This window comes from Schistocerca nitens, chromosome 8, assembly GCF_023898315.1.
Source record: "Schistocerca nitens isolate TAMUIC-IGC-003100 chromosome 8, iqSchNite1.1, whole genome shotgun sequence".
In the NCBI taxonomy this organism is placed as follows: Eukaryota; Metazoa; Arthropoda; class Insecta; order Orthoptera; family Acrididae; genus Schistocerca; species Schistocerca nitens.
In genome coordinates this window covers 529,139,562-529,283,740 of record NC_064621.1, presented here as the reverse complement: position 1 = coordinate 529,283,740, position 144,179 = coordinate 529,139,562, and the positions used below count along the sequence as shown (strand labels likewise).

Genomic DNA, 144,179 nt, shown 5'->3' with positions numbered 1-144,179 from the left:
CCATGTTAACGCCTCAAGTAACTTAATTTAACGTAGACTTGTTATACACATCCAGATAACTTCCCTGTGACACTCAAATTCGACCTAATGGAGATAATATATGTATGCACTGCAATGAAACTCCCCTTACGTGGCGTCTAATTCACCTTCTTATATTCCTTACAGGAATTTCTAAATATTTCAGAGCTTTCTACTTTGGGTTTCAGCCAGCCCTCGGTCCCGAACATCATTTGAGCTCGAGAAATGTCCTGGAGGACAATAATTCCAGGAACTTTGTTACGAATACTTCCTGGCAGTTTCTTGACTGCTTCACGACCTCTGTCGCCCTGTCGTTTTCTCTGTTTCTATCTGTCACTACTCAGCGCCTAGGTAAACAATCGCTAGTCTTAGCTCCTCTGTCGCACAATGCAGTTGTTCGCCAAAGCAACACGGCGCTAGCGAGAATTTATGTGAGCGCAGCGAAGTGCTGTCCTAATGACACGCACGGTAGACTCTCATTAAACAGGAGGACAGCGAGGCTGTGTGATCGGCGCCGACCGGAGGCTCAACACGCGGCGCAGGACTTTCCCGGAGGCTGTTGCGGCGACTGCGCCGTCGGTCGTACATCACCCCACGGACCGAACACCCGCCGAGTTGGACGAACGTACGCGCAACGCCGTAATCGAAAGGCTCTGTACCGCATTCCACCGCGGCACGGAGCGAAGCTAGAGCCGTGTGCCGCGCGGCGGCCAGCGTGTTTAATTTTAGCCGTTCTCCCCGTCCCTGAATGCGCCGTATTGCTGAGAGATTAATAGCTACCGCGGCGACGCTTTCACATCGACTCGTATTTATTCCCACAAATATCTCTGGGCTCTTTGACTGCACTGCACAAACGACGCTTGTATAAAGCCCAGTTTCGCTTCTGAAGAAACGTCAGGAAAAGTTTTTCGCTGCCAGAGCCTTCAAACGCAGATGATTACCGTGTTGCGCTCAAAAGTAGGCAAGGAGGAAGTCAAAATAATAAAACAAGGAAACAGTGAAAAGTAACTAACCCATCCACCGATCTCTTAGTATTGCATCGATTTCTACAAGCTAGTTGAAAAGCACAATACATGCAACGTGTCTACCAAAAGAGCCCTCCACATTGACGGCGGTTTTAGCTACAGGAGCCCTCAAAAACGCTTTGAAGCCAACCCCCCTGTTCGTTTCTGCAAGTCAGTACACATCAGCAATGGTACAGCTAGTAAAACTCAGCCGCGCGGGATTAGCCGAGCGGTCTATGGCGCTGCAGTCGTGGACCGTGCGGCTGGTCCTCCCTCGGGCATGGGTGTGTGTGTTTGTCCTTACGATAATTTTGATTAAGTAATGTGTAAGCTTAGGGACTGATGACCTTAGCAGTTAAGTCCCATAAGATTTCACACACACACAGTTTGCCGGCCGAAGTGGCCGTGCGGTTAAAGGCGCTGCAGTCTGGAACCGCAAGACCGCTACGGTCGCAGGCTCGAATCCTGCCTCGGGCATGGATGTTTGTGATGTCCTTAGGTTAGTTAGGTTTAACTAGTTCTAAGTTATAGGGGACTAATAACCTCAGCAGTTGAGTCCCATAGTGCTCAGAGCCATTTGAACCAGCCAACACACAGTTTACAGTAAAACTCACCTGCGATTCGTTCAGTGATCAGGCACTGACGTAACGCTCTTGCTGGTAGCACATGCGTACACTTTGTGTTGTGTCTAGGAAACCTGCATACCCGGCTCGCTAGACAAACAGTCACATAACTCGTATTAATTAGTTTTATTACAATAAGACAAAATACAATTACTTAACTTCTATAGATGTGTCGCAAGCTCTTCCCATCAAGCTGTGCTAATCAAAATATCGTCCACATAAAGTGTTAAATGTTTCAACAAATCTTCGCCTAAAACTTTATTCAGTGCCCTCAGCCGGTCGGTGTGGCTGACGGTTGTAGGCGCTACAGTCTGGAAACGCGCGACCGCTTCGGTCGCAGGTTCGAATCCTGCCTCGGGCATGGATGTGTGTGATGTCCTTACGTTAGTTAGGTTTAAGTAGTTCCAAGTTCTAGGGGACTGATGACCTCAGAAGTTAAGTCCCATAGTGCTCAGAACCATTTGAACCATTTTTTTTTCAGTGCTCTCATAAAAGCCGCTGCAGAAAAAAAGCATTTCTGAAATTGATAACTTCTCCCATTATAAAGAAATGTTGTATACTTTCTACTATTCTCTTCTAGAAGTAATTGCCAGTAACTACTAGTCAAATCAAGGCTACTTAGATATTTGACCACTTTGAATCTTTGTAACAAAAACTCCAGATTTTCTGGCTGATCACGCTGTGCTAAAATTATGTGAGTCATTCCACGGGCGTCAAGAACAATGCGAACTGTGCCATCCTTCTTTGCTACAGCATATATTGGGTTTGAATATTCTCTATCTGAGCGCTCAATTATTTGATTATTCAACATCCTCTGTATTTCCTTGTTAACAGCTTCCCTTTCGCGAATGGTATCGCGCATGACTGACTACGGAATGGTTCATGATCCTTTACTTTAATTCTGCAAACACATCTTTTAATTAAGCTCAGTATCTTTGAAAATATGTCGACGTAGAACCTCAGTACGTCCCTCTATTCTTCTCGTTCTGCTTCAGGCAAGTCCACTAACGCTCAAATCTTGGTTTCAATTAATTTAGAGTACCCTCCTCGTTCCCCTCTCGCAGCTTAGCGTGCTCCTCCGACTTGTTTAAAGTTACAATTTCACCTTCTCCTCTGTAACGCATCTTCCTTATCTTCACGTCCGCACGCCCTTATGATCATCCACAATAATTCCGTTAAATGCAACTCTTCTTTCTTCAATGTCTTTCCTCGTCCGCAGACGACTCTCCTCAAAATTAATACTGCATTTCATCTCTGACAACCAATTGTAACCTCCCCCTCACTTATCGACCTTAATGACAGTGAAAAATTAAACCGCGTGTACCTAATGGAAATTTGGGAAAAGCAATCGTCACCGAAGTTAATTTGTCGGTAAAGAGGGAGGAAAGGGTTACATCTAAATGAAAGGAAAAATGCAAATGAAACTGGTGGAAATTAATTTTGAAAAGGGGTAAAGTTAATAAAGAGTAAATGTGCGACCGTTACGTTAACAATTAACTAGCGGTAATTAGATATTTGAGATTTGGGGGAAATTACGGTCGCCAGTCCTAAGGACAATTACTATAGTAACTGAAAGAGAAAGGTTATTACACATATAATTAGCACTAGAAGCGTGGAAACTGAAGGTTGACACGTGTAGTGTGAAAACTGAAAGTTTGTCAGAAGTAATAAATTTCGCCACACTCTGACTTAATTTAGCAAAAGAATTAATAAAACCGGAAAATTGGAAGTAAATTTAGTGACTGACTGAAATTAATAGTGAGCTTTGTTTCTGAAGCACATCGAAATTCAGTAAAATACGGTTAGTCTTGGGCTACCTCAACAATCATTTCAAAAGCTACTTGAATCTACGCAATTTAGAAATAAGAGATTTAACTTTGAACTTGAAATAACTGATTATGAACAATTAACAATAGTAAAATTTTGTACATACCAAGCTGAGCTGTAGTCACAGGTAAGCTAAAATATGGTAGCAAAACTCGCACTCATAATTTGTGCTTGTGTAATCTAAATATTGTAGCCAGCTATGAATACCTTAACTGAACTTTGAAATTAAAGCAGTTGAATGGAAAGATAGTACTTTAATGCTGGCGTCTGAATTTCAACGACACTCGGGTTCATTTCGGAAAAGGAAGGGACCCTGCTTGGTAATGCAATTGGGACAATGAGCAACAAAGGTTCATGCAAAGTTGCTGTAATTTTGTGATGCAACAATTTTAAAAGCTGAGGTCTGCCATACAGTTCTAAAACCCTACGTGCTTCCAGTCTTCCTTGTTGGTTAATTGAAGGTTTGAAGCCGTCGATCGAGGAGGTGGCGACAGTCACTCATTGTCGGCCGTCGCTGTTGCAGAAGCTGGATGTTGGCACGCCTCCTTCTCGACACGGTCACCAGGCGAAACGGGCTCTTGATGAACCAATGCTTCCCGTCCGCGACACCGTGTCAGAAACTATCATAGCAAGTCGAGCGCAATTACATGCTGCCAAACACCGAAAGCGCGGCAACTCGCGGGAGCGTCACACAACACACCTGCTCCACTGCACCACCCCAGCCAGACTCTGTCTGCCCGCGATCCACGCGGCTGCGTTAACACTCCCAAAGATCCTAAACACTATAGTTCTCCATACGACCTATCGATGTATTCGTTCGATAGCATAGTTTTCCCTAGGCAAGACCCAGCGTAAAATACAAATAATACTTACAAAGCAAACCAATTATACATCGGCATAAATGCGTAAATACGAGGGCGGTTCAGAAAGTAACCTCCGATTGGTCACAGTGCGGGTTGTGGGGGGAGTAGCGACGCCATCTGTGCGTTCACGCACTCAACAGGTCAGTCGGCATCAAGCCGTGGTCGAGTGAACGTCGTACCTGCGCTAGTTTAGTTTTTGTGGCAGTTTGAAATGTGCGCTGCAATAGAAAACCCCGCCAAATGTGAAGTGCGTGCTGTCATAAGGTTTTTTACAGCCAAAGGATATTCTGCAGCAGCTATTCATCGTGAGCTTTGTGCCGTGTACGGACCAAGAGTTATGAGTGAAGGAGTTGTCCGTGAATGGGTACGTTTATTTAAAAGTGGACGAGAAAACGTTCATGATGAAGAGAGGAGTGGTAGACCATCATTGGTGACTGACGAACTCGTTCAGACAGTTGATGCAAAAGTTCGTGAAAATCGACGTTTCTCAATGTCGGAGTTGTCTACTGGTTTTCCACAGATTTCTAAGACTCTCTTGTACGAGATAGTGACAGCAAGATTGGGTTACCGTAAGTTCTGTGCACGATGGGTGCCCAAAATTCTTACCGACCACCACAAAACTCAAAGAATGGCCTCTGCATTAGACTTTCTGTCACGTTATGAGGACGAAGGAGAACCATTGTTAAACAGAATCGTGACCGGTGACGAAACCTGGATTAAGTACGTGAACCCTGAGACAAAAGAACAATCAAAGATGTGGGCACATTCAAATTCGCCTACCAAACCAAGAAAAGCCTCGCAAGATTTTTCTGCCAGAAAACTGATGGCAACGGTGTTTTGGAATGCCAAAGGGGTGTTGTTGGTTGAATTCATGGAACGTGGTACGACCATTAATCAAGACGTGTACTGTGAAACAATAAAAAAGTTACGACGGGCTATACAGAACAAACGCCGTGGTATGCTGACTTCCGGTATCGTTTTTTTGCACGATAACGCCCGTCCTCACTCTGCTCGCAGAACAACGGCCCTTCTTGAGTCCTTCAAGTGGGACGTTATCAACCATCCACCTTACAGCCCAGACCTGGCGCCAAGTGATTATCACCTCTTCATGCATTTGAAGAAATGGCTCGGGTCACAGCGGTTTGATGACGACGAAAAGCTCAAAGATGCGGTCACAGGCTGGCTCCAGGCACAAGCGGGTGATTTTTATGCAGAAGGAATTTAAAAGCTCGTGAAGAGATACGATAAGTGCCTCAATCGCTATGGAGACTATGTAGAAAAATAGTGCAAAGATGTAGTTGTAAGATGTATATATTAAAATATTTTTATTTAACTTGGTGTATTTTTTTAAATCAACCGGAGGTTACTTTCTGAACGGCCCTCGTATATATGTATACAAATAGTAAAACAATTACAATATACAAAGACACAGAAATGTTATATCTTCAGGTAACAAAATAAGGAAAAAAATTATAGTACAATAGATGGAAATAGGAGGACATGCATTTCCGGCGTTACACAATCAACACCGAGAAGTAGTCCAACATTGAGAGAACCAACCATTGACACAGTCTCCCCTTGAATACGAAATCTTAGTAAAGCTTGTTCTTTAATTGGTTTGCTTCGGTTTCCAACTGTACTCACAATACGCACGCCCTTAACCGAAAATGTGGGAATGGGTACAAGATCGTTTGATTGCGAAATAGATTTTCAGAAATAGCACTTGCCTCGCTAGCTGAATCAATTAATGCATCCATAACAATACCACAGACTTCTACAAATAGCAACATAATTTCTTTATTAGTTTCTTCATCTTCTCGGCACAAATCCTGTTGGACGTCATTTACATGTTCACACTTTATGATATTTATCATAATATCGGAGCCTTGCCCCTCTGACAGAGGTTCGGAGCGGGTCGTCTCCGAAACTTTGCTTAGTTTAACTGTTCAGAATCTCGCTGATTGTGATCGCGGCTTCTTGCACGTTCTGGTGATCGATACTCTCCTCTGTCTCTGTCATTGTGTGGCCGGTTCGGCGGATGATTTGACCTGAATCCGTCTTGTACATTGTATCTGTTTCTTCTGTGTGTATCATCGTCTCGGCGATCCAATACTTTCGGTCGTCCCCCCCCCCTCCGACCCCCCCCCCCCCCCCCCACGGAACGTCTCACACCAGACGAGTGCAACCCCTATGTTTGCGTGGTAGAGTAATGGTAGTGTACGCGTACGTGGAGAAATTGTTTGCGCAGCAATCGCCGACATAGTGCAGCTGAGGCTGAATAAGGGGAACCAGCCCGCATTCGCCAAGGCAGATGGAAAACCGCCTAAAAACCATCCACAGACTGGCCGGCGCTCGGACCTCGACACAAGTCCGCTGGGCGGATTCGTGCCGGGGACCAGACGCTTCTTCCCACTCCGGAAAGCCGTGCGTTAGACCGCTTGGCTAACCGGATGGGCTTCGGTCGTCCTTAACTTGAAATTTCTTGCCGCGATGGGCTGTTAAGACTATTCGGGTAATTATTATAACTGTTTCGCTCACGTTGCTCCCGTTCGGCACTGAGCATTTCCATTCGGTCAATTGGCAAACACACGTGTTCCATTGTTAACTGTGGTGTGAGTGCTAACTTCTCACGCACCAAAAATGGTAGTTTCAGGATTAATATAAGCATCAGTTCTTCTTTATTCAGATCGATCAAGTACGCGTTGTCGTTCCAGTACATTTGCATAAATTCACGCATTGTACCGTGATGTCTTGCATAATTCGGCGGTGTGACAATTTTTTACTTTACATTGCTTTGTTGTTCATTCGACCAAAATTTGTTCAAAAATACTGCTTAAAATTCTTCATACTTGGTTTAATTGTCGGATACACTTATATTTCAAATATGTGCCTCACCCTTCGGTGGCTGACGCAAGTATCTATTTTAGCACGTTTCGTATAATGCCTCGGAAATGTTTGAATTGTTTAACGATCGCAACTGCGTGGATGCCTTGTTTCGGATCACAGTCATGAAATTTTCGACCGCTCAGTCCACTGTCAATAATTACTTGTGTGAAACCAAGAATATTTCTATCTGGTTCTCGTAATACTGCATTAACTTCATCACGCAAAATTTCTTTACTAATTCCTTTTGACAGTATGTCGTTGTTTGTTACCTTTCGCCGTACCTCATCTATCTCATCACTTAGTTCATCACACCGCGTTTTTAGGCTGTTAACCATCTTAATTATCGACTCTGTGTTGGCTTTAGAAGACGATGTTGACGATTTCGTCATTTTGAGCCTTAAATTTGTCATTAACTTTGCTAACAGTATCTTCCGTTTGCCTACACCGTCAATTAACTTGTATTTTAAGATCTGTAATTTCGCTGCCAATGGCCTCATGTTTGTCTTGACATTCTTTCGGAGCTCATCATGCTTTTGTTCAAACGAGTCGGTGAGTTCCGTTCGCAAATTATTAATCGCATTAGTTAGTATCTGATAATCATTTTTGATTTCCTAGTGGAACTTTTTTGTTTCCTCCTAAAATTTTGTTGTTTTCTCACAGGCCTTTTTATTTTCATCATGAAAAGCTCTTGTCTCCACACGAGCCTTTCTATTTTCCTCATGAACATTTTTGATTGCTTCTAAAAGTTGAGACATCCAGTCCTTACTGACAATAGCAGTTTCTGTTTGCTGGACATACACCGGTGTTGAACTTGTTTTAGGTCAATCAAAACTAACAATACCACTGTCCTCTGTCCAATTAACTGTAGTACTTTCCATCACATTAATTTCTTCTCCATCAACCACATTATTAAATTTTCCTCCCTCGTCTTTAGTAACATTACCGTTTTGTTCTGAATTAGCCATATTAACACTGTTCACAACAATCACTGTTCGTTACAACTTACGCCTGCTCTTTATTGAAAAGTTCGCTCCCAACTTAGAAGTCAGTAACACTATTGATTGTTCCTATTCCTGTTCATTCCTAAACAACGTTGAATTCAATTAATTTCGAAGCGCTGCTGTGCTGAGATGCTGCGGACGCACCTTTTACTGCGTTCTCTTCTCCTTCTCCGTAGTCTCCGAAGATTGCTGTGGAATCGAAGTCCGACCCACGCGTCGCCATATACTGTATAACCTCCCCCCCAGTTTCGCACCGAACTTTCTTATTCGCATACGCTGAAGATGAAGTTATATTTAACTAATTTAGCATAATCAGTAATAACTCCTTTTCATCAAACGCATTGTCGTGCCCTTCTGTTATTGTGAAATCTAAGGAAAACCACTAAATGATAACATGTCCTTTCCCAAATACTAGATTTTATTAATTAAAACACCCTTTTGTAAACCGGCCGTTATGGCCGAGCGGTTCTAGGCGCGTCAGTCTGGAACCGCGCGATCGCGATGGTCGCAGATTCGAATCCTGCCTCGGGCATGGATGTGTGTGATGTCCTTAGGTTAGTTAGGTTTAAGTAGTTCTAAGTTCTAGGGGACTGACGACCTCAGACGTTAAGTTCCATAGCGCTCAGAGCCATTTTGAACTGTTTTGTAAACGAACATTTATAAACACTCAACAGAAATCAAATACTGTGTGCCATTACACTTATATTCTGCCACTAATCTCCGGCCTCGCTACCGAGAAACCGTCTCTAGCCTCTCGCACACTGGACTTCCACCCACGGACTCTTAACACTACTCCTGTTCACCCACTCCTACACTGTTGACTGCACGGCAGTCTTTGGTTTAGTTTATGATAGGTGCATAGAACGTACAATCGATGCTATGTAAGGGTACAGCTACGTAAGGGTACTGTACCCTTACAGTCTCCACATCGGACACCTGTGGGAGGTAATCCAACATTCGAGCACTACACTCGCACACTGAACGATGCCCACTCAAACGCGACCATACGGCCATCCGCGACTATCTGCCACAATAGTGAGATAGTACACAGTTAAGACAGTGTGCATAGCCCTACTGACCAGAGCAATTGAGAAACGTGATTTTGTGTCGTCGTTCATTGCAGAGTCTCGTACCAGGGGAAACAAGGGAGAGGATATTGTTTGGTGGCCATATCCTCTTCTACAACATAACTGCACACATTTGTTAACAGGGTTCTTTATTTACCAGAACTTTATTTACCAGAACAGGAAGCTACTTATCTTTAAGCAAGTTTTTGCGGTACAACCTCTTCCGTAATAGTCCACGTTAGCCTCACTGCTGGTAGAATACAAGTCTCGCTATATACTCGCGTCTGGTCGCAATGTATTGACAGACACCAACTAGAATAGTGACTGAGCTGAGACTGCGACTGACTGTAACTGTCTGGTGACTGAGCCCTCCAGTCGGTGGCGGCGATCTAAACACTTGTGGTTTAGAGGGCGTTGGAGGCGCGTTGCTTGCGAGCTGGTCTTTGACTTTTCTCCTGATAGGCGCGCTTCATCCACCGCCTATTATCAATCTTCTTGTAACCTCTTTGCTGACCGTGTGCTGGCGACAGCTTACGCCAGCACACATGACGCAGTTCACGGACATAAGTTTTGTTCTTCTCATCCAAGAATGTCTAAGTTTGAAGTTGCTGTTACCATTCAAAATAAAACTTTCCTGCATCAATCAAAGTCACTTTTTATGCGACTAAAGGTGGTTTTATTTCTCAGCATCAGAAGAACTACCAAAAAAGCTTATTGCGCTTCTGAAGTTGCGCAACCGCCACCTACATGGTTTGAGCTCCCATCACAGTCTGCACAGAATAAGGGACGCCACTCCTAGATTTATCGTTCTCCTCCAAAACGCGTTTTTTACTGACAGACTACTTCTTTTCTCTGACTGTCTCTCACATCAAACTGCGTCTTACTTTTTCGTTTCGCCGGAGGTCTTCCTACGCAAACCTTTTAGAACATTCGAGAGACCTCTGCCCACTTCTAGCTGCCTCGCCTCATCCACTGCTATTCCTCATACGTTATTTTCTGTAACAATGGCCAAAAATGGCTGCATCACACATCGCTGAATCTTACTGGTCTGCTCAATTTAAAACCACGTCACATTCAAACCAAACGTTGGAATTAGATGTAGATTTCACGAATAAATTGTAAAATACCAGCCCCATATTTTACAACCTGTTACAGAATAAATTATACTTTCCCATTCCTTAAGGGATTATACAATATAATAACGCGGTATGTTCAGAAATGAGCTACTTACGCCTGAGTTTGCTTAAGGACAAATTATTTTGAAGGTAAAAGAAGAGGGGAGGGAGCCTAAGGGATCAATGTTCATTGACGACTTTTTAGAGACGATGCACAAGCTGGCTTTGGTGGAAAAGGATGGGATGATCAGCCAGCCATTTCACATACATGTTCTGCCGTCGACATTTCAGATGACGATAGCAGCAGTATTCCGTTGTTCTTCGAAGAAGTCTTGCTTATGCCCCGCCACATGAAGCTGGCATTTGTCTTGCCAATATAAAATGTGGAGTTACGTGAAGAAGGGGCAGTACTTCGCACTCTAATACTTCCCTCGTCAATATGCTGATGATCAGATCGTCTTCAGATCATACCCAGTAGCACCACACGCTATCACATTTGCCGTTGATCGGCTTTTGAGAGTCTCAAACTGCAAACTACAGTAGCTTGAAATTATATTAGAACAAATAAGCCCTCGGTCACAAATATTAAGTTAAAATTAACCAGGTTTCGACGCTACTATGAGCGTCGTCTTCAGAATTAAACTAACTGCTCTAAAACATAATAGGTATATAAGACATTAATAAACTAAAGTGTGTACTGACTGGAAAGAGATGCAGTACTTACAAGTTCATTCTGAGAAACAATCTAAGCCGGAAAGGCGACGTCATGAAAAATTGTAAATAAGATAAGATGGAGAGCCGCTAAGGGCTGCTCGTACCTGAGTGAACACGGGTTGCAACAAAACTGAGGTGCCCACGTTAGAAAGTGTGGGCAAGTAAACATGGTGTTGCTACGAGTGCCATCTAGTAGCCGCAGAAACAACTAGGCTACTGTACATTCAAAATTAGACACATGAAATTGTAATGAAGCTGATTCAGGCGTAACGTAAGCACTAGTAATAATAAGTTGAAGTTACATATTTATCTGCTTTAAACAGAGATACATTTTATAACGTGAAAAAAGTCAGTTATGACATACAAGAAAACAGCAAAGACGTAACAGGAAAATAACATTTCGGCAAACTGCACGAGGAAATCTGAATCAAAGATCAAGCAACGGCTTTATACAGTCGAAAAAGTTTTTATTTCGCAGCTGCAGCTGTTCGTTGAGAATGAGGCCATCATGACGAGATAGATGTTTGAAAATCTCCAATTCCTCTAAAACATCTAACCCACGGCCCTTTTTTTCGGTATGCAGAATATTGCTATCGCCAATGGCCTTAGGCACGTGTCCAGTAATTAAGATATGATCGGCAAAGGATGAATTTAGGGGACTGGTGCCGTTTTTTCTCAAAAGATGTTCTTTATATCTGATGGTGAAAGCACGTCCAGTTTGCCCTATATAATAGGAGGAGCAGGTATCACAGATGATCTTATAAACGCCAGAACTTTCTGTAGGGGAGTGAATGGATTTCAAATTATGAATTAAGTTTCTCTTCAGATTGTTATTAGTAGAGAAGGCAACATGCGCTGAATCTGATAGGAAATGGGTCCTACGAAAGGAATAGAAAAACTTTTTTTTTTGTTAACTTCAGCGCGTAACGTGTTGAGCGTGGTAGTTCCTGTAGTTTTCTTTTTGAGGATATCGTCCACTATGTTACGCGTATATTCATTATTGACTGCTATGATTTTAAGTAAATTAATCTCCTCATTAAATTTTTCTGTCGAAAGTGGTATAGAGGTGGCTCGGTGGACGTCAGAGTGAAAAAAGGCCATTTTTTGAGACTGTGGATGAAAAGAGGAAGCAGGCACGATTTGGTCAGTATATGTTTCTTTTCTAAAAATATTGAAAGTGATGTTATTGTCTTCTATTGTAAGCGTCAAGCCGAAATAATGTAATTGGCGGTTTTAGTTTTCGAGTTCAATAGTGAAAGAAATTTTTTCATGGAGGTCGTTAAAAAGTTTAAGTATATGATAAATGCTATCGGTGGGTCCATTATAGATGACTAGAATATCTTCAACGTATCTTGTGTAAGAAAGGATACCTAGTGAAGCGGCTGAGAAACGGTTAAACAGTTTTTTTCCAAGGATTGATAAAGATTTCGGCAAGGATGCCGGCTAAGAGATTGCCCATAGCGAGCCCATCAGATTGCTGATACAGTTGTACGTTGAATTAAAAAAATCGCTAATCTGTTCATCTGATAGATCTTTTTTTTAAATTGACGTAAATTTTCTTCCACGATGATGAGCGTCTCATGTACCGGGACATTGGTATAAAGATTTTTAATATCTAAGGAAAAGAGCTTGGTGTCTGAACTGCATATTAAATTTTTAATATTTTGGACCAAAACGTAGCTGTTGGGAACGGAATAATTATTTTCGAAAATGAAGGATTTTTTTCGAAGTTTCGTGTAGAAATCGGGCCAAAACGTGATATGCGCTATTCATGCTATTGGAAATTGGACGTATTAGATGATTAGGTTTATGAATTTTGAACTGGGACCGAAGTTTAGGGGGCTGAGGGTTCATATTAATGAGTAGTTTCTTTTGGAAAGGTTTTATAAAATAACTAAGAAGCATACCATTTGTACTTAAATATCACAAACACTTATGGTGTTAACTATAGTTTTAATATTGACGACATGTGGACGCAAATTTACGAACATCTAGAGATTTGTAAAATAGGTATAATGCAGAAACACGAGATGAAGCTAAGCAATCTTTTTTGTCGTATGGACATGTGTGCTAGCACTACTTAGCAGCCTTACGAATGTATATAACAGCAAATAACAACGACGTATAAATGTGTCACTTTGTATAAAGTAGACATGGCTTAAAGCCAAAACATCTGCACTTGATAAGCCTAAGGCCGAAATTGCAACAGTTAAAATAAAAAGTTTAACAGTCACTGGCGTAAACATGATGTCTTTCAATAAAAATTACTAGTTTCTATCGCAATGTTCGCCGTATCGGTAACATAGCCTCACTGTACATGACACCCACTCAGCTCATATACTTTGAACTTCTGATTATTCACCTGTTTTTGTTTTAGAGGGCTGGTTCCATCTTACGGACTACCCTGTACATAGGTGCCACGAAAAGAAATATCAGCATCCATTTAGTCGAAAACAGGGGGATCTGTCGTTTTCGACAAACTCATAAGTCGTCCTTAATGAAACATGCCTTTTCCTGTGTGGACAACATGAAGCATAATTTCATAAGTAGAATTATCTTGTGCCCTTGGCAACAGAGGTAATAGAAATTTGTAAATACCATAATTATTTTGACATAAAGGCAGAGAGAATTAAACTAAAATACGTGAGGCGACCCTGCATAAAGAGAGGAATTCTAACGAACGATTTGCGGTGATGTGAAGAGGCGTCTCGCAGTCAGGGGTGAAGTGAACAGTTTCTTGCATGTATACAACCCTCGCCCCCACAGTAACAGCTGAAGTATCTTCCGGTAACATACTTAACTGTTGTTGTCTTGCGTGTACTATTATGTTCATAATTATCGCTGTAGATCTCTCTAAATACAATTATTTTACAAATATTTTGATCGTCAGCGAGAAATTTCGTACATACTTTTGCTGTTTTAGAGCCCTTTCTCTCTACTGGCATTCGAAATTCCATTTCCACAGCAACAGTAGACGAACACCTATTTTTATCTATTTTTGTTTTTGTCAAGGCGAAACGCGTATGGCAGTAAAACCTCATTTTATTGAGTTGTAATCTGAACTACCTAAAATAATAATTATTGACATAATATTTCCCGGCAATTTATATTCAGCTTACGCAAGCGCTCAGTATATCTGAGTGCAGTATTTGATCGCTTCTCTCTAACTCCTGGAGGAAGAGGGAGGGATGGCGAGAACGTGTTGGTACGGGGGCGGGGGCTATGGTTGGAGGACAGTTACTAATAGCAGTGTAGTGTACGTGTTCGAAAAAAATCGCGAGCGGATGAAATAACTTGTTTTTACCAGAGATTTAGTAAGCTGGCCTGTGCAGTACTGAGTGAAATATATATCACTAATGGGGGCGCTGAAAGCTCCTATCAGAGAATCACGTAGCGTAACTCTAATACTGTCATAAATTGTAATCAGCTTCTTCAGTCTTACCGAAGTTTAAATTGTGGCCATGACTCAAAGAAAGGAGGCGGACGTGGGGCAAGATAGCGAAGTGTGAGCCCCACACGAAGGGGCATATATCACGCAATGAACGGCCAACAGCGTGCGCTTAATCCACCATGAGTTTCAAAAAGAATACCATGGGTTTCATAATTAGTTAACATTTATTAACACTGGTAAATAACACCTACATTAAAAGTCAACTGGAGCAGTTGGCTTTAACAAGTGTTAAGAGTTAGTGCCATATGTCAAACGAAACACATCCAGCCTACAGTCGTGTTTTTCCTGAAGTATGTCAGCACGCACGGAATGATTAACGCAACAGCTGTCTCAGTCCTGTTTCTCAAGTGGAATGTGTCTGCAGCTATTGGAGTTACGTGGAAACTCCAAAGAAGGAAATCGTACAATGGATGCCTTGGTAAACAGGCTATGACATTGATCCATCCAGCTGTCATGGAGAAACTCGTTTATTTATTTCATTTAGTTTCATTTTACTCATTCGCACAGTTATTTTCAGATGCTTTCTTTCATTTAATCGGGCGTTCTTAGAGATAACAGTTAACATTTCAATACGTATGTAGTTATATACAGGGTGATTCACGAAGATATTCAAATATATTAATATGTTATTCTACAAGTAGAACTAAAGAAAAACGTACATATAAACATAGGTTCTCAAATGTTTAGTTACGGAGTTACGGCTAATAAAAGATTTTGCCTGAAATTTAGCAACTTCGCTAATATGAAGACATAGCAAAACTGTATGACGTTAAAATAAAACACGATTTTCATTTATTTTGTTGTTATTGGTCTGGTGAATCTAATAAAACATGTCCCAAACGTGTATCTGTAGTAGTTTTCCAGAACATCCAGAAAAACAACAGACGAAGTTAAGTACAAACCTGTGAAACTGAAACGAGCAACAGAATCTGTTCATAGAAATGCGGCTAAAGGCATTGAACTAGGTGGAGACATTTTTGAACATTTATTGTGAATGTATTGTTCGTGCAGATGGTTGTCTTGCAAACGTCCCCATCTGTTGACTCAGGGTTCGAGACGTCGCTGTACGATCCGTTACAGCAATACGGATAAGATGCCTGTCATCTCGACTGCTTGTGATACGAGGCCATTGGGATCCAGCACGGCGTTCCGTATTACCCTCCTGAACCCATCGATTCCATACTCTGCTAACAGTCTTTGGATTTCGACCAACGCGAGCAGCAATGTCGCGATACGATAAACCGCAATCGCGATAGGCTACAGTCCGACCTTTATCAAAGTCGTGATGGTACGCATTTGTCCTCCTTACACGAGGCATCACAACAACGTTTCACCAGGCAACGCCGGTCATACCTAACATTTTGCGTTTAGTATCATTGTTTTCGGCCGAGAAAAAAGATGTGGTGCATTACTTTCTGGGCAACAAAAATGGTTCAAATGGCTCTGAGCACTACGGAACTTAACTTCTGAGGTCATCAGCCCCTAGAACTTAGAACTACTTAAACCTAACTAACCTAAGGACATCACACACATCCATGCCCGAGGCAGGATTCGAACTTGCGACCGTAGTGGTCGCTCGGTTCCAGACTGTAGCGCTTAGAACCGCTCGGCCACCCCGGCCATTCTCTGGGCAACACATACACACACAGCATTCTGATTTATCGCTCACTAAACGAAAAAAAAAGTGAATCACTCAGAAGACGGAGACGGTCGAATTTCAGTGTAACTTCGCACACGAACACACCATCAAAGGTAATGCAAATGATTAGATCAGCAGTCCTATGTGACAGATAAAACGTCCATCAGATTGTATTAGCGTTGTTCGCATTTAGTGCTCTTACCCGGTCTAGTGGAGTATATAAGGTGTGCAAACAGCGTCATATGAAAAGCGTGCACTGTGAAGATGCCATGGCCGCGCGGGATTAGCCGAGCGGCCTGGGGCGCTGCAGTCATGGACTGTGCGGCTGGTCCCGGCGGAGGTTCGAGTCCTCCCTCGGGCATGGGTATGTGTTTGTTAATTTAGGTTAAGTATTGTGTAAGCTTAGGGACTGATGACCTTGGCAGTTAAGTCCCATAGGATTTCACACACATTTGAACATATTTTTGAAGATGCCATGTACTCTGGTCAGACAGCTTTACCAGCCTCTGATAGCTTAAAAGGGGCCTCATTTTGGGTCTACACTTGGCCGATTGGTCAATTCGTGCAACGTCCAGATTTGTGGAGCATTCGGATGCGACTGTGGCACTATGTTGGATTCTATGACAATGTGATGGCATGCATACTCGTACTCAAGTTTCCGGTCGACCGCGTTTGACCGCCGCAAGACTGGACCGCCATATTTGGCACCAAGTGCATCGTAACCGCTTCACATTTAGGCCTGTCGGTCGAGAACAAGTAATAGACTCCGAGTAACATTCCGTGTCATCCTGCGCCATTGGTCAGTGACAAGCAGCTTCCTGACTGGGGAATTACCGTCCCACGAGCAGACTCCCTATGGCACCAAAACACAAACGGCGTTTGGAGCTGTGACGTGACCGGGAAGCATGAACAGCTGATGAAAGATGTGTCATTTTGTTCAGCGATGAATCGCGACTCTGCACTACCCCGAACGACGATCGTTGGGTGCAATGGCAGCAACTTGGGGACTCCCAGTCCATATGCTAACTGATGTTAAAGGCCCATATCGCAAAACAAACACCGAAGTAAAGGTAACTATTTAAAAAGGAAGAAGAAAACTGTAAACCATATTATCAGACAAGGGTCTCGCTAAAACCCAATTATCACTCAAAGGTGTCGCTTATTGTCTGCTTATTTAACTCTTACATAGATGAAATGCATAACTGAGATATGATAAAGAGCTAAGGCATGCGAAGATATTCTTTACAGATGAACAAAAAATTGTAGCAGCATCAGCAAATATTCACGATAGTGAGTCCATCAACTGTTCTTCAAGAGATATAATTTTGAAATGTCTGTTATTAAAACTAATATCCAAGCATTTATTGTGAAATAGCCCGCTACGGTCGCAGGTTCGAATCTTGCCTTGGGCATGGATGTGTGTGATGTCCTTAGGTTAGTTAGGTTTAAGTAGTTCTAAGTTCTAGGGGACTGATGACCTCAGATGTTAAGTTCCATAGTTCTCAGAGCCATTTGAACCATTTTTTTTAAATAGCCACAAGGGCAAAATTCTCAGTAGGAGACAAACCTATGACACAGTTTCATGTTTTTAAATACCTTAGTTGTGTTTTAAGTTTAGAGAGTTCCATTGACTCTAAAAGTAAATAATTTTCTAGTTAATGCGCCACAGTTTAGTCATAGACAGAAATTTGCAGAACATTATTCGTAAGGAGTATACTGGTGTAAAATGAAGCATCACATGTTAAATAGATAAATTACCTTGAAAGAATGGCCAGTAATAGATATCCTAATATAATGTACAATTACAAAGCCAAAAAGAACATAAATACGAACCCTCGAGAAAGACGTATAAAACTATCATGAGAACTTTGAAAACATAAAGCTCTTCGCAAGAGGAAGCCTTGATGTTGATTATGACGTACCTACAAATGTTAGGAAGACGTAGTGGCTTCTGTTTATTCCAAGTTCTTGTTGCTTCCATTAGTTCCTTTTGTAATTTTTTTCTTAAAGAAACTGGCAATGTGCTTTATTGTAATGGAATATGAACAAATCGATATAATGAGGTATGTGTGCTCTTGACATCGTCTTCTTTAACTTTCTGAGAAACACTGTAATGGTTACACAAGGAGGAAATGTAGCACAAGAAAATTTGTTTGTAATCGAAACCCATGTCATTAGCAGTCTTACTGTAAGTCGCACTTTCAGGAACGTAGGAGGAAACGGTTGAACGGTAGTTGTACAGAAGCACTCTCTGTCACACAATGGGGAATGTTGATGTAAATGAGGATGTGAAATAAAAATTATGTACTGCAATTAAAAAATTTTGTCTCTCTCCTTCTCTTCGCGACAAATATCCAGTACTTATATCTACAGGCTTTAATTTTCTCTCTAGTTTCTATATATAAGATAATATTCGTCGAAGTATACTTTGCAAACAGCTCCAAGTAATATGTTATGACTGATTCGACTGCCCCTCTCATCAACATAAGTCAAATGTCTGAGTTTAAACAATAAACGACTGACGTAATCCAAGAGGAAATAGGCGCTAAAAAACTATGTGTGATATTCAACTTTACCGCTACATGTTCATGGGACGCCTTCGATTATTCACTGAGTGTTGTAATGAAACTTAAGCATCTAGTAGGCCGGTGCTGAGCAATTCATTGTGTTTGTTTGCCCAAATATTCGAGAAATTGTTGTGGTAAAGTTTATGAATTAATGACAGTACTTAAAACTGCTATTTTAGAACTAAGAAACTGAATTCTTCAAAGACACTCACGGTCTATGTGTTGATATAATGGACTGATATTCCTCCACTAAATACTTATACTTGCTGCATTGTTAAACAAGAAATGCTTCTCTACATTTAAGAATGAACATCCCACACAAGAGATAGTACTTTCCACCGGAGTATACTCCACGATTGACAAAAAAAGTCTGAAACTGAACTAAAAGTGTGTTGTAGGTCTGGCATTCATGGCTATCGCAAATTAACTGAGCTGCTGAAATTTATCTTGAGAAAAAAAAAATAAATAAATAAAACGAAACAATGTTCTACTCTCGACGGTTTGAATAACTACAACAGGGAAAGAACTCTGTTTTTCACAAGTGAACACATCAAATTTTCTAAAAAGCGCTCTGAATTCGAAAAGCCTAAATGTGCTTGCAGTGCTTTCAATGGAGAAAAATTTCGTCACATGTTATCCAACGATCAAGGAGAAAATCATTGATATTTTTCCACTAATTGAAACAAAGAGAATGTAATTCCTTTTTAAGTTAATAGTTCAAGCTTGAACTGTAACAGTTTAGGCTGAAGTAAGTAAATTTTATTTTACTTTGTTCTTTTAGTATTTTATAAAGTTTCAGCATAAATCTTTTTATATGTGTTTCATTCCTTTTATACAAGCTTAAAACAAAAGCTAAAACATTCCTTGAGCAGTACCCAGGCTGATTTTAGCTACGAGCAGCCGCTGGTGTCAAGTATCATATGCATACTTATGATAGGGAATATTTAGAAGTGTTGATAGCTGTGTTGAAAGAACTGACATAATTTTAGCACTGAAAACAGATTAACGGTAAACAAGGGAAAGACGAAGGCGATAAAAAGTAGTAGAAAGCAGAATAACGCCTTGTTTATCGTCGAAACTGGACACGGCAAGCAAGTGAAAAAAGCGAGAGAGCGAGATGAAACACGATATCCAAAAAAGGTAGATAGCAAAATAAGTTTGTCGCAGACGAAGACAGCTTTCTTCGGTAAAAAATTTCTGCTGATAACAGACGTTGATTTGGAAATTAGGAAGTAGTTTCTGAAATTTTATGTCTCGAACACACTGTTGCGTGGAAGTGAATCGTGAGCCATTGGAAAACCTGAGAACTGAGAATAAGAACTGGAAACTTTTGAAATGTGGTTCTGTCAATGGATGTTGAAAACTAATTGAACAGATTGTGAGAAATGAATACACACTAAAAAGCGTGGTTGAGATGGGCTCTAAGTAGAAGAAGGGATGAAGGAGTAGTAAATCTGTTACGGCATCTAGAGATAGTCTAGAGATTGTTACTGAAGAAGCAGCAGAAAAGGATAAGAACCAGAAAAACATTAGAATGTGCATAACTATTTTGTAAAGGTCGTTGGGTGTAATTGTTACGTAGACATGAAAAGATTAGTGGGAGCGGGCGTTGACTGCAGGGAAAACTACGAATTTGTAAATTAAACTTTTCGGGACTGGGTGAGCGTTTGAAAAAAAGTAACCATACTCTAGGTGGGATACGAGCTAGCATTTAATCACGCCGCAGATAAAGGCCCTTCGCTTCACGTCTTAGAAGAATTTGACATTTTCGTAGAAAAGAAGAAATATCAGAAAAATTTATTAGTAACAAATGGCAGTAGTTTGCCATATTTCGATTTAGTGTAGTAATGGAAACACAATGGTTTTTCGTGAGTCTCGCTCAAGATTAGTACTACAGTATCTTTGCTTTTACATTGCCATAGAGACTGCAAACCCTGTTTCACTGCCATGATCTCTGACGCCGACAATATAACAGCCAATGACTGTAGTTTAAACATAAATGGAAGATGTTCTTGGATGACATTGTAAGATTCTATATTATCACACTTCGTTGTATTCTTCACTGTATAAATTCCAGAGTGTCTGCCGGTGTTCTCGTTAAATTAAAGAGAGAAACCGGTCAATAAAACATATGGAGTGCTACTTGTGGCTCTCCTGAAAAACTTATTACCATCATGTGCATGCCTCGGACTCTTGATGTCATTCGAGCACCACACCGGTTTACAGTGTGCAGTGTCTGCTGCTACCGGGACCCCGCATGTTCTTCACGGAGACTAAATTGTCCTTTAAACCAGGAAACCAATTTTGACAGCCCATCTACTACGTGGGATGAATGTTCACTCCGCACACACACGAATACCATCACTTTCTGGCAATTGCCGTCCTTAGGTCCGGTTTCCTTCGTCTTGTTTATAACTATGAGGCATTTCGCTTCACATGACCTTCATTTTAGGAACATAACTACAATTTCTGACGATATACAGTTATTGTCAGAATGGAAGAGGTGGACACTGATTTACTCTCTGACGGCCGGTCGGTGTGGCCGAGCGGTCCTAGGCGCTTCAGTCTGGAACTGAACGACCGCTACGGTCGCAGGTTCGAATCCTGCCTTGGGCATGGATTTGTGTCATGTCGTTAGGTTAGTTAGGTTTAAGTACTTCTATGTTCTAGGGGACTGATTACCTCAGATGTTAAGTCCCATAGTACTGAGAGCCATTTGAACCATTGTCCGACGCCACCTCAGTATCCAGTTGTTCAACAGTCTAAACGGCTTCACTTCATCACATGTGCGTTCGAAATTATTGTTTTAAATATTCTTTCACTTGGGTGTACTTACAACCCCTGTTGGACCATCCGCACCACCATTTTTGTAGCACTTTTATTTTAGGGTCGTCTGGCGCTCTCCGAACGTAAATTACCGGTGACGACTGCCTTTATGAAGTCTGGCTTCAGCTGTTGGTTGCGTCAGTAATGCTCTTCGTTTCACGTTCGAACAACGCATTAAGGCATTAGACCCACTTACTAATTATATATATATATATATATATATATATATATATATATATATATATATATATATATATATATTACGCGGAAATACACCCAAGGGTATACCGGCTTGTTACGAAACAGGTTGTTCAGTCTCTGTGCGACTACATTAAACGACCTAACGCGTCAATTTGGACCCTCAATCAATTTTACCAGCTTTTCAACAACTCAGTACATTTTAATTTCGGAATGAAAATTTCGCTCTACAGTGGAGTGTGCGCAGATATGAAACTTCCCAGCAGGTTAAAACTGTGCCGGACCGAGGCTCGAATTTGGGAAATTTGCCTTTCGTGGACAAGTGCTCTACCGTCTTAGCTACCCAACCACGACTCACGATCTGTCCTCACAGCTTTAATTCCGCCAGTACCTCGTCTCCCACCTTTCAAACTACACAGAAGCTCTCCTGCAGATCTTGCAGAACTAGTACTCCTGGGAGAAAGGATAATGCGGAGACATGGCAATGGGATGTTTCCAGAATGAAATTTTCACTCTGCAGTGGAGTGTGCGCCTATATGAAACTTCCTGGAAGATTAAAACTATGTGTAGGACCGAGACTCGAACTCGGGACCTTAACCTTTCGCAGTTTCCTTTCTTTCAGGAGTGCTAGTTCTACAAGGTCTTCAGGAGAGTTCCGTAAAGTTTGGAAGTAGGAGACGAGTGACTGGCGGGATTAAATCTGTGAGGAGGGGTCGTGAGTCGTGTTTGGGTAGATCAGACGGCAGAGTACTTGCGCGAGAAAGGCAAAGGTTCCGAGTTCGAGTCGCTGTCCGGCACACACCTTTAATCTGCCAGTAAGTTTCATATTTTAATTGGTTTGAGTGTTCCTTCCAGTATGTGCTGTCACCATCAAACCAGCTGAGAGACTGAAGACTTTTAAAAAACGAATCAAAATCTCTAATCAACAGAAATGATATTTGGGTATAAATAATTTCGACCCGTTGTTACTGATGTGAACGTTATTAATGCTGACTGGAAGGACAGAAAGTGAGCTGCTGGGCCGTCGCTCCAGGCCAGGGAGCCATGCGCTGGAGTCGGCGCAACACCTGCGGGGCGGTGTAGGCGTGACGCGCGCTGGACGCATTTTTCACGGCAGACCTCTGGCCTCCAGGACGCGGCCCTGGAGTGGGCGTGTAGGCGGCTGCGCTCCAGGAATGCGGCCGTCACCTCAGCTCTGCTCATCTCGGGCCGGACCTGGACCTGCGGCTGGACTTCTCGTCTCCTCTGTTGTCCGCCGCCCCACAAAAGCCGTGACGTGACGCCGCGCCGGCCCGGCACCACACGGAGGCTGCTGGAACAGTGCTGCCACCTGACCGCCCTGCTAGGCGTCTGTGTGAGACCCGGCTCACAGTGGAAGCACGCACCCAACGGGTCACCACAGTTGTAGTACATAAATGCTTACCCTGACAATGTAACTCCCTATTGGGTTCAATACGAGGGTCGTTCAATCAACATGTCTTATCCATGTCCTATTTTTCTACGTAGTCTCCATAATGCTCTATGGCCGTACACCAACGTTGTCGAAGAGCATGTATTCCTTTTTGGTAAAATCTCTAGTCCTGTAGGCGTAGCCATGTTTTCACTGCATGACTGACACTTTCGTCATCTTTAATGTGTATTCCCCATAGAGAATCTTCAAGCGGCGCTAACAGATGGAAGCCCGAGGGTGCCAGGTCTGGACAGTAGGGTGGATGAGACAATGATGTCTACCCAGTTTGGTGATGTGTTCCCGGGTTTTCAGACGTGTGTGGGCGAGCATTATCGTGTTGGAGCAAGATTTATATTGCATTCTTGTCCGATCGAATAAGTCGGAAACGGTTCTTGAGTTTGTTCAGTCTTCACTTATGCCTCTGAATTGGTGGTTGACCCTCTAGGCGTCACATCCACGAGAATGACACCATCACAATTCCAGAAGACTGTCATGATCACTTTTCCGGCAGATGGGGTTGGGTTGGGTTGTTTTGGGGAAGGAGACCAGACAGCGAGGTCATCGGTCTCGTCGGTTTAGGGAAGGAAGTCGGCCGCGCCCTTTGAAAGGAATCATCCCGTCATTTGCCTGGAGCCATTTAGGGAAATCACGGAAAACCTAAATCAGGATGGCCGAACGCGGGATTGAGCCATCGTCCTCCCGAATGCGAGTCCAGTGTAGATGGAGTTGTCTTGAATTTTCTTTAGTGGTGAATGAGGATGATGCCACTCCATGCACTGCCTTTTTGTTTCCAGCGCAAAGTGGTGCACCCAGCTTTCGGCCCCCCCCCCCCCCCTCCCCCCAACGATCCGTGGCAGAAAGGCCTCTCCGTCGGTCTCAAAACGCTCCAACAATTCAGATGAAATAGCCTTTCTTTACGGAATGGACAGTGTCTTGAAAGGAGGATATAAGATGAACATCAACAAAAGCAAAACGAGAATAATGGAATGTAGTCAAATTAAATCGGGTGATGCTGAGGGAATTAGATTAGGAAATGAGACACTTAAAGTAGTAAAGGAGTTTTGCTATTTGGGGAGTAAAATAACTGATGATGGTCGAAGTAGAGAAGATATAAAATGTAGACTGGCAATGGCAAGGAAATCGTTTCTGAAGAAGAGAAATTTGTTAACATCGAGTATAGGTTTAAGTGTCAGGAAGTCGTTTCTGAAAGTATTTGTATGGAGTGTAGCCATGTATGGAAGTGAAACATGGACGATAACTAGTTTGGACAAGAAGAGAATAGAAGCTTTCGAAATGTGGTGCTACAGACGAATGCTGAAGATAAGGTGGGTAGACCACGTAACTAATGAGGAGGTATTGAATAGGATTGGGGAGAAGAGAAGTTTGTGGCACAACTTGACTAGAAGAAGGGATCGGTTGGTAGGACATGTTTTGAGGCATCAAGGGATCACAAATTTAGCGTTGGAGGGCAGCGTGGAGGGTAAAAATCGTAGAGGGAGAGCAAGAGATGAATACACTAAGCAGATTCAGAAGGATGTAGGTTGCAGTAGGTACTGGGAGATGAAGAAGCTTGCACAGGATAGAGTAGCATGGAGAGCTGCATCAAACCAGTCTCAGGACTGAAGACCACAACAACAACAGCCTTTCTTTGAACCTTGTGGTCCTCTGTGAGCATTCGTGGAACCCATCGTGAGCACCTCTTTGATGCGCCGGTCGGCACGATTAATGGCATCCGCACGATTCAGCATGTCTGGAGCAGAGGCTGTGACAGGACATCGCGAGCGTGGCTGGTCAGAGAGCTCTGTTTCTGCATTTCCTGAGACTGTAACCTTCTTTACCCATCGCCCAACTCTACTCCTATCAACTGCAGCATCGCACACAAACGTTTGTGGCTGTTCACACCACGGTTTTTTTCTCTGCATACAAGAATTCAATAACAGCACGATGTTTTTAACGCGAATCGTATGTAGACGCCATTTTGACGCTGTACAAGGGTTCTGCCATCTGCCAGAACGGATCGGAACTTCACCGGCGTACAGGAACAAACATCAAATTTGAAGCACCATCAAGGACGTTTGTCTATGTTTAATAATGGCTTTTTTTTTTAAGTGTGGGGCATTACTTATTGAACGACCTTCGTAAATGTCTCTCCTCATTAAGTTTTGAACCTCACAGAAACATTTAATAGAGGTAATACATTTCAACATTTAAATCTCTTCAGTAAGTGCACCCCTGGTAATAAGCAAAATATCAAGCTGGTTTTTGGTCACTTGCCACACATTCTGCAGCACGTCTGAGGTGACTGTGCTCATTGCATCTCTGACGCATTGTTGCAATGTCACAATATAAGGAACTACACGGTGTCCTTCACACAGCCCCAAACAAAAGAAATCTACGAGGGTAATGTCAGGTGATCTCGGGGACCATGGAACTGAGACGTCTCTGCCAGTCCACCTGTTGGGAAAGCTATCATTAATAAAATTGCTGACTACTACAGCCCAGTAAGGGGGAACGCAATCTTGCTGAAAGATGACAGTGCCTTCCATATCCTGTATCTGGGGAACGGCATAATTCACCAACATATCTAAGTAAACGTGTCCACTGACATTGCTTTCAAGGAAGAAAATGGGCCAGTCACTGAATCACGCATTAACCCACACAGCACATTAACCTTTGGACTGTCCCGAATGTGTTCTCGTACGACATGAAGATTTTTTGATTCTCAGTTCCAGACATTATGGCGGTAAACTAAGCCGCAGACTTGAAATGTAGCCTCTTCGGAAAAAACACACGCGCTTCAAGACATCACTGTCCTCATCCAAACCGTTCAGCATGTCTATTGCTAATTGTTCACGTTTTGGGCGATCATCTGGTTGTAATGCCTGAATAATTTGGACCTTGTACGCATACAATTCAAGACATTTGCGAACCACTTTATGTACTGTATTCTTTGGCACTTGAACTCTCGCGAAGCTAGTCTATTCGATTTCTGTGGTGACCTCGTGAATACTGTTTGTACTGTCTGCACAGTCTCCTCCACCGGCCGCGGTGGCCGAGCGGTTCTAGGCGCTTCAATCCGGAACCACGCGGCTGCTACGGTCGCTGGTTCGAATGCTGCCGCGGGCATGGATGTGTGTGATGTCCTTAGGTTAGTTATGTTTAAGTAGTTCTAAGTCTAGGGGACTGATGACCTCAGATGTTAAGTCCCGTAGTGCTTAGAGCCATTTGAACCATTGGAACAGTATCCGCGAAACAGATGGTCTGCCGCTGCTTGTTCGTTTCTGAATCAACCATGTCGCTAAAAAAGTTTTCATTCATGGTCTGATTAACTTGACATCAGGTTCTTACTTTCCATAATTGGACACAAACTTTCGCTCCACAGTGATCGGTGATCGGTGATTTGGTTTCTGCTGGTCACGTAACACGTTGGTTCAAATGGCTCTGAGCACTATGGGACTTAACTGCTGTGGTCATCAGTTCCCTAGAACTTAGAACTACTTAAACCTAACTAACCTAAGGTCATCACACACATCCATGCCCGAGGCAGGATGCTAACCTGCGACCGTAGCCGTCACGCGGGTCCAGACTGCAGCGCCTAGAACCGCACGGCCACTCCCGCCGGCCGTAACACGTTGAGTTCTCCTCTGGGGGGGGGGGGGGGAGCAGTTTTTCCGACAGAGCGTACAAAGCGTTTCTTGTGGACAAAGTGTTGGATGAGACACAGCTGTACAGAAACTTCATGGGTCCCCTAGCAGACCTGCAACAAAAAACAAGCGTTACCATCATAAATATAACTAATATTTAATCTCGAAATCAGAGTAAATATTTAAGGCAACACGTACATACGTACATCTAACAAATACTGTAATAGGATATGTTTCGCGGAACCAAGATTCAAAGTTTTACGAGTCTGTTGAGTACCGTAGGTGAGCGCCAGCCACCGAGCAGCACATTAGAACGTCCGGTTAAGGCGGCAGAGTGCTCAAGGGCACTGACGTACAGGGAGTTAATTAATTTTCTTTATAGAGCCCTGATGATACCTTCAGCTCTATTTAATAGGTCTTATTTCGTCTGCAATCGATTTAGTTGTTATACAGGGTGTCCCATGAGGAATGGCCAACATTCAGGGACCAGGGGACCTGTGCGAAACTTGCGCGCTTTTATAGTTTTAAATAATGACTGCATTTGGAATACATGTAATCGTTGGTATAAGGGTAATTGTGGAAATGAAGAGAACTCGTCTTTAAAAATGAACCGAACGACCTCGAATTTATGATACATCCTTGTATACACAAGGTGGGCGAGAAGTCCCCGTATCCCCCTAGTATCGAGTGCTAATCCATTTTCTTTGCAGTAGCACAAATACTTTACGTTTTTAGTATCAAACACACTGAAGCACTAAAGAAACTGGAATAGGCACGCGTATTGAAATACAGAGATATGTAAACAGCCAGAATACAGCGCTGCGTTCGGCAACGCCTACATAAGACAAGTGTTTGGCAGAGTTGTTAGATCGGCTACTGCTGCTACAATGACAGATTATCAAGATTTCAGTGAGTTTGAGCATGGCGTTATAGTCAGGGCACAAGCGATGGCTCACAGCATCTCGGAGGTAGCGATGATGTGGGGATGTTCCCGTAAGACCATTTCACGAGTGTACCGCGAATATCAGGAATCCGGTAAAACATCAAATCTCCGACGTCGCTGCGGCCGGAAAAAGATACTGCAAGAACGGACCCAACGACGACTGAAGAGAATCGTTGAACGTGACAGAAGTGCAACACTTCCGCAAATTGCTGCAGATTTCAATGCTAGGTGACCAACAAGCGTCAGTGTGCGAGACATTCAACAAAACATCATTGATAGGTGCTTTCGGAGTCGAAGGCCCACTCGTATACTCTTGACGACTGCATAACAGAAAGGGTTACGCCTCGCCTGGGCCCGTCAACATCAACATTGGACTGTTGACGACTGGAAACAAGTTGCTTGCTCGGACGAGTCTCGTTTCAAATTGTAACGAGCGGATGGACGTGTACGGATATGGAGACAACCTCACGGTTCCATGGACCCTGCATGTCAGCAATGGGCTGCTCAAGCTGATGGAGGCTCTGTAATGGTGTGGGGCGTGTGCAGTTGGACTGATATGGGACTCCTGATACGTCTAGATACCACTCTGATAGGTGAAACGTACATAAGCATTCTGTCTGATCACCTGCATCCATTCATGTCCACTGTGCATCCCGACGGACTTGGGCTATTCCAGCAGGCAATGCGACATCCCACACGTCCAGAATTGCAACAAAGTGGCTCCAGGAGCACTCATCTGAGTTTAAAGACTTCCGCTGGCCACCAAACTGGGATGCCTTATAACGTGCAGTTCAGAAGAGATCTCCTCCCCCTCGAACTCCTACGGATTTTTGGACAGCCCTGCAAGATTCATGGTGTCAGTTCCCTCTAGCACTATTTCTGACATTAATCGAGTCCATGCCACGTCGTGTTGTGGCACTTCTGCGTGCTCGCGGGGGCCCTAAACGATATTAGGCAGGTGTACCAGTTTCTTTGGGTCTTCATTGTACATCGCTGTCTTCCGCATCATGCTGTAAACACTTTTCCATACCTCCATGTTCCTCTTGACATACTTTTGAGCATTTCCGATGTTATAGTGTAAAATGCGTCGTCAACGATAATGCGCAGTTCTTCAAAAATGGTTCAAATGGCTCTGAGCACTATGGGAGTCAACTGCTGTGGTTATCAGTCCCCTAGAACTTAGAACTACTTAAACCTAACTAACCTAAGGACATCACACACACCCATGCCCGAGGCAGGATTCGAACCTGCGACCGTAGCAGCAGCGCGGCTCCTGACTGGAGCGCCTAGAACCGCACGACCACCGCGGCCGGCCGCAGTTCTTCGTTTACTCCATAATGACGTGCACCTTAATGACTCCCCGTAACCAGTTGTCAGGTGTGGTGAGGTCAGGACTTGTTGGTGGCCATTTCAAGGGAGCTGGTGTTGCCGGTGATCCCCGACCTATCAGCCATCCCGGAAAGTGTTCATTTAGGAGCTCGCACACTGCAAGAGTGCAGTGAGGAGGCGCACCTTTTTGCTGCAACCATGAGAGCTCTGCGAAGCCCATTTCCTCAAGCTGAGGTATTAACGATGTTTGTAACATGTATAAAAATCTTACGCCATTTACAGTCCCTTCAAAAAAGTACGGTCCAAGCAGATGTGATGTCATCGCTGCCCGTATCATTACGTGAGGCAGGTTCCTTTCTAAATAGACTGTGTAATGAGGATTCTCTTTGGGCCAAACGACAATATTTCTAGCACGTGAGCTACGATAAATGGCACAGTCATCTGAAAACATAACTTTGGCACGGTTCCCTGCATTTGAAAACTGCGTTAACATAGCACGGCATGCATAAACGCGCTCATTCTGGTCTGTATCCGATAGCTCGTTTACGAACGTTGGTCGAAAAGTTCTGACCTTAACGTCTTTTTTTCATGTGATCTCGCGTTGCTGTCTTAGTATACAGAATGCTGAAGCACGTTTATGTGTCGGCTTCATAGCAGGTCGTTCAATCGGAGCGGAGATTCTGGCCCATGTTGCTTCTCATGTCTTCTTCCTTTCGCCGCGCGGGATCAGCCGAGCGGTCTCAGGCGCTGCAGTCATGGACTGTGCGGCTGGTTCCGGCGGAGATTCGAGTCCTCCCTCGGGAATGGGTGTGTGTATTTGTCCTTAGGATAATTTAGGTTACGTACTGTGTAAGCTTAGGGACTGATGACCTTAGCAGTTAAGTCCCATGGGATTTCACACACATTTGAACATTTTTTTCTTCTTCCTTTCACTCCGCGGCCTGTCTGTAAAACTACAAAAAGCAAAAGTACGTCTTTCCCAATCCAGAAGTGCTGCCTCTCGTGGTGCAGCCTTATTAAAGCTTTCCTGAAATGCTCCCATAATCTGTCGCAATGTTCGCCTTGTGTGTTGTCGTTCATGCACTAATACATTTGTCACTAAGCGCTCCCCATTAGCGAGACTATGACCGCTCACATCTGCAATGGCTACAAATTAACACTCGACTGCGAAAACATGTAAACACGAATTCCAACTGATAAGAAGTAACATAGCGACCAACCTGCATAATAACAGTTGATACTGAATAGGGGTTACATGACATAATTTTGAACATAACAGGACATAATTTTGAACATAACAGGACATAATTTGAACAAAATTCTTTATAGAGCATTATAATACCTCGGTGTAAACGATATTTGAAGTGAGAAAATAATCTTTATGTACGTTTTGTGTCTTTGTTTTCAGTAAGGATTAAAAGACGGGAATTGGTAAATACAATCGGATCCTTGTAGCGTTTATACCTGCGACTTGTTTATAGGGATCAGAAATGCAATTTTTATAGGCAACTGTCTTCTTGTAAACTGAAAAGGCATTCAGGGATCAGACGGTGTTCAGTTGATCCGTGACGTTAAAACATCTTTTCCCTCGGGTTCAATCAGCTGAGCATTAATTGTAAACAGGAGAACCGTGCGAAACTGTCGCCCTTTTGTAGTTGTAAACGATGACTGTATTTGGAATAAGTGTTGTAGTTGGGATAAGAGTAGCTGGCAACAATGACAAATATGTTTGTCGTTTCAAAAAGTATATTCTTTTAGAAAAGTCAACTTGTACGACGAGCAGAGATAATGAACTACCGTAATAGTCACAGGAGTAGTTTAAATCAAAAAATGTAATTTGTAATAAGATAATACGACGAAGGAGTCTCTTATTCGTGATAAATAAACGGACTTTGTAAAACATAGACATTTGGCTGGGCATCCATGATGCCCTTTTGCCTATAATAATGAAAAGTCTCTTTTATGTCAAAATTTTCCAAGATAGTAAGTTTTAGCGCAAACTCTGTGCGCAGTGTCAGAAACGTTTTACAAAGCCTTTGTAACGATACCTCATTCATTCTCACACGGTTAGTATGTGTAGAGAAAACGATATGTTGACTTGAGGAATAATATCTATTGTAAGACAGAAACTATCACTTGAAGCACGGAAACTGCATATAGACATACGCCCTATTCGAATGTTTCCGAGACAGAACACATTTAATGTATATTGTTATTTATTTTTTGTATTATTCAATTTCCTGTACTACAGTCGGTAAACAGCATAAAACGCATTTTCCCAAATATCAATCGGAAAATATGTATTTTTAGCATATTCACGTCCAAGCGTTACCGTACACGTCACATTGCAGCTGTTGTACAGTCCACAATAAATGTTCGAATATCCCACACTCGTTTTGATTGCATTTCTTCACTCTTTGGAGAACATGCTGTGTCACTGCTCTGAGACCTTCTGTGCGTTCCATAACGAGGGCAGAGGCGTCCATAACACGACCAAGCAGCTCACCTCTCGTATCCACTTGCCTGCGGTAGGAATTCACGATAAATTAAGCCCTTGCTGTTTTAATCTTCGATTTTGTTAACCGACTTTTTTTGGGAGGCGGGGAAGACGATGAACACTATACTATTGACTGTTTCTTTGTCGCCGGCCGCGGTGGTCGTGCGGTTCTAGGCGCTCCAGTCCGGAGCCGCGCTGCTGCTATGGTCGCAGGTTCGAATCCTGCCTCGGGCATGGATGTTTGTGATGTCCTTAGGTTAGTTAGGTTTAAGTAGTTCTAAGTTCTAGCGGACTGATGACCACAGCAGTTGAGTCCCATAGTGCTCAGAGCCATTTGAACCATTTTTTTGTTTCTTTGTCTCCTGATCGTATTGAGAGCACCAGGTCTCATTTCCTGTAATGATGCAGACGTCCAACAAACCATGACCATGCTGCTTCAAGTCAACTTCGCAAGAAGCGTTTACTGGTGGTTTCCAGCAGCTTTACAACCGATGTCTGTAATGTGTTGTGGCTAATCGTGATAACGCTGGAGGCCAATAAAGGAATTCCGTTCGTAACTCTTGATTCATTTTATTCTGCGATCATTCACCAAACTCCTCAGACGCGCCATGTATAGTAAAGAATCGTGAAGAACTGATCAATTATTTATCGATCCAATCGTGCACGTATCGCAGTGAAGTCATAATGGGCTGTACATGCTTTATATGATTAACAGTGTATTTGCGATACGCCCATGACTAACCCATTAATAAATTTTCATTTCGTCACGATTCCTTATAATACCTCGGTTGTATCTCACGACGAATACACCACAGTGATTACCATTACTATTAATTATTGTTATTATTATTATTACTGTTTTCAGAAGAAATTCGATTCGTTGCTGTGATACTCGTGTTTCGTGGAAGATCAAAAAACAAAAGGATAATATGACTCGAAAGCAGTATTGGCAGACTCCTACTCTGCAGCGTTAGCCGGTTGCACTAAAGCCGATGATCTCCTTTAGCGTCAACAGGCTCGTAGAATGTCTCAGCTCATTTTCCAGTAAACGTGAACCGTACAAGAGCAGCTTTTGTTGTATGCGATTCCTATAACAAACATAAAATTGTAAAAATTTTGAAAAATTTCTACAAATTCTTTAAAATTTTCTGTCTATTGTCTCAATCGCATTTAACATTAAAATTTCTTACAAAGTGATGACCAATTTCGGTAACTTAACTAGTATCTTCAGGTCTGACAACAGACAAACCAAAAGAAGTTAATGTACCACACATAGTGTCGTAAGTGCAATCAGCAGTGAAAAACACCGTTGCATCGCCAAGAGCATTCTTATTTTCAAATCTTTAGGTAAAATGCGTTGCGTGCACCTTAAAACGATCGTAAGGGCAATTATATTACTTTCCGACAAACAAAAGAGAATAAGAAATTTCGTTACAGTCAGCAACTGCATACAGAGATTCGTCCACGAAGAAGAATAAGCCAGTAACAAATGTTTGCTTTTAGTTAGCAGACCCTAAAGGTAATATGACTATTAAAAATAGTAAAATATTCGTAGTGAAACATACCATTTAAGCTGTACTTGAGGTCAAAAGTAACTTTTGGATTGTCTGTTCTCAAATCTGAAGATAGTAGTGAAGCTACTGAAACTGGTTATCATTTTTAAAAAGGGAAAAAAATGTTAAATGCGATTGAGGCGATATATAAAAAGCTTTTATAATTTTGTGTTAGGTTATTTTCTTCCTACAGATTTATTTTCTCTGACAATGTCAGAAATATTCGTACACTACAACAGTGCGAAAGATTAGAAAAACTCGGCGATCCGTCGGATATAAACCATACATATCTCATGTATTCCTCAATTTCTTTGATGTTGTCGTGGTCTTCAGTCCAAAGATAGGTTTTAATGCAGTTTTCCACACTAGTTAATCCTGTACAATATTCTTCATTTCTGAATAATTACCGCAACCCACATCCATTCAAACATGCTTATTATATTCATACCTCGGTCTCCCTCTACAATTTTTCCTCCACGCCTGCTTTTATTATGAAACTGACAGTTCCTTGATGACTCAGGTTGTCTCCTGTCAACCAGTCCCTTCTTTTAGTCAAATTCTTCCACCAACTTCTTTTTTTTTTTCACCAATTTTATTCAGGTTCTCTATATTATCCCTTCCTTTCTGTGGTTATTTATTATTATTATTAAGTGAAACACAAGAAATGGATAATATAAGATATATATATATATATATATATATATATATATATATATATATATATATATACTGATTTGTAGGTGGCCAAAGGTAAGTATTAAATTATGTTTCAGATGAGCGCCAGGCTCCCTACAAATTATTTCAAATGTTTTCAGCGAAATGTAATTCAGACTAAGTTCACTGACCTAGAAAAATCCTATCATTAAAAGTATGCATTTTTTTGACGAAATAAAATTAGTGAAGCTTTGCACTTTAGTTAATTGAATAACTTGAAATGATTCTTTCTGCTCCGGCTGTGGTGATATGTTAAACAAAAAAATAAATTTAAATACGAGGCGTAATGGCGGGCAATTGTTGCCAGTCAAAGATCACCGCTGCTCACTATGCAGAGACTGAAAAATGCTAAATAACTTCTTGCAGTTATTAATTCAGGAAGAATTGTTTGTATGAGGCCTTTAAGTAACACTATGCACTCACTTTTTGTAAAAATATTTTCATTAAGCACAGAATACACACTTGAATTATTCGCTACGTACGAGAACAAATAGAACAAAAGCTACCGCTTTACAATAGCAAGCGTACCTTACATATAGCAGAAGAAATGATGTCTCGAAGTGATTTTAAATATTTTTTTCTCTTGCATATAATGACAAATATAATAATGTTAGTTTCGAGAACGTCATGCATTACGATCTCATCTAATTTAAATAATGTCTTTTTATTACATTGCAATCGATATCGTCTTTCTTTGAAGCTAATTTAATACATTTTCATAATTAATTTGTCGCTTATGTCCATATTGTATTATTCAGAGTCCTTTTATAATATACTTCAAATATATCGGCTTGAATATTTAAAAAAGGGCACTATACCTCAGGGTTGTAGCCTATCCCCGATGTTATTCAGTCTGTATATTGAGCAAGGAAACAAAAGAAAAATTTGGAGTAGCAATTAAAATCCATGGAGAAGAAATAAAAACTTTGAAGTTCGCCAATGACATTGTAATTCTGTCAGAGACAGCAAAGGACCTGGAAGAGCAGTTGAACGGAATGGACAGTGTCTTGAAAGGAGGATATAAGATGAACATCAACAAAAGCAAAACGAGGATAATGGAATGTAGTCGAATTAAGTCGGGTGATGCTGAGGGAATTAAATTAGGAAATTAGACACTTAAAGTAGTAAATGAGTTTTGCTATTTGGAGAGAAAAATAACTAATGATGATCGAAGTAGAGAGAATATAAAATGTAGACTGGCAATGGCAAGGAAAGTGTTTCTGAAGAAGCGAAACTTGTTAACATCGAGTATAGATTTAAGTGTCAGAAAGTCTTTTCTGGGAGTATTTGCATGGAGTGTAGCCATGTATGGAAGTGAAACATGGACGATAAATAGTTTGGACAAGAAGAGAATAGAAGCTTTCGAAATGTGGTGCTATAGAAGAATGCTAAAGATTAGATGGGTAGATCACATAACTAATGAGGAGGTATTGAATAGAATTGGGGAGAAGAGAAATTTGTGGCACAACTTGACTACAAGAAGGCATCGGTTGGTATCTCATGTTCTCAGGCATCAAGGGATCACCAATTTAGTATTGGAGGGCAGAGTGGAGGGTAAAAATCGTAGAGGGAGACGAAGAGATGAATACACTAAGCAGATTCAGAAGGATGTAGGTTGCAGTAGGTACAGGGAGATGAAGAAGCTTGCGCAGGACAGAGTAGCATGGATAACTGCATCAAACCAGTCTCTGGACTGAAGACCACAACAACAACAACCTCCTCTATAGTTATCTGATCTACCTATCTAATCTTCAGTCTTGCCATGTGCTTCGCTACATTACCTACTATGTACTGCATGTACTGCGGCATTATAGTAATAATAATGTCGTGTGACGAGGGCCTCCCTTCAGGTAGACCGTTCGCCGGGTGCAAGTCTTTCGATTTGACGCCACTTCGGCGGCTTGCGCGTCGATGGGGATGAAATGATGATGATTAGGACAACACCCAGTCCCTGAGCGGAGAATCGAACCCGGGCCCCAAGGATTGACAGTCTGTCGCGCTGACCACTCAGCTACTGGGGGCGGACGGCATTATAGTTAGATTTAACATGGTGGTTTACGCCATGATGCTTATTAGTAGTCATTATTTGTCGTATATCTGATTAATTGAGGTCACATTGTAAGTACACAATAAGTAATGAATGGTGATTCGTATATTGTGTTTTTTTTTGTAATTGTTCACTCAGCCAATTTTTTTGTTTTTATGTGTTATGTAGATACCCCAGGATGGTCCGTTTATGACTGAGTCTGGTTGTTTAATAATGTGACAGTACAGCTGTGTGCGACTGCAGTTTTCTAGCAAATGTGAAATGTATATTTTATACTACTGTTTTTGACTATACTGTGCAGCGTAAGAGTTTGGGACAACTATTGGAGGTTACGTGTAGAAGTTCCCATGAGTTACCAATCACAACTACAACAGAAGCATCTGTCTGCAGTGTCAGCGTCTTACAGTAAACATAACAACCTTCACAATATCAACCAGCAGGAGTCATCTCCCCTCCCCCCCCCCCCCCCCCCGCCCGAAACCAAAACATCTTTCTTTTCAGTATTCATTTATTTATTTTTTGATCATTTTTATTTCAAGACCGTCCCTCGTACTATTCTTGCTCTGGGAAGCACAAGAACAGCCTAACTCGAAACCAGCTGTCTCGAAACACTGACACTCACGTAAGGAATTCGTAACTACAAGTTGTGGCCAGGTGACGCTTGTGGATAGCGCGAGGCCGGAGTTCCCCTGGATCGCAGCAATGAGTAATTATGAGGTAGTAAAGTGATGCCACCTAACTCGACCCGTCGAAGCCGTAACGAGGCGCAACGCCCACAACGGTATGTAAGTCACCCCGTCAGAGTTTCCATCTGAAACCTCTCCTCGCAATGTCTGATCCTTGTCTTATATACCTCCATAGCCACTGCCGGACTAGGAAACTTCCACATTTGTCTCCAGTCGTACTACAGCAAATGTTACCTATCATTTTCATTCAATACGTAGCTTGAATCTACACTATCTCTTCAATCACTTCGAGAACCTGGTTCCATTCCTACACCAAGGAGGTAGCTGATAACTGATGGATACAACTAAGGCTGCAGTAAACGATAAAACATTTTTTCAAACTTCAGCAGTTTGCCAAAGTGTTTGTCTGTTTGCAGTTTTGTTTGACTTTTTTTCAAACACAGACTTTGTTTGAGAGAAATTTTCGTTGATGGCCAATTCGACAAGACCTCGGACATTGGTTTTGGCGATGTTTCGTGTGCATGTTTAATCAGAAAGAATTTTCTCATTGTATCGTGAGTTTCCCTAATTCTGAAAACTGCGATAAAAACATAAGATCACTGGTAGTTACCAAAATGGTGGAGCGATTTCGTGTTTCCCGGCCATATACTACGCAGAAAGATGTTTAAAAAAATCAGTATTATACCTATAACATACAAACGGGAGTGCAACAAAATAACAGAAATCGAACCTCTACGGTTGACTTACATGTTCCCATGTTGTCGTACTTTAATGAACTTTCATTAGATTTTTAAGGGTGTATATCCATCTCTAAATTTCATCAAGTTTCTGGACCAACCTTTTATTTCTTTCTCTTCTTTATACGCAATGCTAAATGCAATGGAATAAATGCTTTTTCTGCATTGACAGCCATTTTCACTGACTTCAAACTACTTGGCTACAGCATGACATCTACTTCAAAATGAGGTTAAATTTGATAATATTTGTTGGAACGTCTGCTAGTTAGTTTGACAAACCAATGGGTAGAAAACATCGATCTTGACAAACAAGTTTGATCGGTGACAGAGGCATTTACCTGATTGCCATCGGCAGTAACGCTGCAACTACGAAAACGCACCAAGCTCAGTTAACAGCAAGTCTTGTATTATGGACTGCGCTTTGCCTTCTGAAAGCACCCCGAGATATTAAAAGGTATTTAACATCCATTTTCATCCCTGACTTAAGGTAATATTGTATGCTCCTTCACGGACGGTAGGAGATGACTGCTGAGATTCCCTGCCATGTGCCACTAGTCACCAAATGTGTGAGGCACGTACAAATTTAGCTTCCCCTCGTTAAGCCTACTGGTACTCACTCAGCGTCTATAAAAACACTGTCTACAATATGTAACACTGTCCAACGGTGCAACGACCCTGCGTCATAGTAGGCCGCAGAGCACATTGGTGCGTGGCAGTCTGGATACGCTGACCTGTCAGCGCTACTTACTTGAGGATCTGTCGCACGTCACGCACCTGTTAAACTTACCTGGCCAACCTCTCGCAGAGTTCTCGGAATGCTACGCTCCAACACGTGAACTGAGCTGTTACCTATTCACACACAACCCCGCTTAGAAAGAGGTGCACCACTACCAAATAAAAAGGCCCCTTATTCTGATAGAAGTGAGTTATGTTATGGAGGCCCAGTGTTCGTGAAATCAGTGATTGTACAGTCTTCCTTACAATAACATACGCTTCAAGATGGCGCATATCACAATTCAGGGATCAGACTCCGACGAGAGAGTGGCGCCGGCCAGAGTGGCCGAGCGGTTCTGGGCGCTACAGTCTGGAACCGCGCGACCGCTACGGTCGCAGGTTCGAATCCTGCCTCGGGCATGGATTTCTGTGATGTCCTTAGGTTAGTTAGGTTTAAGTAGTTCTAAGTTCTAGGGGACTGATGACCTCAAAAGTTAAGTCCCATAGTGCTCAGAGCCATTTGAACCATTTTTTGAGAGAGTGGCGCTCCCAACAGAACAGTGCCTTGCCCGACCCTTCATTCACGTAAGAAATTAAACACCACAACAGGGCTAATCTATATTGGGAAACTTCTTCAACACTCTCTGCTTTGTAGTGGCCTGCCTTGCATTGCCATGCGCGGGGATAATTTGGACGGCCGAAAGCAACAGCTAATTATTCGCCAAACGGATGCCACTACGGGAAACGACGAATCGCGAACGTACGGTCCTCAGCGACGTTCTCAACACAACTCTTGAGTAATGCACATCTTCCAAGCATACCGCAAAGCGCCTACCTTGCATCCTCAGACGTGGTATAACGTAAAAAAACATCCGCTTGGCTTTTTGTCTGTTTGCGTCTAACCTCTTCAGTTTGTCACCATCAAAACACGCTTATTGCACATGTTCAAAGTCACTTCCTATGCGAATGTAACTCACACTACATTACTCACACGGGATGAGCTTTAACGAAGCTAATTTGGTTTTTTTGACAAAGAGCCGCTTTCACGCGTCTGTATGAATTGAGTGATCTAGCGCATCTCTCCTAATAATGGCCGCGCGTCCCTCTCCGATGTCTGCGCTCTTAGAGAGGCGTCAGATACCGTCATTTACTGGATTTCAAATGTGCTTGCAGCCCTGACCGTCTCTGTTATGAAGGTACATAGAGCAGAACATGAAACCGAATATTATTAAAGGTGGCCAGCCTCCCGCAATTCGCCACAGCAAACCTTTTAAGGCACGATAAGATATTGCAATTCCTGTGTTATTCTGAAGCACGATGCAAATTTCCTTTGGACATTAATGCATGTATAAAGGAACTTTGCTTCGTAGTTCAGAATAACACAGGCAGTGCGGTATCGTATTTATCCGCCGACATCAGACAAGCGACTTTCAGGTAAAACGTCTCATCTGTACAGGAATACACATAATGGATGTACGAGCACAGGTCGTAGACGCATGGTTGACGACATATGGAAGTTTGGCTGTGGCCGTGAGTCGTGCGCGGATATCCAAATGGTAAGGCGACCTAACGCGCCAAGTGGAAAATGCGGGTTCGAGTCCCGGTTCGGCACAAATTTTCATTGTCGTCACTCCATTCTGCACCTGATGGTTGTCCGTATTACAATTGAAAATACATTTAACGTAACATTTTAATGGGCTACTTTTTCCCCCGAAATGCGACATCTCGTGGACTCCTTCCACCGGCCACCAGTCGCGCCTGATACCGTCGCCCCAATTTTGGTATGTCCACAGGATTAAACTGAAAATTCCTTTTTTACCCATACTCCAATCCACAAGTTCTGAGCCGGTGGGTTTCTGACGCCAGGCGATATCAATTCTTACTTCCATCTTTGATCGTTGTCCCTGTGTCTTGTTCTCTTTGCGTCTTTGAGGCAGGCTATTTATGGTGGCGCGCGTGCGCAAGTCGAGCAGAGTGGGTCCGCGCACGAGCCTAGGCAGTCTGTGCGTGACGTGCTTTGGATGTTGTCGTTGTGGGGAGTTGGCGACACCATGTCACGTGTCACGGCCGTATGCCGTGAGGACCAATTGAGCTGGAGCAACGAAGAAGCATGGGCCGCTGCCGGAAAGTATTTAAGTTGTATTGACAGGGCTGGTCAGTGGCGACCAGGATTTGTTAATACCTCGAGAGGTATGTGGATGGATGGCGTGTGAATGTCACATGAAAAAGAAAAAAATTAATCTCCAAGCTTTCGTGGTGTGTTCGTCCTTCTATATATAGTGAATATTAGTGTGTACTTAAGGAATGTTGACTGCTGCAGTTGCTCGTGCTAGTGGCTAGCAAAACATTCACTGCAGTGCTGGCGAGGCGCGTTATGTTCTGGAACGGCCATGAAATTATTTTACTAGAGTGGCTAGAAATAGCGCCTCGCATTTGTATGTTTGGATTTGCTGCTTAGTGGCACACTGAAGGTAGCTGGTTCACTAGAACGTCATTTCTTAATTTATAGATTTAGAATTTTCTGGTTTTACGAATTAGTGGTAGTTGTTGTTTCTTAATAATTTCTTCTGTGTATGGAAGGCAAGTGACCATGATAAATATAGATCACATTGTGTTTTATGGTCGGATTGAGGCCGTGTGTATTTTGGTCTGTGGCCATAGGGGCCGTGCTTAATGTGGGGGACTGATGACCTTAGCTGTTTAGTCCCCCTTAAACATCCCAACAATCACCACCACCGTGCTTAATGCTTTAGCGACCTATTGAAGTGAATTTACATTTCTATTGCAATTTCAAATACCTATCTGAAGGTTGTTTGTCACGTTAGGTACTGCACGTTCGACTTACGTGGTGTCAGCCATTCAGCAAAGACAGATTATCTTGTAAGGTGGACCTTAAGTCATTGGATTGGGTGTGGACTGACATATCTTTTCACGTAGTATCTAGACTTTTTTTTATCAAAGGAAACTAAGCTCCTTAATTCTGTTCATTGGTTAACTTGTAATATGTTAATATTAATGTATTGCTTTTCTACGTATCTGTTTGTGTAGCTTGTATGTACTACAGTGTGTCTGCCGCTCATGTTTTCCTGTTTTCAGAAACGTGTATAGTAGACGATGCGAGGAAACCTCGCCCCGCGAGCCTGCAGTGTGACGGAAATCCAGGATATGAACTCAGTACCGTCCGGACCCCGTTAACGCGCGATTTCTCTATTCCATTCAACGAAAGGTTTGTTTTAGGCAGAAGATTTCCTACTGCCCAAAGTTGAGTATAAGTTCATCCCTTGGATCTTGTGTTTGTGAAATCGTATTAGATTAACGTTTGCTCGCGTCCATCACATGTTCATCAAATTCACGTTTTGCCTTAAGCTTGCATAAAGTCTACAATCTTCCGGACGTTGAGTGTAGTAGAATGCTAAGTGTAAACAGAACAATTAGTAGTACCCTTCAGGTCAGATAGCATCAAATTAATTTTACCTTTTCAGTAAGTGTAAAACTGAGTGAGAAAGGCGATAGCCGGCATTGTAAACATTTGGTTATGTATTTCATCTATTATTTTGGTTGTTGTTACCTGCACGTTAAGGGGGCCGTTGTCACAAGTGTGACGGTTCATATTGTAAATACTAATTGTGGATAGGGCCTTGATGTGCAAATTTTGTTAATTGATTATTACTGCTGATGATTTCATGTGTATGTGTAATCAATAAACAAGTGTTGCAGCTGCAAACTGGTTGTGTTACAGGTATCAAGGTTAGAGTGTGCATCCGCCACACCAAACTCTTTTCACCATTTGACTTCTTATAATTTACTACTTTCCTGACATGGGTTTTTAACTAGTTAACGTTCATTGTTAGATACATAAAATCTTATGTTTCTTTTCTCGAGACTTTGTAAGAACGCAGTGCTATAACAATACACTGTAACATCTCAAACAGACAAGAAAGTTAATTGCTCTACACCCCAAACAAACCTCCTCTGCCTCCTCCACCTCCCCTCCAACTCTCTGTTGGCTTATGAAAAGTTACCGTAAAATCTGAATTGTTACCTCAAACAATAAAGTTACATAATTAGCTATTTGTTCGCTTATAGGTACATATCTTTATTCCCGGTACGCACTGAAATCCTCGGGCCCTAACGCTAGCAGAACCAAAAAATAATTCACTTAGTCCACTGATAAAGCGAAGTATCGAGCAATAATTCGTTTTCTGCGTTGGAAGGGGGACAACGCTCGCAACAGTCCTTGCTGCCTTGGCGAAAGTATTCGGCCCCAATGCAGCTTTTTATGCCCTCTCCAGGATAGCTGGCTAAGACGCTTCCAGTTTGGTCAAACAAGTCTGAGTGACGAACAAAGCGGCAGACCATCTCTCTCTGAAGAACCCGGAACCGCAAGCGAGGTTGAGGTCCTTGTGCTTAAAGACCGGGGTATCGCAATCTAGACGACGGTGAAAGAAAAAAAATCAGTAATTGATCTGTTTTCACCATCATGAATCACATTTTGAACGTGACAAAGATCGCAACCTGCTGGGTTTCACTATTGCTTACATCCCTTCAAAAAGCCTACCGAATTGACATATATGTTTCAACTGTCTCTTGTCGATCCAGATGGATTCTCTAGCGCCCTTATCACCACAGGTGAGTAATGGGCATGTCACTATGACACCGAGACAAAAAGAGCAGTGGAAACGTGTAGACTGACCGCCCCTGTAAAGAGTGTAGGCCCAGCTAACATCGAATTAGGTGGTGGTGGGAGTGTCTTCGTACTGCCATGATACGGTGCTAACAGATTATGCTCGTAAGGGGAATTCGTCACTGGAGCGTAGTAACAAAATTTTTATGGGGAGCTGTCAAGAACAAGAGCCGAAGGATATTGTCCAGTGGGGTGTGCCCCTGCTCGCTCTGCACAGGAGAGTTAACAAGCTGTTTCTCTGGGCTATCCAGTTTTGCCTGAGCTTCCCACACTCACCCCCGCCCCCGTTCCCAATCCCCACCTCTCACCCCTCCGCTGTCGTGACATCCAATGACTTCTCCCACTTTGTTCGGATGAAGATACCTTTGCGTTACAGGCATTCCCAGAATGACAACGAAGAGATTTTCTAGGTACAACGCTTTCCGAACAGCCAAAATGTAGGCTTCTACATCAGCCATGTATGGAAGTGAAACATGGACAATAAATAGTTTGGACAAGTAGAGAATAGAACCTTTCGAAATGTGGTGGTACAGAAGAATGTTGAAGATTAGGTGGGTAGATCACGTAACTAATGAGGAGGTATTGAATAGGATTGGGGAGAAGAGAAGTTTGTGGCCCAACTTGACTAGAAGAAGGTATCGGTTGGTAGGACATGTTCTGAGGCATCAAGGGATCACAAATTTAGCATTGGAGGGCAGCGTGAAGGGTAAAAATTGTAGAGGGAGACCAAGAGATGAATACACTAAGCAGATTCAGAAGGATGTAGGTTGCAGTAGGTACTGGGAGATGAAGGAGCTTGCACATGATAGATTAGCATGGAGAGCTGCATCAAACCAGTCTCAGGACTGAAGACCACAACAACAACAACAACATCAGTGACTCCGCCAAGACATCCATCGTTGAGGAAAATGTGTCGCATTGCAGGTTGAGGAGTATCAGGTGATGATTACAAATTTACGACAACCCCTCGTATTATGAAGTCTAAGCGTTGGAAACAACTACAGCTGACTGTTGGGGACTGCGGGTAGATTTTCCCATTAGGCGCCAACCAAAACAACAATAGTAGCATTGTCTGCAGTTGCAGGTTCTATTAGTAATCGTTAGAACATTTTCTGTGTGAAACATCAGGAGCCACTACCGACACGAAAAATTATTGCTGTAGACCCCATGAAACTTTTTATTATATTTCAGAATAGGTCACACAAATGATATCACTGCCTGTTTCGACTTACTATCAACACATCATCAGATGATCTTTATTTCTGCACCTCGACTTTAGCTTTCATCTCTCACCTTCTGAAGGAGCACCTGTGCTGGTTGAAGAATCAGTTGAGGTTTTTTTTTTTTTTTCGAGATGATGAGACGGCATGATGATGACAATGACGGCACAATAAATTTCAGAGATGAAGGTGGTCTGTGCAAAATTACTAGTAACAATTTGTTCTTGAACATGCCCCATGAGGCACTTTATAGAAGGAAGGTTGCAACTTGTGGAGACTAACGAAGTCAAGGATGAAGTACAGAGGGTCGGCGACTTGCATTTGCCCCTGAACGCAAATACTGTGCAGTCTAGGTGAATAGATCCACTACTGTTCGATTATGCTATTGATGAAGCTGTACCGTTAACAGTAAATATAGCAGAATACTTAGCAGCAACCGCTAGAGCGACCTACTGTGGAACAACAGCATACAACAAATAGTACGGAAAGCCAATTCTAGTTTGGGGTTCATTGGTAGAAGTGGAACAAACAACACTGTTCGACAGGTTCTTGAGGATTATTCAACAGTCTTGGATCCTTTCGCAGCTAGATTAACAGGAGCTAGAGAAGAACGACCGAAGTACGCCACGTTTTGTTACGGGCTTGCCTAGTCGGCGCGAGAACGTTACAGACATGCTCAACAAACAGTAGTGGCAGGCAGTACAAGAGAGGCGTTCCGTATCACGGAGACCCAGTTGGAATTCCGAGAGCGTGTGTTCGAAGAAGAGTGGTGCGAAATATTACTTCTTCGCTTAATGACCACGACAAAGAAAATCTGAGAAATCAGAGCTCATACGGAAGTTTAGAGATAGTCGTTCTTCCCACGCAATTCTTAGATAAGGAGAAAGCGTTAGCGGTACTAGAGGTACCCCCCGCCACACACACTGCAGTGGCTTGCGGAATGTAGATGTAGATCTGATGGTAACTTGTTAATAACTTGAAAGCGGTAATGACATCATTTGAGTCATCTGAAGCTGCAACATAGACTGCCGGAAAAAAATGTGCAATGTTATCAAAGACTGTGTTCAGTGATAGCATGAGCCCCCTCTCTTATTTCTATCTTACTCTGAGTAATTCGATTTTCCTCTCTAATTGCATGCGGTGAAAAGTTGATATTCCTTCACACGCCGACTTCCCACGCAGCGTCTCTCGTCACCTGGGTGGTCCGGTGACAGGCAGGTGCTGCTGATCTTGAAAGGGTTAAGCCGACGGGTGTGAGGGAGTCGAGTGGATGCTTTCCAGATGCCGACATTGTCATAAGAGCGGCAGCGACACGCCCATAGGGGCCTGACAGAGTGGCTGGGCTAGATTTCGTTACTTCGCAGAAACTTAGTGAAAACACTTTCTGGCGGGCTACCAGCGAGGCGTGGGAATGACTTGTGTTCGCAGGCACTCTTGGTGGGCAAATTCTGGCGTTTTCTGCAAAATCATAACTGTGATTGGCTTGCTCAGGGGATAGCTTCGTGATGTAGCAAAATCGGCGCAGAAATTGGCGCCAAGTATCTCCATTGGTGGAATAGTAGTGCATCGGCAATGGAGTGGAATTTTCCGCCGGTTTTCGAGTTGCTGATTGGAACGTTTAACCACGGCCACTGTCGTGGGGGCGGGAATGTTCTGTGTTCGGCGAGTACAGGTTCTCTTGAGAGAGTGGGCTCTCCCCTTTCGGTCGGAGTAGGTTACAAGACTGAGCTCTCGCTGCTCTGGACAGCCTGCCTTCCTTCGGCTGTCTAATACACTTTCATTTAATTGTAACTGTTTGACGAAGTTGCTGAAGTTTCGACTTCAACTTAACTTTCCAAGTACAGTTGGCAATTGAGCGTTCTGCGTACAAGCGACCTATGTTGTCCGTCTTGAGCAGTTTTGGCTAAAGTTGACTGTATCGGAGTTACTGTGTGACATCGCTTGTTAAAATCACTGTACCATCAGTGATTGTGTGGTGAGCCTTCTTCGTCTCCCTCAGAGGCACATTGTATTGATAGGAAGTCTTTAGTCTGGAACAACGAGACCAGGATAATTTGCTTCGGGCTATATTCGCGACATTATCATCACCACGACGGGACGTCGAAGCAACCAGCCATCGCTTCAAATGGTTCAAATGGCTCTGAGCACTATGGGACTTAACATCTAGGTCATCAGTCCCCTAGAACTACTTACACTTAACTAACCTAAGGACATCACAGACATCCATGCCCAAGGCAGGACTCGAACCTGCGACCGTAGCGGTCGCACGGTTCCAGACTGAAGCGCCTAGAACCGCTTGGCCACTCTGGCGGGCGTCATCGCTTCCAGTACGCTAGATCGTGTCCTTGCAGTTAGAAGACAGCTTGGTAATGTATGTCCGCAGCACCGGCAGATTAGGGAATTTTGCTCTGCGATAATGAGAGCTCAACAGAGCGCGCCTGTTCCCGGTTTTTTCTTACGTGGTTCTGTCTTGGGTGTTCATTGTCTGAGTTCTCACTACTGTAACAGCAATTAATGTTGGGTTGGCTGGGTGTTTCTCTTAAGATTTGAGCTGCAAGGAATTGGCTCCACATACCACTTGGTCATAAACGTCACAAGCTAGTTTACGGACAACTTCACCTTCACAGCATTTATTTGAGTATCCAATTTGATGTATTGTAAATGTTTCATATGTTGTGGTTATTTGAGTTTAGTCATAATAAATCAAATTGTTATCTTGGACAGAACTTTCATTCTGTAGATCGGTAGAGCAATCCTTTCATTTCTCACCACGTTAATGAAACTTACTTATCAAATTAATTTCTATCAAATTAAATTATTGCAGGTGCCAAACACTTTTCTACTCCACTTGCATGATCGATTGGAGTCAGTTCGCGTTTCTTCTTAATCCATGTGCAACAGCAAAAGTCGGAGTTAGAAAAGGGGGGGGGGGGGGCGTAGAGCATATGAAGATACTAGAAGAATTTAGTGTTAAATACACTGCTAGCCCCGGCACCTCGCAACAAGAGTATAATATGTGCATACTGAGGGACTGTAGTGTTATTGATTCATTTGTCAGGGTCATCAGCGGTAAGATGGCACTCAGAAGGCCTGTCTGTCCCCCATCTTTTTTGACTCTGCTGGTAGTCATTGTGCAGGGTTTAGAGCTGAACAGTGTTTACAGCATTCATTCTAGGGTCCAAGCACGCCCACCGACGAGTACGTACTCCCACATGAACAGCTTCAGCCATTTGAACAGGCTCGCACTGTGGGCTTGCGGAAAACTGGGTGGACGTGTCGATGTACTGCTGCACGTATTGGGCACAATGCATCGGTGGTTTGAAGCTGATTTCAACAGTGGTACGTGGAACATTTCCACACCTGTAGAGCAGATTCTGAATGTCAATGTAGCACAGACGCACTTCAAGATCGGTGTAATGTGCGTGCAACGGTGGTCAACAATACATCATCCAGAGACAAAATCCTGGCACCTGTTGCACTTTCTGTGTCGTCGGGGACCATTGGAAACAGTACGGTTCCAGCAGGATTAACATCACGTGTGCCTATGGCCAGGCTCCCACTGAAACCACAAACGACCGAGCGCATTTACTTTGGAGTCCTGAAAGAGTCGACCAGAGAGTGAACGAGTGCTCTGTTGTTTTCAGTGATGGTTATAAGTTCTCACTGTATGCGAGTGATGGAAGTGCACTTATGTGGCGCAGACGTGATGAGCTGCGTATTCCAGAGTGCATTCGCCCACGACACACGGGTCCCATACTGGGTTTCTTGGTGTGGGTGGTGGGGTGGGGCGGGGATCAGTTACATATCGCAGTTACACTTGCTGTTTATGATGAGTAAAGTAACCAGTACCTTCGACAGGAAGGTGATGTACTTTTTCAGCAGGATATCGCACGACCCAAAATCCTCTCGTGGTATAGAACAACTACCCTGGCCATTAAGATCACCAGGCATCTTGCCAACTGAACACATATGGGACATGATGAAGTGGGAACTTACTCCATACTCACGGCATGTTAGAACCATTTCAGAACTGAAACAAAAGGTGCAAGATGCTAGGAACATTCCATAATAGGATGCCTTACGGCAACTTTACGATCGTCTGCATGCGAGAACACTCGCCTCTCTTGACGCCAGAGGCACTGTTAATGCACGCTTCACTGTGAGACGTGTGTCTCATTTAGTCTGAATTTATTATCATACAGGGTGTCCCATTTATCTTGACCACCCTCAATAATTGTTTGTCCAGATGCAAATTACAAAATGTTTCAAGAAAATGTTCTTTAGCCGTCAGGAGGACATCAGTCTACGTGATTGCCTTCATTTCCTCTCCTAAAGACCTATTCAAAAATGTATCACAGAGTACCATTCACTGAAACCCAATGTTATTAATTACATAAGACAACATTGACGTTGTCGCTTCCAGCGCTGAGTGGAGGTACTCGGGGTAATGGAACACATTCACGTACTGACGTTGACAGAGGACAAATGTAAACATAAGTACAATTCACACCCGTCATTCCGTCAACCATCGTCAGTAGAAGAGTTGTGTGAGTAGAATGTACACCAACGAAGAGAAGATAGAAATGCTACTCATCTATGGAGAATGTAAGTTAGCAGAACAGTAATTGCAATACTGTTTTCTTATGCACGGGTACATTTAGTTCAGTAGTTTAGTCCTTTTGAGTACTATTGTGTAGAGCAGGCATACAGTAAAGGCTGTCCTTCCTACAAAGTGCATCGACATAACGTTTCTTTTCTTGTTGTTGTTGTTGACGGTAGGCGAAATGCTACGCAGGCAGCGGAACTGTACAGAGAGCGATATCCTGACAAGAACCCACCTGACGACGGATGTTTTCTCGTCTTGTTGCGACGCTTCAGGAAACGGGAAGTTTCAACCCACGTCAACGCAATCGTCGTAGCACTTGCACAGACGAAGCTGCCGAAGTTACTGTTCTCGATTCCGTTGCTATGAATCCATATGTGAGCACAAGACAGCTTGAACACGAGATTGGCATTCCTAAAACCACTGTACATCGTATTCTTACCCGTCACCGGTTCCATCCTTACCATGTACACCTACATCAAGAATTGCATGGGAATAATTCTCAGAATCGTATACAGTTCTGTCAGCGAGCACAGCAGCAAATCCTCGCCAATCCGAACTACTTCTCCAATGTTCTATTTACTGATGAACGGTCCTTCTCAAACAAAGGACAGGTAAATACAAGCAACATGCATTATTGGTCCAGCGACAGCCCACGATGGCTTAGACAGGTGGAACATCAGCGTCAATGGTGAGTTAACGACTGGTGTGGGATGCTTGGTACTACAATTACTGGCCCTTATTTCATCAATTGTAGTCTAAACGGCACAGCGTATGCCAACTTCCTCAGACGAATTCTTCCTTCGCTTCTGGTTGAAGTGCCGCTATGAACCAGAATGCTTATGTGATATCAACACGCTGGATGTCCAGCACATAATGCCTTGCGTGCTCGTCGTGTTCTGAACCGAAGGTATCCTGCCAGATGGACTGGTCGAGGAGGAACGGTTACTTGGCCTGCTAGGTCTCCTGATTTAAATCCTCTGGACTTTTTTCTTTGGGGATGCATTAAAGACGTTATCTATCACGATATTCCAACAACTCCAGAGAACATGCAGGAACGTATCGTGCTTGCTTGTAATTCTCTTCGGGAGGCAACACTTGAAGCAGTAAATAATTCTTTCATTCAGCGTGTGCGCCAGTGTATTGCTGACCAGGGTCACCACTTAAGCACCTTTGAATGTACTACTCCTGGGCAATGGCACAGGAAAGTCAGTCAATTTGGCGTTATGTTTTTACTTGGTTTTCATTTGTTTTCTTACAACTCCAGCAAGTAGACGAGTTTGAGATCCTGGGCTAAATGTTTGTGTTGTGTTATGTAATTAATAACGTTGTGTTTCAGTGAATGGTACACTGTGATACATTTTTCCATAGGTCTTTAGGAGAGGAAATGAATTACCGAATAAAAAATACGGGGTACCATTTAAAAAAGTCGTACTGCTGTTCATATCTTTGTAAAAAACAAAGCTACAACGAAGGCAATCATGCAGATTGATGTCCTCCTGACGGCTAAAGAACATTTTCTTGAAACATTTTGTAATTTGCATCTGGACAAACAATTATTGAGGGTGGTCAAGATAAATGGGACACCCTGTATACTCTACAACGATGAATCGCCTGTCACCTCAGACAGGTGCTTCTCCATGAGGTTTGCATTTTTTCTGCAGTATATAGCAAAATATTTTTTTCCCAAAGCAATCACATTGTATTTCTCTGAAGCAGTACGCACAGTCTGTGTGAATTAATCAGAAGCGCTGCATAGTTAATTAGAGAAGACACGCTGGAGTTCCGGCCTTTATGGCGTCACACTGAAGTGTACCTCGCGTGCTGGCTGCAGCGCGTGGCGAGCCACCGGTGAGCCCGCGACGTCTGCTGTGTGCCAGCAACTCGAGGCCGCCTGGGAGCGGCGCCGGCTGCCGCCGCTGTTTGCCCAGGGGGCGCGCCGCCGCCTCGCGCCTTCCACGTCCTGCAGCCGCCGCCGCTCCTCCGCCTCCGCAGAGCACGCCCGGCGCCAGACAGGCGCCACGCCACGCCCCCGCCAGCCAGGGGGCGGCAGCTGCTCTGCACCACGGTCGCGACCTCCGCGGGACGCTCGTGTGTGGGCCGAGGGCAACGCGGGGCAGTGGCGTGTGTGCTGCAGAAGAAGCGAGCTCCCAGCACGTGCTTGTCGAGAGGGCCGTTTTATATTTCCACTTGCAAAAACTATCAGAGCCAAGCGTGGGGAAAAGGTGAGTGGTATTGGGGTAAGGTTCCTCCCCTGCCCCCCCCCCCCCCCCGCCCCTCCAAAAATAGCGTTTATACAAATTCCAGTCATATTAATGCAATGGTAGATTCGATGTCAACGTGCAATAACCACTCACAGATGGCAGGTGGTAGCGCTAGCAGTGGAGGCTCTGAGCACTATGGGACTTAACATCCATGGTCATCAGTCCCCTAGAACTTAGAACTACTTAAACCTAACTAACCTAAGGACAGCACACCACACCCAGTCATCACGAGGCAGAGAAAATCCCTGATCCCTCCGGGAATCGAACCCGGGAACAGCAGTGGAGGGTACACTGGGTGAAGAAATATTCGCCCACTCTGACTCCGCAGCGCGATTCCTCATATACTGGCAATACAAAGACGTCTCCCACAATTTTTCGTCCTGTGCATACTTCGGGCAGCAAATGGACGTTGAAGATTGGCAATCTGGCAACACTGCAATCACGTGCATGGTAACTACCTCTGTCCAGAGATGTAGCAGCGCTGTGCAATTGGTGCGGTGGCTAACGTTTTGGTTTAGCATGCAGGAGGTCGAGGGTTCGAGTCTGGATAGTCTTATTTGTTTCTGCTAAAAGTAGTCTGCGTGGTACGCTATCTGGCATCTTAATCGTCACAGATATTACAGTCGATCTAATACAAAACATTTGCAGTTACATACTACTAAAACAGAAATAGAAGTTCAATCGCTTTTATTGGTGAGTTTTTAAAGGAGCACAAAATTGTTAAGACTTTCGTGGCCACTTGTTGACAAACTGCCTATTGGCTTCTGTCTCGGGTTCTTCGGCCGACGTTCATCTAATGATTTTTCTGACGTTTCGCCAGCGCGAGTGGCTGGCATTGTCAAAGCTTCACCCTCCATTGCCGGTGGTGAACTGGAGGCGAGCTCGCGGCCGCAGACTATATGTACCTGGCGCGCCAACGTCCATGCATGTCTCACCACAAGCTATTTCACGTGGAATGGCGATTTCTACGAACAGCTGGAAGGCGTCGCCATGGGTAGTCCTCTCAGTCCAGTGGTGGCCAACTTCTTCATGGAACAATTCGAAGCACAGGCACTGGACTCGGCGACTTGGAAACCTAAGGTGTGGTACAGGTACGTCGATGATACTTTCGTGGTGTGGAGCCATGGTGAAGAACAGCTCGGTGAATTCCTGAGACACTTGAACAGCCTCCATGCCAACATAACATTTACCATGGAGGTAGAAAAGGACAGGAAACTGCCATTTCTAGATGTGCTGGTCACAAGGGACGGCGAAAACCTGGGACACAGCGTGTATCGAAAACCGACACACACGGACCGATACCTCCACAAACTGTCAAACCACCACCCGAGCCAGAAAAGAGGCATGATTAGTACGCTCGTAACGAGAGCAGGACGAATATGTGAGCCTCAACACCTCAAACGAGAAATGCAACACCTGGAAACTGTTCTGAGGAGCAATGGGTACTCCACAAATTACATTAGAAGTGTAACAGAGCCAAACACTCGGCGAAGTAAGGAACCAGAAAAAGAAATGTCGGGTACGGCCTTTCTGCCATACATTCCCAGAGTGACGGACAGAATCGGCCGTATATTGCGCAAACACGGCGTAAAGACGATTTTCAAACCGACAAGGAAGATCAAAGAGTGTCTTAGATCGGCGAAGGAGAAAAGAGACCCACTTGCAATGTCGGGAATATACCGTATACCTTGCACATGCGGAAAAGTTTATGTCGGAATGACTGGACGATCCATTAACACCAGGATCAAAGAGCATAAGCGACATTGCAGGTTGGGGCAGGTGGAGAAATCGGCCGTGGCAGAACACGCACTGAATGAGACCGACCACGTAATAAAATTCGCCGACACGGAAGTTCTGGCTGTAGAGAAGCACTATCACACGCGCTTGTTCAGAGAAGCTGTAGAAATCCAAAAACACGCGAACAGTTTCAACAAGAAAGAGGAAAGCCTTAAGGTAAACGGATCCTGGCTTCCCGTACTGCAGCGAACGACCGTCGCAGGTAGCAAGAGGAGAACCGCACCGGGAATGACCGCGGAGAAGCCCTCGGACGTTGGCGCGCCAGGTACATATAGTCTGCGGCCGCGAGTTCGCCTCCAGTTCACCACCGGCAATGGAGGGTGAAGCTTTTTAAAGGAGCCTTTTGCACGTGGTGGACGCGAGTTGTTTCGCGCCACTGCATCTACTAGACTCCAAACCCGTTTTCTGTGCAACCTACCCCAATTGTCCAGTCGAAATAATTTGCAAAGCACGTTGCCACCCCTGCTGGTGATGTAAGGCCCTAACGAAATGTAATGGACCTGAACGTGACAAGAATAGAAGTTGGTATTAATCGATGACACCACCGGGGGGAGGGTGCACACAAAACAGGTTTGGAACCTAGTAGATGCACTTGTGCGAAATAATTCGCATCCACGACGTGCTAAGCATTTGATATAATCCATTATGGAGTCGAGGTAGCAGTTGTCGTTATACTGGTTATCACTGTTAGCATTCAACCGCGATTCTTATACATATTTTAACAACGCGTTTCAAGAGACAATGCTCTCATCATCAGGTTGTAAAATCTATGTCATGAAATAGATTTTACAACCTGATGATGATACCATTGTCTCTTGAAACGCGTAGTTAAAATATGTATAAGAATCGCGGTTGAATGCTAACAGTGATAACCAGTGCTAAGCATTTCTTTAAAACCTGACCAAAAAAAATTGTATTTCCATTTCTGTGTTCCTAGTACGTAACTGCAAATATTTTGGTAATCGCTTCATAACGATTAAGACGCCAGATACCGTACCATGCAGACTATTTTTAGCAAATAAAAAGAAATAAGCCTCGACCTAGACTCTAACCCCCAACCTCTTGCAAGCTAACCCAACAGGCTGTCCACTGCACCAACTGTATCATCTCGCAGCTGTCCGCACTGCAAAAAGGTGATTATTCGGACTTTTGACAAGTCGTCACATGAATGCGTGTATTTTACGTACACTGCCTGATACACTACTGGCCATTAAAATTGCTACACTATGAAGAGGACGTACTACAGACGCGAAATTTAACCAACAGGAAGAAGATGCTGTGATATGCAAATGATTCGCTTTTCAGAGCATTCACACAAGGTTGCCGCCGATGGCGACACCTACAACGTGCTGACATGAGGAAAGTTTCCAACCGATATCTCATACACAAACAGCAGTTGACCGGCGTTGCCTGGTGAAACGTTGTTTTGAAGTCTTTAACATATTATTGTTTAATTGTTGTTTTGAAGCCTCGCAGAACGAGGAGAAATGCGTACCATCACGTTTCCGACTTTGATAAAGGTCTTATTCTAGCCTATCGCGACTGCGGTTTATCGTATCGCGACATTGCTGCTCGCGTTGGTCGAGATCCAATGACTGTTAGCAAAATATGGAATCGGTGGTTTCAGGAGGGTAATACGGAACGCCGTGCTGGATCCCAATGGCCTCGTATCACTAGCAGTCGAGATGACAGGCATCTTATCCGTATTGCTGTAACGGATCGTGCAGCCACGTCTCGAACCCTGAGTCAACAGATGGGGACGTTTGCAAGACAACAACCATCTGCACGAACAGTTCGACGACGTTTGCAGCAGCATGGACTATCAGCTCGGAGACCATGGCTGCGGTTACCCTTGACGCTGCATCACAGACAGGAGCGCGTGCGATGGTGTACTCAACGACGAACCTGGGTGCACGAATGGCAAAATGTCATTTTTTCGGATGAATCCGGTTATATTTACAGCATCATGACGTTCGCATCCGTGTTTGACGACGTCGTGGTGAACGCACATCGGAAGCGTGTATTCGTCATAGCCATACTGACGTATCACCCGGCGTGATGGTATGAGGTGCCATTGGTTACACGTCTCGGTCACCTCTTGTTCGCATAGACGTCACTTTGAACAGTGGACGTTACATTTCAGATGTGTTACGACCCGTGGCGCTACCCTTCATTCGATCCCTGCGAAACCCTACATTTCAGTAGGACAATGCACGACCGCATGTTGTAGGTCCTGTAGGGCATTTCTTGATACAGAAAATGTTCGACTGCTGCCCTGGCCAGCACATTCTCCAGATCTCTCACCAATTGAAAACGTCTGGTCAATGGTGGTCGAGCAACTGACTCGTCACAATACGCGAGTCACTACTCTAGATGAACTGTGGTATCGTGCTGAAGCTACATGGCCAGCTGTACCTGTACACGCCATCCAAGCTCTGTTTGACTCAATTCCCAGGCGTATCAAGGCCGTTATTACGGCCAGAGGTGGTTGTTCTGGGTACTGATTTCTATGGATCTATGCACCCAAATTGCGTGAAAATGTAATCACATGTCAGTTCTAGTATAATATATTTGTCCAATGAATACCCGTTTATCATCTGCATTTGTTCTTGGTGTAGCAATTTTAATGGCCAGTAGTGTAAAAAAAACTAAAGCGCATAGAAGGAGATAGGGAAACGAAACGTAACTTTGTGGGTTTGTGAGCACATGTGATTTTATTTCAGCGATTATGAAAATCGAGTCAAATTTACAAAGAGCTTGGCATTATGAACCCATTTATCGGCAAGATATAGGACTTCGAGTGGCCTTTTTCATGCACTGATTCGGTTGGGGACGGTGTCACAAGCCGTCGTATCCTCTCCTGTGACAATCTATTGTGACTGGTCTTTGGTATCCTGCATGCTGGCACTACGACGAATTTGACGTCCGAGTTGGTCCCACACATTTCCTAGCGGGACAGGTCTGGCAATCTTGCTCGTGGACCAGGGGAGTACCTTAAAACCATACAGACATGTGCGATGCATCGACAAGCATTATCTTTTTGGAAAAAGGCACCACATTTCTGTCACATGAGAGGTAGCACATGAAGATGCAGAATATTTATGGCGTACTGTTATGCCGTCAGATTACCCTCAGTCACTACTAGCTTTGGGCTGAAGTCATACCGGATGGCTCACCACGCCATGAAACAGTACAAACACCATTGTGTCTCTCCAAAACGTTAAGAGAATGAGGTCTCTCCTCAGGTGTTCCCCATATTCGCCAAGGATGCTCGTCTGGGGAAGCGCAGAAATATGAGTAATCCTTAGCAGGAGGAGAGGCCACTCATCAGCAGCACACACTTGCCGGGCACGGCACCGCTCCAAACACAGTCGTTTGTTTTGTGCTGTTAACGGCATCCTGCACATCGGAACGTAATTCTCTATTCCTCCTGATTCTAGACTCCTAAAAATGGTGACGGTTGTCACAGAATGTTGCACGGAGCCCATTGCTTCTTGTCAGATGTCAGTGACGGATGTGAAGGGGTTACGATATGCCCCGTGCACAGAACGGCTTTTCTCCCTTGTCAGTACAAGGTGAACCTTGAAGACGAGTATACGTGTCATCAAGTTCCCACGAAATCCAAAATTGGACCAATGTCACGTCTGAACACTCCACAAATCTGGATACCCTACGATTCGACCAGCCGGCCTGGTAACAACACTAAGCGCGAACAACACTAATTCACTGTACTGGCCAATGGTGTGTAGCTACACTGACATCCGACCATGACTTCTAGGTGCTTCACTTTCTTTGATGGGCGGTGTACATCAATTTCCAAATTTCTCAGTTAACTTGTGGAAAATAATGTAGTATAAAAACTTGTTGTTGAGGTGTGCATTCCGAAAACTGTTGTCACGCAGCGTTCCACACTACTCTATCCTGTGAAGATAAACGAGCCCTCTGCTGCACTCTGGCGTGGCTTAGGACCGGAGCACGTGGCTGCCCACATTTGGCTGTCTTGACAACCGCCGAAAGCATCAAACTCTTCCCCTACCGCACAATGGATAACGCAACTGTACTTAACTAAGGGTCAACTCTAGACAACCAGACAGATATAGATACCAATGAGCACATTTCCAAGAAGGTTCACATATTTTATCAAGTAAAATCACTGAAACGACTGGCAAAGCCGATGCAGTTATAGACAGTCAACGGCTAAGGGATCAACAGACGTCGGTTACTCAATAAGGAAAATACACTACACTAGGAATGAAACAATGGGGATATGGATACTGTACATCAGAAATTGAGAGCGATCGAGAGAGATTGTATCCTGTTGGTGTACACAACAGAAAGTTACCTTAACGGCGGCATTGAGGCATTGGTGGTCTGTATGCGGTAGTAGTCGCCATTATAATTTCGATGAATCAGTTGTGACTTCCGAGCAACGAGACTGTAAGCCGGATCACTCGACAAAACTGGCAGCTTCCCCATAATTTCTGAGGCCTTTGTGCACTCAGATAGTCAGTCTGTTGCACCATGGTTCATAAGCTGTAGATCCGCATGGCCTGGAGGATGACCATGCTAACACCAAACAACACGTTTTACCTGTGGAAGGTCATCCACTGATCTGAGAACAAGTTCTAACTTTGGTAACTATTTAAAACCTCGTCTCGCAAACACAGTATTAAACTGTCCAGACAGGGGTTGTTAATACAGTCAACCTGACTGATTTTAGTTTCACAGACCCGTTATGTTGCCGTCGCAACTGACGCCTTCTCATTGCTTCGTTGCTGATATATCTATGCGCCAGCCACTGTTCAAGTCACCACACTGAAAAACGCCATCTTGCACAGAATTACTAACTTCTTAATGAAAAGAAATAACGATCCACAAAACTAACGGAAAAAAGGCTCTATAACTCGTTTCATCACTTTTTATATCTCTTATTGGCCTTGAGATCACAGATAAAACTGGTAATAGAAATAAAACACATAAACAAATTCAAGTTTCTATGATGATGTTTGGTTTGTGGGTCACTCAACTGCGCGGTTATCAGTGCTCGTACAAAGTCTAAGTTTTTACACGGTCTATTTTATTTTTTCAATCCAATCTAGTCATTCTCACAAATGATGAGGACAACACAAACATCCAGTCCCCGGGGCTGAGAAGATCCCCAACCCGGCCGGGAATCGAACCTGGGACCCCATGATCCAGAGGCAGCAACGCTAGCCCCTAGACCACGAGCTGCGGACAAGTTTCTATGATGTTCTTGACACAAAGGCTTGCTATGTTTTAATTATACATTTATTAATAAATTTTATCACACACAGAAAGTGTAAAATCAGAAAGGCTCTTCATCTCTGTGAAAATATTTCAACCTGATTAGTGTATTCATAGCTTGGTCTCCCTCTAAAATCTACAATTTTTACCACCCCCATCCTCCCCCCACTCTCCTGCTGCCTCACCCACCCACCCACCCACTCTCACACACACAAACACACACACATTTTCTTCCTTGATAATAACCAATTAATCTCATCTTTTATACGAACTTCGGCATAAATTTGTTTTCTCCTCTGTTAGATTGAGTGACTCTTCATTAATTATCCAATCTACCCATGCAATCTGCAGCATTCTTCTGTACCAGCACATTGTTCTCTTCTTGTATGAACCGCTTATGGTCCACATTTCATTTCTGTCAGAGATTAAACTCCAGACAAATAGCTTCAGAATACCCTTAGCAACACTTAATTTTGTATTCAATATCTACAAATTTCTCTTTTATAGGAACACTCTTTATCCTAGCGTCATTTTATATCCATTCCACTTCGGCCATCATCAGTTATTTTGCTGCCCAATAGCAATGCTCCTCAACTATTTCTGGTGTCTCATTTCCCAACATAGTTTCCTCAGCATCTACTGATTTAGTTCGACTACTTTCCATTACTACTGTTTAGTTTTTGTACTGTGTCAACTGGCACATCGGCCAGAGGCCAACATCAACACCACAGCTGGACAGCGAGACGAATGGGCATCACCAGCAGCAGTAAAGTATTTGAGACCAGGCTGTGCCTGTCCTTGCCAGCACTGTGTTACTCACAGGACTTAGTACCACAGTACCGTCAACCTGCCATCTGCACCTGCTGCCGCCAACATTGAGCTCACTCCCCCCCCCCCCCCCCCCGCCGCAACTCCAGTCCTGGGGCTTAGTACCACAGCGCCCATCTGATTCCTGCCAGAGAGCAGCAGTTCGAAACCCCCTCACAGCGAGCGGTCTTCGTACCGCCACAGTGCATCTGAGGGACCATTCCAAGCTACATCGGCGATGCAGAAGTAGCACGCTAATGACGTCACGACTGTGTCTTACAGAGGCTTCCGGCCGCCCACACAGGCTTGCCATCAGAAATACAGGAAATCTACACAGCACCCTCTCCCAGGGGCAGAAGCCGCCATCCAGGCCTGGCCAAGGGCAACGGAGTGAGGCGTGTTTTGCATCGCCGATCCACGACGAATCATGTACCGGGATTGAATATAGACATATTTATTGCTAGCAGTGTTTCCACTGAGCCGGCCGGCCCATCACCATCACCACTCACCCATCCAAGTGCTACTGCACTCTTCAATACCATCACCAAACAACTAAGACACCAGCTATCCACAACGCTACCAAACTACTCACCCTCATGTTTGAATAACTTCTTATGCAGCAATGTACGTAACAACATATTCGCATAAAAACAGTAATGAACAAAATCTCATTTCAATAATAGTTAACCACTGGCTCAATATCATAAAATCAGTAACACAATAAACTCTTAAAATTATGACAGTAATCAATTTCTTCCTATTCATAGCAAGAAAATACCAATTATTGTTTAATACATTTAATCACGCTCACAGAGTGTAGTAAAAAAATTACGTTTACTCTGTCTCAAAGCATCACAAGGCCACCAGGACACCACCATTGCCTGCTAAAGCACTCAGCTACTGCTCCTTACTTATGCAAAAACCGTTCCGTCGCCTTTACTGGGATTGCTGAGCGTCCGACCGGAAAAGACATCAGCAGCTCCATCTGGTAGTTGTCCACAAAACAGCCCCGACCGTGCTAACTATTGTCTCATCCGGCAACCGTTTTGCAAACACCAACTTTATGAGTCTCTCGCTCTTGGATCCTCTCGCCTCTCGCTCCTTCGTATCACTCCAGTAGCTGCCTAACCTCCAACAACTTCAAGCCGAGCCCAAATCGGCCCCACAGAACGTGCTGCAAGCTCGTTCGTTGTTCCACCACGACGACAAGACTGGCCTCAGAAGATGTTACCAGGTCCAGTCGCTCTGGCTGACTGACTGTTCCCGTCCATGCCTGTCCCCAGCTAGCCCACGACGGCGTTCGTGTCCATCACGTATGTACAATGAGCAGGCGCTGGCTCAGGACCTTTCAGTTTCTGGGTTTGTGGCTTTTCCGCCATTTCACGTGCATCGAACGTGTTGTTGCACATGTGTGGTTTCTTTTACGCAAGTCTCGAGAATTTTTTAAATTGTATTTCAATGCCCCCATACGGGGCGGGCTGGTAGCAGCATAGGCGCCGCTCTTCAGCCGAGAGACAGACAGTAAGAACAGATATGGAGACATTTAAAAAACAGAAAGGAAGAAATACTGCGAAACAGACGTATAAAAGGGGTAACATAATGGAACACAACGTAAAAAAAGGGGGTGACCGTAAAATGGTGATAAAAAACTAAAAACTGTACACAAAAAACTACACACTGTGACGATTAAAAGAAACACAAGGCGAAGTATGGCCAGAGCACAAAAGTAGCAATGGGCGGCGTAGCACATAACAATCACTAACAGTAACACTATATACAAGTGCAGCACACAATTAAAATCACAGCTCTCGACTTCACGGGAAAACAGCACCAAACAACACTGACATAGCACACCTATGACGATCAACAAACTGAGAGGATCTGCCAGGGGGATGGAGACGAGGGAGAATGGTAGAAAGGGGGGAGAGGGGGGAGACGGGCGGGAAGAGCGCAAAAGGGGGCTGGGGAGGGAAGTACATGGAAGGGAAACAGTCGAGGAGGGGGTACAGAGACAGGGGGGGGGGGAGAAAGGACGAAAATCTGCTATGGGAGAAGGAGGGGAGAGGAAAAAAGGGGGGCCCCTAGGGTGGGGGGTGGGGGGAAACAAGGCCAGGCTACAGTTGGTAGGAAGGGCAGATGTCACGGCGAAGTTGAACACCTGGGAAGGGGAGTCTCGAGAATCACTGAATTATGATTTTATAATATTGCATCTACTCTATCATTGTTGAGATCAAACTTTGTTGTACATTCAACTGGTTGTATTTACAATCTGACAAAGGAGTATTACATTTACCTCAGTAAGAGGGTGTTTTGAGCATGTATTACCAGCATATGCTAAGTGCTTAGCCAAATAAATATCCACCTTTCATTTCCTACTAATGCCTCTGGTAACCCAAAGATAATACGGCTCTCACAGTGGTGCCACCTTGTTACGATGTTTTCCACTGTTTTGAGAAATTTTAACGTCAGTTGATGCACGAATGACATAAATGTAGGTCACAGCAATCAGCAATATATTCGCTGTTAAATACTCCATACTGTGTATTACTGGTTATTCACTATGCAGAATGTCAGCCACATAATGTATCTTCGCTATGTACTCATACTCTAATATATCAACTGGTCTAAAAGAACAGAAATATGTTTTTTCGTCGATGACACGGTACGTAGACAGTTAATATATATTGCAGCATGCAACTTGTGTTTTCAAATACGTAATGACTTCTTGTTATGTCCTGCACTGCAAGAGCTGTACCTTTTATTAATTTTCAGTTCAACAGGCACTTGAGAACACCTATAAAGCCGAAATCATGATTGTGTAAAATAAATCAGTAGTAATTTGTAGTCAAATGACGGAAATTTCTTTTAAAAAAACCATGATTATAGTTCGTTGTTAGCATCCTCTTTGATGCAAGGCAAAATGTATCTTCAAATTAAGTACCAAGAAGTTATTTGCACGTGTTCACTGTTTATATTACCGCTGTATAAGAGCACAAAACACATGTGGCTCAGTTTTTGACTGTATTGGTGTACTCATAGGTTAAGAAACACTTGGTGACCACTGTGGTTTCATTTCTGCACCACAAATCGGCTATCAGAGACTTTCTAAGCCAACACACACATATTTAGATCTCCCAATCAAATTCCAGTATTTTATTGGCCATTAAAAGGAAACAGTCAATCAGTATGCACACTCCAGAGCTGGCTGTCCCTTTCTCTGTACCCCACTTGGCAGTCAAACACGACTTTAGTTCAATCCTTGCATTTACTTGCAAGGCAAAATAGACCCTCAAATTAAGTCTCACAATTTTTCCATGTCTCACTTATAACAGCCAAGACAGATTACAAAAGAAAAGACTTGCAGTCAACAGTGAAAGACTTTGCAGCAAGTGGGGTGGGGGGGGGGGTGCAAAGATCGAGCTTCAGTCGTGTTTAGGCGCCATCCGGCCTACAGATAACAAGATGGTCGCTCTAGGGGATACTTGCTGATTGGCTGTTATTAGGCTGTGATTTCGAGAGAAAAATTTACACGTGTGTGTGTGTGTGTGTGTGTGTGTGTGTGTGTGTGTGTACCAACTCCCCTACCATGCCTCTTGCCACGCATTCAACCTGCCCCAGCAAAAAGGCAGTTGGAACGTGTGATATCACAAATACACAGAAGAAGTCGCTGAGGTATACTACTGGTATGTCAAATATAGGAATTCCTCTTTCGAGGAGAGTAGATTTTGTGAAGCAGAATTTTGAAGTAGCAGCGTTCCTCGATGTGTGTTAGTGAGTGGTTTGTGTAGGTGAAGTGTGGAGATGATTTGAAATAGGGTGTTGATGCGTTTGAAAACGGAATATAGTTAATTCCAGTAGTAGGTGGTTTCTGTATTTAGTTCGAATGTTGAGTGGGTCGCTGTTGGAGGATGTGTGGCCATTCGAAAAGGAGTTTTTGAAGGTGATGGTTTAGGATTTCATTATGTATTCAGCAGTAGGAGGTGGATGGATAGAATTATTCTACATATACCTACACACTCCGCAAGCTACCATATGGCACACTGTGGAAGGTACTTTTTAGGTACTTTTTACCACTATTAGTGATTCCCTCTCCTGTGCCACTCAGAAATGGAATGAGGGAAAACTGATTGTCTATTTTCCTCCATATGAGCCCCAATTTCTCTTATCTGAGCTAGGCAGGTTTGGGTTGTGGTTTTTGTATACGATATTGGAATCGGATTTTGTGTTGAGGCATTTAGGAGATTTCTTTGTGAAAGTAGGATGAAGGAGACAACGGCCTTGCCGCAGTGGTAACACCGGTTCCCGTCAGATCACCGAAGTTAAGCGCTGTCGTGCTGGGCTAGCACTTGGATGGGTGACCATCCGATTTGCCGAGCGCTGTTGGCAAGTGGGGTGCACTCAGCCCTTGTGAGGCAAACTGAGGAGCTACTTGATTGAGAAGTAGCGGCTGCGGTCTCAGAAACTGACATACGGCTGGGAGAGCGGTGTGCTGACCACATGCCCCTCCATATCCGCATCCATTGACGCCTGTGGGCTGAGGATGACACGGCGTCCAGTCGGCACCTTTGGTCCTTCATGGCCTGAAATTTAGTTTAGTTTTTTAGGATGAAGGAGTTGTAAGTAGGCTGTTTATGTTTTCTTATTGGTAACTCCACGTAACGCTCTGTATGAAAATCACTGGCTGTGTTGTGTGCAGTCTGTGGCTAGTTTGCATTGTTGTCTGCCATTGTAGTGTTGGGCAGCTGGATGTGAACAGCGCGTAGCGTTGCGCAGTTGGAGGTGAGCCGCCAGCAGTGGTGGATGTGGGGAGAGAGATGGCGGAGTTTTGAAATTTGTAAGACAGGATGTCATGACCTACTATGTATATTATGAGTTTTCAACACTATTGAGGTAAATACATTGTTTGTTCTCTATTAAAATCTTTCATTTGCTAACTACGCCTGTCAGTAGTTAGTGCCTTCCGTAGTTTGAATCTTTTATTTAGCTGGCAGTAGTGGCGCTCGCTGTATTGCAGTAGTTCGAGTAACGAAGATTTTTGTGAGGTAAGTGATTTGTGAAAGGTATAGGTTAATGTTAGTCAGGGCCATTCTTTTCTAGGGATTATTGAGAGTCAGATTGCGTTGCGCTAAAAATATTGTCAGTTTAAGCACAGTCATGTATAATTGTTCAAAAAGGGGACGTTTCAGAGTGATTGGAGGAATGAGAGATGGTGGGATATGGCTTGGCAGAGGTTACCTGTGGGAGGTTCCGGTCCTTCAAGAGAGACTAAACTGGTATTGCAGCTTGTTGTCTAGTGGATTATAATGAGGCTAACAATCATGTGACTTTTTTCAGTGGGATGTTATCCTTACTGTAATGGTTCGGGAAGTGGCTACTGATACTACAAAGGAAATAATAATACAATATTGTATAGAATAGCCTTGATGGAATAAAAACACACTGTAATTCATAACTGGTGTCCAGTTATGTGTATCATTTTTGTTGAGTCTTGTACCATAGGGATCAAGAGAAAGGACATTGTTTGGTGGCCAGTATCCTCTTTCTACAACACAACTCTACACATGTATTAACACGGTCCATTATTACATGAACAGGAAGCTATTTGTGGTACAGGCTCTTCTAACAATAGTCCACGTTAACCTCACCGCTGGTAAAGTACAAGTAACCTCACCGCTGGTCAAGTACAATTCGCGTTATAAACACTACTCTCGTCGCAATCTACTGACAGAAGCCAACTTGGAATGCGAGCTACTGCCTGAGAGACTGCGCTAGTGACTGAGACTGAGGTAGTGACTGAAACTGAGACTAAGACTTGTAACACCTCCGATTTATGTATCCCGCTCGATCGGGATCTGATAGCAGCCCAAATAATAATTAATTAATGTGACCGTGTACCTAATGGGGCTGGCAATCGGATTTGACTGCTACGGAGTTGTGACATTCCATTTTTGTCCTTCTCAAATGCTGTAATAATGAAATGTCTGGTGACAAGAAGAACGCCAACACAGCTTCATTAATCAAGAACCTATATTCGTCTCTAAAACACAAGAAAAAGGAGACAGCCACTGCCTTCGTCATACATATTTAATGACGGCTAATCTCAGCACAGGCTTCCTCGCTATTCATTATCGACACACGCAAATTCAATCACTGTAATCCAACACTGCAATCCAACACTGCAATCCAAATGATGCCGGCGCGGTAGACGCGAAACCAAAAATATTGGCATGGAAATATCACTGATCACTCTCGTAATTGTATTTCTTCACTGGGAACTCTTCAACTCACACTCGCTCTCGCAACCCGACACTATCGATTGTTTGCCCTATCGACCTGTGCCGAGTGCAAACTTATAGTAAGGGCCTACGGACCCCTTACATCCCCACCCTCGAAAACTTCTTTGGAGCCACAGGCGTAAAAGAATCGGCAAGGGAATTAAACATTGCTACATTTGAACAAAACACACAGTGTAAATAATTAATGAATTTACAATTCACCAAATAATCCCTCGACTCCGGTAGTGGGCTGCCTCCACAATAATTTCTACAAAAAGTTATTATATCTCATAAACATGGCATTGTCCAAATTACAATTTTTTATATCAAACAGCAATAGTCCTCTATAGTCCAATATTGAATGAAACACACAACATACAATCAAAAATTATTACTTGAACACATGACATGTGAATTATTATACTACAAATTAGTTGTTACAGGTTTTATACCCATTCTCAGGTAATCGTCGATATGAAATATGCAATTTTAATTATAATACATCAGAAAACACAATGTAAATAAACATTTTCCTTTTTCAAATGTCCGTTTAACAACTAAATGTCCTAAATATATCTTAGTAGGTTTATTCGGGTCCTTGTAGCTCTCACTCTTGACCGGACCTCACCTGGAGTGTCATTCAGTTTTCCGGTCCCTCCACCTCTTCCTCTATATAATCAGACGAATGATTAAAATGATTCCTTGGGTCATTACTTCCCTCTCGGTTTTGATCATTAGCTTGATTGTGTTCTTGTGATCGAACAGATTCCAACTGCTCCAGTATCTCCATCAAGGCCTCCCTACCTTTAATTAGGCTCCCAGATACAGTTTCTTGCATTTTCCAGCTCATTCTTCTTTTTATCGCAGATATCATTACGTCATCACTCAGGGGTTGTTCCAAGGTCTCGTTCAATTCCCACAAATGTTCGGCAAACTCTTTCGACGTTCCTCTCCATGTATTAAGTGACTTGCGGTGTAGTAGGTCCTCAAGTGCTGCACACTGATGACTTTTGGACCAGTATTTCTTCAAGAATTCTCCTTCAAACTGATCAGAACTAGTAGTCCCTTCCTTCTTCTTGACTCCCCAAGTGAAGGCCTCACCTTCCATTGCAACCCTCTGATTATCCTCTTCTCGTTGCATGACTATAGCATTTCTCAGATTGACAGCCAATTGGTTTGGCCTATCTCCTATCCCCTTAACCGCATCGTTGCATTGTTTCTGCACCTGCGTCACCTCGGCGATTCCATGATCGCAATTTGTTTCCACTTCGGTGATTCTTTCTCCCAATTCGGCTTTAGTTTCTTCAATATCGTCTTCTATCTTTTTTGTTAGCTTCCCTTCTATCTTCTCCATGTCTCACTGGACTTGGTCTATATTCTCCTGTAGCTTACTCTCTCTCTCATCGATGTTCACCTTCAGTCGTTCTGGTAACTCCTGCATTTCCTTCTTCAGATTACATTCCATCTTCGTGTACGATGTTTTGATCTCTTGTTCACTTTTCTCTAACGATTCTCTAGTTTTTTGGAAATCTTCCTTTAATGATTCTCTGAATTCTCGTAAATCTTCCTGTATTGATTTGTGGAATATTCCTCTCCTTTCTTGAAAATATTTCTTTAATGATTCTCCAGTTTTTTGGAAATCTTCCTTTAATGCCTTGGTCTCCTTTAGCAACTCTGCTAACATCGACCGTATATCTGCATCTTCTGAAACTGGCTTATTTCTCGTCGTTTGTCCCGGTGTCTCGGGATAACTAGTTGAATGTGCTAATGGGCTATTTAATGACACTCCATAATCACTGATTCCCGAATCCTCTCTGTCTTCCTGTCCTATCCCTTTCCTTTCAACTACTGCCTCACAAACCTGCTTAACTTCAGTAGACATGTTTGGTTTATTTTTAATGCACAGGCAAACAATATAAAATAACCTCTAGCAACCCAAACCACTCCTAATTATCATGAAACTAATCAAACAGTAACTGCAGTATCTTCAGTTAATCCCAAAATTGATACAATACATATGAATACCGAACATAACAACTCTCAAAACCTAATAACTTCAAATATCAATTCTCACATACACAGCTTATGTAAAATGTTCTAAATAAGATAAATCACACCACTCATAAAATCTATAAATGTAAAATCCCCAAAAACAATAAGCATATCTGTATAATCACCATTTAGACTGCGCAGTATGCATAAATAAGTATGCTATATTTCAGAGTATGTTTCGCAAACTTTTCGGAAATTACTGTAATTGGGCACTTTTCCTAATGTGAAATTCCGTTTACAATTGTTTATTTACCGCGAAGACTGCACACTACAATTTAATGTTATGCCCACCAGTCGTCTTCACTCACCAACTGACGTTACCACGAGTCGCGATGTTTTGACGTTTGAAGTGGGCGTGGCGCTGTACTGCTGCCGGAGCCGCGTGAAGTCGCGCTGAAGATCTGTGGCGAGTCGTCGTAGTTCTCCGTCGGCCGCTCCGTGGCGCTGTAGGCGGGCGTAGTTTGTAGTTCGGCCGCTAGATGCCGGGTCGGCGCTCGGTGTTTCGAAGTCGTGCTGCTCGCTGTGAAGGACGTCGTAGTTCTCAGCCGGCCGCTCCGTGGCGCTGCAGGCGGGTGTAGTTTGTAGTTCGGCCGCTAGATGCCGGGTCGGTGCTCAGTGTAGTGTGTCTGTGCTTGAACTACTCCTTGCACAGGTAGTTGGGATGATGTGTGAAATCACCTCGCAGATCGAAGCTCTTTGACGCAACTGCTACACGGGTCTGCGTGACGTCACTCAACAATTGCGTCGCCACAGAAATGTCGTCTGCATAACAGTTTATGGGTCCACATGAAGCTGTCCGATTTTCACTATTCAAAAAGCAATTTCAGTCAAAATACTACCACTAAACACTTCTTAAAGGCTTTCGTGACGAATTCTTGGTTCGTTTTGCTATAGTAATGTTCACACGTGTCTTTCTTTAGTGTCCACTTTTCACAGTTTTTCGGGCGGATTTACGCATTTGCACATTATAACACAGTTTATTGACACTATTATTCTTATCTAATATGGCAAGGAAACAGTTTAGCCACAATCGTAAGATGCTATTGCTTCGTATTGTTCAAAATGCACTGTTTCTTGTCGCGATTTCAAAGTTTATGCTCTGTCTCGATCCAAAATTGAAAAGTATTTTCTCGCGTTAAGCAAGATAACATTACCTATTGTCCTTTACTATTCGTCCGAAAATTGCACTAGTCCTTTGACGGTAAGCCAAGGGTGTAACACCTCCGATTTATGTATCCCGCTCGATCGGGATCTGATAGCAGCCCAAATAATAATTAATTAATGTGACCGTGTACCTAATGGAGCTGGCAATCGGATTTGACTGCTACGGAGTTGTTACATTCCATCTTTGTCCTTCTCAAATGCTGTAATAATGAAATGTCTGGTGACAAGAAGAACGCCAACACAGCTTCATTAATCAAGAACCTATATTCGTCTCTAAAACACAAGAAAAAGGAGACAGCCACTGCCTTCGTCATACATATTTAATAACGGCTAATCTCAGCACAAGCTTCCTCGCTATTCATTATCGTCACACGCAAATTCAATCACTGTAATCCAACACTGCAATCCAACACTGCAATCCAAATGATGCCGGCGCGGTAGACGCGAAACCAAAAATATTGGCATGGAAATATCACTGATCACTCTCGTAATTGTACTTCTTCACTTTCCCGTATTATTCTAACACAAAGGGGTTAAACCGCGGCGATGGCCACTCCCTTTGTCGGTAAGCGTTGCCTTACATCAACAGGCCTCCACACGGCACGGCCCGCAACCTGGGAACTCTTCAACTCACACTCGCTCTCGCAACCCGACACTATCGATTGTTTGCCCTATCGACCTGTGCCGAGTGCAAACTTATAGTAAGGGCCTACGGACCCCCTCTCGTCAGCGGCGGCAATCTAAATACTAACGGTCGAGAGGGCGTTGGCACCGTGTTGCTTGCGAGTCTGTCTTTGGCCTCTATCCTCATAGGCATGCTTGATCCAGCACCTACTATCGATCAAAAAAATGGTTCAAATGGCTCTGAGCACTATGGGACTTAACATCTGTGGTCATCAGTCCCCTAGAACTTAGAACTACTTAAATCTAACTAACCTAAGGACTTCTCACACATCCATGCCCGAGGCAGGATTCGAATCTGCGACCGTAGCGGTCACGCGGTTCCAGACTGAAGCACCTAGAACTGCACAGCCACACCGGCTGGCTACTATCGATCTTCTTGCTACATCTTTGCCAACCAATGTGCTGGCGACAGCCCACACCAGCGCAATCTTCGAACCATACTCTGTAATTACGAGTTTAACATAACAGAGACAGACATGCCATGCAATTAACATTACGTTAAACATAAATTTTATGATACTACACCCAGTGATGGCGGGTGGAGACGCTGGCATGAAGTAGAAAATGTGGATACCACCCACTTGTGTCGACAGCTATGTGGTGGTGTCTTGGAGTTAAATATCACAAGTCCCACTCCTTGTCTGTTTAGAAAAGTTTTTTTGCATTAACTCCACAGCATTCTGCACGAGTTGTTGGAGTGGCTGTATCGCTGGTGAGACTGGATATTGATTTCAAGGAGTTTTCTGCAGTGCACGGCACTGCATGCAATATTGGCGGTTGGTGTTGAAAAACGACAATCAAACAACGCAAATATGAAGATCATATGAATCCGAATAGAAAGCAGTATGACAGCAGCGCAGCATCTTTGATAGCTATCGATAAGGTGTCCACGTCGCTAGGTAACCAGCGGCATCTTGCAGCCCATCATTGACATCCACAAAGTCCTGCAGGTGGCAGTCTACTAAGATAACACCACTATCTGTTCAATTAGACTTTTAATGCAATATTATGTAAAATTTTAACTGCGTAACATACAGATTGTTACTATTCTATACAGGCTGGATCTTGTGAACTCCGCAGCCATCCATGATAGTTGTTGAATAAGGAAACCAGCCACAAATACTTTTTAGATATTTTATTTCCGTGCCATAACCAGTTTCGAGCTACCATGACCATCTTCATATGGCTAATATTTTTAGTTACACATATGTTTTGACCAACAGCGTGTCGTCTCTTCGCACAATAATTTCCGGTCGATGGCGATTTGTTTGGTTGCGCTCCATGTGCTTTTCCAGATCGATGTACATGTTGTTGAATTCCACACAGCACACAAGTTGTAAATAAATTACTGTGCCACACTTCATATTATGAATATTAGCCACCTGAAGATGGACGCGGTAGCCCGAAATCATTTATGATAGCAAACTAAAACATTTAAAATGCATTTGTGGCTAATTGCATCATTTGCTAAACATAAATTGTTGCTCTGATGTAAGTTACAGTAGTACCCAGCATAGTATTAAGGTTTATATTCATGTTGTATGACATGTGTCGCGTATGTTGTATTCCACTGGCTAAAGACGTACGGCACAGGCAAGGGGCAGGGCGGTGCTTCCACTATTTAAGTCCATGACGCCGCCACACAGTGGTCGCCACCAGTGGGTGGTATCCACGATTATTGCTCCATGGCGTCGTCTACACATGACACCACAGGGTATCACATCGTATAATTTATGTTTAATACGAGGGCGGTTCAGAAAGTAACCTCCGATTGGTCACAGTGCGGGTTGTGGGGGGAGTAGCGACGCCATCTGTGCGTTCACGCACTCAACAGGTCAGTCGGCATCAAGCCGTGGTCGAGTGAACGTCGTACCTGCGCTAGTTTAGTTTTTGTGGCAGTTTGAAATGTGTGCTGCAATAGAAAACCCCGCCAAATGTGAAGTGCGTGCTGTCATAAGGTTTTTTACAGCCAAAGGATATTCTGCAGCAGCTATTCATCGTGAGCTTTGTGCCGTGTACGGACCAAGAGTTATGAGTGAAGGAGTTGTCCGTGAATGGGTACGTTTATTTAAAAGTGGACGAGAAAACGTTGCACGATAACGCCCGTCCTCACTCTGCTCACAGAACAACGACCCTTCTTGAGTCCTTCAAGTGGGACGTTATCAACCATCCACCTTACAGCCCAGACCTGGCGCCAAGTGATTATCACCTCTTCATGCATTTGAAGAAATGGCTCGGGTCACAGCGGTTTGATGACGACAAAGAGCTCAAAGATGCGGTCACAGGCTGGCTCCAGGCACAAGCGAGTGATTTTTATGCAGAAGGAATTTCAAAGCTTGTGAAGAGATACGATAAGTGCCTCAATCGCTATGGAGACTATGTAGAAAAATAGTGCAAAGATGTAGTTGTAAGATGTATATATTAAAATATTTTTATTTAAGTTGGTGTATTTTTTTAAATCAACTGGAGGTTACTTTCTGAACGGCCCTCGTATAATGTTAATTACATTGCATGTGTCCCTCTATTCCGTTATACTCTTAATTAGAAAGTACAGTCCGAAGATAATGCACGTCGCGTCGAAACAGATCACCACTGTGTTTTAAGCTATCAGAACTGTTCTGTGTATTATTTCGTTTCCAGTTCAATGCAGTCGCTGCTATCCCAACGTGTTTCCAAAGACTCCAGACGAAACAGTCTGCGTGGATACGGATGGGAAGGATAAGGAAAGGAGGTGGCAGTAGATGGGGAAGCGACTGTTGTAAGTGAAGGACAGATAAATGAAGTAAGTGTAGCAGGCAATCAAATGGTGCGAAAGGGAGAATGGCTGTAGGGTGGCGGATGAGAGGAAGTGCTCCATGTAGTTGCAATTGTAGCACAATATGAGGAGGAGCAAAAGACACTGGTGATGGGAATTTTCGTATGGGTGTGTGGCAATAAGGTACAATATGTGTCAGAAGAGGAAGACCAGCGGCGAAACATTTCCACTGAGGCGCCAATAATGGTGAAACACACCATTGGAGGAGCAGGCAATGACAGCAGCGATGTCCAGAAAGCTTGAAATAGTGTGGCGACACGAGCACCAAACGGAGGTGACAGCAACGACACAGGGGTTGCCATGATACACGGTAGAGAGGGCGTTGTAGTGGTGACTGCGATCACAATGGACGAGAACGGCGGCGACAGGAATACAACAACAAAAAACAAGGAGAGAAGCGAGATAACGCGATGACGCCTTCTTAATTTTCAACAGAGATTGTAGGCAGTCTTGCCTAACTATTTCGCTGGTGTGAGTTCCCAACATACCATCAGTATAACGAGGAACAACAGAAAATGGGAAGAGGGAGGACTAAGTAGGCGTGGGAAGCAGAGGAGGAAGAGAAGAAGGAAAAGGATTGGAGGGCATTAAAATAGGAATGAGGGATACGCGTGTAAGGAAATCATGCGTAGATTCGAACTGGACTTTATTGTGAAACACAGGATATTGTAGTGCCTGTGTTATTCCCAACATTACATCGTAATTCGGACCAACACAGGCACTGCAATACCATATTTATCCTGGGCAACCGACTTTCAAATAAAATGTCTCTCCTGCATACAAATATACATAGTGGATGTACGAGTACAGGTTGTAGACACATTGGTGACGAAATGTGGATGTTTTGGTGGGGTTGTGAGTCATGCTCAGGTAGCCAAATGGTACGGCGACCGCTCGCGATAAGCGATAAATCCTGGTTCAAATCCCTGTTCGGCACAAATTTTCATTCTTGACATTCCATTATACACCTGATAACTGTCCCTGTTCCCAACAGGGAAAACATTTAATGTATCTCATAACAGGTTTACTCGCCACAGTGCTTGTTCCTATGGATATGGGGCATGCATGTACGAATAAACATTACATCGTAATTTGGAATAAACCCAGGTACAGTAAAATGTCTCCCCTATATGGGAATACAGATAGTGGATGTACAAGCACATGGTGTAGACATGTTGTTGATGACATATGAAAGTTTGGGTGTAACCATGACTCGTTCTCAGATAGCCAAATGGTAAGGCGACCACTCACATTAAGGGGGAATCCGGGTTCGAGTCCTGGTGCGACACAAATTTTCCTTATCGTCATTCCATTATACAGCTCATGGTTGTCCATATTCGCAACTGCGAATACATGCAATGAACTGAGAAACAGATCGACCTCTCCATGGCACACATACGCTTCTGCCTTACTTTCGGCTACTATAGCCCGCGTCACGTAGGACTGCTCTTCCGCACTTGGAGGCGGAGCGATGGTGAAGTGTGGAGGGCAAACAAAAGTCCATGTTGCCGAACTTTGTTGCTGTGGACAACAATCAGGTCAGGGTCATTTGCCTTTGGTTCATCGTATTGTACATTCAAATGTATGAGAGGAATAATACAATTTGCCGGCCGGTGTGGCTGAGCGATTCTAGGCGCTTCAGTCCGGAACCGCGCGACCGCTACGGTCGCAGGTTCGAATCCTGCCTCGGGCATGGATGTGTGCGATGTCCTTAGGTTAGTTAGATTTAAGTAGTTCTAAGTTCTAGGGGACTGATGTCCTCAGATGTTAAGTCCCATACTGCTCAGAGCCATTTGAACCAATAATACATTTTGAAACTGATTTCGATCAGTCGTCAGCATGAGAGAAAGTTTACTTCATATCTTGACGTTGCGTCCACTGCTCCGCAGTAGTTGTCTGTGTTACGTCGGAAGGCGAGAATAATTGACGAAGCTTTGTGAAGAAGTCAAGAACAATTTTTCTCTACACGACGATTGTCTAACGATAAAATCGTCGAAAAAGGTTGCAACAATTTCCGTGTACTGTGATTTGGACTATCAGTAAAAATGTAATACACAGCAAAATTAACCCAACTCAAACCTAAATCATTACATTTGCTTCTCAACTGTTTTTAATGCACAATTTAGAAAAATGTATAATGCGTGTTCGTGGGTGTGTTTAACTGTAATGCAATGTAAATCACTGTGGCCGGCCGGAGTGGCCGTGCGGTTCTAGACGCTACAGTCTGGAACCGAGCGACCGCTACGATCGCAGGTTCGAATCCTGCCTCGGGCATGGATGTGTGTGATGTCCTTAGGTTAGTTAGGTTTAATTAGTTCTAAGTTCTAGGCGACTGATGACCGCAGAAGTGCTCAGAGCCATTAAGTCACTGTGTGTAAAAGAGAATGACTGGTAGCAAAAACTGGTGAAAAAAACAATCGTAAAAATTATCAGTATGTTATCATATTTTTCGGTGTCAAGCAGAATTATCCCAGAACTTTTGCGATGGGAACTTTAAAGCTGCCAGTACTATCATTGATTTTCCAGCAGATATTCATGGAATGATTCAGATTCACCTTGGTTTCATCAATGTAATACATTGTTGAACTATCTTCTTCTCTTGCATCGCCCATCTTTATAAGGGATGTGGTTCGTGTTGCACTTATGTCACTTCTTTGAATTAAAAATTATCTTCTTAACATTTTTTAAACCAATGTCTCTTAAAATTATATCCCTAAGTATTTAGTCGAATTTGCAGCCTTTGTATTTGTGTGTTTCATCCTGTAAGCGAAATTTAACGCATTCCTTTCAGTACTCATGTGAATTTCTTCGCGTCTTTCATTATTTACAGCCAATTGCCACTTTTCGCATTAAACAGATATCTTGGCTAAATCGTTTTGCAATTTGTTTTGCTCATAAGTACACGGTAAATCACAGCATCCAGCTGCTCACATCGCCTCCTAAATCGTTTTGTATATCAGGAACAGCAGAGGGTCTATACCACTTCCTTCGGGAACGCCAGATATCACTTCTGTTTTACTCGATGATTTTCCGTCAGTTAATACATACTGTAATCTTTCTGATAGGAAATCACGACACAAGTCGCCCAACTGAGAAGATACTCCATAGGCACGCGATTTGATTAGAAGTCGCTTGTGAACTTCACGGTTATTGTCATCACCTGACACATTTACTTGGAAATCTCAGTAACACGTTTACAGATAAACATACACAGCTGTACTGCAACAAGAAAATAACATAGACATCTGAATGAATGATTCGGTAGCTCTGTGAATGAAACCGCATTGTGGCCATGTACGGCAACAGTGTAGAGAGATTCTCGCAGTTTAGTTTGTAGCTCGAGGCTAGCCACGAGAATGAATCTTATTGGCTGCTACAAGTTAATGGAGGTGCATGCGCAGAACCGCTGAAAATTGGGCCGCCTTCCTACATGAAGTGAAGTATAGATGGAGCCACACTCGTTATGCCGAGCGAGCCAACGCAGCGAAAGTGTAACGACCGTACTTCGCGTTTGACATGATCGGGAATGAAACAATGAAACAGGAACGGAGTTTTGCAAGCAATGAGACTGCAGTGACGAGGATTTAACAAAGTTGAGAAGTGTCTGAAGGGGAAGGGAAGTATCTGAAGGGCGGAAGGGTGAAAAATTTGGAGTTTGCCCTGGGCGCCACTCGTCTTGGTGCTCCCAATGGCCGCACTGTATGCTAATACAAGAAAACCGGCGTATGCCTACAGCATTTCATTGTCATGTAGCTCCAGTGTAAATACTAATTTGTGATTTAATTTGTCCAGTGGTAAGAAAAGGAGTAATACGAAAAAATAAAATTAACAAACTTCAATTACCACCTAATTAACAGCAATGCTTGTTCTGGTTAACTGTGTACTTCGCTTTCGCGTTTACGACAGTCTCGGTATTGACCAGAACCTCGCTCTATTCTCTTGGTAGTTTGCAGCGCTTGTATCGTGTAATTATGACGCAAATAGCGTTCCCCATCTGGCGTCAGCGTCAGTAAAACACGAGTCGTAACTTCGGTGCTGCTCCATTACTTTTTTGCGTTACGTGTAATAAACTTGTTTATCTACCCAACGAATAATTAACAAAAGGTTATTAAGAGAAACCATATTGGTTGACTTCAACTACGGGTACAATGTGTAATTATTTTTTATGCGCACATTGGTTAACATCCCTTGTCACGCTCCAATACGTTTACTTTCAAAGTGTTACAAGTACCAAACAGGGGCATGGCAGTATTATCATTATCGTCTGCACATCTGTGGTTCAGACCTATATTTTATTGTTATTGAAAATGAATGTACCGCGGTATTTCTCCGCGAGTTTTATTTCTCGTGACTGGAGTGAGACACTGATATTAGTGTCCACATTTGACAGAATATCAGATCCGTTTTAGTGGTCGCTCAAGGTGCAAATGTAACAAGGTATTTCAACGCAGATTTTTTTCCCCCTCCGGTGCATCAAGGAAGCATTCAAAGTATTTCTTTCCGTACTATCTGTCGTAACACATTTCATCTCAGCTGAAAATAACGGCTTTACTTTTGCATACATTCAGAAGAGAAGAAAAGAACATAATGAACAGAACCCAAGAGTTTGAGATGTGGTGCTACAAAAAGATGATGAAAAAGAAGTGGATTGATAACATGGTAAAAGGGCAGATTTTCCTCAGAACCGCTGGGTAAATGCGTTTGTCGAAAACAGTAAATACAGGAAGATGTAGAATGATGGGACATGTGCTATCGAGAGCAGAAGAGGGCAAACATTTTAGAGGAAGGAAGGGACTAGAATATACACCACAAACAATCGAGGACGCTGGTTCTAGAAGCTACTCTGAATCTGAAATGAAGACGTCGGAAATAAACTTGCCCTAGGTCGTTCGTCATTTGGCACTGTTTGACAGATAAAGCGCACTCTGTGGGAATAGGTCAGTTACACTTGTTAGCTTTTCCGTACCTATATTATTAAGCATCTAACTCCGGCCGTAGTCTATAGTGGCTTCCAGGGGGAAAAAACGTTTCGTTTTCAATATTTCATATAATTATTGACCAAATTTAAAAATTTAAAATGTTGTCGCAGTCTACTCATTAAGAGGTATGATCTCATATTAAAGAAGAAAAATATTACAGTTAAAAACTAGGCAGCATTGCTCACTGCGCGTAAATTACCTAGACTATATTCGTGTATTATTTGAGAATGGGAACACTTACCAACTTGCGACAACCTCTACACATAATTTGGAAACTTTACGAAAATTCTCTACTAGTTACTCTGTTGGCAACACATTTTGCAGACTATATCTACACACATCACTGAATGCATCGACAAAATTATATCATTCTATGACGTATAGTTCAGGAGGTATGACGTCATAAGCACTGAGATTCACGAAAAACTAATTTTTGCCTAAAACGTAACGCACATTACACACACTATACTCAGGAAGTGTTTGATAATGAAAGCTTTTATCAACTTCTAACCAAGTGTAAACATAACTGAAAACTTCTGTAAAGTTCTTGTCGCTTACGCCATTAACATCAAATATTTAACACATTAATTCGTCTGTAAACTAATCAGACGTTTGAAACTGTTTTGTACATGGAAGTTAAGTTCTTTAAACAATATGTGGTGGGAGGTTTACTGGTTTTTATCTGAACTGGAAATATTGCATCGGTTTAAAAATGTCAAAATCGGAAACTAGAAGTACTGTACCCTATGAAAACTACGATTTCGAACACTTGGTGAATTATAGCAGAATTTTTTTGGAAATGAAAAATTTATACTTTTTTTAATGAAAACTTTTCCTCTCGTGATACATACTCCATCGCGATAACAACCAAGTGTATATAGGTATAAAAGTTGTCATTTTATAAATTGAAATGTTTGGATAAATATTGCACATACGCCAAACTCAAATGGGATTAGAAATTTTCGAAACTGGAACCATAGACATTAGGGACTTGAGGCAACTAGAACGAGGTTAGAATCTAATTGAACTTTCTCAATTTTATAAGACAGAAGGAGCAATATGTTTTACTTGCTAAAAAATTCCTAAAGCCGAGAACGCATAAATAATTCTTTATTTAGAACAACCAGTTTCGACAGACTCTGCTATCATCGTCAAGTCTTAAAAACTTTTTGTTATGAAACTTGTTAATTTTAAACCCTAAAGATAACAGCAAAGTCTGTCGAAACCGGTTGTTTTGAATAAAGAAGTATTTATGCAATCTTGGCTTTACAAAGTTTTCAGCTAGTAATGAATCGACTCCAGGTAGTCCGACTGCCCTTTAATTAAGGATCATGACTGTCAGTCCTTCATACCTCCGAAAGTGGCTCCCTACTGAATATTATAAAAGAAATACAAATTTTTATATATAGAACGAAACACACATCATTTTGAACGAAGATACGGACCTAAAAAGCAAAAACAAAAATAGAAAATTTCAACAATATTCTAGAAAACCTTTAGTCACTAAGCACATTAATTTGTTTCAATGGTTTTGACAACACAGATAAAACAAATTAGAAACAAAATGATATAATCTATGGTATCTTTGTGCTAAAAAAAACAGCATATACCAGACATATGGCAAACATTTTGCAAAACGTATTTTGTCTTCTGTAATACAGAAGCCGTTATGGAGCGCATGTCGCTGTACATTAAAAAATAAAAAGTAGTCTCTATTGGACAGCTTACGTAATTATACAGCGCAAGAAAAACATGCAGCACCCTCAGGCGCAAGGTAATTTTACTGACAATTTCACTGCCCCCTCTGGCAGCAACGTAGGCACGTATCCTCGCATCCAAACGATAGTAATGGTGCCGAATGAGATCCAGCGATAGATTGCACCAAGCATCTTGCACCTTCTGTTGCAACCCAGCAATGGTTCTTGCAGGCCCTGGAGAAACGAGTATGTTTCCGCTTCATCATTTCTCATATGTGTTCAGCTGGCGAGTGATGTGATGATTTGCTGGCCAGGGAAGTTGTTGTGCACAACGAAGAGTAGGTTTCGTCGCAGCAGCCGTATGTGGACATTGACAGCACCTTCCTGTCGAAGAAATGGCAGCAGCAGAGGGATAACAGCATGTTCAGTGTAGCAGGCATTAGTTACTTTACCCTTCAAAAATACCGCAAGTTGTACCCGATGGCCGGCCGGTGTGGCCGAGCGGTTCTAGGCGCTACGGTGTGGAACCGTGCGGCCGCTAAGGTCGCAGGTTCGAATCCTGCCTCGGGCATGGATGTGTGTGATGTCCTTAGGTTGGTTAGGTTTAAGTAGTTCTAACTTCTAGGGGACTGATGACCTCAGGTGTTAAGTCCCATAGTGCTCAGAGCCATTTGAACCCATTTTGAACCAAGATATTGCTCCCCCACACGCAGAACGTTTCTTTGTCTCGTATCCACTGAACTGGACAGAGCTGTACCCGATGGCCCCCCACACCATGAAGTCTGGGGTGGGCCCTGAGTGTTGTGGACGAATGCACTCAGCAGGTCTACACCGTACATGTGTACGTCTATGACTTGCATATAAACAGGACCTACACTCGTAACCAAACACAATAGAGTGGCATTCCACTCTTGCACGGCACTAGTGTAACGGTGCTTGGCATTACCGTGGCGCATTGGTGTCACTGCAAGCAGACGGTTCCCAGTCATCGTGATGACACAGAAAGTACAACATGTGCCCGGATTTCATCCTTGGATGATGGATGGTAGGCCACCGCTGCCTACATAATGCGTCGATCTTGGCCTGCGTCTGTACTATGCAGCCGTCCAGAACCTGGTTTACTTGTGTGGGAACTTTCCTCAGACCACTACTGAAAACAGTGACTCGCCTCCGATACATTGTGCCCAATACGTATAGCAATCCGTCGATGTGTACAATCAGCTTGTAACCTCCCTCTCACTAATCGGCCTATCCTGCCTGCGATATAAAATATGACCGTGGATTGCGTGTATGCCTAATGGATTTTCTAATTGGATAAGGCTATGCCAGCCGGAGTGGCCGAGCGGTTCTAGGCGCTACAGTCTGGAACCGCACGACCGCTACGGTCGCAGGTTCGAATCCTGCGTCGGGCGTGGATCTGTGTGATGATGTCCTTAGTTAGGTTTAAGTAGTTCTAAGTTCTAGGGGCTGATGACCTCCGAAGTTAAGTCCCATAGTACTCAGAGCCATTTGATAAGGCTATCTTTCCCGAAGAAATGATACCGATAAGTAGGAGAAAAGTGTACAACCGACCCTTCTGATGGAAAGTCTACTAAAAATAAAAAGTAATTAAACCGAACAGGGCTATAATTTGGAAATGAAAGTCATTTTGTGCATTCACTCACGGACAACACTGGACAGAAAAGGGATACCACTGATCATAAACCCAAAAATTACACTAATGAAAGAAAAGGAAATAATTAACGGTCGCAGGCCACTAAGGCAATTTACATCCAAAATCCTGTACAAGATAATGGGAAAAAAACATGCATTATTAAACACTGATGTGGCAACTGAATGTTGTCACGTTTTTTGACACTAATTTTAAGTGACTATGTAAGGATAAGGAAAACTGAGAAGTCACTCTTACCTTATGTTTGGCATTATATTTTGAAAAAGGCAATCGAGTAATGACTTGAAAATATGCAATTAAACTGTATGTTAGTTCTGAACTTCATTACGTGAACAATGACTTTCAGTGACCTCAGCATAACGTTATCAAAGAAATTTAGAAAAAAAGCAAGCACTTTTTACTTTGTCGTACTTATTTTGCAAATTGGATTTCATATTATTGTCTCAACAACTGAGCTATTTTTACTGACTTGAACAGAATTAAATACTAGCATACTTACCAAATCAATGAGCCATGTGCTCCCAGCTATATGTAAAATAAATAAAACTTCTGCAATCTTAATTTGTGCATTTCTTTAGATTTGGATTTTTTTTCCAATGATTGATTCTCAAACTTGAAAAATGAAATTGCTTTACTTTAGTCATATACTGAAGCCTCTGTTGTGCAACAGTCAATTGAAAGTAGACTGAGGCTAAAATTCTTAAAAGAGAATTTATTCATTAATAAACTGGCTGTAATTAATCAATTTGATTCTTATGGCACTCAGCATATTAGGAAAAGAGGGAACAAGGATCCTGCTTGGTAACAATGTCTGGGGGCAATGAGGACACAGTACCCTGAGTTTAACTGATTATTATTATTTTAATAAATTTTGTCAATCAAATCACATTCAGTTGTGCTGCTAGGTTAGCCATTATTACTTTCTACCAATGAACGGTCTTACATCAGTGCTGTGCATACGACGAAACTCGGAGCCCACGACGAAACTGTGTTGCTGCTGTTGCTGAAGACGGTAGCACCTTGTGGAGCCACGGCTCATTACAGGAACGGGCAATTGTAATTAATACAGCCTCTTCCGCCCGCCCACTGTCCGTACACCTGCTCTAGGCATCTGGCCGGCGGGCGTACATGATGCCGCCGAAAATGGTACTCTCTACTGCGAGAGCGTTAACACCACACTTCGCACACTGCAAGCGCTGGAACCCGTCTCTCGCTCCCTCCGCGCGCTCTGGGCAACAACTCCCTACCCAAAGATTTTACAACACACAAGCACTGCTATTATCGTTGCTAGTCGATACAAATAACAGTTCCTTTGGCTTTTTCCCAGAGCTTATAAGTTTCACAGTAAAACACAGATAAATACAATGAAACGTCAACAGACTTCTACCTAATTGTACACATACAGGGCTATTACAAATGATTGAGGCGATTTCATAATTTCACTGTAGCTCCATTCATTGACATATGGTCACGACACACTACAGATACGTAGAAAAACTCATAAAGTTTCGTTCGGCTGAAGCCGCACTTCAGGTTTCTGCCGCCAGAGCGCTCGAGAGCGCAGTGAGACAAAATGGCGACAGGAACCGAGAAAGCGTATGTCGTGCTTGAAATGCACTCACATCAGTCAGTCATAACAGTGCAACGACACTTCAGGACGAAGTTCAACAAAGATCCACCATCTGCTAACTCATTCGGCGATGGTATGAGCAGTTTAAAGCTTCTGGATGCCTCTGTATGGGGAAATCAACGGGTCGGCCTGCAGTGAGCGAAGAAACGGTTGAACGCGTGCGGGCAAGTTTCACGCGTAGCCCGCGGAAGTCGACGAATAAAGCAAGCAGGGAGCTAAACGTACCACAGCCGACGGTTTGGAAAATCTTGCAGAAAAGGCTAAAGCAGAAGCCTTACCGTTTACAATTGCTACAAGCCGTGACACCCGATGACAAAGTCAAACGCTTTAAATTTTCGGCGCGGTTGCAACAGCTCATGGAAGAGGATGCGTTCAGTGCGAAACTTGTTTTCAGTGATGAAGCAACATTTTTTCTTAATGGTGAAGTGAACAGACACAATGTGAGAATCTGGGCGGTAGAGAATCCTCACGCATTCGTGCAGCAAATTCGCAATTCACCAAAAGTTAACGTGTTTTGTGCAATCTCACGGTTTAAAGTTTACGGCCCCTTTTTCTTCTGCGAAAAAAACGTTACAGGATACGAGTATCTGGACATGCTGGAAAATTGGCTCATGCCACAACTGGAGACCGACAGCGCCGACTTCATCTTTCAACAGGATGGTGCTCCACCGCACTTCGATCACGATGTTCGGCATTTCTTAAACAGGAGATTGGAAAACCGATGGATCGGTCGTGGTGGAGATCACGATCAGCAATTCATGTCATGGCCTCCACGCTCTCCCGACTTAACCCCACGCGATTTCTTTCTGTGGGGTTATGTGAAAGATTCAGTGTTTAAACCTCCTCTACCAAGAAACGTGCCAGAACTGCGAGCTCGCATCAACGACGCTTTCGAACTCATTGATGGGGACATGCTGCGCTGAGTGTGGGAGGAACTTGATTATCGGCTTGATGTCTGCCGAATCACTAAAGGGGCACATATCGAACATTTGTGAATGCCTAAAAAAACTTTTTGAGTTTTTGTATGTGTGTGCAAAGCATTGTGAAAATATCTCAAATAAAAAATAAAGTTATTGTAGAGCTGTGAAATCGCTTCAATCATTTGTAATAACCCTGTACAGTGAAGCAATGTCCTTAATTATTAAAAGAAAGCATTTAAATTACAAATATTTACATACAATTCAAAAAAAGTTATATGTCGGTAGCAGGTGCCATGCATCCTGCATTTACGGTGTTACGAGTTTCCCGGAGGCCATTCAAATGGTTGAAAATGTCCTACATGAGTACGTACTTGTCGGTGGGACATGGTTGCACCCTAGAATGAATGTTCAAACCCTGATCACCTCTTAACTCACCACAGTTAACTGTGTGCGGAGTCATAAACAGAGAGTACACAGCCAGACCTCCCGAGCGTTACCTGATCGCCGATGACCGTGACAAAATGAATCACTGGCATTTCAACTCGTCAGTACGCACATAATACACACACGTGCCTCTGAACACAGTCCTTGAGGGTGCTGCATTTCTTTTGCAGCACTGTATACTGACAAGGGGAGGCCATGACGTGGGAATCACGGATTTACTGCAAACTTTGTACACCTTTAGTAGGCCGTTAAGAAAACATAATGGGCAGGTAGTAAGCTACGCTACTCTGGCAATTCCGAGAAAATCGCAAGAGAAGTTTTACGCGTCTATTATGTAACTGTGCTAAGGTGCCTGCCGTAAGAAATCATTGTGGGCAAGCGGTGCTGGCGCGGCAGCTCAGCGTGTTCAGTCGCAGAAATGGCTGGTCCTTGTAATAAAAAGCTGAGTGGAGGGATCAACAACGAACTTCCACGGATGTCATGCGACGTCCGCTACGACTAAATACAACGAACAAAATACAAAAAGAAAACTGGTTAGCGTTTATGCTTTGAAAGAGAGTTCTGGGTGAGACGACGATTAGAATCCTGCTAAAATTTATTTTTTAATCAGTATTTGTTTCTCCTAACATTTCGACAACAGAATGAAGAAGTACTTGTCCAATCGCTATTGCATTTGCGAAAATCGTCTATGATTATTGTGTATCAATAAGGACCGGTTCTTGAAGAAAACTTTCACGGTACACGAACGCATCTTTTAACAGACGTTTTGTAACTGCATTATGCATTGAATCGTCATGTCATTCATTTTCTGCAGTAGTCGAAGAACAGGGAGTCTCCTTCATTTTTGTACTGCAAGTGTAAATTCTGTGATATTCAAAAAATTTGCACCTGCACTATTCGTTGTTGCTACATTAGGAACGTCTCACCGCTACGCAGATTGACTGCTAAATGGAGCCTGCCTCTGTGTCTGCAGCTCGAAGCGCCGACGTGTAAAGTAGTTCTGGATACGTTACCAGACCGCATAAGGGATTTCGCAAATCACGACATGCATACATTTTCAGGAAACCTCTATACGTTTCTTCTTTTACTTGCCGGTAGTTATAAATATGTTTGTCCTAATAATTAAATTTAATTAAAAATAGTATGTACTCAAATTACAGGAAATTCATTAAAACTTCATGCAAAAACACGTGGTTTTTTTTAAATTATATTATCTCGGAAATGTCGTACAAATTAAATAACATGACCAGTGATAAAGAAGTATAGATTATGAAACGCCCTGCTAAACCCGCAGGACAGGACAGGTAGTCGAAATTGTGGAAAGGGGTCAAAACGAGCGGCTGTCAGTTACACTCGAACACATATAACTTTATTTATTTGACCAAACATTACAGTACAAATACAAATTCTTGAACTTAGTTATCGGCTGAATACGCCACACTATCTTATGCCTTAAGGGGACAACAACTTTAATGAAAAAAACGACTAAAAGCTATTAACTCAAAATTTAGACGCCAAAAAGAATTTTTAGAAGGCAGAAGGTCTCACGTTAAGTAATTTTTATAATTTGGCTGAAGCCACAAAAAATGTAACACTATAAAAGCAAAAACCTTAATTTAAAGACGGCTGAAGGTCCATGATTTAAGCCTCAAGGTAAAATTAAATAAAAAAACACAAGGCACAAGGCCTTATCTTAAGTTAGGCTAAACATTCCAAACAATGTAACACTGGACAAGCAAGGAACTTTAATTTTAAAATGGCTAGACCCATGACTTAAAACACAACTAAAATAATTTTTATTAGGCAGAATGCACAAGGCTTTATCTTTAAACAATATTTTAATCAGGCTGAAGGTTCAAACAATCTAACACTCGAAAAGGAAGGAACTTTAATTTTAAAGTGGCTGAAGGCCCATGACTTAAAACACCACTAAAAACAATTCAACTTCAATTCAAAACCATCGGCTATGACCCATACAAATACACACAACATAAAATAAGAAAAGGTAGAGAAGCTATCGGCGCTCAGAAGTTTTGGGGGTCGGCCAACACTTGAAATACTAACGTTCACTTAGGTGAGACAGGCAGTCCACCCAACCATTCTCGATCAGACGACAACCCAACCAACAGACAGTCATCAGACCCACTGATAAGGTAACTTGCGCTCCACTCGACCAGCACACAACCGGGAGTTCAATGCAAATGTAAAAGGCATGAACGCCCACAACCAAGCAAACATTAAGCTGTCGAACTACACATCGTGCTGGACAGCGACAACACGGTGAGAAAAGGACACTGCCTGAATTTATGTCAACGGCCAGGGCAGGTAACCGGAACGTTAACGGCCACAAGGCAGAAAATTCCGTTGGTGCGCTTCAATTGCAAGTAACCAAATACAGACAGATTCGATCGGACGGTGGCTAAACCTTCGCCAACTCCAACACGCACGTTTTTGCTTGCGGGAATGTCCCAACAGCCAACAATTAGAACCAAACGGCACAATGTGAACAGTCTTGACTTGCTGGTACATTAAATCCAAACTCAACTTTCGTGTCCAGGGTCGGTGAGCCACGGACCTCGTGGCAATGGGAACAGCCACACACACTTCGACACTGCGTAGAGACCGCCAGTGGGCCCGGCCAAACTATGCCCCCCGGAGATTTCCTCGCTGCTCCACGCCAACCGACCGACTCTCCACACACCAGCACGGAGTGAGCACTAAAATAACTGAGCAGTCGACATCACAAGCTACACACAATTTCACAAACACTACGACGAAGAACGCAACCAATGCTAAAAGCGGTGACCGGGCAATGACACGACCGAACCACAAGTTGAGGCACACACCGCCAACCCATAAGCGACTGGCGAGCAGATACACGTCGTCCGGTAAGACGACCAAGCGACGATCAACCAAGACCATCGCCAGTGCAAGTCATGTGTGCCGCCGAAGCCTCACCACTGCTCCAACCCGACCGACTTCCTCCGCGTCCCAACTCTACAACTGCCAGCTCCGAACTGCACTGCAGGCGCGTCCCAACTCGCTCACGACTGACCTCAATCAGGAAGTAATAGCAGTCAGCAAAGATAATACGGCAGGGCTATATCGATAAGCGCTGCTGCTGCCGCTCACGGGCAGGCAAAGCAGCAACTCAGTGACAACAGAAATTGAAACTAACGTAATGAGGTATGATAAAAAAAAAGGTGTAAAATAAGAGATGGTGCGAACACGAGCAACGTACGGCTCGCTGCAGTCTTAACTATTGCCTTATACCCGTTCGTTTTACGAGCATCTAACGCTGACCACTTTTTTATTTTTTTTTTTTAATAATCTCATTTTGTTCGTTACATTTGTTCAGGATGGACGTCCCATGACACCCGTTGAAGTTTTACTTGAAAAAAAGAGACAGCATTGGTCGTATATTTTTTACTATTGCAAAATCGATTTTCTGTCACTGAGTGACCATCTTCAGTGCTAGAAGTTAAAAAAAATTTTTTCACATTACGATCAGAGAGTACAACATAGAAAATCACAATTACATCTGCATATGAACATAACACTTGTTAGAAACAAACCTATATTGTATAACTTAAATTGGGATGCACTGTTGTCACTAAGCTTACGGCGATCACATAGACTGAGGTCGCTGTTTACCTGCACTTGTTCAGCATACCTCGGTGTGACGGGGCTTGACACGCCCTCTATGTGACATGTGTCACGTGAAGACATAGTATTATTGGTTTTGCGAATTATTAACACTAAATAACTCTTGTACTTTTGTGAATGGTGTAGTAATTCAAATTTAAAATGTACGTACAACACATAGCAGACGCAGGAAAATATCTAAAATACATTGGCATATTGTTTTTTATAAACTATAAAAACATAAAATAGATCGATGATAAGTTGTTAGAGTGCAGAACATGTAAAAAGCAAAAGATAATGCCAAAGAATAATAAATGAACAACATAAAAAGAGGCGCAACACAGGTCTTTCTTAAAAAACGTAACACCCACCATCTGGCGTGGGAAGTCAAAAGTACAACGTTCATAATTTATGTAACAACCGTTAATACCAAGGAGTCAATATATAAAAAAATAATAACGTTAATACCAAGGAGTCAAATATATAAAAAATAATCACAGTACGAAACTGCCGTTACTTAATAATTAAAATGCCGTGCAAATGTAAGGTGCGGACAAGTAGTATACATCAATCATCGAGAAACCAATATGAGGAAGGACAAGTAACAGTGTCACTTATACCAAAATGTACATCGTACTTTAGAGAAATTAAACATAGACTATGCACGATAACCAGCACTTATTCAAATAGCAATAGAATTGTTGACCTACATTAAAAATAATTACGTTAAGTGATAACCGGTTTGTATTACTTTGTGTCAACGCCTACGAGATGTCGACTGTCGTAAAATTATGTTCAGTAGGCGTCCATAAGTTCTGTAAATTACAGAACAAAAAAGAAAGAAGCATCTTTTAAAAAGCGAAATTAGTAATGTTATTAAAACAAACTGAAAACATGTGCGTCAATGTGTTGAGATAGTTGAAATAGCGGCCATTATACGTGTTCTCGTAGCGACTATGACTGAGGCGTTGTATATAAGGGATAACAAGCAGCTGACTATGAAATGCAAATTGTGATAAATGACCAAAAGTCGACCCTATTTCATAGTAAATCGGAGAAGCATTCCCAAAAATGTGTGCTTCTCGATATCGTTTGCTCGTTGAGCAGCGTGATATCTGGAGCTTTATTATGACAAAAGAACTCCATCTCTTCCATAAGGTCGAGAAGGCGACCTTTTTTACCCTTGTGCAACAATTTCAATTGCGATGTCAAGTCTGGAGTTGTATGACCAGTTGCTACCAGATGGGCTGCGAAATTCGATTTTTCAGCAATATCTTTCCTCTCAAGTGCTACGTGCTCACGGAACCTTGTTTCTAATTTTCGTCCTGTTTGCCCTATGTAACCTGCATTACACGTGGCACACACAAGTTTGTAAACACCTGATTCATGTAAGACTTTGCATTCATGAATGTTATTCCTTAAAAGCACGCCCAGTCTGTTCGCTGTCGAGAAACCTACATTAATATTTCTCTTCTTGAATACACTGGCAATTTTATTGCTAATGGGACCATAGAAAGGCAATGTGATAAATTTTTGATTTTTAATTTCGCTTGTCTCATTCCGCCTTAAATTGTCTTTACTATATTTTTTGGATGTCATCTCATAAATGTTCATGACATATTTCAACGTGTAATTATTATTTCTTGCAATTTGTTTAACTATGTTTAACTCTTTCTCATGGTTTTCCTTAGATAATGGTAGTCAGAACATACGATGAAATGCAAAGTGGAAAAACGCTTTTTTGTGTTGGTCTGGGTGTTGTGAACGATAATCTAAGATGATATCTGTGAATGTTGATTTTCTGTAAATGTCAAATGTATGTTTTCCATTTTCCCTTCCAATGGTTAGATCTAAAAAATTAATGACTCCATTCTGTTCTTTTTCAACTGTGAAAGCAATTTTGTTGTGTAAGCTATTAAATGTACTGACGACTTCGTCAATATCAGATTGACTACCATTAATAAGCAATAGCGTGTCGTCTACATATCTATAGTAGTATACGATCTTTTTAGCTACTGTTGGAAAATCTTTTAGTAATTTCAATTCAAGATAGTTAATAAAGATATCTGCCATAATCCCTGATACAGAGTTTCCCATGCTGAGTCCGTCTTTTTGGACATAAACTTTATCGTTAAATGTGAAGTAGTTATATTTTAAGCAGAATGATAATAATTCTATGAACTCGTTTATTTCCACGCTGGACATATTACTGTGGTTTCTGAAATTAGCGTCAATAATTTGTATTGTTTCATCAATCGGGATATTCGTATATAAATTGACAATGTCCAGCGAAAGAAACGTCATAGTGTCTGTAATAGGTATATCTTTTATTTTCTCTACTAATTGGGTACTATTTTTAATCGAGAACTGTTGCACATATTTATAATGCTTATTCAAAATAGTTAGACATTTTTTCGCAATATTCACCAACGGGCCCCCTCTCCCATCAACTATCGGTCTACCGGGATTAGATTGCTTATGAACCTTGAATTGTGATCGTAACTTAGGGATTTTTGGATTCATTATCTTGAGATACTGTATCTCACGAGGGGTTATTATATTTGAAAGTGATTTAAGTTTTTCATTTAACTTTCTTTGGATCTCATTCGTTGGGTCTCTCGCAATTGATGTAATACCGTTTTCTTGAAAAAATTGTAAAGTTTTTTCTACATACATTTCTTTTGTAACAATAATAACAGAATTCCCTTTGTCTGCCTTTGTGACAATTGCATTACTTTCTTGTAATTTATTATTCAAACTTTTCACTGTCAAATGGTCCCTCCTGTTTTGGTTATTTTCTTTTTCTACCTCGTTCTTTAATAGCTTTTCTACCGCTACAGCCATTTTATTCTGTTCTACCTTATTTATTTTACAACTATCCATCCCAAATTTTACCTGCACTAGTGTATTCTTAATTGCCCTCCTATGTAATTGTTTATGTATGTTATACTTTAAACCTTTATTCAAAAGTTCCTTTTCTTCCTGATTAAATACTATATCCGTTAAATTTTTAACTCTAGGATAGAAGTTATATTTATGTTCGCCATTTAACATTTGTCCTTTCCCTTGTACCATTAGCTTAGCTATTTTTTTGACATGTTTAGCTCTTACTTTACTAACTACATTATACACAATCTCATTTACTCTTGAGAGTAGCAAATCTAAAATTAAAGGAGAGACAAGTTCACCCAAATTGGCGTGTGCTTCGAACAGTTGTGAATTAATAACACTTTTTTTAAAATACAGTTTCCTAATTTCACTTCTTATCAAAACCAGTTCGCATTTTTTCACTGTCACTGCGCACATTTGTCGCCGTATATTAAAATAACTCTGTACATACCGTGGGGTAACATTTTTCTTAATACACTCTTTGTTGAATTGGATATGTTGACTCGTGATCGCCAGCTTGATTTTTAACTTCTTGTATTTAAAATACGCTGCACAAGCTCAGCTAGGCAAAATTTTATTCATTGGCGACTCCATGTTGTCCTGTGCACCACGACCAGATAACAGGTTTACTTGAAAAAAAGAGACAGCATTGGTCGTATATTTTTTACTATTGCAAAATCGATTTTCTGTCACTGAGTGACCATCTTCAGTGCTAGAAGTTAAAAAATTTGTTTTCACATTACGATCAGAGAGTACAACATAGAAAATCACAATTACATCTGCATACGAACATAACACTTGTTAGAAACAAACCTATATTGTATAACTTAAATTAGGATGCACTGTTGTCACTAAGCTTACAGCGATCACATAGACTGAGGTCGCTGTTTACCTGCACTTGTTCAGCAGACCTCGGTGTGACGGGGCTTGACACGCCCTCTATGTGACATGTGTCACGTGAAGACATAGTATTATTGGTTTTGCGAATTATTAACACTAAATAACTCTTGTACTTTTGTGAATGGTGTAGTAATTCAAATTTAAAATGTACGTACAACACATAGCAGACGCAGGAAAATATCTAAAATACATTGGCATATTGTTTTTTATAAACTATAAAAACATAAAATAGAAATTAGGAAACTGTATTTTAAAAAAAGTGTTATTAATTCACAACTGTTCGAAGCACACGCCAATTTGGGTGAACTTGTCTCTCCTTTAATTTTAGATTTGCTACTCTCAAGAGTAAATGAGATTGTGTATAATGTAGTTAGTAAAGTAAGAGCTAAACATGTCAAAAAAATAGCTAAGCTAATGGTACAAGGGAAAGGACAAATGTTAAATGGCGAACATAAATATAACTTCTATCCTAGAGTTAAAAATTTAACGGATATAGTATTTAATCAGGAAGAAAAGGAACTTTTGAATAAAGGTTTAAAGTATAACATACATAAACAATTACATAGGAGGGCAATTAAGAATACACTAGTGCAGGTAAAATTTGGGATGGATAGTTGTAAAATAAATAAGGTAGAACAGAATAAAATGGCTGTAGCGGTAGAAAAGCTATTAAAGAACGAGGTAGAAAAAGAAAATAACCAAAACAGGAGGGACCATTTGACAGTGAAAAGTTTGAATAATAAATTACAAGAAAGTAATGCAATTGTCACAAAGGCAGACAAAGGGAATTCTGTTATTATTGTTACAAAAGAAATGTATGTAGAAAAAACTTTACAATTTTTTCAAGAAAACGGTATTACATCAATTGCGAGAGACCCAACGAATGAGATCCAAAGAAAGTTAAATGAAAAACTTAAATCACTTTCAAATATAATAACCCCTCGTGAGATACAGTATCTCAAGATAATGAATCCAAAAATCCCTAAGTTACGATCACAATTCAAGGTTCATAAGCAATCTAATCCCGGTAGACCGATAGTTGATGGGAGAGGGGGCCCGTTGGTGAATATTGCGAAAAAATTTCTAACTATTTTGAATAAGCATTATAAATTTGTGCAACAGTTCTCGATTAAAAATAGTACCCAATTAGTAGAGAAAATAAAAGATATACCTATTACAGACACTATGACGTTTCTTTCGCTGGACATTGTCAATTTATATACGAATATCCCGATTGATGAAACAATACAAATTATTGACGCTAATTTCAGAAACCACAGTAATATGTCCAGCGTGGAAATAAACGAGTTCATAGAATTATTATCATTCTGCTTAAAATATAACTACTTCACATTTAACGATAAAGTTTATGTCCAAAAAGACGGACTCAGCATGGGAAACTCTGTATCAGGGATTATGGCAGATATCTTTATTAACTATCTTGAATTGAAATTACTAAAAGATTTTCCAACAGTAGCTAAAAAGATCGTATACTACTATAGATATGTAGACGACACGCTATTGCTTATTAATGGTAGTCAATCTGATATTGACGAAGTCGTCAGTACATTTAATAGCTTACACAACAAAATTGCTTTCACAGTTGAAAAAGAACAGAATGGAGTCATTAATTTTTAGATCTAACCATTGGAAGGGAAAATGGAAAACATACATTTGACATTTACAGAAAATCAACATTCACAGATATCATCCTAGATTATCGTTCACAACACCCAGACCAACACAAAAAAGCGTTTTTCCACTTTGCATTTCATCGTATGTTCCGACTACCATTATCTAAGGAAAACCATGAGAAAGAGTTAAACATAGTTAAACAAATTGCAAGAAATAATAATTACCCGTTGAAATATGTCATGAACATTTATGAGATGACATCCAAAAAATATAGTAAAGACAATTTAAGGCGGAATGAGACAAGCGAAATTAAAAATCAAAAATTTATCACATTGCCTTTCTATGGTCCCATTAGCAATAAAATTGCCAGTGTATTCAAGAAGAGAAATATTAATGTAGGTTTCTCGACAGCGAACAGACTGGGCGTGCTTTTAAGGAATAACATTCATGAATGCAAAGTCTTACATGAATCAGGTGTTTACAAACTTGTGTGTGCCACGTGTAATGCAGGTTACATAGGGCAAACAGGACGAAAATTAGAAACAAGGTTCCGTGAGCACGTAGCACTTGAGAGGAAAGATATTGCTGAAAAATTGAATTTCGCAGCCCATCTGGTAGCAACTGGTCATACAACTCCAGACTTGACATCGCAATTGAAATTGTTGCACAAGGGTAAAAAAGGTCGCCTTCTCGACCTTATGGAAGAGATGGAGTTCTTTTGTCATAATAAAGCTCCAGATATCACGCTGCTCAACGAGCAAACGATATCGAGAAGCACACATTTTTGGGAATGCTTCTCCGATTTACTATGAAATAGGGTCGACTTTTGGTCATTTATCACAATTTGCATTTCATAGTCAGCTGCTTGTTATCCCTTATATACAACGCCTCAGTCATAGTCGCTACGAGAACACGTATAATGGCCGCTATTTCAACTATCTCAACACATTGACGCACATGTTTTCAGTTTGTTTTAATAACATTACTAATTTCGCTTTTTAAAAGATGCTTCTTTCTTTTTTGTTCTGTAATTTACAGAACTTATGGACGCCTACTGAACATAATTTTACGACAGTCGACATCTCGTAGGCGTTGACACAAAGTAATACAAACCGGTTATCACTTAACGTAATTATTTTTAATGTAGGTCAACAATTCTATTGCTATTTGAATAAGTGCTGGTTATCGTGCATAGTCTATGTTTAATTTCTCTAAAGTACGATGTACATTTTGGTATAAGTGACACTGTTACTTGTCCTTCCTCATATTGGTTTCTCGATGATTGATGTATACTACTTGTCCGCACCTTACATTTGCACGGCATTTTAATTATTAAGTAACTGCAGTTTCGTACTGTGATTATTTTTTATATATTTGACTCCTTGGTATTAACGTTATTATTTTTTATATATTGACTCCTTGGTATTAACGTTTGTTACATAAATTATGAACGTTGTACTTTTGACTTCCCACGCCAGATGGTGGGTGTTACGTTTTTTAAGAAAGACCTGTGTTGCGCCTCTTTTTATGTTGTTCATTTATTATTCTTTGGCATTATCTTTTGCTTTTTACATGTTCTGCACTCTAACAACTTATCATCGATCTATTTTATGTTTTTATAGTTTATAAAAAACAATATGCCAATGTATTTTAGATATTTTCCTGCGTCTGCTATGTGTTGTACGTACATTTTAAATTTGAATTACTACACCATTCACAAAAGTACAAGAATTATTTAGTGTTAATAATTCGCAAAACCAATAATACTATGTCTTCACGTGACACATGTCACATAGAGGGCGTGTCAAGCCCCGTCACACCGAGGTCTGCTGAACAAGTGCAGGTAAACAGCGACCTCAGTCTATGTGATCGCTGTAAGCTTAGTGACAACAGTGCATCCCAATTTAAGTTATACAATATAGGTTTGTTTCTAACAAGTGTTATGTTCATATGCAGATGTAATTGTGATTTTCTATGTTGTACTCTCTGATCGTAATGTGAAAAAAAATTTTTTTAACTTCTAGCACTGAAGATGGTCACTCAGTGACAGAAAATCGATTTTGCAATAGTAAAAAATATACGACCAATGCTGTCTCTTTTTTTCAAGTAAACCTGTTATCTGGTCGTGGTGCACAGGACAACATGGAGTCGCCAATGAATAAAATTTTGCCTAGCTGAGCTTGTGCAGCGTATTTTAAATACAAGAAGTTAAAAATCAAGCTGGCGATCACGAGTCAACATATCCAATTCAACAAAGAGTGTATTAAGAAAAATGTTACCCCACGGTATGTACAGAGTTATTTTAATATACGGCGACAAATGTGCGCAGTGACAGTGAAAAAATGCGAACTGGTTTTGATAAGAAGTGAAATTAGGAAACTGTATTTTAAAAAAAGTGTTATTAATTCACAACTGTTCGAAGCACACGCCAATTTGGGTGAACTTGTCTCTCCTTTAATTTTAGATTTGCTACTCTCAAGAGTAAATGAGATTGTGTATAATGTAGTTAGTAAAGTAAGAGCTAAACATGTCAAAAAAATAGCTAAGCTAATGGTACAAGGGAAAGGACAAATGTTAAATGGCGAACATAAATATAACTTCTATCCTAGAGTTAAAAATTTAACGGATATAGTATTTAATCAGGAAGAAAAGGAACTTTTGAATAAAGGTTTAAAGTATAACATACATAAACAATTACATAGGAGGGCAATTAAGAATACACTAGTGCAGGTAAAATTTGGGATGGATAGTTGTAAAATAAATAAGGTAGAACAGAATAAAATGGCTGTAGCGGTAGAAAAGCTATTAAAGAACGAGGTAGAAAAAGAAAATAACCAAAACAGGAGGGACCATTTGACAGTGAAAAGTTTGAATAATAAATTACAAGAAAGTAATGCAATTGTCACAAAGGCAGACAAAGGGAATTCTGTTATTATTGTTACAAAAGAAATGTATGTAGAAAAAACTTTACAATTTTTTCAAGAAAACGGTATTACATCAATTGCGAGAGACCCAACGAATGAGATCCAAAGAAAGTTAAATGAAAAACTTAAATCACTTTCAAATATAATAACCCCTCGTGAGATACAGTATCTCAAGATAATGAATCCAAAAATCCCTAAGTTACGATCACAATTCAAGGTTCATAAGCAATCTAATCCCGGTAGACCGATAGTTGATGGGAGAGGGGGCCCGTTGGTGAATATTGCGAAAAAATTTCTAACTATTTTGAATAAGCATTATAAATTTGTGCAACAGTTCTCGATTAAAAATAGTACCCAATTAGTAGAGAAAATAAAAGATATACCTATTACAGACACTATGACGTTTCTTTCGCTGGACATTGTCAATTTATATACGAATATCCCGATTGATGAAACAATACAAATTATTGACGCTAATTTCAGAAACCACAGTAATATGTCCAGCGTGGAAATAAACGAGTTCATAGAATTATTATCATTCTGCTTAAAATATAACTACTTCACATTTAACGATAAAGTTTATGTCCAAAAAGACGGACTCAGCATGGGAAACTCTGTATCAGGGATTATGGCAGATATCTTTATTAACTATCTTGAATTGAAATTACTAAAAGATTTTCCAACAGTAGCTAAAAAGATCGTATACTACTATAGATATGTAGACGACACGCTATTGCTTATTAATGGTAGTCAATCTGATATTGACTAAGTCGTCAGTACATTTAATAGCTTACACAACAAAATTGCTTTCACAGTTGAAAAAGAACAGAATGGAGTCATTAATTTTTAGATCTAACCATTGGAAGGGAAAATGGAAAACATACATTTGACATTTACAGAAAATCAACATTCACAGATATCATCCTAGATTATCGTTCACAACACCCAGACCAACACAAAAAAGCGTTTTTCCACTTTGCATTTCATCGTATGTTCCGACTACCATTATCTAAGGAAAACCATGAGAAAGAGTTAAACATAGTTAAACAAATTGCAAGAAATAATAATTACCCGTGGAAATATGTCATGAACATTTATGAGATGACATCCAAAAAATATAGTAAAGACAATTTAAGGCGGAATGAGACAAGCGAAATTAAAAATCAAAAATTTATCACATTGCCTTTCTATGGTCCCATTAGCAATAAAATTGCCAGTGTATTCAAGAAGAGAAATATTAATGTAGGTTTCTCGACGGCGAACAGACTGGGCGTGCTTTTAAGGAATAACATTCATGAATGCAAAGTCTTACATGAATCAGGTGTTTACAAACTTGTGTGTGCCACGTGTAATGCAGGTTACATAGGGCAAACAGGATGAAAATTAGAAACAAGGTTCCGTGAGCACGTAGCACTTGAGAGGAAAGATATTGCTGAAAAATCGAATTTCGCAGCCCATCTGATAGCAACTGGTCATACAACTCCAGACTTGACATCGCAATTGAAATTGTTGCACAAGGGTAAAAAAGGTCGCCTTCTCGACCTTATGGAAGAGATGGAGTTCTTTTGTCATAATAAAGCTCCAGATATCACGCTGCTCAACCAGCAAACGATATCGAGAAGCACACATTTTTGGGAATGCTTCTCCGATTTACTATGAAATAGGGTCGACTTTTGGTCATTTATCACAATTTGCATTTCATAGTCAGCTGCTTGTTATCCCTTATATACAACGCCTCAGTCATAGTCGCTACGAGAACACGTATAATGGCCGCTATTTCAACTATCTCAACACATTGACGCACATGTTTTCAGTTTGTTTTAATAACATTACTAATTTCGCTTTTTAAAAGATGCTTCTTTCTTTTTTGTTCTGTAATTTACAGAACTTATGGACACCTACTGAACACAATTTTACGACAGTCGACATCTCGTAGGCGTTGACACAAAGTAATACAAACCGGTTATCACTTAACGTAATTATTTTTAATGTAGGTCAACAATTCTATTGCTATTTGAATAAGTGCTGGTTATCGTGCATAGTCTATGTTTAATTTCTCTAAAGTACGATGTACATTTTGGTATAAGTGACACTGTTACTTGTCCTTCCTCATATTGGTTTCTCGATGATTGATGTATACTACTTGTCCGCACCTTACATTTGCACGGCATTTTAATTATTAAGTAACGGCAGTTTCGTACTGTGATTATTTTTTATATATTTGACTCCTTGGTATTAACGTTATTATTTTTTTATGTATTGACTCCTTGGTATTAACGTTTGTTACATAAATTATGAACGTTGTACTTTTGACTTCCCACGCCAGATGGTGGGTGTTACGTTTTTTAAGAAAGACCTGTGTTGCGCCTCTTTTTATGTTGTTCATTTATTATTCTTTGGCATTATCTTTTGCTTTTTACATGTTCTGCACTCTAACAACTTATCATCGATCTATTTTATGTTTTTATAGTTTATAAAAAACAATATGCCAATGTATTTTAGATATTTTCCTGTGTCTGCTATGTGTTGTACGTACATTTTAAATTTGAATTACTACACCATTCACAAAAGTACAAGAGTTATTTAGTGTTAATAATTCGCAAAACCAATAATACTATGTCTTCACGTGACACATGTCACATAGAGGGCGTGTCAAGCCCCGTCACACTGAGGTATGCTGAACAAGTGCAGGTAAACAGCGACCTCAGTCTATGTGATCGCCGTAAGCTTAGTGACAACAGTGCATCCCAATTTAAGTTACACAATATAGGTTTGTTTCTAACAAGTGTTATGTTCATATGCAGATGTAATTGTGATTTTCTATGTTGTACTCTCTGATCGTAATGTGAAAAAAAAATTTTTAACTTCTAGCACTGAAGGTGGTCACTCAGTGACAGAAAATCGATTTTGCAATAGTAAAAAATATACGACCAATGCTGTCTCTTTTTTTCAAGTAAACCTGTTATCTGGTCGTGGTGCACAGGACAACATGGAGTCGCCAATCAACCCGTTGAAGTTCTTTGTTGATCCATTCACTCGGTTGTTTTATGACAGAGGGCAGTTAACCTCCACTTGACCACCACGAACTCTAGCTGCCGGCACCTACGCACAGACACATCAGTTACATAAAAGACACGTAAAACATCTCTTGCAATTTTCTCGCAATTGCCACAGTAGTGCACCTTACTACTTTCACATTATGTTGTTTTAATGGCCTACTAAGGGTGTACATTGTTTGAAATGAATCTGTGATCCCAGCGTTGTGGTCTCCCCTTGCCAGCAAAACAATAACTATTTACAGGGTACCACAGTGACGTAGGTGAAGTTGAGAGGAACAAATTGATACAGAACATTTGTGGCCTATCAAGTTGGAAAACAACCTCATATAGGTCTGCAAAGTCCACCTAAGCTACAAAAGTTGCGGTCCGCGCTAGAATTTGGTTATAATCGTTCTTGAATATTAAAAATCCCTTCTTCGTGCTCTTACAAAATGTAAAATTGACGTTTGTGTTTTAAACAAGTAAATCCTTCTGCTAGGCTGCCCTTCTTACTACGAAACTAGTTGTGCTTGTAAGGGACAAGTTTAGATCTGATTGTAAATGTAATTAGTTTTTGCCTAACGTTTATAAAAGTCTTTTTTCTTTCGTTGCTCTCACGTGACAGTTTAAATTTCAAACGTTAACAAAATAGCCGACTAAGCCGGTGGCTTAAGAGAAAGAGAGGATATTGAAAATCTCGCGTCGCGCGCATGCGCCATAGCTTATCTGACTTTTGTGGGCCAATATGAGGGTGTTTCCCTGCTCAACCGGAAGTGTCCAGTATCAAATTATTCACCTCGACGTCCCCTACATCCCTCTGGTACGTTGCAAGCAGGTACCAATCACCGTAGCATCCCGAAACACAGCAACAATCTACGTCGTAAATGAACGTTAGAAAGAAACTATTGTGTACAAAAGGCTACAGTGGAAGGCAAAAACATAATAAATGAACGCATAACACTTTGCAATAACACACACTTTACTGTTTTATGAGAACTGGCACAGAATGGAAATACACACACACACACACACACAGGCTTGATTACGCGATCACACGCAGAAATCTAAGTAAGGAAGAACAGCAAGATGAGATAATGTTTTGAATTACTGCCTAGGTGATACGTTTTTCTGTGTTTTTAGAGCAACTGAAAGCCGACTAAGTAACGTGAGTATATAACATGATTACTTTACAAATTAGCACCCACCAAAATTGTATTCACAACACTGCCGCGATTTCCAATAGTAATAACACTGACGTTTGTAAGTTCAGATTTTCACATCTGTTAATAACAGCCACTCATGCCTCGTAGATGACATGCTGTATGGCGAAAAACGGCAACAATCATAGTAAGCATGCAAAGAGTCTAAGGTAGAAAGGTATTATAAAACTATACACACAATACAGCATCTGGAACCAAACAGTACACATATAATGAGCCTTGCGCGCTCGAGTTCATGCCGTTTACTGTTTGTCATCTTCTCTTACGGTACTGCCGCCTCATTTTCTTATTACATTTACTGGCGTCACTAACTTCCTTCCTTACCTGCCGCGAGTAGCAGCAGCAGCGCTTATCGATAAGTGCACTGTCGTACCATCTCTGGAGCGACCGTTAGTATTTCCGGGTCGTCGTGTGTCTGGAGCTCAGTCGGGACACAGCAGCAGTGAAGTCGGGGTAGAAGCGCCAGTGAGGCGCGGACAGCCAGTGCTCGCCGACCACTGGCGACACACTTGAACTGTCCGACGGGAAGAGACTGGAGTGGGAACGGCCGATGGCCGGTCGTCCTGGCGGTCTTCTCATCGACCGACGTGTATTTGATCCTTCGACCGTTTCCGGGCCTAGGCAGTCGGTCGGTTGGGGCAAAGCAACGAGGAAGTCTCTGTGGCGCATCGTCAGACTGCAGCCACTGGCGGCGTGCACGCGCGGTTGAAGTTGTGAGGCGCTTCTTGTGAGGGTTACGAGGTTCGTCGCCCACCGATTCTGGACACTAAACCTGAGTGCTCACTTAACATACTGTCGAGCCTCAACTGCTATCACATCTCTTCGTTTAATCCTGGTTGTCGCTTTGTGTGAGATCCCCGCGAGCAACAGTGTGTGTGCGTTGAAGTCGGCTAGAATTGCAGTCGTCTTCCTGTATGGTGTTTAACATAATTTAATTCATTCCTTCATGAATGAAGTGTACCAGCAGTACCTTCTTCCCTGTGGCTGTTGACGTTCTGGTCGCCTGCCCTGGTCGCTGATGTAGTTTTCGGCAGTGTATTTTCCTCCTAGTGATGATGCTGTCCAGCACGGCGTGTAGATCGACTGCTGAGGTGTTGTTGGTAGTTTTGGGCGTTTATTCCGACTTGGCTAGATTGGGCACCAGTATCCAGAACGTTGTGCTATTGACATCTTGTTGTCGTTTTGCTGGTCGGGTGGAGCAGAACTTATCTTTTTGGTTGGTTTATCAGCTGCCTTTAGGTTGGTTTGCCTTCTGATTAAGAGATTGTCGGTCTGGCTGCCTGTCTCACCAAAACGTGCGTTAGTGTTACCTTCCCAGGCCGATCCTTGGAACCTTCTGAGCGCCGCTCCTTGTGTTTTACATAGTGATTTCCTTTTTAGTCTTAAGTACTCTGTGTGGCCTTCAGTCGAGTTTTAGCTTATTAAAATAGCAAGGCTTTTTTTTTCTTAAGCCTTAAGCCGTAAAAAAAATTGTTTCTTGTTTGTTTTGTGGCCTTCAGCTGTGTTTCAGCCTTTGAAAATTAAAATTAAAAATTCCTTGTGCCTGGGCCTTAAGCCGTAAATTGGTTTCAAGTTGGTATCTGGCCTTCAGCCGAATTTTCAGCCTTTTCAAATCAAAAATTTTGTCTAGGCCTTAAGCCTTAAGATATATTTTCTAGTTTCATGTGGCCTTCAGCCGAGTTTTCCAGCTTAAATTAAAAATTGGAAATTTCTTTGTCTGGGCTTTAAGCTGTGCGATTGTTTAAGTTTCGTATGTGGCCTTCAGCCGAGAGCTATGTGAAGCATTTTAGGATAAAGCCTTTAGCCTCTTTTAATTGAAATTTAGTAGCTCTTAGCTTAAGGCCTTAAGCCGTATAATTGTTTTCTGCATGTTGTGTCGCCTTCAGCCGAGTTTTAATCTCTCTTAAATTAAAAATTCAAAATCCTTGTCTTGCCCTTAAGTCATAAGATTGTTATTCTTTAGTATGACGCTTTCAGCCGAGTTTTACACACAATATCTTAAGGCTTTCAGCCTTTTCAGATTGAAAGCTCTTCTTCCTAGATCTTAAGCTGTTAAGTTGTTTTGTTGATATGCGGCCTTCAGCCGAGTTTTCAGTCTATTTAGATTAAACTTTGAAAATATTTGTGTCGGCCTTAAGCCGTAACACTGTTCTTGATTAATGTGAGGCCTTCAGCCGAGTTCTATGGGAAAAATTTAAGCTAAGGCTTTCAGCCTATTTATATTGAAGATAAAAAAAAAATCCGAAAGCAGTGAAACCTACAGAACTCCTGTACCTCAATTCCTTGCTTCGGCCTTGTGCCTTGGATTTTCGATGTGACCTTCAGCCGATCTAAATTAAATCGAAGGAGGTCTTTCGTTAAAACCTTGAGTTTTGATTCTTGCTTGTGTGATTGTGTGTTTTAAGAAATAAAAGATGTTTGTATGTTGAGTGCAACTGACAGTAACTTATTTTGGCCCCTTTCCTAGGGTTGCCATACGCCACGGATTTCACGGACAGTCCGCGATTTTAGGGTAAATGAAAACGTCCGGGCCGAAAAGGCAAATGTCCGCGATATTTGCTGGATTTTGAAGTCAACTTCCGGTAATTTCAAAAATTGCTGTCAAAGAAGCATCAATATGTTATCTCTTTGCCTTCACATTATATAAAATCCAAACAGTACAGAACAGCTTTCGAGATATGGAAACAATGGGCTGTCAGGCTCAGGCGTACGGTACATCCCCTTCGATTTGCGAGATTGCGAGTTGTCGATACAGTGGGGGTCAGTCATCTCTGGCAATGAAGAGTATTATCCTCTTTGATTAGCTTGTTGAATGTTCGCATGGTTTGTTGTGCTTGCGATTTCGTTGTGTTATATTGTATTAAATAGTTGTTATTATTTGCCTGGTGGTTTAATAATGTCGGCTAGACGGAAGGTGAAGTGCAGGGAGGAATATACTGAACATTTTTCAAGTACAAAGCGAGGAAGAACTGAATACGAAGCTTTCTGCAAAATTTGCGGGTGAGTAACATGACGATTATACACAGACCCATTGAAATCGTTGTTTTCCTAGAAAAATTATTCTATTATACGTTTTTCCTCTTCACAGTTCCTACATTTCAATCAGTAATGGAGGTAGAAGTGATATTAACGACCACGTGCAATCGAAAAAGCATAAGACGGCGGTGGATTCATCATCTTCCAAACAGCTCACCAACTTTTTCGAAACACGGACAGATGGTAATAAAGTAGCTGCAGCAGAAGCTGCATTTGCATTTCACTGTGTCAAGCACCATCATTCATACAACTCAAGTTCTTGCACATCAAAAATTATCTCTCACGTTTTTAGTGACTCGAAAGTTGCAGTAAACTTCTCCAGCGGCAAAACTAAAACAGAAGCAATCGTTAATAAAGTGATACCACCGTTCATTGAAGACAGAACAAGGAACAGTCTATCGAAGGCCAATTATGTTAGTATTAGCACTGATGCTAACAACCACAAGTATTTGAAAATATTTCCTGTTCTTTTGCAGTATTTTGATTATGACGAAGGTGTCCAAAGTAGATTGTTAAATTTAAATGAATGTGACAGTGAGGATTCTAGTACAATAACTGAGTGTGTATACTGTGCCATTTTACAACATGGGCTTAGCGATAAGGTATCTGCTTTTGGTGGAGATAACACAAATACTAACTTTGGGGGTGTTGCGAGAAAAGGAGAAAACAATTTGTCCAAGAAACTTCAGAAGAAACTGAATAGGGAAATTTTAGCAGTAGGTTGTCCAGCTCATATTTTGCATAATGCAATTCATACTGGTGCAGATGTCCTCTCTTATGATATTGAGAGCATTATCATAAAGGGTTTTAATTATTTCTCCATATATACTGTTCGTGTAGCATCACTAAAAGAACTTTCAGAATTTGTTGATGTGACACATAAGGACCTACTTAGACATGCAACAACCAGGTGGCTCACCATGTTTCCTGCTATAGAGAGGTTCATCCACATGTTTAAGGCACTTAAGTCTTACTTTCTTTCACTTGATACATGTCTTTCCCTTCTCAAGAAATTCTTTTCTGATTCTGTTGGTGAAATGTATCTGCTCTTCTTGTATGCACAAATGAATCCTTTCCAGAGGGCAGTTAGCAGCATTTAGAGGGAAGACATATCAGTGAATGAGGTAAGACTGGAGCTAGAAAATATACTGCAAATTTTAGGAGAGAGAAAACAGTGTTTTCGTTACGTCTAAAGCTAAAGAATTAATGTCTGACTTCACACAATATCAGCAGTCTACATTTCTAGGGGATGTGTCTCTTTTCTATCAAACTGTTATTGATTACTTGATAAAATGGAGTAAGCCCTTGTCTGATATTAAACATTTTAACTGGATTTTGCTAAAGACTGTACCTTCATGGGAAAATGTTGAAAAGACATTCAAGTGGATGCATGAAAACACAAGCTGTAAATTGAATGAGTCCCTTCCCTTTGACCAAGTACTGAAATTAAAGTGTGTTTTGGGGAAGGTCAAAGATGAAAGTTTTGAGAATAAGATGTCACATAAGAAACGGGTGCTCTTCATTCATAATTGTATTTCTAGTGAGCAGTATTCAGAGTTGCTGAAAATTGTGGAATTTTATTTCTCCATTCCCAGTCATAACGCCAATGTAGAGAGAGTCTTTTCCCTCATGAATTCTCAGTGGACAGAAGAAAGGAATTGGTTAACAGTAAAATCAGTTAATGCAATGATGCAAATGCAGTACAATATGAAAAATGTAAGTTGCAGTGAATTTCATAAACTGACAAGATTAAGTTCCTTTCATCTATTCAAGGTTCTGAGAAATACGATTGGTATAAGAAAAGCTCAAATGATGACAATAGAACTTCGTGTACTGAATAATGTAATGCATATTCTTATTTTTTGTAATAAATGCTTTCTTAATGAAGCAGTCCTTCCTAAACACTGGATCATTAATTAAATGCACATTTCTCTTAGCTTATGGGCATGAGGACTCCTTATTCCTCTTATTTCCTTCGATCGGCTACGGTGACCTAAGTTTTGTCCTGGTTTTGGATTCCGAGATTATGGCAACCCTACCCTTTCCACGAATATAACCGCATCCGCTCTGTCCTGCTAGCCCAGGGATTTCATATAATAACATTTTTTCGAAATTTATTGTGTTTCTACTTACCACCAGTCGCCTTTTCTTAGATGTCACAAAATTCTATCCAGCCAGCCTTCTTCCGATGAACCTCTCCTTTCCATGTCTTTGGCTATAGTTCCCCTTCCACATTGCCCTCGGCCTCCCTTGGCTCCCCCTCCCCAGCGGAGATCAGCTGAACAACAACGCCGGCCATCGTTGTTCCTCCACCCCTCGGATGTGTCCGTACCATGTAAGTGCTCCGTCAGTCTTAACTGTAAATGGTTCCACAGCATCCGTCTCAATTCTTACATATTCATTCCTCAGTCGATACAAACGGGTCACCCTAAACTCCGCCGCAACCCGCCCGTTTCGACAGCCTCAGTATTCCCTCTTTGTCTCTCGTGCTGTGTCCAACACATTGAACCATATGTCGGAATGCTTTCAACCACGGTACATAACACTACTGTCTTTGTTCGTCTGGATGTTTGCCGACTCCAAAAGATACCATTTAACGGTTTAGTAGCCACCCTCGCTCGACTCATGCTGTCAACTATGTCCCTGTCACACTGTCCAGTCTTATCGGTTAATGAACCCAGACACTTGGGCACTCCACATTTCTTACCCGACCGAACTCACTATCCAAACCCTCACCTTGTCCACTCCCAACAACAAGATGTTCTGTTTTATCCATATTGACTGTTAGTCCCCATTGATTATAAGTACCCATTGACTTTCATCATATGATACGTGGTACCATCCTTATCCAGAGCCGTAAGTACTTTATGGCCGCCAAAAAGTAATGATTGTAAACTTTGATTTGTAACGATGCTAAGTTTTACATGTTTTAGGATAAACAAACCCAATGGTGATTGCAGTATTTCGCTGGAACCAATTTGGGGAGTAAAATAAACAATACTTATTTGCATGAAGGTAGACCCACATCCTATATTACTAAACAAATACAGGATGTTTCCCTAAGAGCATGCAAAGATGTGACATAGGAAATGTTCCACTGAACAATTTGATAGAGCGAACCTGGGATCGGAGAAGCCAGCGTAAGGAGATGTGGAAGTAAACTTGTCTACCGCTTTGTCTAGCATTTCTGTTTTCAAGCTTATTTACAACTAACATGTGTACAAGTTTACATATACTGTTCTGTTTATTTTGTTGTGGATATCTGGGAAAGCATTGTAGGCGACAATCCCATTGGGCCATATCTTCTACCTGGCCGTCTGAATGACCACCTGTACTTGAGGTTCGTGCAAACAGCTCTACCTGAGTTGTTGGAGAACGCATCCTTGGCTGTTCGTGAGAGGATGTGGATATAACATGACGTTGCACCGCCTCGCTTCAGTGTGGAAGTCGTCAACCGTCTCAGTGCTGTATTTCCTGATCGCTGTGTTGGAAGTGGAGGTCCTATTCCGTGTCGTGCGAGGTAAACTGAGCTGAATCCCCTCGATTATTTCCTATAGGGATATCTAAAGTCACTTGTGTATGAGACCCCAGTGAATACGGAGATGGAATTAGTTGGCAGAAATTGTAGCTGCTTGTGATGCCATTCGGAATACACACAGGGATATTTGTCAGGGTGCGTCACAATCTTGTTCGCCGATGTCATGCTTGCATTGAGATCGATGGCCATCACTTACAGCACATTTTGAGATACAGTACAAATGGTACGTTCATTGCGTCAGTGATGGTGTTTCTAGTTAACTGTGATTAAAGGTAAATAATAAAATACACAGTAATGTGATTTTATTTCGACTATCTGCTTAAGCTGGCTTCTCCGACCTCAGGTTCCCTATCTCATATTAATCACTGGAACATTTTCTATGTCCTGTTATATTTTTGCACGCCCATACAGTAACATCCTGTATAGGATCTCATATCAAACACCTCTCAGCCGTGTAGTTTCCAATCTTATTTTATTTCGCTACCAGTTTCGGCGATTTACTAGGCCGTATAGGAAGATTCCAACTCGGTTCTGGTCAAAACACGGACGTTTGATTTGAGATGCCGTATCGAACAGCCGAGTCGCGCAACCATCTCTGATGAACATACAGATACCCTGTGTATTTTACATCCTGTATGATAAAAAGACAAATTTCTTGCTTACAAAGTTTCGAGAAACAGTATGAAATGAATTGTACAGCGTGGTCCATTGATAGTGACCAGGCCAAATATCTCACGAAATAAGCATCAAACGAAAAACTAAAAAGAACGAAACTCGTCTAGCTTGAAGGGGAAAACCAGATGGCGCTATGGTTGGCCCGCTAGATGGCGCTGCCATACATCAAACGGATATCAATTGCGTTTTTTTAATAGGAACCCCCATTTTTATTACATATTCGTGTAGTACGTAAAGAAATATGAATGTTTTAGTTGGACCACTTTTTTCGTTTTGTGATAGATGGCGCTGTAATAGTCACAAACGTATAAGTACCTGGTATCACTTAACATTCCGCCAGTGCGGACAGTATTTGCTTCCTGATACATTACCGGTGTTAAAATGGACCGTTTACCAATTGCGGAAAAGGTCGATGTCGTGTTGATTTATGGTTATTGTGATCAAAATGCCCAACGGCCGTGTGCTATGGGTGCTGCTCGGTATCCTGGACGACATCATCCAAGTGTCCGCACCGTTCACCGGATAGTTACGTTATTTAAGGAAACAGGAAGTGTTCAGCCACATGTGAAACGTCAACCACGACCTGCAACAAATGATGGTGCCCAAGTAGGTGTTTTACCTACTGTCGCGGCTAATCCGCTCATCAGTAGCAGACAAATTGCACGAGAATCGGGAATCTCAAAAACGTCGGTGATGAGAATGCTACATCAACATCGATTGCACCCGTACCATATTTCTATGCACCAGGAATTGCATGGCAACGACTCTGAAAGTCGTGTACAGTTCTGCTACTGGGCACAAGAGAAATTACAGGACGATGACAGTTTTGTTGCACGCTTTCTATTTAGTGACGAAGCGTCATTAACCAACAGCGGTTACGTTAACCGGCATAATATGCACTATTGGGCAACGGAAAATCCACGCAGGCTGCGACAAGTGGAACATCAGCGACCTTGGCGGGTTAATGTATGGTGCGGCATTATGGGAGGAAGGATAATTGGCCCCCATTTCATCGATGGCAATCTAAATGGTGCAATGTATGTTCATTTCCTACGTAATGTTCTACCGATGTTACTACAAGATGTTTCACTGCATGACAGAATGGCGATGTACTTCCAACATGATGTATGTCCGGCACATAGCTCGCGTGCTGTTGAAGCGGTATTGAATAGCATATTTCATGACAGGTGGATTGGTCGTAGAAGTACCATACCATGGCCCGCATGTTTATCGGATCTGACGTCCTCGGTTTTTTTTTCTGTCGGAAAAGTTGAAGGATATTTGCTATCGTGATCCATTGACAACGCCTGACAAAATGCGTCAATTCATTGTCAATTCGTGTGCGAACATTACGGAAGCCGAACTACTCGCTGATGAGAGGAGTATCGTTACACGTATTGACAAATGCATTGGGGCTGACGGACATAATTTTAAGCATTTATTACATTAATGTGGTATTTACAGGTAATCACGCTGTATCAGCATGCGTTCTCAGAAATGATAAGTTCACAAAGGTACATGTATCACATTGGAACACCCGAAATAAAATGTTCAAACTGTTCTGTATTTTAATTTAAAAAACCTACCTGTTACCAACTGTTGGTCTAAAATTGTGAGCCATATGTTTGCGACTATTACAGCGCCACCTGTCACAAAGCGAAAAAAATGGTCCAACTACAACATACATATTTCTTTACGTACTACACGAATATGTAATAAAAAAATGGGGTTCCTATTTTTTTTAAAAAACGCAGTTGATATCCGTTTGACCTATGGCAGCGCCATCTAGCGGGCCAACCATAGCGCCATCTGGTTTCCCCCTTCAAGCTAGACGAGTTTTGTTCTTTGTAGTTTTTTCGTTTGACGCTTATTTCGTGAGATATTTGGCCCGGTCACGATCAATGGACCACCCTGTATGTGAATACACTCGGGGCCCCTACCCATCGTTCCTTAAGTGACCACAAAGACAATGTAAGACTAATTACATCGGACAAAGAGAGTTTAAGGGAACGGGGAGATAATATGTGGTACAGAGGGACGTAGCTTCTGGCATGTCTCTCACAGTGGTTCGCCGACTACAGATGTAGCTGCAGGCCCACACCTGGGTTGATCGAGCTGCGCAGCACAGCTGGTGACGGCCCTGTGCGAACGTGTCGTTGCCCCTACGCGCGACGAGTAATGCGGCCCACCTCGTTACTTCTGAAATACAGTGTCTGAGAGCGGGTCACGCGGTGATGAAAAATACTGCGGAGTGGCGTTGTGCTTTACAGCTCCGTTGTACGGCCGGCTCGTTAAGTCTGAAGCGTAAAGAAGGGTCGTTAACAGGCGAACGCCTGTCGCGCGGGAGAGCTGTTTCCTGCGGTATCAGCCCAGCTGCTTATTTGCAATTGTATGCCCGCTGTGGTGACGTATTACCCGCGCGCTGGCGTTTCTTTACGCGCTAAGCGACGCTCCGGCGCCGCCAGGGATTGAACGGCGATCACTTATGCCGCTATTCAACTCTCGGGGGCTGATGCGTGTCTCGAAGAATGCGAAGTGACGCAGGCCTCCAACGAGCGCATTGAGAGCCGTACGGCAGATGCATGCGAGGCTCGGTACGTGTGTGGAATCGATTCTCCGTGCAGTTTCAGCGGGCAGGTGCCGAGAGCCGGTGAACGCCGCGACAAGTTTGCGTGGAACAGCGGTGGAGCACTGGGCAGAAAGGAACGCTCACGTCAGTTTTGCTGTGAAAGGAATCACAGTTGTGAAGAGACGTTCAGTGATGAAAGCGAATTCATCAGGCTTCACAATATACGTTGAGTGGCCACAAGCGAAAGGCTTGTTCCTTTTGGAGAGACATGTTGAGCCTAGGTGCGATGTATGGCGTATAGACGCGATTTGTGCGCGGGCCGGCACGTACAGGTGTGTAGTCAATATAGCGTCGGGAGCTAACCGAGCTTGAGCTGGTAAAAGGTAAAAGATACATGGGTCATATCGCTTAGAAGATTGCACTATAATAAGAGAATAAATAAAAATAATAAAATGGATTAAGGAAAGGCAAACCAGCGTTTCTAGCATTTGTAGTCTTAGAGAAAGCTTTCTACAATGTTAAGTGGAATACCCTCTTTCAAATTCTGAAGGTGGCAGCGGTAAAATACAGGGTGCGAAAGGCTACTTACAATTTGTACAGAAACCAGATGACAGTTATAAGAGTCGAGCGGCGTGAAAGGGAAGCAGTGGTTGGGAAGGGAATGAGACAGGGTTGTAGCCTATCCCCGATGTTATTCAAGCTATATATTGAGCAAGCAGTAAAGGAAACAAAAGAAAAATTCGGGCCGCACGGGATTAGCCGAGCGATCTAGGGCGCTGCAGTCATGGACTATGCGGCTGATCCCAGCGGAGGTTCGACTCCTCCCTCGGGCATGGGTGTGTGTGTGTGTGTGTTTGTCCTTAGGATAATTTAGGTTAAGTAGTGTGTAAGCTTAGGGACTGATGACCTTAGCAGTTAGTCCCATAAGATTTCACACACATTTGAACCCTTTTTTAAAAATTCGGAGTAGGAATTAAAATCCATGGACAAGAAATAAAAACTTTGAGGTTCGCCGATGACATTCTAGTTCTGTCAGAGACAGCAAAGGACCCGGAAGAGAAGCTGAACGGAATGGACAGTGTCTTGAAAGGAGGCTATAAGATGAACATCAACAAAAGCAAAACGAGGATAATGGAATGTAGTCGAATTAAATCGGGTGGAGCTGCGGGAATTAGATTAGGAAATGAGACGCTTAAAGTAGTAAAGGAGTTTTGCTATTTGGGGAGCAAAATAACTGATGATGGTCGAAGTAGAGAGGATATAAACTGTAGACTGGCAATGGCAAGGAAAGCGTTTCTGAAGAAGAGGAATTTGTTAACATCGACTATAGATTTAAGTGTTAGGAAGTCGTTTCTGAAAGTATTTTTACGGAGTGTAGCCATGTATGGAAGTGAAACGTGGACAATAAATAGCTTAGACAAGAAGAGAATAGAAGCTTTCGAAATGTGGTGCTATAGAAGAATGCTGAAGATTAGATGGGTAGATCACATAACTAATAAGGAGGTATTGAATAGAATTGGGGAGAAAAGAAATTTGTGGCACAACTTGACTAGAAGAAGGGATCGCTTGGTAGGACATATTCTGAGGCATCAAGGGAAGGTAGCGTGGAGGGTAAAAATCATAGAGGGAGACCGAGAGATGAATACACTAAGCAGTTTCAGAAGGATGTAGGTTGCAGTAGGTACTGGGAGATGAAGAACCTTGCACAGGATAGAGTAGCATGGAGAGCTGCATCAAACCAGTCTCTGGACTGAAGACCACAACAACAAGAGTTACCGAGCTCAACAGTGTCTGTGGTGGATCTTCAGTATCCCAGAGGCCTTGTTTCCATCAGCATAATCCTCCAAATAGAACGACCGCCAGTATTCGACGGATGTCACATCACTTTCGCGAAGCCATAGGGGGTAACCGACGATCTGGTGTAGCTCAGAGTCCAACACCTCCAGTGCCTGACGTGTTCCTGTAATTTTTAGGGCTCGCAGAGTTGCGACTCGCCAATACCACGCCCACGCCCTTCCCACGGTAGTTGGCCACTCAGTGTAAGAAAATGACCTATTGGAGAATGTCAGAAGCTCCATAAGACTGTCCTAGATTGATTCTGTTGTAAAGGATAGTTAGAATTAAATTTTCGCTACTCAGTTTTACTGTGAAAAGAATCACAGCTGTGAAGAGAGGTTTAGCGATGAAAGCATATTCATCACGCTTCACAATATAAGTTGAGTGGCCACGTTCGGCGAGCAGGCTTGTTCCACTCCTCAACGGCGATTCGGCGTAGATCCCTCAGAGTGGCTGGTGGGTCGCGTCGTCCATAAACAGCCCTTTTCAATCCATCCCAGGCATGTCCGATAGGGTTCTTGTCTGGAGAGAAAAGAGTTATCGTAGATCAATGAAACTTTGTGAAAGCATTTGAAAGCACACGCTGGAGAGAAATAACGAATAAACCTTTGAGAAACACCTTTTAATTTCCACATGAGAGGGTAACATTTATTAATTGCGTACCATGTTTATGTTCCCAGTTACAAAAGATGCTCAGTGCGACTACTAACTGCATCCACGACGGCCCGAAACTTCGTATCGATACAATTTCACCTTTTTTTCACAGCACTTACCGAACGATGGTCTGTGGAATGTTCAGCTGCCGTGACACAGCCTTTGCACTGCTTGAGGACTGCACAATGCGTCCAGCATTCTCATCCAAGGCAACAGTAGCTTATTCAACAATTTTTGGCGCAATTGGCCGTCAGCCTATCGCAGGAGCAATTCCCAAACCGGCAGTTAATTCCAAATTCCGAATCGCGTTCTTCAAAGGAGGAGCTCTTCATGTTCCTTTAATGCGTCGATACTCGCTATGGGCAGCACCACTATTGCTGTTGTTTGTTTACGAGTGAGGCCCTGCTCACGTTGTCTGTGACTGTAATGCACAGCGGTGCTTCTGTTTCAATCCTACGCCGCCGTACCACTACCGGGCCCTAACGGCAATTCATGTGGCTAACACTACTAACCAACTGACAACTCAAATCCTGCATCGCCGTCTGAACATCATTCCTATAAAGTTGGGTACCCGTACGGTAAACAGTTTTTGGTGCACACTAGCTCACTAGCTCACGTAATTATAACCACCCTCCATATCGAAAAGTCTCAAGACACAAGCTTTCACTCCTCATCGGCCGAACGAGTTGCTGCAGCGGTTAGCCCATTGGACTCGCTTTCGAGAGGACGACTGTTCAAATCCTCGCCCGCCTATCAAGATTTCGGATTTCCGTGATTTCCTTAAATCGCTTAAAACAAATGCTGCGATGATTCCTTTGAAGAGGGCACGTGAGGTTTCCTTCCCGTCCCTCCGCAATCCAAACTTTTACTCCTTCTCTAATGACCTCGTTGTCGGCTAGACGTTAAACATCAGTTTTATTTCTTTTCTTTCCAGTTCCCATTGACTTTTTTCCTTATTTCCTGTTGGGTCCCAGCCCTCCACATTTCTATGGAAGGAACAGAGTTTATTGAACAAAGACAATAACAAATTAATAGTACAAAGTGGAATATCTCAGCGCAACGCAAGCATAGTGCAGAACAAACATCAGCGAAAGAACTGAACTTCGGTACCAATCATGACAACAGACAACGAGTTTCTCATAAGGAAACGTAAGAGCCAAAGGCACTGCAAGGGGAATGCACTAGCGCAGCTGTTCAACAGTTGTCGGGCTATGTCAACACGAACAGCAAAGTTCACAAGATTAGCCGAAAGAGGAGACGGGAGATGTGGCAAAGTTCTGTGAATGGGACAGCAACCAAAAAATATTGACGCTAGTGGACTTGAATATGAAAAGAACAGTCTTCAAGCTGGCGAGTCGCCAGGGTAGCCGAGAGCGCTAATGCGCTGCTTCCTGGACTCGGGTAGGAGCGCCGGCCCCGGATCGAATCCGCCCGGCGCGTTAACGACGAGGGCCGGTGTGCCGGCCAGCCTGGGTGTGGTTTTTAGGCGGTTTTCCACATCCTGCTAGGTGAATACCAGCCTGGACCCCACGTTCCGTCTGAGTTACATAGCTCACAGACATCTGAACACATTCACACTATTCCATGGATTACACTAGATGCAGGCAGTTGGGGTACACTTATTCCTTCCTGGGGTGGGGGAGGGGGGGGCTACGGCGTGTCGACAGGAAGGGCATCCAGCCACCCCTGCCACATCCGATTAACCAGCAGAACCCGCAAGTCGGGATTAATGCTTGAAAAGAGAGAGTCTTCAAGCTTGCCCTGCCATTTTAAGAGATTCTGCTGTCACGATGGCGACGGCATTCAATGCCCATGTTGCAATTGGCTTTACAGTCTGTACTTTAGTGTGGGTGCAACATGTTTAAAACGTCCCCAGAAGGAGACATTATCATAGTGTTGCCAGTGCATTAGTTTAGCATTATCTAGGAACTGAATTTACGAAACTCTACAAATTCCTTATCACCCTCAAACAAGACTTGTAGTAGCTGAATCTTGTGTGATCTGAAAGAGGAATGTCGCCGTAGAACACGTCAGAGAGAAAAACGAGGAATTGCTACCTTTCGGACGGCACAACTAGTAAAGTACTGTAGAAGACGTGAGCAACTCTGCTGAATGCTCACTGCGTCTTTAACTAATACACGGGGGCGACCTCTGCATTTCCCCTTACATAAACAACCAGTGCCTTGAAATTGTAGTTGGCATCGCCGAATAATTTGAACCGAAGAATTTGCAGTGCAGCACTACCGACAAAAAAATCCCTCTGCACAGTTGTAACTGCATAGCTGCTATTGAAACGAAGAGCGCAAAATATGTTTTTGTTGCTGTCAATTGAAAATATATAGCCTATGAGCTACAACCACAGGGAAACAAAATATTTCACCGAGAGGCTGCGATACGACAACGACTGGATATTTCTCTGAATGCGCCATCGACCATCGAGGCATTTAATGAAGTAATTGCTGTTTCGTTTAATCACCTTTCGTCTGCAGCTCGTGGTCGTACGGTAGCGTTCTCGCTTCCCGCGCCCGCGTTCCCGGGTTCGATTCCCGGCGGGGTCAGGGATTATCTCTGCCTCGTGATGACTGGGTGTTGTGTGATGTCCTTAGGTTAGTTAGGTTTAAGTAGTTCTAAGTTCTAGGGGACTGATGACCATAGATGTTAAGTCCCATAGTGCTCAGAGCCATTTGAACCATTTTAATCACCTTTCACACACTGTCGTGTTTTATTTATTTCGCCATATTAAAAGATTGTCTATTAGCAGACTGTACACCACATCTACATGTTTTCTCCTGATCTTATGTATGGATTTTGTTGCTCCTTACTGTGTTTCATTAGCAGTTAGACACACACCATTGTTATGAAAAAATTTGAAGTAACGACTGTGAATATCCTGTTTTAAGCTTTTGAATCTATGACGCTGGATACCAGAGGTCTTTATAGGCTATAGGCCGTAGCATTTACTTGTTCATGTACCTGTACGTACATAACGTTTTACATTGATACTCGTGCCAGAATACTATTAATAGTATGTTGTGACTGTCAGTCGAGTTATGCATATTATGTACTCTTAGATTTTTTCTGCAGGCTTAGCCTTCAGCCAATTGAACTTATTATTGTTTCATTACAGATTTTTTGTCTGTTTTGTAATAGATCTGATGATAGCAGTAAGCCGAAACCTGCGATATTAAGAGCTATATAATAATTTGCGATCAAAAGGGACATTTATGAATATTGTATTGCTGTTTTACCGCCACCTCGACTCGACACGTACGAGCCAATGTACGAGCGAGTGAGCGAGCGAGCGAGCGAGCTGGCTGCAGCAAGAGACCCCTCGAGGCATCCTTACGAACCGGCGACTTAGAACTGGCCCCAAGACAAAAGTTTAGATTCGATGCATAAGTCAAAATGCACCCAATTCCCATCTTTATTTTTATAAGGAAGGATAGTAACACAGCAACCAGTCGCAATCCCATCGGTTATTTTATTATTCTTGCATATCCAGATTTTACCTATAAATATCCATCTACAGTGCATTTGAGTGAGTTATAACCCAACAAACTTGGAGCAGTACATGCTATCATATGATTTTGTTGACTATGGGCAGAAAAAAACTTCATCTTATACACCAGTGAAGTCGTATGGTGCTACGAGTTTGTTGGATTATAACTCACTCAAATGCACAGAAGATGGCTATTTATATCTGAATTCTGGATATGCAAGATTAATAAGATAACCAATGGGCTGCGACTGACTGCTGTGTTCTTATCCTTCGTTATAGCAGTCCACAATCGCTGTTAACAACGGTTCCTTATGGAATCAGAATGGGTTATCTTTATTTGTGTAGAAGATATAGTCCTGCGAAATTGGATGAATCTTTTTGATACATCTTGTACATCAGGGACATTTAGAACAGGCAAATGACTGCCGTTTAGCTGCAATGGTTGATAATGATCTTCTTGGACCCGTATTACTGCAAGCACGATATAGTCCTGCGAAATTGGATGAATCTTTTTGATAGATCTTGTACATCAGGGACATTTAGAACAGACAAATGACTGCCGTTTAGCTGCAGTGGTTGAAAATGATCTTCTTGGACCCGTACTACTGCAAGCAACCCAGAGCTGGGTTACAAGAGTATCCGCTTATGACACTTTCGTTACTGCTGGAAATGAGCAATCTCTGTCTCCAGCAAGATTTAACACTGTTACATTTCCATGTTAACGCACCAGCACGACTTACCGTAGATCCTGTAGAACACTGGACAGGTTACAAGGGATGTGTTGCGTTGCCAGCGGATTCGCTTGAGTTAAAGCTCCTTTGTAGGCCCGTGAAGTATCTGATGAATATTACTGCGAGAGCCACTCCAAAACAAATGCACAACATTCTTTTCAGAAATATAACTTTTTTCTACATCTGTCTATATGCGGAGGTTGCAGAAGCATTCTTCCTCTTTGCCTTCAAATTTAATTCAAACTTTTTCCGTAAGTTGCACTTTGTCAACGCTCTGGCAAGATGGCTGCTGTAATTGATGATCGTCGGAAGCACCTTGCTGTTATAGAGTTCCTCTCTTGTGAGGACGAGACAATCACAAGCATCCAAAAGAGATTGAAGAAGGTGTATTGAGATAATATTGTTCATCGACGTACACTTGCTGTGCATGCAGATTATCTGGCTGTTTCCGAGAACATTCACGATTGCCCACAAAGAAACACGGAGCGAAGCTTTGGAATAGTACGAGAATTCTGGACATGGCTTCCTCAAAAAACCTGTGATGGGGGAGGCTACTTCACTTTGAACTGGAGACGCAAAGGCAACCGATGTAGTGGCATCATGCAAACTCGCCGAAGAAGAAGAAATTAAAAACTGTGCCTTCAAAGGGAAAAGTAATGGCTACTATATATTTAATACAAAGAAAGGTTTTTCATCACCTCCGTTGCGAGAGGTCACGAACCTGTACAGAAAATTGGCATAGAGATCAATATAATTTCCACCCTTTTTATTTCTCATGAAAACCACACATTGCATGTTGTACCACCAACAGCGAGACCTTCAGAGGTGGTGGTCCAGACTGCTGTACACACCGGTACCTCTGATACCCAGTAGCATTGATGCATGCCTGTATTCATCGTGGCACACTAACCACAAGTTCATCAAGACACTGTTGGTCCAGATTGTCCCACTCCTCAACGGCGATTCGGCGTAGATCCCTCAGAGTGGTTGGCGGGTCGCGTCGGCCATAACAGCCCTTTTCAATCCATCCCAGGCATGTTCGATAGGGTTCATGTCTGGAGAATATGACTACCCTAGCCGAGCGATGTTGTTATCCTGAAGGAAGTCATTCACATGATGGGGGCGCGAACTGTCGTCAATGAAGACGAATGCCTCGCCAGTATGCTGCCGATATGGTTGCACTATCGGTCGGAGGATGGCGTTCACGTATCGTACAGCTGTCACGGCGCCTTCCATGACTACCAGCGGCGTACGTCGGCCCCACGTAGTGCCACCCCAAAACAGCAGGGAACCTCCACCTTGCTGCACTCTCTGGACAGTGTGCCTAAGGCGTTCAGTCTGGCCGGGTTGCCTCCAAACACGTCTCCGACGATTGTGTGGTTGAAGGTGGTTGAAGGCATATGCTACACTAATCGGTGAAAAGAACGTGATGCCAACCCTGAGCTGTCCATTCGGCATGTTGTTGGGCCCATCTGTACTGCGCTGCACGGTGTCGTGGTTGTAAAGATGGACCTCATCATGGACGTCGGGAGTGAAGTAGCGCATCATGTAGCCTATTGCACACAGTTGCATCGTGGCTACTCGAAAAGCATTATTCAACATGGTGGAGTTGCTGTCAGGATTCCTCCGAGCCATAATCCGCAGGCAGCGGTCATCCACTGCAGTAGCAGCCCTTGGGCTGCCTGAGCGAGGCATGTCATCGACAGTTCCTGTCTCTCTGTATCTCCTCCATGTCCGAACAACATCGCTTTGGTTCACTCCGAGACGCCTGGACACTACCCTCGTTGAGAACCCTTCCTGGCACAAAGTAACAATGCGGACGCGATTGAACCGCGGTATTGACCGTCTAGTTATGGTTGAACTACAGACAACACGAGCCGTGTACCTCCTTCCTGGTGGAATGACTCGAACTGATCGGCTGTCGGACCCCCTCCGGCTTTAGTGACATCTCTGAACAGTGAAAGGGACTGCGTCTGTGATACAATATCTATAGTCAACGTCTATCTTCAGGAGTTCTGGGAACCAGGCTGATGCAAAACTTTTTTGGAAGTGTGTATTTTGCTTCAGAATAACTGTTGTTTGCAGACATCAAGGAATGACTATCAAATCCGATGCGTATGTGACAACCCTTAAAGAAATTTCATCCTCGAATGTGTCGTCTTCGACATTGACTAAAACACGATGGTTTGTGCTGCGTGTTACCACCTAGTCGCATGTCAGTGACAAAACCACCAGCGAGGTTACAAAGCATGGGTGACACCACTGAAAGACCTACTGTACAGCCACCATCTGACATTGCGTAATTACAACGTCCTCGATAAACCAAATGAATTGCTTTGCGGAATGAGATTTGAAGATCATGACTCCGTTATGAAGGCTGTTAAACAGTGACTCCAACGGGATTGATCTAGCATCTACCGTTCCGGTATACAGACTGAAAGAACCATGTCATGGAAAATGATTTTGGGTCGTGTACAAGAAAACTAATATTCGCTGCAACCCACAGACTGTGTACACGAGAATTGTCCAGGACAATTTGTAAACCTCTTTCACTTTTTCTTAAACGAAAGTTGAGAATAGAAGACATTCTCCTTTTGTAGTCACTTCCGTTTTCGCCAGTGAAGCGACCGAAGACGTGTGTGTTGGGCCCTATGTACTTTCTCATTTATTGAACAGTAATGATCACTTTTCTGCTACATGTCGCTGCCATCATATGTGTAATCCCTTTAGCGAAGATATATTAATTTTGTTGTACGTGTTTTATGTTTCAGAAGGATATATCAGTTTTGTGCACTCATTGTTTGAGAACAGAATGTCTACATCTTATCGTATCGTGTCGTTTGAGTATTACGTACATACAGAGTCGAAGTTGTACACTATTTTCTATGAAGTCCGATTCAGTACTAATTACCACATTTCGTTACAGTAGTTTCATGGTCAAAATGCTGTCAAACAATAACGGTGTACAATAGCCATCAGAAGTTGACACACCAAAACTCGAAAGTAAAGAGCGATGGCACACGAAGATTAATCAAGGTCGTGAAATTTAATACGATAATTAATTCAAGTTTTATGTGTGTTAAAGTGGTAATTATGCAGTGCTATCGCATTTGAGACACGTCATTCCCGAAGCTGACCTTCCTTAACGCATTCAATCCTTTTTACCATATTTAAATATTTGTTTCATTTTTTTATTCTGCCAGTAAGGAAGGATATGTTACACCAGCGGCGCACGACCGGACAAATCGTATATACGTGTATTACAAATACAGTACTTTCTTTGTTACGTGTACTGTGGTGATATAACGCCTGACGAGAAGAACAAATACCTAGGCTAATACAAGGAAAAAAGAAAGAAAGAAGTATAAATTTGTATTCATTGGAAACCCAAAATCAGAATATTAAGAATTACAAAAACAGATTGCAGCCATCGCAAAGAACAGCAAAAATACCAAGTACGATCATCCTTAGCCTATTTTTTGCTCTTTAGTGCCATGAATCTCAAGGTTATATCGAAGAGGTATCATATCTCATCATAATTTTTTTCTTTTAATTGCAGTTTAAAGAATTTGTAATTGCATTAAAAGTTTTTGCTCTAGGATCGTGGCATTAAGATTACAGCGTAGCTAAGATATCGGCGCGATCTTGTGCTGCTTTATTATGTGGCGTGCCTCTGCTTCAAAATCCAGTAAGAATCCCATTACTGCTAACTACATTGCTTATCCACAAGCAAGTCCAAGTGAAGTCAATAACATTAAATTTTAGAATTACTAATTACGATGTGGGAAGGTTAATAACGTAAATCACGTAGAAGACATACCAAAGCCAAGAAAACGTCGGAAAAGGCAACCTAGCAAAAACTAACGGCGAAATTACAGCCGCCGCGCAATTAATACTGAGATACAAAAACATCCATCCAAGTCTCAACCAGTTCAACAAACGCTTGCAGTAGCAGATCCTTTTACAATGCTTTAGCAAAAATTAGAAGCTGTGGTGAGGGTCACATTAAAGCTTATTTTTGATCGCATCTTGCAGTATCTTGATACTAAGCTAAATGCACGTGATGACTATTCGGCACGAAATTTACATACACGAATGAGAGAGGTTTTAATCCAGTGGCGAAAGTAAAATCAGATCGGATTAAATTAGCAATGGATCAGGGTATCAATCGAACAGTCATATGAAATAAAACTAACACTTGATGATGTTGCGAAAGAACAATCAGATTATATAAGTGTGAAATTCACATGAATACGTTCTAAAACTGGGCACGCTAAAGATGGTGCAGATCAGAATGGAATCATCAGTGCATCAGCTCACAGCTCAGTTCCAGAATTTAGACTGAAAAATCAAATAGAGTCTTGACTCGCAACGTCAAAACTTTGTGGGTGACTTTTCGTCATACACTCACGCTCATAAATTAAGGATAATTGCAGAATGTGGTGCCACGCAACGTGGCACTACACAAAACTGGCGCTAATAGCATAGGCACATAGGGAACACATACGATACAGATCTGTAAGTCCACAGTATAGGTGATAAGTTGATATAACCGTCCCGAAACACATCTGCTACCAAACGCCACTGTTTCCTGCGCATGTACCCCGACATCAATATGGGATATGATCACCATGCACACGTACACAGGCCGCACAACGGGTTAGTATACTCTGGATCAGGTGGTCGAGCCGCTGCTAGGGTATAGCCTTCCATTCTTGCACCAGTGCGCGTCGGAGCTCCTGAAGTGTCCTAGGGGTTTGAAGACGTACAGCGATCGTCGACGGAGAGCATTCCAGACGTGCTCGATGGGGTTTAGGTCTGGAGAACAGGCAGGCCACTCCATTCGCCTGATATCTTCTGTTTCAAGCTACTCCTCCACAATGGCAACTCGGTGGGGCCGTGCGTTATCATCCATCAGGAGGAAGGTGGGACCCACTGCACCCCTGAAAAGGCGGCATACTGGTGCAAAATGACGTCCCGATACATCTGTTACAGTTCCTCTGTCAAAGACATGCAGGAGTGTACGTGCACCAATTATAATCCCACCCTACACAATCAAACCACGACCTCCATACAGGTCCCTTTCAAGGACATTAAGGGGTTGGTATCTGGTTCCTAGCTCACGCCAGATGAAAACCCGGCGGGAATCACTGTTCAGACTGTACCTGGACTCGTCCGTGAACATAACCTGGGACCACTGTTCCAATGACCATGTACTATGTTCTTGACACCAGGCTTTACGAGCTTCCTGTGACCAGTGGGATGCACCTTGCAGGTCTTCGGGCGAATAAACCATGTCTGTTCGGTAGTCTGTAGACTGTGTGTCTGGAGACAACTGTTCCAGTGGCTGCGGTAAGGTCCCGAGCAAGGCTACCTGCAGTACTCCCTGGCCGTCTGCGGGAACTGATGGTGTTGTACACTGTGGACGTCCCGTATTGTAGCGCCTGGACACGGTTCCCGTTTGCTGGAATCGTTGTCATAATCTTGAGATCACACTTTGTGGTACACGGAGGGCCCGCGCTACGACCTGCTGTGTTTGACCAGCCTCCAGTCGCCTTAGTATTCTACCCCTCATAACGTCATTAATATGTGTTCTTTGAGCCATTTTCAACACATAGTCACCATTAGCACGTCTGAAAAATTTTTGCACACTTACTCCCTGCACCTTACTCTGACATTCACCAACACACCTTTGTGTATGTGGACTGCTGCCAGCGCCACTGAGCGACGACCGCAGGTCAAATGCAGCGCATGGTCATAACCTTAGGTGATTTAAATCCACAAACCGCCCACCAGAGCGTTGTTTCACCATGTATCAGCATTATCCTTAATTTATGAGCATGAGTGTATTTACGGACACTAGAAGCGCACATTAACGAATCCCTTACAGTACCGAGTTATGTGCGGCTTCGCAAAGTGTATGCCAAGAAGTTGTACGTGAATGGGCCACCTTGAATGATGTTGTAAAGAATGAGCTAACACAAATTAAAACTAAATTACAGTGCGAGATACCACAATGGCGTGACGAAGTTAATGCTCAGGTCAGTGACCTACAGAAAGAATTAGCAGCGATAAAAGGTGCCGTCCATCAACCGTCAGCGATAAGCACACAGACCGGTGACGTGTTTGGGAATGCACATCTCTATGATAGATAGTACAGAGAAGAATGGGATCGGTCAGCCCTTGCATGAATAATTCATTCAGTCTGGCAGGTGCAGGACCGGCTTTGTTGGCTGTACTGTTAGAAGAGCGTCTACTGAAACACCAACAGTTCCAGATATTTTTTCCAGAGAAGTGGTTTCCACATCCGGTCGTGAACATAAGGGGATTCAGAGGCGTATTACATCAAACGTGGAACGACCAACAAAAAATTAAGCTAGTCACAACATGTATACAAGTAGACGCCGCCCTGTGACGTACCAAAACAGCTGACAAATGTCAAAGTTAGGAAGAGTCGGAAGAGCCTTCTTAAATAAATACGGGTCTGCATCTATTCAGGGATGACTTGGAGAGGTGGTATACGATACTAAGACTTACAACATAAAACAAGGCAGACGAGATATTGGGATGAACCAATGCCTCATAAAGATGTTGACAAATTACTGAAGTCCAAATTGCCCGCCCATATAAAAGAAAAATTTATACACGCACAGGAAGCGGATTTGGAACAGTTAATGTTAGTTCTCGATACGCTGGATCTCATACATAAGGATTTAAAAAGTAGTTCTCACAATGCAGCTGGTGGGCAGTCGACGATCCGTTACGCCCGAAACACTCACAGTAGGAACGTCAGCTGGCGCCGCAATGGAATACGGTGGGTCTCCAAAACATCAACAGAGCGCCGAACCAAAATAACACTCCGCACTACACCAAAATGGAGAAAACGCGCATAGATTTATTTCGGGGTGCAAAAACTGCCCACAGAGCAGCGAGAACCAGAACTGCCTGCAAAGACCCAGTGATGTAGGGAGCGGGCAACACCGTATGAACAACCTGGGGCCACCCTATGTAAACAACGCAAACGCCGAAAACAAGCACGGGCCTTAACTTGTGTTGTCAAGGCTCTTGCTTAGTAAGGCTGGACAAAAGAAGGAAGCAATTTCGATAGTACGAGGGTTGAATGACAAGTAATGCCTCCACCTTCGTTCATTGGATTTGGATGGGAATATTTTAATAAATCAAACGCAGAAATAATCCTTAGAATGTGATCTTTAATTACCAATATTCACTTTTCCACGTAATCGCCATCCAGTTGGATACATTTCTGCCAACGATGAACAAGTTTTCTGAAGCCGTCACGGAAGAAGTCGACACTCTGTTTCCGCAACCACAGTCGCACAGTTCTCTCAACGTCTTCATCAGAAGCATAACGATGTCTCCGCAGATCGTCTTTCATTGTCGGGAACAGCTGGACTTCAGACGGTGCTAAATCTGGACTGTATGGAGGATGCCGTACGGTGGTGAGATTCAGTCTCTGAAGTTCTGTTGTGGTGGCACGTAAAGTGTGTGGCCAAGCAAATCAATAATGTGACCCACACGTTCTTGTGAAATGCTGACTGTGCTTGCAGTTTCTCTCTGAATGATACGACGATCGTCCTGAAGCAATCTGTCAACATTTTGCTTGTGAAACTCGGTGGTTGCTGTCACAGGACGTCCAACTCTTTGTTTGTCACGCAAGTCACATATTCCCGCCTCAATATCTTTAAACTTACTAACCCAACGACGCACAGTACTCACATCTACAGGTTCACCATAAACTGCTTTCATTCTCTGTTGAATCTCCTTTGGGGTGACACATTTGCTGTCAAGAATTTAATGACTGCACGTTGCTTAAATCGCATTGACCGACCGTCTTCGCAGGGTTCCATACTTTACACTGTAACAACACAACCGTTCAATGCTAAGGCTTTCCGCCAACTGGAGATGTACAGAACAGAAGAGGCGACGTAATAAGTCAGTACCTGTCGCATACCTGTGCTGCTAACTGTTGAAGAGTTAGTGGAGGCATTACTTTTCAGTCAATTCTCGTACAATAAATAAGTACAGAATGTTGTTAGTAAAACTGTGTAAAAGCTATACGTATCAATATGGGAAAGAAAATTTCACACGTAGCTAGTAAGTCATTTTTTTAGATTTTTTATTGTTACACAAATGCATTTTCACGTGTATGTAAGTGGGTGGGCTATGATGTTCTTCATTGAACCTAAGTATTTAAGAACATCTAGCGAGTATGGCAGTAACGTTCGTGTTAATGCGACAGTTCTTGTGTTTGATTTGTTTGGTGTCAATTTACGTCCATTAATCCCGCGATAGTAATGGATTTTGGTATACCATGCGAAAGAACATGGATGTCCTACTAGAGTGCAGTGTGATGTATAAATATATGTATACATGCATTAGAGCAAGGAATTTAAATATGAAAGAAAACATAACACGAAGACAAATCTGTACCTATCGGGCTCTTGGTCATGCACGGAAATATAAAAATGACTACCACACACAGATGATCAATTATAAATGTAAATAATAACGTTAAAGTAATAAGTGTAAGTTATTTTTGGAAAATATAAAGTTATTACAAATAAAAATGATCTGTTTGGGACGTAAATTGTGCGGATCGAAATAATACGAAAATATGTAGGACACGAGGTGTATACGATGGCAGGAAAAATGTCTCACAGTGTGCACTAGAGTACGGGTGAAGTATTCATGTTAACACACGTGGGACAAATGTGTATACTCATGTGAGTAATGATCACAAGTGGTGTACCTGCAACGACACAGCGAACAGGAACAAAAAGAATATGGTGAAGTGGTCGCTTACCTATTGTGATCTCAAATAGTGAAGAGTAGAGCAAATCCAAATCCTTCAGGGAATACTATTCCTGGAAGGAAGGAGACGGCAGAGACATGGCTGAAGCATGGCCTAGGTGACTGTTTCCAGAGTGAATCTTCCGCTCGGCAGCGGGGCGTGCGCCTTGCAGGGCTCCATGTTGCAGTCGTAAAACAAAGTTTTAATTTCGAAGAGTGAAATATTCATTCTAGAATCTTTGAGCTTGTTGGCTCGGTACCTGTAAATGGAACAGCTTTTTTTATCTTGGAATAAATGGTTCAAATGGCTCTGAGCACTATGGGACTTAACAGCTATGGTCATGAGTCCCCTAGAACTTAGAACTACTTAAACCTAACTAACCTAAGGACAACACACAACACCCAGTCATCACGAGGCAGAGAAAATCCCTGACCCCGCCGGGAATCGAACCCGGGACCCCGTGCTCGGCAAGCGAGAACGCTACCGCGAGACCACGAGCTGCGGACTTGGAATAAATTTTCGGCTTATATTTTTCGCATACTCTATCTCGGGCGTGAATACTTAATTCAAGATAGGTTTCGTTGTAAGTGAATAAAACTGTGTTATTTGAATATGGCGATGTGTGCAGTATGGTGTAACATAACAATTTTCTGTTACTCTTATATTATTCAATACATTGTCTGTTAATTTTTCTTCCTAATACTACGCCCGTATTTCGGTGCGAAATTTAACTGCCTGTGTCAAATGAACCAGATAGGCCATGTTTTCGTGATACTTCATGGTTTCTTCTTGTTTACACTACGAAAAACCAGTTAGGTACGTAGCTAGAAATAAAATACTTCCTCTTTTCTATGCTCGTGATAATTTCCTAGCGTACAGAGGCCGTAAATGGCAAGCTTTCTCAGTACTGCGTAGTTTACAGTACCTGGCAGAATGGAATCGCTTCGCGTATGTCCTCATTAAACTACTTATATGTGCTAAATGACATTCATCGTACTAAGAGTCACAGTTAAACATGCCTTACGTAGCCTATTCTAGAAACAACACAAAGATTTCTCCAACAGAAAAGCCTATGAGTTGAAAAAACTTGGTTTGTAGCTACCTACTTGCAGTTCTTGCGGAAATAACTTGACCATGCCTCTTGCAGAGTAGAGCACACTTCGCAGAAAAGTAGACAATAAATTTCTGCCGGCAGATGTGGCCGAGTGGTTCTAGGCGCTACAGTCTGGAACCGCGCGGCCGCTACGGCTGCAGGTTCGAATCCTGCCTCGGGCATGGCTGTGTGTGATGTCCTTAGGTTAGTTAGGTTTACGTAGTTCTAAGTTCTAGGGGACTGATGACCTCAGAAGTTAAGTCCCTTAGTGCTCAGAGCCATTTGAACCCATTTTGAACCAAGAAATTGCTCCCCCACACGCAGAACGTTTCTTTGTCTCCTATCCACTGAACTGGACAGAGCTGTTCTTGTCAAACAAGTGCTTGTTGTCAACAAAGTATCACTTGAGAGAGCAGAAGTACTTCGGCGTCAGTGAAAGACTCTTTAGCTTATTGAGCTGTGATCTACTTGGAGTTCATGGTTTAATTCCACACATGGCCCACGCGACACGCTCTTCGATTTTTAAGAATTCGCAATGCCTGAATTGAGCTGCTAAAAAATATTACATCATATCAAGGAATGACAATACGCCGTATCGTCCTGCTTAAGAGCATCAGGGGTGCTGACGATGGACTGAGTGTTGTCCGAAGAGGAATCTGCATTCATCTTTTGCAGGAGCTCATGAATATGTGCTACCCACGGGAGTCTCGTACTGTCAGTAGCAGACACCTTATTTCTCTTTCCTATAGTCCGCCTCCGAAGCTGAACGGTCAGCGACGCCGACTGCCATGTGGGGCAGGGATTTTTCCTTAGTGGGAATGCTGAAGTGGGGTTCACTTAGCCTTGTGATGTCAACTGACGAGCTACTTGAACAGGCAGTACCGGCTGATGTCACGGAAACTGACAACGAGCGAGAGAGCGGTGTGCTGGCCCAACGTCTCTCCATACCGCATCGATCAACACCATTCGCATAGGATGACACGGCGATCGGTCGGTACCAATGGGCCCACCAGACCCAATGGATGAAGTTCACGTTTACTTTAGTTTTCATTTATCCCACCACCATGTAAGAGAGTAGAATGGTCATTCCTGTCTAAATTACTTGTTAGAAACTATTGAATTGCATTGAAATTGGAAATCAACCTATTAGCTGTGAATTATAAGTTGGTTTCATCCAATAGGCTATGTCATTGATTTTTCAGGCTTTCCCAACGCATGTGTCGCAAATATTCTTCTCGAATTCACCGTCGCTTCTTATTATGCAAATTCCAGAATATTCCGTCGATACAGTTGTTCGACATCTTCAGGTGGTGGTAGCGGCTGTTGTCACTGCTACATCAGTCGCTCCTTGCAGCAGTGACAGTAGTAGCTACCGCCACCTGAAGATGTCGAACAGCTGTATGGACGAAATATTGAGGGATCTGCACGATATGAGGCGACGGCAAGCCCGAGAAAAGTATTGTCAGGCTATTTAATTTATTACTTAGTTCCTAATCTGTGACTCAGTAATCGACAAATGAAATCTGCTTTGAGCTATCTCGTATACGCGTTGGTAAGTCGATGATGCATATTATGAACACATGGGATCCAAGAACGGGATCCCGAGGGCAGTTCGAGCCACAGAGGACTAGGAGGAGGAACAGGAGATTAGTGTTTAACGTCCCGTCGACAACGAGGTCATTAGAGACGGAGCACAAGCTCGGAGTAGGGAGGGATGGAGAGGAATGCAGCCATGCACTTTAGAAAAAACCATTCTGGAATTTGCCTCAAGCGATTTAGGGAAATCATGGATAACCTGAATCAGAATGACCGGACGCGGGTGTGAACTGTCGTCCTCCCGAATGCAAGTCCAGTGTGCTCAGTAGTTCAAACTACAGTGCCGCAACGAGAAGCAGGTACAACTCCTGCTACTTGAGTTTCAGCTTCCTACCAGGTAAATACGAGGGTCGTTCAATATGTAATGCCCCACATTTTTTTCTCAGAACATTATTTATTGTTAAGAGTCAGAATTTGGTGACATCAACATGTCCTATTTTTCTATGTAGTGCCCATCACGTTCTATAGCCGTAGACCAACGTTGTGGATGAGCATGTATTCCCTGCTGGTAAAAGCTCTTGTCCTTTAGGCTTAGCCATGTTTTCACTGCATGGCACACTCTCATCATCTCCAAACGGTATAGGCAACTGTCGAGCTGTGATACGCCGGTCCGCACGAATAATGGCATCCGCACGATTTAGCAAGTCTTTTTGCATTTCCAGAGGCTGTAACTTTCTTTACCCAACGTCCAACTGTTCTCCTGTAACTGCGGCATCGCCATACACTGCACACAAACGTTTATGGATGTTCACCACGGTTTCTTTTTTTGCACGCAAGAATTCAATAACAGCACACTGCTTGTAACGTGAGTCGTATGTACACGCCATTTTGACGCCATACTACGGCTCTGCCATCTGCCAGAATGGTTCGAAATTTCACCGGCGTACAGAACGAACATCAAATGTGAAACATCAATAAGGACGTTTTTCTATGTATACTAATGGCTTTCTAAAGAAATGTAGGGCGTTACTTATTGAACGGTCCTCTTACAAAAGTAAACAACCGTATGACTTTCCCCTAACACCATAATATTTACTGTGATCAACATAATCAAAAGGCGTTCATAACTTTCAAAAGACACATAACGGCGGGTTTTGTACATTAGTCCATCATTTGTATTAGACATCAGTCTCAGCAACTCCAAACTCATGATAACTGATCGAGGAGGATAGGTCCAACTCACAGGTGAATTAAAGCAACTGAAAGCCATACATTCTTTCATCTATGTTGGGTCAACTATCTGCGACAGGGGAAGCTGTAAAGATGAGGTAAGAAGACAGATCACGCTAGGGTGAGTAGTTATGAAGAAGCTTAAGGCTCTGAGCGCTATGGGACTCAACTGCTGTGGTCATCAGTCCCCTAGAACTTAGAACAACTTAAACCTAACTAACCTAAGGACATCACACACATCCGTGCCCGAGGCAGGATTCGAACCTGCGACCGTAGCAGTCGCGCGGTTCCGGACTGCGCGCCTAGAACCGCGAGACCCCCGCGGCCGGCGAAGAAGCTTATCAAGATCTGGCACCACAGAGCGATAAATAACAGCACGCAAAATTCGGCTTGTTGAAACGTGTTTTCTGTCTTCCTTTGTCCGCCTCCGTAGCGTAGCGGTAGCCTTACCACCTACCACGCAGGGGACCCGGGTTCGATTCCCGGCAGGGGACTGGGTGTTGTGTGTCCTTCATCATCATTGACTCGCAAGTCGCCGATGTGGACTTGAAATACGGAGGCCGAACACCCCGAAATGGGGCCTCCCGGCCAACACTGCAATACGATCATTTTTTTACCTTCCTTTGTGGTTGCGAAACATGGACTCTTAAGGCCAGAAAGCAGGGTATTGCTGGATTTGAGCTGTGGTGCTGGCGCAGGATGCTGCGCATAAAATGTAATGAAAGAAGAGCAAATGTGTCCGCTATTGAGCAGCTCCATATTTCCAACCACCTTTCTTCCCTTGCCAACCAAAAAAATTATCTGTTCTTTGTCCATATTGTGAGATGAGATGGAGAAAAAGCTAGAGAAAATGGTCGTGGAAGGGAAGATCGAGTGAACGAGACCGAGGGGAGGAACAGCGAACAGGTGGATAAATCAAATCAAGCTCTCCGATCTACCTATTCAGCAGACTCTAAGAGAAGCTGGTAAACATCTGGGATGGAGACGCTTGGTTCTTGGGACCACGACAGTCAGCAATGAACAGAACGGCTTGTGACGTTTCATTCGAGGTGGAGTGGTTGGCATTTAAAGACGTGAGCCATTATTGAAGCTATATTAAGTTTACTAGTGTAAGTTCCACACTGTAAATCCAAAATAACGTGCTTCCAATTCCAGTTGATTCAAGGACGTGCTTTGTACACTACTGACCATTAAAATTGCTACACCAACAAGAAATGCAGATGATAAACGGGTATTCATTGTCCAAATACATTATACTAGAATTGACATTTAATTACATAATCACGCAATTTGGGTGCATAGATCCTGAGAAATCAGTACCCAGAACAACCACCTCTGGCCGTAATGACGGCCTTTATACGCCTGGACATTGAGTCAAAAGAGCTTGGATGGCGTGTGCAGGTACAGCTGCCCATGCAGCTTCAACACGATACCACAGTTTATCAAGAGTAGTTTTGTGACGAGCCAATTGCTCGGCCACCATTGACCAGACGATTTCAATTGGTGAGAGATCTGGAGAATGTGCTGGTCAGGGCAGCAGTCGAACATTTTCTGTATCCAGAAAGGCCCGTACAGGACCTGCAACATGCGGTCGTGCATTATCCTGCTGTAATGTAGGATCTCGTAGGAATCGAATGAAGGGTAAAGCCACGTCCACTGTTCAAAGTGCCGTCAATGCGAACAAGAGGTGACCGAGACGTGTAACCAATGGCACCCCATACCATCACGCCGGGTGATACGCCAGTATGGCGATGACGAATACACGCTTCCAGCGTGCGTTCACCGCGATGTCGCCAAACACGGATGCAACCATCATGATACTGTAAACAGAACCTGGATTCATCCGAAAAAATGACGTTTTGCCATTCGTGCACCTAGGTTCGTCTTTGAGTACACCATCGCAGGCGCTCCTGACTGTGATGCAGCGTCAAGGGTAACCGCAGCCATGGTCTCCGAGCTGATAGTCCCTGCTGCTGCAAACGTCGTCGAACTGTTCGTGCAGATGGTTGTTGTCTTGCAAACGTCCCCATTTGTTGACTCAGTGATCGAGACGTGGCTGCACGATCCGTTACAGCCATGCGGATAAGATGCCTGTCATCTCGACTGCTACTGACACGAGGCCGTTGAGATCCAGCACGGCGTTCCGTATTACCCTCCTGAACCCACCGATTCCATATTCTGCTAACAGTCATTGGATCTCGGCCAACGCGAGCAGCAATGTCGCGATACGATAAACCGCAGTCGTGGTAGGCTACAATCCGACCTTTATCAAAGTAGGATACGTGATGGTACGCATTTCTCCTCCTTATACGAGGCATCACAACAACTTTTCACCAGGCAACGCCGGTCAACTGCTGTTTGTGTATGAGAAATCGGTTGGAAACTTTCCTCATGTCAGCACGTTGTAGGTGTCGCCACCGGCGCCAACCTTGTGTGAATGCTCTGAAAAGCTGATCATTTGCATAGCACAGCATCTTCTTCCTATCGGTTAAATTTCGCGTCTGTAGCACGTCATCTTCGTGGTGTAGCAATTTTAATGGCCAGTAGTGTATTTCCTTTCCTCTTTCACACTGAATGTGGCAAGCTAATACCATAACTTAAGTTGCACCGCGGTTCGGAATCCACGTTAAACTGCAGGTCCACCTATTTATTTGCTTCGCAAGTCAATTCTAAGGCTGGAAACCTTTGATCACTGTAGTTCTGAAATGAACCTTACGATTGATGATAGCTTCACCGTATTCACTGAGTGTACACTGATAAGCCAAAACATTACGACCACTGCCCACAGCGACATTGGATGCCGCCTGGTGGCGTTGCGTGCACGTGACGTGTTAACGAAAGTATGTATGCGGAGCAGACCAGGACGGGGGATCACTCTAGCGAAGAATGGGCTCCAAATTGGGAAATCCATTGAGATAAGCGACTTCGACAAAGGGAAAATTATTATTACGCAGAGCCTGTGAACGAGTATCTCGAAAACAACTAAGCTGGTCGAATGTTCACGTGCTACTGTCGTGAACATCTGTGGAAAGAGGTATCCGCCCCCGGTAGCTGAATGGTCACCGTGACGGATTGTCAATCCCCTGGGCCCGGGTTCGATTCCCGGCTGGGTCGAGGAATTTTCTCCGCCCAGGAACTGGGTTTATGCTGTCCTCATCATCATCCTATCGCCCTCATCGACTGCGGCGTCAAATTGAAAGACCGGCACCCGGTGAACTGCCTGCGTGACGGGTGGCCCTAGCCATACGATTAAATAAATAAATAAAATGGAAAGAGGTAGAAGGACAGTGAAACTAGCACTAGATGTTAAATGCTTGGACGTCTACGACTCTTCACTGAACGTGGGATGCGGAAGCTTGTCTGCTCTGTAAAGTAGACAGATGGTGATCTGTGGCAACTGTGCCGAAAAAGCACAATGCCGCCGCACGCAAAAGTGTTTCGGAGCACGCTATTCATCGTAAATTGTTGAACATCGAGCTTCGCAGCAGACCGTACCTGTGGGTTCACATGTAGACCCAACTACAGCGTCAATTACGACTGCAGTAGGCACGGGACCATCGAGTTTCAACGGTCGATCATTGGAAAAGCGTCGGCTCTTCGGGCGAATCATACTCTTGCTGTACTAGGTCGATGGTCGTCTCCACCAACGTCATCCAAGCGAACGGCGGCTCGAAACGTGCAGCGCTACACGGATACAGGCTGGTAAAAAAAATAAATGTCGTGTGACTAGGGTCTCCCGTCGGGTAGACCGTTTGCCGGGTGCAAGTCTTTCGACTTGACGCCACTTCGGCGACATGTGTGTTGATGGGGATGAAATGATGATTAGGACCAGTCCCTGAGCGGAGAAAATCTCGGACGCAGCCGGGAATCGAACTCGAGCCCTTAGGATTGACATTCTCTCACGCTGACCACTCAGCTACTGGGGCCTGACTGCAGACTGCTGGGGCAGTATTATGCTATGGGAGACATTCTCCTGCGCTTGCGTGGGACCTTTGGTACTAATTGAAGACACGCTGACACCTGCGAACCACCTGGATCTCTTCAAGCTTGGTGTCTTGCCCTACGGCGATGTCATCTTTGTGCATTGTAATTATCCGTGTCTCGGTGCGAGAACCGTGCTACAGTGGTCTGAGGAGCATTATAGTGAATTGACGTTGATGTCTCGGCGACCAAATTCGCCTGATGTAAGTCCTAGGGACCCATCGTGGTCGCTATGGGGTGCCACATCCTCGTAAGCAAATCAGTTGCTTGTTATTTATGCGAATTACGTGACATGTGAGTAGACGTAATGCCACATACCTCCACAAACCTGCCAATAAACTGTTGGATCCCCGATACGCAAAATCAGGGATGTATTTCGTTCCAAAAATGGGCAAACTACAGGGTGTTTCAAAAATGACCGGTATATTGGAAACGGCAATAAAAACTAAACGATCAGCGATAGAAATACACCGTTTGTTGCAATATGCTTGGGACAGCAGTACATTTTCAGGCGGACAAACTTTCGAAATTACAGTAGTTACAATTGTCAACAACAGATTGCGCTGCAAGTGATGTGAAAGATATAGACGACAACGCAGTCTGTGGGTGCGCCATTCTGTACGTCGTCTTTCTGCTGTAAGCGTGTGCTGTTCACAACGTGCAAGTGTGCTGTAGACAACATGGTTTATTCCTTAGAACAGAGGATTTTTCTGGTGTTGGAATTCCACCGCCTAGAACACAGTGTTGTTGCAACAAGACGAAGTTTTCAACGGAGGTTTAATGTAACCAAAGGACCGAAAAGCGATACAATAAAGGATCTGTTTGAAAAATTTCAACGGACTGGGAACGTGACGGATGAACGTGCTGGAAAGGTAGGGCGACCGCGTACGGCAACCACAGAGGGCAACGCGCAGCTAGTGCAGCAGGTGATCCAACAGCGGCCTCGGGTTTCCGTTCGCCGTGTTGCAGCTGCGGTCCAAATGACGCCAACGTCCACGTATCGTCTCATGCGCCAGAGTTTACACCTCTATCCATACAAAATTCAAACGCGGCAACCCCTCAGCGCCGCTACCATTGCTGCACGAGAGACATTCGCTAACGATATAGTGCACAGGATTGATGACGGCGATATGCATGTGGGCAGCATTTGGTTTACTGACGAAGCTAATTTTTACCTGGACGGCTCCGTCAATAAACAGAACTGGCGCATATGGGGAACCGAAAAGCCCCATGTAGCAGTCCCATCGTCCCTGCATCCTCAAAAAGTACTGGTCTGGGCCGCCATTTCTTCCAAAGGAATCATTGGCCCATTTTTCAGATCCGAAACGATTACTGCATCACGCTATCTGGACATTCTTCGTGAATTTGTGGCGGTACAAACTGCCTTAGACGACACTGCGAACACCTCGTGGTTTATGCAAGATGGTGCCCGGCCACATCGCACGGCCGACGTCTTTAATTTCCTGAATGAATATTTCGATGATCGTGTGATTGCTTTGGGCTATCCGAAACATACAGGAGGCGGCGTGGATTGGCCTCCCTATTCGCCAGACATGAACCCCTGTGACTTCTTTCTGTGGGGACACTTGAAAGACCAGGTGTACCGCCAGAATCCAGAAACAATTGAACAGCTGAAGCAGTACATCTCATCTGCATGTGAAGCCATTCCGCCAGACACGTTGTCAAAGGTTTCGGGTAATTTCATTCAGAGACTACGCCATATTATTGCTACGCATGGTGGATATGTGGAAAATATCGTACTATAGAGTTTCCCAGACCGCAGCGCCATCTGTTGTTGAAAATTGTAACTACTGTAATTTCGAAAGTTTGTCTGCCTGAAAATGTACTGTTGTCCCAAGTATATTGCAACAAACGGTGTATTTCTATCGCTGCTCGTTTAGTTTGTATTGCCGTTTCAAATATACCGGTCATTTTTGAAACACCCTGTACATGGTATTAAGCAGGCGTTCACAATGTATACAGTGTATAATTAACCTTTTCCTTTGAAACATGTTTATTGGAATATTAATCACATAGCAGGCCTCTTGTCCCGATGGTCTAAGAGAACGAGGCAAGTTCTTGAAAGACCATTGTCTGTTTCATTTAAAGTGAGATAAATTAAAACATCACTCCTTTTTCAAAGTACTTTACTTTCAAATAAAGATAGAAGGAAAGTACTCTAAGTTTGAAAGACACAAATAACAAAGGAAACACTTTTATAATAGCGATTGTCTTGATGCACGTCCCGTGTTAACGCTGTCGCCAGAATAGCCAACACACGCGTTGCAAGCGAAGTGGTCGTCACATTAAAGGCAGCGCTCTGGGGACTCGCTACGACAGGCACAACAGCTACCGAGTATCGTTATAAATAGTTCGCACAGTACTTTCCTCTCAAGAAATAACAGTCTCAGATATTATGGCATATATGATGCAGCAGTGGCTTGTAATGGATCACATTCCAACGACTGTGAACATATCCACGAAGCGGAAATTGCTATAACACGCTACTTGCCTTGCAGTTACAAGTACAGCGGTCCGACTCAGCTTTAAGACCACCACGTGTCGCGTTCTCGTCATTCATCTTGTCGTTTACTGGCCAGCAAGTATCTCAGCCATTCGCAAACGACATAACTCCTACATGTTAAGTCGCTTCTCGACGGCGTCCGATAATAGCTGAGAAGAATTCCTAGGAGCATACACGAGTCGCGCAGTTACTATCTTTATATGCTTGCTATTTACTGACGTCCGCTTTTCCCACAGACTCACGATTAATTACAACGATGGTAAACAAACTAACGAGATACGCCTCTCTGTCATGCATGCATGTGTTTGCGTCAACGAACATCGTATTTCATGTGGCTGTATGTTAAAAATCATAGCTTGAAAGTTGACTGTTACTTGCCCAATTCTCGTATTTCAATTTGCTACTTGTCACATTTCATTTACTTCGTGTAATAATCATTCCATGTTGTTGTGGTCTTCAGTCCAGAGACTGGTTTGATGCAACTCTCCATGCATTCTGTGCAAGCTTCTTCATCTCCGAGTAACTACTGCAACTTACATCCTTCTGAAACTGCTTAGCATATTCATCTTTTGGTCTTCCTCTACGATTTTTACCTCCACCCTTCCCTCCAGTACTAAACTGGTGATCTCTTGATGCCTCAGAACGTGTCGCATAAGCCGATCCCTTCTTCTAGTCAAGTTGTGCCATAAACTCCTCTTCTCCCTAATTCTGTTCAGTACCTACTGAACAATAGTTACATGATCTACCCATCTAATCTTCAGCATTCTTCTGAAGCACCACATTTAGAGCCCGCCGTTGTGGCCGAGAGTTCTAGGCGCTTCAGTCCGGAACCGCGCTGCTGCTACGGTCTCAGGTTCGAATCCTGCCTCGGGCATGGGTGTGTGTGATGTCCTTAGGTTAGGTAGGTTTAGGTAGTTCTAAGTCTAGAGGACTGATGACCTCAGATGTTAAGTCCCATAGTGCTCAGAGCCATTTGAACCATTTTTCAACCACATTTCGAAAGCTTCTATTCCCTTCGTGTCTAAACAACTTATCATCCACGTTTCGCTTCCATACATGACTGCACTTCATACAAATACCTTCAGAAACGATTCCCTGACACTTAAATTTATACTAGATGTTAACAATTTTCCCTTCTTCAGAAACGCCTTCCTTGTCATAGCCAGTCTACATTTTATATACTCTCTTCTTCGACCATCATCAGTTATTTTGTTCCCCAAATAGCAAAACTCATTTACTACTTTAAGTTTCTCATTTCCTAATCTAATTCCCTCAGGGTCACCTGATTAAATTCGACTACATTCCATTATCCTCGTTTTACTCTTGTTGCTGTTCATCTTCCATCCTCCTTTCAGGACACTGTCCATTCCGTTCAACTGCCATTCCAAATCCTTTGCTGTCTCTGCCAGAATTACGTCTTCGGCAAACCTCAAAGTCTTTATTTCTTCTCCATGGATTTTAATTCCTACTCCAAATTTTTCCTTTGTTTTCTTTACTGCTTGCTCAATATGCAGATTGAATAACATCGATGACAGGCTACAATCCTGTCTGACTCCCTTCTGAACTACTGCTACCCTTTCATGCCCCTCGACTCTTTCAACTGCCATATTGTTTCTGTACAAATTGTATATAACCTTTCGCTTCCTGTATTTTACCCCAGGCCCCTTCAGAATTTGAAAGAGAGTATTCCAGTCAACATTGTCAAAAGCGTTCTCTAAGTCACCGAAGGTTTGCCTTTCCTTTATCTTCCAAGGTAAGCCATGGGGGCAGTACTGCCTCGCGTGTTCCAACATTTCCACAGAATCCGAACTGATCTTCGTCGAGGTCGGCTTCTACCAGTTTTTCCATTCGTCTGTAAGGAATTCGTGTCAGTATTTTGCAGCTGTGTCTTATTAAACTGATAGTTCGGTAATTTTCACACCTGTCAACACCTGCTTTCTTTCGGATTGGAATTATTATATTCTTCTTAAAGTAGTAGGGTATTTCACCTGCCTCATACATCTTGCTCACCAGATGGTAGAGTTTTTCATGACTCTCTCTCCCGAGACTATCAGTAGTTCTAATGGAATGTTATCTACTCCCAGGGCCTTGTTTCGACCTAGGTCTTTCAGTGCTCTGTCAAATTCTTCACGTAGTATCATATCCCCCATTTCATCTTCATCTACGTTCTCTTCAATTTCCATAATATTGCCCTCGAATACATCGCCCTTGAATAGACCCTCCATATACTCCTTCCACCTTTCTGCTTTCCCTTATTTGCTTAGAACTGGGTTTCCATCTGAGCTCTCGATATTCATACAAGTGGTTCGCTTTTCTCCAAAGGTCTGTTTAATTTTCCTGTAGGCAGTATCTATCTTACCCCTAATGATATATGCCTCTACATCCTTGCATTTGCTTAGCCACTTTGCACTTCCTGTCGATCTCATTTTTGAGACGTTTGTCTTCCTTTTCGGATTCTTCATTTATGGCATTTTTATATTTTCTCCTTTCATCTATTAAATTCAATATCTCTTCTGTTGCCCAAGGATTTCTACTAGCCCTCGTCTTTTTCCTCTGCTGCCTTCACTATTTCATCTCTGAGAGCTATCCATTCTTCTTCTACTGCATTTCCTTCCCCTGTTCTTGTCGATCGTTCCCTAAAGCTCTCTCTCTGGTACTCTCTAAACCTCTGGTTCTTTCAGTTTATCCATGTCCCACCGCCTTAGATTCGCACCTTTTTGCAGTTTCTTCAGTTTTAATCTACAATCCATAACCGATAAAGTTTTGTCGGTGTCCACATCTGGTCCTGGAAATGTCTTACAATTTAAAACCTGGTTCCTAAATCTTTGTCTTACCGTTACAAAATCTATCTGTAACCTTCCAGTGTCTCCAGGCATCTTCCGCATATACAACCTTCTTTCATGATTCTTAAACCAGGTGCTAGCTATGATTAGGTTATGCTCTATGCAGAATTGTTCCAGGCGGCTTCCTCTTTTATTCCCCACCCCCAGTTCATATTCACCTACTACTTTTCTTTCTCTTCCTTTTCCTGCTATCGAACTCCTGAGCCCCATGACAATTAAATTTTCGTCTTCCTTCACTATTTGGATAATTTCTTTTATCTCATCATACATTTCTTCAATCTTTTCGTCATCTGCGGAGCTAGTTGGCATATAAACTTGTACTACTGTGGTAGGCGTGGGCTTCGTGTCTGTCTTTCTTACAATAGTGTGTTCACTATGCTGTTCGTAGTAGCTTACCTGCGCTCCTATTTTTTATCTATTATTAAACCTACTCCAGCATTACCACTATTCGATTTTGCATTCAACTGACTAGATGTCTTGTTCCTCCTGCCACCGAACTCACTAATTCGCACTATATCTAACTGTAACCAATCCATTTACCTTTTTAAATTTTCTAACCTACCTGCCCGATTAAGGGATCTGACATTTCTTTCTCCTGATAACGACATCCTTCTGAGTAGTGCCCGTCCGGAGATCCGAATGGGGGACTATTTTACCTCCGGAATATTTTACCGAAGAGGACACCATCATCATTTAACCAAGCAGTAAAGCTGCATGCCTTTGGGAAAAATTACGGCTGTAGTTTCCCCTTGCTTTCAGCCATTCGCAGTACCAGCACAGCAAGGCTGTTTTGGTTGATGTTACAGAGCCAGATCAGTCAATCAACCAGGCTGTTGTCCCTGCAGCTATTGAAAAGACTGCTACCTTTTTTCAGGAACCAAATGTTTGTCTGACCTCTCAATAGATACCCCTTTATTATGGTTGCACCTACGGTACGGCTAATTGTATCGCTGAAGCACGCAAGCCTCCCCAACAATGGCAAGGTCCATGGTTCATGGCTGGAATCATTGCATACACACTGCAAACATGCTCTTCTAAACCTAGAATCAATTCGAATACATTTGTTAAGTTTATCCAAGCATAACCACACTTAGCTTTAAGGTGTACGGATGTCATGTGTCAGGGTTCCAGTTCGGCGAATCTATGGGATCGCTACCCGCCGTGCTAGGAACTCTGGGTTGGAGTTTGAACAGTCTGTCTAGTGTTCCGCTGCATTCAGATGAGACGTTCTTGGGTTGAATGCCGCAGGGTGTTGAGCTGATGGCTAGTTTGCGTTGCTTGCAAGAAATTTCAATAGGATTACGCTGTTCGTTCACGATGTTCGCGTGTTTCATACTTAACTGTTTATTGCTTCGCATCGGGAAGTTGCTTTACTTTTATGCGAGTACACATGTGGATCCGGCCATTTTACTACGAGGCGCGGTACAGAATCTGCTTACGATTAATTCATCCGAATAGCATAAGTATTTAGTCGCTATCCTCTTCAATGAATCAATGTGAATGCTCTACTAGATCTATTGAATCCCGTTTATCTAATTTCCTTACGTACTGAAATCTTGTGGGCCACATACTCAATGGACACTTGTAATGCTTTTTTACAGTATTTTATTTGCTTTTCTGAAGTCAGTTACATGAAGTTACATTCAAATATTCTTGCTATTCAATTGCCCTACCCGCTGAATATTCTGTTCGAATGAATCAGTGTGACCTTGTCTCTGAAGTCAGTGCATGATTACGTAATGAACTAATATCTTGTGGTTTCTGCAACTGCAAATTTTTCCGTAAGTTTCACATTACAATTTACCCCAGAAACGACCATTAATTAATGCGAAAATTATACATCCCTTTGTTTACGTGACGTTTCAGCAGACACGAGAGTCTTGACGGCAGTGTAGATTGGGGGGGGGGGGGGGGGAGGGAACGTTGTGTTCGATCTACAGAAAGTGTGTTTATTCGTTGTCCAACATCTTGTGTATCGCCATAACAAACATGGATATCATCCCCAGTGCACTGCAAGTGGCTACAAGCTACAATGCGTGAACACTACGTTTGGAGAAAGATCCAACATGACTGCACATGTTCATTTACATTTAGTTTTCGTTATGCTGTGCCCATTATACGTCTTTTGGCTGGAAAGTTAACTGTTAACTTCTTCCTTAGTGTAGCCACATTCTCCGTAGTTGTTTTACATTTCCTGAAGGTGTTTTAGTTCCATCGTTACAATTGCATAACTACAAGGAAATGTGTGTTTTTCTCACCAGATGCGTTTCGCTTTGTTGAAGTAAAGCACCATCAGTGATCTGTAATTTAAGATATCTACAACTTGTTTGCTTTTCATATCAAAAAAGAGTTTGTTATCAGATTGTTGGTTTTTACTTGCGTTAATTTCTGCTTGCTCTTTCGTCTATACCAGGAAGTTCCGTCTGCTAGCACGTCTTTGGTATCTTTTTTCATAAGACACTGATACTTGTAGTCCAAGTTTTCGCTGCTTCGTAGAACTAATTGCTTTTTATGTTTTACAAAAAAAATGGTTCAAATGGCTCTGAGCACTATGGGACTCAACTGCTGAGGTCATTAGTCCCCTAGAACTTAGAACTAGTTAAAGCTAACTAACCTAAGGACATCACAAACATCCATGCCCGAGGCAGGATTCGAACCTGCGACCGTAGCGGTCTTGCGGTTCCAGACTGCAGCGCCTTCAACCGCACGGCCACTTCGGCCGGCTTTATGTTTTACACTGCACATCTGCACATCTTTTTGTACGCCTCTCTTTACTGCTTATTTGTATATTTCTAACTGAGTATTGTGTTTTGTAGTGTTATCAACAGTGCCACTAGTTTGTCTTCAACCTATACTTCTTCTTTCCTTTTCTCTGTGGTTAATTATATGTGCGTTATTCCGATTAATTATATTGGTACGCATTTATATACTGTGTGAGAGTAATGAAGGAGCGTTTTTTGTAATGAATAGGTGGGGGAGGGAGAAGCAAAGATGAGTGAACATAAGTGCGTGGTAGTGTGCTGGAGAGTGATTTGGAGGAAAAGGTGAGGAGCCAGGAGTGTAATGAAATTGGGAGAGGTGTTCGAGTGCGAGAGAATGATTTCTTCAGTTGTTTTATTTAGTGTCTGATTTCCAGTATTTGGTCATTGAGTAATTCTTTATTCTGTGTTAATGCTTGGTAAATGTGGAAATTTTGTTAGAAAGGGAGGACGCGTCTGTCTTTATTGCTTATTATAATTTTCATATCTTTTTCAATAGCGCTTAGTCTGTGGTATTCCTGTTTTTGATGATTTGCAGAGGTTGAGTGGTTTCGACGGTATATCAATGCTCTGATGTGTTCCTATCTTGCGCCAAATGTCCTACCAGTCATACCACTATATTTTCTCACACAAGCTCTGCAATTGAGCTGATAGATACCAGATTATTGGTATCGTTCCGATTTTTATTTCAGTTTTGGAATGCGCTTTTGAGCTGAGTTGTATGTTTTGCAAGCAGTGTTTACGCCTTGGTTTTTGAATATGTTACTTACTTTATGTGTGAAATTGTAGTGGTAGGTGACTGTATGCCATTTGTTTGTGGTAGTGCAGTTTGTGTGGGTCGGTGTGGTTTGGTCAGCTTTCTTCATTATTTGTCTACCAGTGTTTCTTTGCGTTCATTTTTAATGCTACTTGTTTTATAATGGCCAGCTCTTTTAAGTAATCCTATTCAGTGTGTTTAGCATGCATGTATAGTTAATAAGAGAACGAAATCATTTTTAATTAAATTCGGATTACTACAAACAAGAAGGGGGTTTACGCATCGGTTCACTTGTTTCAGGAACATTAGGCAACATTTTCATGAATCATACAGAAAAATTGATTTTTGAAGACATAGTAATAAAGGAGGAGGAGGAGATTAGTGTTTAACGTCCCGTCGACAACGAGGTCATTAGAGACGGAGCGCAAGCTCGGGTGAGGGAAGGATGGGGAAGGAAATCGGCCGTGCCCTTTCAAAGGAACCATCCCGGCATTTGCCTGAAGCGATTTAGGGAAATCACGGAAAACCTAAATCAGGATGGCTGGAGACGGGATTGAACCGTCGTCCTCCCGAATGCGAGTCCAGTGTGCTAAACACTGCGCCACCTCGCTCGGTAGTAATAAAGAAAAGCTACGTCATCTACTGGTACAGGCACATGAATGACAGCAAATGGTTGATAGATGAACTTAAATATAAAATATAGCAACTACACAAAGACATAAATACTATTCACAAGAACATAAAGTTCACTAAAGAACATTCTAGACATGTACAGTCTTAGACATAAAAACTGACCGCCGGCCGGCCGCCACAGAGACTAAGTCCGAGTCGTTCACTTAAGGTGGCCAATAAAACTGACCGCCCCTGACAACTCAAGCCCGGCCATCTGCACAATCTGGCAACACTGTAACATGGGCAAGTGTTAGGAGGAAGTGTTGTCTACTTCCGAATTAAAATGGACGGAGTGAGCTCGTGGTCTTGCAGTAACCGTCGTGCATTCTAAACTTAAGAGTCGCATGTTCGCGTCCAACTGTTTTTATTTTTTTTTATTTTTCTTACCACATTTCGGTCTAAAGTTATGAGTCTGATTGAACATCGAAGACAATTCGCTTAACATTGTACCCATCCGCAATAACAAGTATTCCAGAAACAATTCCGCAGGACAGCTCGTGGCTGCGGCGCGATCATAACAGCTTACGCTCGAGCGTTTCCTCGCGCTGCAGCGGCTACCGGCCACCGGCCAGACGCCACCCGCCGCCCATGTGAAGGCGGCGCCACGCTGTCAGTGTATGTATCAACGCCATTTTCGAATTTGAAGTTCTAGTTATCATCTTGCAGTTAAGCATTGGATCTTGCATACTTGAAAATCATGAACTACAGTTAAGCATTGTAAAATTGAGTCGCAAGTGGAAAAAGGAGTAACATCTGCAACACAACATTTACTTTTGGTGTAACAGAGGGGTGAATGTAGAGGAGGCAGCTAGAAAGATTTGAACTGTGCGTGGAGCGAGTGCTTTTGGGAAAAATACGCTAGAAAAAGATATTCTTGTTTCAACAAAGATCGTTCTGGCATGAATGATTTTCCACATTAAGGAAGTCTCGACTACTGATATATGTGACAGATTACCATTTTGCCATCATGCGACATTTGCATTCAACAGGCAAAGTTCAGAAGTCTGGTGTAGGAGTACTGCATGCTGTAATACGAAACAACAAAAATCAACGGAGTGACTATTACTGAACGTCATCAGGTCGCTCATTGAGCATTCCTACGCAGTACCGTTACTGGTGACGTGTTATGATGCCTTTATCGTTAACTTCCTAAGAAGAAATGAAAGGTTGAGCCCCACCAAAAGACGTAGACTAGAGTAAAGTGTCGTGTGAACATAATATTTTACATCTGATAGCTCCAAAAGTTTGTTTTGGGCTACGAATTCTGCCCCAAGGGGGGTGTGCAAAACAGCTGGAATTTGTTGTCAACAACTGAGACACCTTTCGGACGCAGTGTAAGAAAGTCGAGCAACAAAACTACATCACCTATGCTACTGCATGATTTGAGAAACAAAACTATCCAGGAGATTGATAGGAAAGTCGTCTCTCAGACACTTGTATTGATAGGGAAGTCCTCTCTCAAGCATCTATTCGTAAAATTTTACCTTTCCCGCGCTTGATCGATCATTTCATTTCTAGACGAAAATACTCTTAAAACTACACTGGTTTAATGACATCGTTAGAAGCAGTGGGTTTCTACAGGCGTAGAATTTGCAGACAACATTAGCATAGTCAGATTGTTGTAGATATCGTGAAAGAAAATTCAGCTGCTGATTAATTCCTCTTTCATGATTGATGTTGCGATTAGTAAATTAATGGAAAATGCAATTAAAATATTCAAAGTACTAATACAAATTAAATTCAGCTTACTACAGAAATATCACGATGGCAATCTATCTTAATAAAGCATTATGTCGTCTGTAAGACGATTGGGCATATTTTAACACGAATTAGTAGAATATTACCGACTTTTAACTTCGAAAAGATCTGTATTTACTTCATTTCCTGTATCATTCGCAAGTATTATGAAAATGTGACATTTCATAGATAAAATTATGTTTTCACAACAACAACAAATATGTCGGCAGAAAACAAAAGTGGCATTATGAATTTGGCAGTACCGTAAGGTTTCCGCTCTGACACTAAGGGTTACTGTGAGTAGCAAGCCAAATTTTGCTCGAGCGTTACCTTACGATTCCCTTATTGGGTTTGTATCTGT

At 42.6% G+C, this 144,179-nt stretch overlaps 1 pseudogene; it reads left to right on the top strand.

Moving 5' to 3' along the window:
* The first annotated feature begins 63,021 nt into the window (after positions 1–63,021).
* Positions 63,022–63,139, top strand: LOC126199853 (5S ribosomal RNA; annotated as a pseudogene).
* The last annotated feature ends 81,040 nt before the right edge of the window (positions 63,140–144,179 follow it).